Source organism: Drosophila sechellia, chromosome 2L (genome assembly GCF_004382195.2).
Source record: "Drosophila sechellia strain sech25 chromosome 2L, ASM438219v1, whole genome shotgun sequence".
NCBI classification, from domain to species: Eukaryota; Metazoa; Arthropoda; class Insecta; order Diptera; family Drosophilidae; genus Drosophila; species Drosophila sechellia.
The window spans coordinates 531,928-662,666 of NC_045949.1; the positions used below are offsets into that span (position 1 = coordinate 531,928).

Sequence of the window (130,739 nt, forward strand, 5' to 3'; positions counted from 1 at the left end):
TTCCCATTTTGTGTTTTACAGCAGCAAATCATTAGATTGCGATTGAAGTTCAGTGAACCAAAGTCCAAAAATGTATAACAGAAGTAACACTGCTTTGAGTCGAAAATATTAAATAGCCAACTTTACTTTCCACTATTTGCTGGCTCAGTGTATTGACCCCCATTTCCCATGGCGTCCATAAATTAGTGCGTTCAGGGTAAGGTCGCCTCGTCCAGGGTTGGAACGTGTCGCTTCCGATCGGATGCCGGCGGATCATCGGATCATTGCACTCGGCGCGAACACGCAAGGTAACTGCACCTTGGGTCAATGATATTGGCTTCCCCCGTCAAAAATTTCGGCAGATATTCGGTTAACTTTATGTTTTGTTTTATTATTTCGCGGCTGTTATTTCCATTTCCATTTCAGTCACGGGCATGGCCTTGCCGCCAGAAGTTGCTTGACCTGGCAGTTGCTCACCTTACCTCGTATAGGCCCCTGCTCCCAATCTCGGAACATCCTCATCAGGCCTCCAGGCGAGTGTATTGCACTATGATTGCAGGGGAGGCTGACTCGGTTACGGATTTTATTGAGCATGCTAAGCGGCAATTTTGAGGGTTTTGACTGGCGCTGAAATACATTCGGTGAAACACTACGACCCATTGGGCATATACGCAGCTGATTGATTTGGCATCGATGTTACGGACAAAGAAGCAGCTCGCTCGTTATAGTATAGGCATGACTTCAACCTAAAGCGACTGGGATTCCCCCGAATATTAGTTATGGCTGCTTGGCATTTTTTCCGGCGCCCCTCTAACAAGATCTTCGTTTTCAACTGAAATGAAGGCTATTTTTTTGAATAGCGCCGTATTTAGAAAGTGTTTCGCAACCTATGGTCGTCTTTCTGTATTCATTTGGTATGAAGACGCATTATTTCTGGCACATTTTTAAGAATTTGAATGTGTTTTCATACGTTAATCGAGCTCTGGAATACACTGTCGTATCCTTGAGTTTATATTATCTACAGAGTACTAGCAACCTCGATCATTGTTGATGTTGCAAACGCATACTTGCACTTACTTTTGTTGATTCCATTTATTTATAGGTTTTTTGGGTGACTGCCGAATTGCATTGAGAAGAGACCAAAAGCGATCAGGGATAGCCTAAAAAGCCAACGACAAAGTGTAATGAACGTTCCGAAGGTCAACGGTGCGTATACTTCATTAGCGATTAGCGAAGGGCGGCGATGAAAAAATGGGTAAGAAACGGAGCGAAAGGAGACCGCAAATGACCCAAGGCAGAGGGCGTGGAAGGTGGAAACCTCGTGGAGGTCCCGTGGCTAATCGACTCGGCCATATGTTAGCGCGGATTACGGGTCGCTAACTGGCTTATGAAATTTATTGCCATGCATCCCCATTTGCATGCCCTGCCCTTAGACCACCACACCCACCCCCCTCAACTGCGTGATTGTCCCGCAGGAAGCTTTTCATTTCCGCTGCTGTCCGAATTTTTAAAATCTATGAGTGTCCAATGCAAAGCAGGAGGAATTTCCATTAAAATCATGCAATAGGTGCAAATTACAAGACAAAAAAGTGAGCGAACAGAGGGAAGCAAAATGAAGAAATTATGCAAAAAAGAAACGGAAGTGCAGCTAAATAAAATGCTGACAATGGTTGTTCACACAGGAAATAGAATTCTGTGGACGATGTCGTAATTGCTTACATTTATTTTTGACAATAAGAACTATTGTGAATCGTGGTTAAAATAAGAACACTATTTACCAGGCTTTTGAATTGGCGCCTTGCGGGGCGCCATCTATACGGAAAGCCCAAAAGTATGCCTTACAAGAGGTATGAAAGCGCCAGCCAGTGGCCTAAAGTGAAATCTTTTCATTTTTCTCATAAATGCGTTTTGCGTTGTTAACACTAATGCCTATTGCCAGCTGCTGAAGTCAAAAAGTGAAAAAAAAGGAAGTGGGATGAAAATAAAAAAATCTAGTGCATAAAGGCAAAGTGAACGAATAGTTTTCAGTTTGTGGGTAGATGCCAGAATAAAGAAGAAGAGAACAGAAATAGGCTTTGAAATTCCAACAAGAATATGGTAAATACCGATTCAAAAGTGTTCAAAGGAAAGGCAAGGAAGGATGGCGAGAAAAGTGTGAAAACGTGCGTAAAGGTTTCGGCGTTTTTGTTTTGATTCTTATCAGAGTGTGAAGCAGACGCGAAAGCATGCGGAGCGATGAAAAACCGAGTACAAAACAAAATGGAAAGAAATGCGCGCGCTCTAATAAGATTGCGTGCTCTCTTCTCCTGCTCCTCTCTCTCTTTCGAGCTCTCTTTGTCCAACTGGAGAGCTTTCGTGTCGGTTTCGGATTCGCTTTGCGTTTCATTCGTGAGCGAGCGCTTGCTTCGAACGGACGTCTTTAAGAACGCCCTCGCATGCCACGCCCCCTTCGAGAGGCTTTTGGTAAAGAAATACGCGACTGCATATAATTGCAATATCAAGAGCAAAACACTGATCAGATATTGATGGGAATCGATATCGAGCTGCAGATTACTGTCCTCTGCATTCCAATCGGAATATTCCACTTCCATTCCGTTCATAAAACGCGCGCGTTTTCCGTCGCGCCGATCGTTAGAAATTCATTAAGGCTTGTTAATCGCCGCCAATAATACAAATAATACAAGTAATCGCATTGATTGCCCATAATTGATACTCGCCGTGTGTGTGAGAGTGAGTGCCTGTGTGTGAGTGCGATCGCATCCGCCGGTAAATGTCCGCGAAAAGGAACACGAATCTGGATCTTCCGCAGACTTGATGCCGACGTAGCTGAAGATATACCTCCGGTCCAGCAGCTGGACTCGAAATGTCACGACGCAAACAGTCCAACCCGAAGCCGTTGAATAAAGGTGAGTTACAAGTTTGGTTTTATCAAGTCGGGGTTTGTTCGACGACCTTCTTTTTATAGCACCTGTGTTGTTATCTGCAACCATTACTTTGCCTCAGCGAACAAATGCACTTTTGTAAATTACACTTTGTCATTACAAAGCTATCTCTTAACTCTCAACTAATCACGATCGCTTTTCCCATCTGACCGCGAGCTGACCCATTCAATTTCGCTGGCTTGCTCAGCAGCTCTCGTTTTTGGACAGCGAAACATGCGGACGAACACAGCAAACACAGAAATCCAAGAAATTGATTAACTATGCCAAGACAAAGCAGCCAACAAAAAATGAAAACGAAACGAGTGAGAACGATAAAGCCAAGATTTTGCGACTGCATGAAACCCGATATTAAAATGATTTATTTAAGCATTGATAACGTCCAACGATCGTTGTCACCAGCGAGAGAGATAGAAGTGGAATTAGTTTCCCACTTCATTAGCATTATATCATGTGGTTCGGGTTTTACACAACACTGTATGTTTTCAAAAACGTATTTAAACCGCACGGATCTGGTAAAATGAAAGGGTGCTCAAAAAGTAGCCAACTTTTGTTGCTCATTTAAATGAAATTTCTTTGTCGTCTCGTTATCGATGTCGATACCTGTTGTACGTGCAGCTGACACACCTTATAAGCAGTGTAGGTGAAGCGCTAAGAGAGAGGAGGGAAGAGAGAGTGTTACGAAGCGCGGAGAGTGTCAACTAATTACATTTCGCTGTTTGCCATTTGATATATTTATGGCCCGAACCATTTGACACCCAATGAATGCATTTCGGAATCGAAATCGATAAAACGTGCCGGACCTGCGACACTGGACACCCCGACCACCTGAACTCACCTCAGTTTCCGCCCCCCGAAGTTCGCCCGGTTTGTTGCTTATCCATTTTGCCATTTTGGCCTCCTTATCGCTGTTGCTGCTTCTGCTCGAAGCACGTTTCCCGACTGGCTGACTCTGCCCCACCCAACACCCATCTGAACGTAGCCCCCAGAACCCATTTCCATCCCGTCCGATCCCACATCCAACAAATACCCAACGAGTGATATCAGGCCGAGTCATGCAGTGGGACTTCCACAGTAAGCCGCCATCTATATCTCGAGACGCTCTCTATATAGATCAAAAAATGATTGAAGAACGTTTGATTCAATTAGTTGGCATTTATACAAACTGTATGTATATTGAGTCATTAATAGTTCTAGAACTGTCTTTAATTTCGATAGAAATTATATTCCAAAAACCCATCCGGAAGCATTAGGCATTAGTCTTACCTATTTATAGCTCACAAATAAGTGGATAAGGAAATGTATTACTTTTTAAGAAATGTTTTAAAACAATCTACGCTGGAATAGTTATTGAGAACTATTAAGCTGAAAACTGAAAACTATTTATAAAGTTCTATTTCAATGCTGTTTGTATATTTTAATAGTTTTCAAGACCCATTAGAGCCACGACTTTTAGCTATTTAAAGGGTTCTAAGCTACGGATAACGAGAAACTTTACCATTTGCGTTGCGATAATTTAGGGTATTTTTTTAACAGTGCAGCTGTTGTTGATGTCTGTATAGTTTTTTTGTTGCACCTGCACTATCAGTGGGTTATCCCTGGGTAGCTATCCACCACCCCTACCCCCCTCTGGCACCCCTAACATTTCTGCTTTGCATATTTATCTCTTGCACACTTGCCTCACTTCGGTCCCGTTGTTTTCTATGGCTCAGTGGGCGTTGGGAGTTGGTTTTTGAAGGCGAGAAAAAACTCAAAGCGCAACTCGATAAAGTTTTATCACAATTGCAGCAGCAGTGCCAGCCACAACAACAATAACAACGACACAGCAAATAACATTAGCTTGCGTAGCTTTTTTTGGAGGTTCTCCAAAGGTTGTTATTGTTGCCTTTACATAAGCTTCAATAACTGCCAGTTGGATCGAAGCGCATAGTCTCTAGCTCGAAGTGTAGGAATCGTGATGACAACGCCCTCGGGTTCGTTTTCGAAATACCCTTTAAATGGGTGTAAGTCGTTGTGCTGTTGATATTGTTAAAAAATTGTCTTGCAGGGCAGGGTATTTGAAATTGAACCAAGTTTCACCTGCTCTCGATTCCTATCTCACGCCTTTTAGGAGTTTCGAGACCTGAGGAAGTGCAGTCGCACATGCGGGTGACAATTTAGGCAACAGCCAAGTCGAACTTGAGTTTGAGTCGATTTGAAGCGGGTTTGGGCTACATAAATAAATTAAACATAAATTAATAAAAAAATTGAATTTAGAAAATGTATTACAAAGTTCAGAAGTTTAGCCCCAATTCAGGGGCGCTCCTTTTCATATCTAAAATCGAAGCGTTAAGAGGGCTCATTATAGAGGGTATCTATGCAGCGGATCTGAGTTCGAGCGATAAGGGAAGCTAGCTAACTGCGTATGGCAATTGCAGCTTGCATTCGAATAGCTGCAGTTGCAGCCGCGATAAGAGCCGGGGCTCAGGTTGCAAGCGAAGTCCCCGCGGGCCCCCTTCAGTTCATAGTTGCCTCTCTACAATAGCACGCCCCTGTGGCTGCTCTGTCCATTTCAATTGGAAAAGATAATCTCGAGCTTTGGCCATTTTGACATTGTATTTTAATAATTGCGATAAGCGTCTCCCTCTGACACACTCTCTTTGCCTCTGTTTTGTTGATTTGCTGGAAATCGGACCAGGAAATATCACCAGATAAAAAGCAGCAACAATAAGCCAATAGCAACAAAAACAAAAGCATTAACAAGCATTACAAATTACAAAATGTTGTTTTTCACTTTGTTGCATTTTATTATCGTTGTTTTTGGCCAGCACATTTGCATATCAAGTGAGGCGAATGAATATGGTTGCTGATGTGATATAGGGGTGTTGTGCGAGTATAGCGGTGAGGGATTAGCCAGGGGAGTAACTTGACGATCGAATTAGTCACCCAGCGAAATTCAGATTGCCGATATATATATATATATATATATATATATATATATTATTTATTGCATTTTTTGCACCGTTTGTGTTTTTGCTCTTATCACACGAAAAGGAAAACTTAAAAAGTGATTAATGAATGGAGTAAAATCAGTAAAAAAAAAGTCCGATAAACTTCTAAAGGAATGAACTTGCTTATACGAATCGTAGGAAATCATGCCCAATATAATCAATATTAAAAACAATTTAATTTGACAAAGACATATATTGAATAGAAACAACAATGTTTAGCCAACAGGCGAATGACTCCACTAACAGATTTTGAATCATTTAAGTTTAGCATGATCCATTCATTTCCGTTTTCCGCAAACAAAATGGCTCATCCTCAGCGGAAATTAGCTATCCAATTGAGTCAGAAGTGGAATCAACGTTGGGCTTTGGCGGAAATACGATAATACGATAATATTTCTTCGAATCGTGTAAATAGATCGTATCACATACAAATGAGTGCATGTTCAAGTATTTGATATTAAATATACTATTTTTTTTATCCTTTTAAGAAATATTCTTGTTAAACGCTGATGTATCATTTGTTGAAATGATGAAGAGGGAAATATGAAATCTTGATTGGTATTTCCCTTAGTTGACTAATCATCTGCGGTAGTGGAACCACAACAACTCGACCTATTTTCCCCACTCTATCCCCCTGTATATCCTCCACTGGTTGGCTTATTTCGGATTTAATCGTTAAATGCAATCGAAATCAGTTTGAAACCTGATGCCCGGTCTCCGATAATAGTTTGTAGTCATTTTCCAAACATTCCCTTCGTAAAATCAAATCAAACAAACCAGACGGCAAAACGACAAAATAAAGCTAAAATCGCTTAAAACAGCTGTCGATTGTAGCTGTTGTTGTGGACTTTACGATGTTGTTGCTGCCGTGGTTGTATGATTTGTACAATGCTCCGGGCTCTGGTCGGTTGTTTTTTATCAGCTGATCTGATGGCAAGATTGTCGCGCTTTGCTTCAAAAATGAGAGAATGAACCGCCCAACAACAACAATTGTTGTCGTGTGTTTTTCGTTTATAACAATTTGAAGAGATTTTCAGCTAAAGATAAGAATGTCAATGTGATGTGGTTTGTCGGATGCAGATACAGATCCCCAGCTATGAAAATATACACAGGGCCTGAAAAATGTATTGGTAGACACACGTAAAATTCTATAATATATGGCCAGTATCGGAATGATCGATCTCCACCGTTGAGTTGCGGATTTCCCTTCGGCCATGGCGCGATATCTGGCGGCCTAATTAAATTCCATTCGCCAGTCGTTCTTTGCATCCGATATCAGTTTCATTTTCGATTCGGAATCGGATCCAGTCTAAGCGACACGGATCGCATCCGATGAACCTGTAATCAATCGAGAGCCAGTCCGGATTCCGGCGGAGTGAATATGAAAATTCACTGTCGCCGAGGGCGTTGATAGCGATTCATTTTGAATGCCATAGCCATAAATCTCTGTCAGCGCCTCCTCGAAACTTCCCAATCTTGCCGATAGGCGATGGCTATCGCTAGCCGAAAATTAGAACTGATTTCTATATTCGTGCATGGGCAGTTCCAGAGCCAAAGGCAAGTGTTCCTTATCATCGCCCCACTAACCAGTCGACTGATCGGTCTAGTGTTCCTCGATCGACAGATAGACGATACACCGATCTACATAAACATACTCATTAAAATGAAGACGCCTTTAACCACCAAATTCATTCCAGACCAAGTATTCGATAAATATATTATTATTAAATATAATTATTACTATATTAAAGGTAAACAAAATTGCAAAACTAAGCCTATTAAGCCCTTTAAGCCACTTTTCCTACGAAGATTGTCTACGTGAAGGCAATTTTTGCTCCTTTATATGTAATATTAAACCCCAACAGAATTATAAACAAAGCAGAATTCCCCTTAAATAGGAAATCACCACTCATAGAGCGAGACAGCAAAACAGGCAGAGAGAGATAGAGACACATTCAGGGAAATCAAGGCGACAAATCTCAGTTCAAATTTCTACATCTTATCTTTTTGCGTTCATCTAGCGGGTTTCCAATTTCGAGTGCTCCTAATGATGTGATGTTCTTGTGCGTTGTCAGCGATAATCGTTATCGTTATCGCTCCACAAGACGAATTCCGTCTAGTGTTGGCCCCTTGATTTCAACTTGAGATTTCCGTCGATTCGATTTTCAATTTCGAAAGGGAAACGTCGTGTGGAGATTACCATCATCATCAAACGTCTGACTACTCCTCCTTGTACTCCCCCTCCCCCCTCCGCACTCTTTGCACTCCTCCTGCTCGTCCACCCACTTAATTAGTTTCCATTCTGGTCTTTCCGCTCAAATTCGCTTTTCGGCTTGGCCTTTCTTTATCAATCTTGGGAGCTGCTGCCTTATCTCGAAATAAAGTTCATGCCGAGGTCCTATTATCTATTCCCAGCGATCAGCGCAGCATTCGTTTAATTGACCAACAGAACTGACCCAGCCACGTCTGTCCGTCTGTCCGTCCGTCTGTCCATACATCCATCCATCGATCCTCTGCACTCGACTCCACCATCTCCCCGTGCGAATCTCCTCCAGCTCATGTGCATTCGTTCCTTGGCTGCCTTGCTCTTATCGCTTTCATCTGCAATCTCTGATTAGGCCCAGGCCTCGCCTACCCTGGGGCATTAGACCGCAAATCATCGCCACATATATAGGAGTACACATATATACATACGGTTATATACGTTACCGTACAGTATGAGCGCTTTTCATGGCGATTATCTGCTGGTGGCCGTTGCCAGTCAAAGTGCAGACCTTGAAAATTATTAAGCCAGTTGGCTAGATGAAGCTGGCTGCCAAAAATCTTTAAGCTAGTAGCAAAACTCTTGGAAGTTGTGGCGAGTACGGTTTCCAACAATATTATGATAACTCAGGGTTATAACAGGGTTATTTTAATTTAACCTGTTATCATATCAAATTCTTTGATTTCTACCCGTAGTTACTGAAATAACTCCGGTCTTACTCTCTTCATGGAACGGCTGCGATTGACGCTTGACTTGAGCTTAAGTTCTGCTTATTTCAGCTCATCAATCAATTATTAATTACAAAGTGTACAGCTCAGCCTATCTAGGTCCCCGACTTCCCGCTCCTGTCTGCCTGGTGATAAATTGATTAAGTTTACACGTTCGTGGAGGAGAGAGATAGAGCGTGACATCTACTTCAGCTGGCATCGAAATCGAAACGAAATCGTATCGAAAATCTTATGCCACATACACACACGAAATTAGAGCCACGCAAACACGTTCACATGCCCGAAAAATTTCAAAATGAAAATTTAAGTGCTGCGATTAATTTGGCTTATCAGGAGCAACAACACGGACGCAGAAAAGCCACAACGAAACCCGAAACAAGTGCAATTAAAAGATTTTTAAGCAAACATTTGTCATTAGAGATAAGCACTCCAAAGATGGGTATGTGGGTCGGGGTATTGGGGCATTGGAATCGGAATCGCAAGGAGGGACACCTACGCATAAACCAAAATTCGGATGTCTCAATTCGAAACGGGGGCTGTGTGGTAGGAGGAGGGAAGTTAGGGAGCAAACTAATTAGGCGATAAATGAAACATTGTCGTTTACAACACTGGCTACACTGAAGAAACTGGCAAAGCAGTTGTATAACAATGTTCAACCAAATCAAGTTTATTTTTATGGATAATACTTTGATGTGCGCCATTTAGGGTTGCTGTAATTTTAATTATTATATTGAAATGCCCACCTGCTCCCGAATTCTCTTGGCTACTTGCCCTCCCCTTGGGTATTTTCTGTTTGCGCAGCACAATCAAAAAGCGGACTAAATGGCAACGATGCCATCGATGGAATCGTTGGCCCAAAAGGCCGGCCAAACCAACAAGGCAACGTGCGGCAGTCGATTAAAAATCCATAAAAATATATTTCTAGATTTTATTTGCTGATCAAAACGAGGCAAACGCACTCTGTCTATGTGTAATTAAGATTGAAGGCGCAAGATGGGGGAGCAGGGCGCCAATGGGGGCAATATGAAATCTATTTATGCCATTAGCTTTGCGCCGATCCCACGCCGCGATAGCCCCGAGCATTTGGAGCTCCTTCATGTCAGTCGGTGGCCATTTTGTTCGTTTATCTTTTGCGTGTTTTGGAGCCCAACCCAACACTTCCAGTACCCATGACTATGAACTGAATCCAACAGAACTCTGGAAATAGATGCACTAAAAAAAGCCGTGACAATTCCATGTTACTGCCCAATCAATCCATGTTCTTAAATTTTTCAACAACAATAACGTGTAGCCAATTTGTTTCTGTGTGGTTACTGCAAACAGAAATTCGGAATCAAAGATTAAAAACGAATCACTCATGTTACAGAGTGAGGGGCGAATATTGTTCACTCGATTCTTATCTGCTACCTCTGCCGAAAAGCTCATTTGAGCCTCGGGCAAGCCAATCCCGTCATCAGCCCATAAAATCTCATTTGCTTGGGTTTGTCTCGATTCAATATCGCTGATGCGGGCTTCTCGCCAAGAATGCGCAGAATCCACAACAGCTTTAGTCACCGATCTGGATTCCCAGCTCCGACTTGCAGAGCACTTTAAGCCTAATCACTTGAATGGCCCACAACTCGGTCCATCTGCAGATGCAGATGCAGCAAGGACTGGGGACTGGGCACTACAGCTGGGGGATGGGGGATGGGATGCAGCAGACAGGAGACATTTGCCGCCGCCAGTCTTATCTAAATGCCAGCCTCACAGTCTCGTCTTCCATTATGATAGTGCGATAGGGGACACACGTGGACAGGAAAATATCTCCAAGAGCTATCGAATGCGTCGCCAATGTGGAGCCAATTGAGAATCGAAATTCAAATTGAGGTTTGTGAGCGGGAAAAATGAGTGAGCAGGGATGCGTTGACTTCGCTATACCCTTTGACGCTCGGGACTAATGTTCAAGCAAACGATTTTTGATTTTAAAGAATCCTTAAAAGAATTTATGGGTACTTACTCATTTATAAGTAGTCGAGGTATGATCCAAAATGTAACCACATTTATGACGAACATCTTTATGACATTTACTTGTGAATCTTATTGGATTATACTAAGCCAAAGAAGCATTCATTATAAACTTGTATTAGTCAGTTTTGAACTTACGTACTGATACCAGCGACCATTGTATATCGAAGGGTTAAGCACGGCACCGCATCCCGAATGAACCGGGAACTGGCAGAAGTGTTGAGGAAGCATAATTTACATGGCAACAGGCGCCATTAGGAGCCGCACAGGTCTCACTTGGGACCACAGATCTCGGGATCTCCGAAGAACTGTCCTGCCTTGAGAAACGGGTTTCCAGCTTGTGGCTGGAGCGAAATACCTGTTGCAAGAAGGCAGCCAACAACCTGCCGCTTGCAACTTGCAACTGGTCCGAGGGCTTGGCGCTGATGGATGCGTGTTTGTTTACAGCTTTGCTGTTTGTTCAGTTTAGCGTAATTGCCGCCGTGCGCAGCGGGGGGGTCGAGGCGGGGGCTGCCAGAGCTGGCGGGGGTTAAATGAATGTTAACAACGTGTTCTGTCTGCTTTTCGTTCTGCCCTCCTGGCCTTCTGGTTCTTTTAGCATTTAAAACATTTTAATTATGGGGCCACAAAATGCGTGGCTTATCCGCCGGTGTGTCTTGTGTCTGTGTTTCTTGAAAGGTGTCTCTCAGCCCGGGACACCCCATTGCCCGCTTCTTCCTCTCTTAAATGGCATTTAGATAAGGATGGAGGATTGTCCACTGGCCATCGATTTATGAGAATGTCGATAGCAAAATCGTAGGGCCCTTCACCTCCTCCTCACCTCCTCGGCAAATCTAGCGCATCATTCTCCTTCCTCTCCGCCGCCTCATCTCGGGTCCTTAAAAGTCTGCTTCTTGCCGCTGTCATTGTGCGTCATTTATTGAGCAACTGATAAGCCAGGCCCACCGCCCTCTTTTATCACCCCGCCTTCCCAACATTAAACGGGAGAAATATGAATTCGATTTGAAAAGAAATTAAGCAATGCTAAGAAAATGAATAAAGACATTTGGTCGCCGACATTGAATTCCTCAGTCTCTCTACTAATTGCTACTGGGTACCTCGTAACAAACGGGCGTATTGGCGACTGGTTTCGTTCAAATAAATACTTTGTATTATTTAATTAACAGTGAACAGGTTGATCGATGTAAAACTTGACATCATATTAAGATGAAACATTCTTGGAGCAGGGTAAACCACTACCCCCTTCCAATCACCGGCCGCCCTTATCGGGAGTATCTGCGCTGAATCTCGACAAACAGCTACTGCCGTAACATTTGCTCTGTCTCCGGATCCGAATTCCCGTCAGCTACGATTGGAGCTGCCATTTGGGCCATCCATCTCGCCTGTCCCCCACTCTTCCCGCTTCCAACTGTCCCGCTCTATCTCTTGGTTTGAGTTTCGATTTCGATTTCGGTTTCAGTTTCGGTTTTCTTTATTATGTTTGCTCCGCTTTGGAGCATCCGTTTGTAGATCTTTTCGCGAGATAGACCAATTTATGATTTACGTGGAACATTGCCCTGGAATTTGATTTGGTCTTGATTTGACTTTGGTTGTGATTTTTGCTCAGCTCTTTCGCAGTGTTGCCTTTTTTGTTTGCTCTACATTCGTTGTTTTCGGCTGTCAAGTTCACCACTCCCCTGTAGAAGAGTTTAATTTGTATATATATTAAATTTGTAAGTGAAGCTAAACTGCTTTCATATTCCTCATTCATTTAAGGTTCTAGTCTCCTTTTCTCACTGTGTATATCCCTTTCCTCGACTCATTGCGTAGAGATCGAGGTCAGCGATAAGGCCGCGACTTTTGTTTGGCACGTCAAAATCAAAAGGCATTTTGTCCGATTAGTCCCCAACTGGAGTCGACCACACAAAAACCACCGAGCACAAAGTCCGGCCCGCATTCTTGGCCTTCACTCTGTGGCTGTTGCTCTAGTCGGGGGACAGGTGGGTGAAGTAGCGGCGCGCTGCCCCAAACGAACCCACCAATGCCTTCTTATAATTATTTTATAAGTGCAGCGACACCGGGCTTATCCCAACCCGAGTCCCAACATGATTCACTTGGCGTCGCTAAATCCCGCGCAGGGAACTCGGAGCGAGAGTTGGCTCCATGGCCGATAACTCCATGCAGATTAGCCCCGACTGACTGACTGAGTGCAGCGATAACAGCACTCCACGTTCCAGGCCATTCCATCCCAGCCCATGCCGTCCACACCATCTCATACCTTGCTATATGCACACTCCGTTTCCGATCCCTGGTCATAATGTGCGGCTGCAAAAGGTTTTCGAGCAGGGCGCGTATCTCGAGAACTGTTATCCCAAATGTGGCCGTCAGACGCCGGACTTGATGGGCCCGCATGGCCATAGGTGATATCATGTCCCATCCTCGGGTTCGTTTTGTTTTTTCCGATATCTTGGTGACTGAGAAGGTCTGAGTCATAAAAGCTTCAAGTGTTTGGGTCTAAAAAATGTTTAGTGTCAGATTGATTTTAATTTAAGTAAAGGATTTTTGGAAAAGTTTAGTTTGTACTTTGAACCTTTTCACAGAAATATATCTGAAAACATTATATATTTTTCGCGCATATTAATATTGTTTTTTGATAGTTACCATATGTTTGGGGATTTCGTGTGGATAAGGTCGTTTGTCTTTCAATTGTTGTTCCCCACTAAAGGATTGGGTAAATCTTGCAAAGTTGATAAACTCTTTGAGCAGTTTCCATTGTGGCTCTACTCTTTGGTTTGTGCCCGTGTCCGTCTTTTCTTGGGTCGAGGAGCGATGGCCATCGTCCACTTTTGATTGCCCCCCTCTGAGACGCCCCTATCTCTTTGCCCACACTTGATCTCAGCCAAGTGTGGGCGTTCGTGTGAAACTAATGTCGCACTTGGACCATTCCCGATGCCATTTTAACAAACAAGCCAATGCAATGACATCTCACAGTGGAGCGAAAGTCCCAAGTTCCCCAAACGTTATTGTATTCCTCGCGTTTCTTCATTTGAAAACCACTGTGCTGTGTGGATTTTGGATACGTTTCGGGGCTGGACGCTGCTGCTGGCTGATAGGTTGTGTAGATCGTGTTGAACGCAGCTTGTTTAGCATGCCAATTAGGCTCCTCTCTTTCGAATAGGAATCGCTCTGGTCCGCTCCGCTCCTCCCCAACTGGGCCCCTCCTTCCCTCCTTACCTTCTCCCACTCCGCCTCCCCCAACTGGGCCCCTCCTTCCCTCCTTACCTTCTCCCACTCCGCCTCCATTTTGGTGTCCATCTCGAATGCAAAATCAGCTCGTGCAGCACCGCAGTCAGCAGCTGGAAAAAGGTGTTAATTTCGTCTGGCACCGCAGCTCATCGAGGAGCCTTTCTTCAGCATCCCTTCTTCATTTCCATTTCCTCGAACTTACCCAAATAGTTTGGTGCCGGCCACGTTAACGCTGCAAAAAGCGCAGAGCGAGCGTGCTGGTTCACCGGGGTCAGGAGTTGCATTTGCAGTTGATCCACACAATTTGTAGATACATTTTCTGCCGAAGCTGCACGAAGCTCTCTCCGGAGTGAGGGGTCAGATTGGTGTTAGATTTGCATTAAAATTGGCTGTGATTTATTTTCCCAGTTTATCCCAGAGAATTTTAAGCACAAATTCTACCTTTCCTTTTTTTGTAGTTTATCTCCTCCGTGCATATGTTTTTTTTATAAGGGCGTGCTCAATTAACGATTATGATTATGATATCAATAGGGCCCGCAGACGCGAAAGAAACCTACTGCAGAACTAACAAGCAAGGCAAACATAACACGATGAAAATGATGTACAGACTGGTGGGCACTTGAAAAAAAAATCAAATAAAAAAACAATAAATAAGCTTGCACCAAAATTGCATACTACACATAATGGAACTTAAATAGTATGCAATGCTCAATCAAAAGGTCTTACCTTAAAAATCCACTCCACTTGAAGCTGAATGAAAAGCTAAATCCAATTTTGCCAGTGTGATAATGTTGCTCTGCTTGGGATCCCGTTCCCATTGCCCATTATAACACTTTCACGGCTCGTTTAGCCCTGGCTGGCCATCCGCATCATCTGGGAAGATGATCAACGAAGTTAGCCGCCAGAGGAGCACGAGTTCTCCATTGGGTTCTCATTTCCATGGGTTCTCCCTCCCTGGAGGCGTTTGCATGCCATCGTGATTGGTTTGGATCATAGTCTCCGCTCGGCTAATGTGTGTGTGTGTGTGTGTGTGAGTGTGAGTGTGCACGATTCGACACCATCTTTCATTTTAGCCCGTCTCTCGGGCACTTGGCACTATCCCATCCCAGAGAGGCATTTTCAATTAATGGCCACACATTCCACATCGGGCAGGAGGACGGGATTTGAGGGGTCAGGTTTGGGCAGGGAATACAATCTGAGAACGGAGTGGAAGCCCCAGTTAAAGTGTTACAAAAACGTCAATGGCTAGAATGATTGACTAGCACTGCACCAATAATGCTACTACTACAAGTCCTAAGATCTATTATAACTTTAAAATTTATAAATAGATGGTTAAAAGTAAATCAAAGTTTCTGAACATTGGGAGTTGAAAATGAAATAATTCGATTAATGATTAATTCATAGACCTCTAAAACACGTTGCTTGGTGGTTCAACCGCGCAAAGTAACAAATTGCATCCCAGAGTTTCCTATCGAATCAAAGCAGCAGCAAGAAGGCACGACGCCTACAAAAAGCGCATTACCTGTCTACCCTTCTTGGAAGCCCCTTCCCGGCTTCCCGGCATCCAGGTTTTCTGCATTTCCTGCAATCTTCGCCAGCCAAACTTCGCCTTCTTTGCCCGGCTTTCCTTCTTCTTGGGACACGTTTCGTGATTTATGAGGTGCGAATTGCATTGAAATCATTTTGGCTCTGGCTTCGACTCCCACTCCGCCATATTAAATTGACGCCGTAGATATTCGTGGCCAACTTCCATTTTTGGCCATTTTCACAACAATGGAGAAGATGGCGATGAGGTCGGGTTGTTTAACCAGCTCTCTCCGTTTTTGATTGGATTGTAGTTGGTTAGGTGGTGTTGATTTGCGGCTTGCACTTAATCCTTTAAGTCATCGACAAAATAGTTACTCCTATTCAATAATTTCAATATTTTGTAAAATAAAAAAAAGAAATGCAGTTTACTCCTTTTGCTCTCAGGGATTAAGACATTCGCCTCCAGTTCTGGTAAAAGAAGTTTAACTACAATTATTATTTGGCTTATTGGATCGACTACCGCTGACTTGGACTTATAATTCACTGCGACTGTGGCTTTAGTATTTTAATTAAAGTGTCGCGTGCATTTTGGCCATTAGCTCCCGATTTCCCGTTCCCTATTTCATTGCAGCTTACCTTTCATTTAATATCTTTCGTTACCGCAGCTGTTGTAACCTTATCTTATCGCTCTGACTGATATTGCTCGCTGATAAGGAGGACACGCCGTGAGTTCTGCACCAATCATCAGTGAGCAAATGCCAGACGAACGCCATTTTGTTTCCGCTTCTTTTTTTACTTTTTTATGAGGGTATTCGTTTTTTCGTCGTTTTTAATAGGGTCTTTGGAATCCATGCGGGCTTGAGTAATTTGGTTTCTGGGTAAAAGACCCCGTTCATCGGTCCGATTCTAGGCATCTTTTGCTGGCGATAGGCAATATAATCGCTCTTCCTGCCTATGGGATGTAGATGTACCACCCAAGTGGCTTGTACCAAGTGAGTAAATGCTGCACACATACGTATATATGTACACTGGTAATATCGCACTTATCGCCAGCCATATAAATTTGTGGGCGGACATAAAAACCGCAGAGCAGAGTGAATGCAGATAGCAGCCTGCGATATCGCATAGCGAATCCGTTTTCAAATATTGTAAAAAACACAAAACAGTGTGCGTATAGTGGCTATACGAACTCGAATACTGAATTCCTCTTAAATATCATATACATAGAGATATATTAAGTTCATTGTTTTACAGGTGTTAAGTGCTTGGATTACAAGCATATTGCGTACACTTTCCCTATAAATTCGTTTTGAAAATTCCTCAGTAAATTCCCGAACAATATTGATAGATTTAAGTGTGATTTAAGCTACTTCTATTGCGAATGAAATCCCTCATTTGGGGACTCCGTTCTATCAACGCATGAAAATCTGGGAACTATAGCAAAAAGTGTTGGAAAATGGATGGGAAACTGTGTAATGTAAAATGGCTGGACGGAAGCTGACAAAACGACAACTGCTTTGACACTGACTGATGATGTTCTTTTTGGTATAAAAACGCTTAAAATCCCTATATTATTCTCCGCCCCTTATGTTAATTTTTCATGTTTGTTCGTCTGCTTTTGCTGTTGATATTTACACTGTTTTCCTGACTGCAAATGCTGACAGGCCAAGCTCATCTGATTGCACGCCCACTTTTTGTGGCTATTTTTTTGATGATACCAGATAAAATGAAACAAAGCGAGCTGAAAGCAAAAAATGGGTTAAATACGCAGAATTTTATGCAAATCGCACGCCATCTAAGAGTCGTATATCTTTTTTGCATTAGCCGAGCTCCGCTGCCCCTCCAAAATAAACTGAGATACAAATCGGCCGTCCGAGTGTCGCATTAACGACAAATTTTAGTTTTAAGCTTTTAAATTTTTGGCTTTTGTTGTCTAGAGGCTTTTTTAGCTTCGTTATCTCACCCAAATGGCAATTTCCATAAATTTCTAATTTTATTGAAATCCCCGCACACATTTGAGCTTCGATTGTTGTTTATTTTGAGTGCGCTGATAAAAATTGCGTATACGCCGCGTGCTTCGATTCTCTTGATTCCCATTCGGCATCGATTTGCGATTGGAAATCGGTCGATAGAATTGCTATGCTATCTCGACCAACGAGGGTTTATAATTTATGGCCCAGCCCCAAAGACAATCGCTGATCGCCGATCGCCGGGCAATATGCAGATGTCTGTTTAAGTGCTCAGCGATTTTTATATTCATCTGAGGTGTGATTTCGGCTTTTTGTGGTATATGAAGTCATCGAAGTGCCTTATCGGGCCCACAATCTAGCTGGATCTCGCTGCTTTTGCTTTGTTCGGGGCTTTTGGACTCGCTGCCGCCGCTCTAAGTGGACCAGTTTTTGATGATCGCATTAATTGATTTTTAATAAACGATAAGCAACCAGGGGCGTCTGTCTGCCAAGGGGGTAAGAGGAGTGGAGGTTGCATCAGACCTATGAATTAACTTTGAAGCGATCAAAGCTAATCTAGAAAATCATTGAAAAAAGATGCACCGATCTAATCCGAAGCGATTTAAATGTATATGTCTTTATAATCACCGTTCAATCATTATAATCTTTTCATAGTGCTGAGAGTGTTTCATTGCAAGTCAAAAGCCCTATTTTTCCTAGTGGTGGATAGATAGGTGGAAGTATCAGGTCCAACTCGAAGCTCAAACTCACGGTTCAACACCGACGCGGCTCTCAGCCAACGAGGCTGTGTTTTGAGGCTGTAAAACCAGATTGGGGCGGTGCGCTCGACTTGGGCCACCAATCAGCGTTAACTGGGGAGCTCGAGGGCCCCCAGCTGCATGGTCTCCCGTCCCCTTCGCCGCAGTGATCCACCAGTCTTGCGTTTAGATAGTGTGAGCGGAGAGCGAATTCAAAATGGTTGCAGACAGCAGCGGCAGATCTTCGGGGGCAGATAGTGTAAAGTGCGTCGATCAGAGAAGCCGGGGGAGCAGGGTAAGGCAACGGAGCGCGGGCAGCGGAGATACATCTGGTCCTTGGATACCAGTTCTCCGCGGGGCGGAGGGGAAACCAGTTTGGCAGCGCTTTTCTGGCAATTTGCATTTTCCTTCCACCTTTCGCCTTTGGCTTTGAGGCTCTCGTTCCAATCACACGCGGCCGAAAGAAACTCAGGTTCTGGCCAATTATCGGCGGGGCAAATCAACGCTCAGTCAGGGCGAACATCAGCCATCCCATCGACGGCCTGCGGAATGTTTCACATGATTCTGGCGGATACCGAATTGGCTACGACCGATCGAAGACACTCTCTCTCCAGATTTGTTAGGCAGAACCTATTTAATCTGTTTACTTAAAGTAATTTGTATAAATCATTTTCGATGCAAGCTGCTTTTGCTAGACTCTGAAATTTATAGTTCTGACCGATTCACATTCCTCACTCGTTTCACCGTCGCTCTGCCCGCAGTCAATTCTCTTTATCGATTGCATTTAAATTGAAATCGCGACGACATTTCCCCATTTGTGTGTTGTGCTGGCTACAAAAATTTCCATTTATTCCATATTGCATTTCGCACTTTTATTTTTGTTTCGACCGCGGCTGCTGGTTTGGGTTTTTCCTTGTGGCCGCTTTCGTGTTGACAACTCGGACTCCTTCCTGATTTCCCATCCTGACAGCCCGTGTGGACAAAACTGTTGCGCCTCGCTTTGTTTTGCTCTTCTTCCATTATTTATTTTCTTTTTTGGGCTGTTCATTTCAGCCAGACTAGAATGTGTGGGCGTGGCTGCTGGTGACGTTGGCCGCACTGGATTTGGTTTTGTGTTCTGCGCAAATTGAAAACGCTGGCAATATTATCAAAGTTTTTCAGTTTACACATCAGTGGGCTTAATGGTGTAGGCCCATTTTGCACGCGGCCAGGGTAAAAATTATGAATTCTCGTTTCTAAATTGCAATTTGATCAACAATTCGCAATTGTTTGGTGATGTAAATTGAATTTAAATAAAATGTGTGCCGATATCATCGATTAATTAGAGCGGCCAAGTGGGCGGGCGCTAGATTTTATTCTCGCCCATAGAGATGTTTATATTTTTGTGTGAGCTGGCCATATGTAATTAGTTGGTCGACGTAACGAGCTTCGCTCCAGATCTCATTTAATGATTTGCCAACCTCAACTATATTGAACATGAAACGCTGCCCCCATCTCCAATGCCCCCAATCCACAAATCTCTGCATCTCATCAGCTGATTAGAAAAAAACATATTTCGTATATACCCAAATCACGATAAAAAAAAAAAATCAAATGCGATTTTAATGGGCATGTTTTGTTATTATTTAAGATAAATCGATGATAGATTTGCTTTATTTGTAATAAATATTTAATATTTCATTTAAAGTTTACTCTAAATAATTTGATTTTTCCTTATTTTCAGGTTGGTAAATAAACGCTTTCAAACCACTGCATTCATAGGGTAAGCATAAGTAAAACCTAGTTCTACAGGTTGGGAAATGTCTCGTGGAAATCACATTTTTCACTAGCTCGAAAGGGCTTACAAATTATCAAAATTTAATCCCAACGAAGGATGTTCGTTAACGTGGCCGCCTCTCCTTCGGGAGTGCGAATTATCAGTTAGTTGCAAGCATTTGCATCCTACTTGCCGCCTTTCCTGCAGGAAATCACGTTGCGCACACACAGATAGGGCCGCGTGGCGTATGAGCAATTTTGCATTACGTATACGCAGCGTTTGGCAACTTTTCGGGTGGGCAAACCGAAAACTTTTCGACGTCTTTATAGCGCGAATCATGTCTGAATCTGTGTGTGCGGGCGTACGGGTGTGTGAGTGCTTTACGTGCCTGTTAATGCAATATTCAAGTGATTGCAGACGTTTCTTTGGCCCCACTCGGCTGCCTGCCCCCTCGTCCTTTTCCCTGCCACCAAATCTCAGTTTGCTTACAACTTCTTCAGCTGTCACACGAATGAGCAGCTGGCGAGGAAGGAGGACGCTTATCGCACTCTGAGCAGTGTGCATTTGCCACAGCATGTGCATCTGCTGCCTCATGCCGTAAGTTTTGTTTCCTCCTCTCTTTTTATACGGAGCAATCTCTGTGGCACTATCAAGATTCGCATTAAAATGTATCATTTTTGCCGGCTGCCTGCTGCAACAACAAGTCGTCCCCCGTCCCAGTCCTTCCGCCCCTTCGGCGTGCATCCCCCTCCTAAAACTTCGTAATCAACTCGTAATGACAATGCATAATAGCCAACTCTGGCTCCTGACTGCCTTGCATCCTGACTTGCCTCCTTGCTATATCCTACATGCGAGTGTTTGTGTGCGGAGGAGGATGCAATCGATACACGGCAAGGAATAACCGTTCCCGTATTACTTGGAAAGCGGATCCTCAAGAGCCCTAAAATGAAAATTGTTCAGAAACTAGTGAGTTAGGCGGTAGGAGTCTGAAGCATGAAATTTAAGATTTAAGTGTTGAAAATGTTTTTATAATCTTCATTTTGCAAGGAAACTCTGCTTTTGAGATCTGTTATGATATCATGATCGAAATAAAAATATAGTAACCACTACTTTTCATATTGCTACCAAAACCAAAACGACAAACGTTGATTGCTACGCATTTTCTTTCAGTGATTTACGGACTCGGCTTTCTTATCGGCGTTTTACGTTTCATAAAATTTTGTTGGCTTTATGGTAAAGATGAAGAAGAAGCACTACTGTGATGCCGTTTAGGAGTATTCACTGTATTTAGTTGAATTTTCGAGTCATGAATTATGATGGGGGGGGTTACGGGAGTACGATTAAGAAAGTACGAAAGGGTCTGCGAAAGCTTAATAATGTTGCTTAGTTGGCGGAATTTCGAAAAGTCCTGAGGTGGCTCAATTCTGGCCAACGCAACATTTCCCCCCTCCCTAAGATTCTTAATGATTTATCAGCTGGACGTGGACTGAAAACTGTCTTATCTGAATGGTTTTGAGGAGAGGGGAAGTTGCTTTTGCCCACAATAAAAACAAAACACAACTTAGGCAAGTACCCATCTCTTTCGCCCCTTAATATTCACTCTCTTTCGCACCGTTCGGCTTTATTGGTGTTTATTCCATCCCACCAGGTGAAAAATGAATATTTCTTGTTGCTTCTGTTTGTGTGTGTTTGCTTGTTTGCCAACAGTTGTTGTGCTTGTTTTGTTTGTTTGTTTGTTAATACTGTGCGATTGCCTCCACCTGCTGTTATCTCCGTCTCTCGCTCGTTTTGGGAACTCTCTCTCTCCCTCTCGCTCTCTCTCTCTCTCTCTCTCTCTTTGCCGGCTGTTGCCTTCGCTTGTGTTTATGTTGTTGTTTATTTTTGAGGCCTTTTTTATTTGCGTGCACACAGATAAACACCGCACACACACAGTTACACCCCTCCGCAGCTCCTTTTTCGTCGGTTTTGGTTTCTTTGTTGTCTTTTTTCGGAATATCGCTCCGATTCGGCTGGGGTTCTTTCGCTGGAGTCCCTGTGTCGCTTTCTGAGTTCTCTGGGCGCCTGTTCAATGCCGGTCGCGAATCTCAACAAAAACACAAACAAGAGAAAAAAGGCCAAGATACATTTGGAGTGAAAGAAAGGTGTTTGAGGATAAGACTTCACAACTATAGAACGTTGGATTGGTTCGTATAAAGTATAATGTAATGATATGGGGAATAGTCATAACCATACATTTCAACTACAGCTGACTTTTCGTACTGTTCTTAATCGTGCTTACACTTGACTGCATGCTTTACGATTATTTCGTCTTTTTGTGCCCATGTCCTGTCTCATTATTTTCCCTATCCTTTATTTATGGCAAGTTACGCGCTTTTAAATGCGATTTTCCAGCTCCGATAGGCGGAATTATTATGTTTTAAAATTTCGGCAGACATCTAGAATCTGTGCTGATTCAGCTGGTGCTTGGGCCTTGATCCTTTTGCTTATTGTTGGTTTTTGATTTGTCGTCTCAGCTGAGTTGGCATTTTGAGCTTATTTTTTGGGGCAGGAAATATTTACCCACTTACTCTCGCCCTCTTTTTTGGGTCCCTTCATTAGCTAAAGCTTAAAAGCAAAATTTGTCAACTTTATCACCGCCGATACATCAAGCCCACGCAACTTTTGTGCTTAATAAACTAAATTGTAATTAATTATGAGCAAAAGTTAGAACCTAACTAAATGCAGCCATTTGTCACCTTCCCACAGATGCCGGCTATATACGCACATTCCGATCCAAATCGAACTGGCTTTACATTTCCATAAATCATTTTAATGAAAATTTTCCTCTTTTTCGTTGGCAGCGATAAGCCAAAGGGGCACAGTCGGTTTAGGGGGTTGAGGGGGTTATGGGGGCTGAGGGGCGATATCCCCGCCAAGACATCAAGACATCTCATCTAAGTGGCGCTCGAGTGGCGCTTCAAGGCAAAACCACAAAGACGGCGGCGGCTTTTGTTTGTGGAACTGCCCAAGGGGCGGGGCAGGTTAAACGAGGGGAATCGGAATCCGCTGATGTTCCTTATTCCAAAACTGATGGCGCTGTGGCGTCTTCATTATCGCTGCGACGGCGGCGGCGACGGCGACCGTTGATAAAAGTCCGTTTGCTTTTGGCTCACCCAGAAAAACTGGGGCAGGTGTGGCAGAAAGTGGGTAGGAGTAGGGGCGAGCAGGGGGCAGGGAAAACACAGACCAGGAATACCTTGATTCGCTGCTTTTGCCTTTTGTTTCACTCCGGAATAAGATAAGGAACACTCGGAGAAAATCACTTTGAGGCGAACAATGCCAATAACCTACTAGAAAGTAAATAAAAATTAAAACAATGCTTGAAACATTTAATGCCTATTTCAAAACGAATTGAAATTTTTCATTGTATAGGCAATATTTGGCTCAGTGTAAGGGAACGAAAACGCAAATCAATATCGGGCAACTTTTCTTCAGTTAGAGATTCGTGTATGTGAAAGTGTAGATGTTTGCGTTAAATGATATCCATTGTTTTTCAATTTTTTTAATAAATGATGAGCTTTTATAGTGTGATTACTGGATTTGCTGAAATAGAGCTCAATTCTGAACCAGAACTATATCTTTTTATTATACCGAAACTGAAAACCAACAACGGCTGCTTTTGCTTGCTCATCGATTTGTAGCCGACGATGACGAACATTTTGTGTTTTTTTTTTTTTCGATTTGGGCACCTGTGTGGCATGCACACAATCTCCTGCTCCATTCCTTTCGGTTTTATGCGATCTTTGCTTGTGATTAATTAAGATTGATTGATAAGCTCTGCCCCAAATGGTGAGGTTGTGTGTGTTCCCAACTGTGTTTGTGTGTGTGCGTGTCTATAAAAAGTTTTCGTTTTTGCTTTTATTGGCAAATATCCTGCTGGTAGCATAGAAAGTGTGGATTGGGGGCTGTGGGGTTGTGGGTTGGGGAAAGAGATGCCAACTAAGCGATAACTCGTTTCGGCTTTTCAGGGGCTAAGAGGGATGAGAGGGCAGGAAAAGGAAGATCCTAACCTACCGATAGTCGATATAGAACCCAAAGCGCGTTGTTCGCCCGATAGAGCCCACCAAGGTCTAACTGTGCCCAAAACGAAAATTACAAATGAAGGTATGGCTTAAAATTCGAAAATTGAAGATAGTACTGCAGAAGGTGATATATTCGTATTTAAGCACTTTCCAAGGTTTCAGTTACCAATGCCCACATGATTCAGACCTATAAACTTGGCCGTTGCTGTAGCTGATTATGTTGGTATAGGTGTGCCCGCGGTGTTCGAGAGTGTGTGCTTGCCATGGCCATAAAGCAGAAGTTTATGACTCTGTTTGCTCGCATGGCACATTTAGTTATTTAGTCATGGGGCGCCAACTCGATTCCCATTACCTTTTGCATCTCTGGCCCACAGCAGCCTCATCAATATTAAGCGATACTCAATACCTCTCCATGCGTAATCGTAATCCAACACCCCAATCAAGTTATAGGAGGGGCTGGGACCCAAATAAAGTCACAAATATGTGCATAAGTTATGGCTCAGAGTCGTAAATGAAATCGCATTTCGTATATTCCCCCTATCTCCGTGAAATTGGAAACCATGCAGATTTACGGCGCCCATAACGAGACTTGGATGGATCTCAGTTGGATCGTAACTGGATCTAAGCGACCCGCCGAAAAGATAATAAAGGAGTTGATGAAAATGTAGTAAAAAAAATGTAGAACTATTGCCGACCAACTCGGTATAAACAAACAGATTTCTCTTTTTTTTTCTAGAATCGACTGATGATATATTCAGGCATTAATTATGGTATGGGGGCTTGCTTGCTGTCAATAGAAAAAGAAGCAACGCCTATCATCAAAGAATCCATCAGAGCTATCAGCACTTGGCATCGACCACAGCGACTAGCCCCCAAAAATAAACCAAATTTTGCAGCCCAAAAATTAACGAGAAGATATGATGTCTATGTGTATCTCTACCATATACATATGTACATATGTATATTGGACAGAAAACAAGGGGTGTAAAGGGCAACGGCATGTGAATCGCAATAAATGTTATCAATCACAGGCAATCATCATTAAATGTGGCGGCTCACAGGGAGCCAAATTTGCGGGCCGAAGGAGGAAATTGGTAGAGATACATGGGGAAAATATTAAATGAAAATGCAAATCGATGTGCTGTCTATCTAATTATCCCACTTACCCTCAGCTGCTTTCAGCTTCTTGTTAATTTTTCTTGAGCAATGCACCTTGTTCCGATACTGTGCTGCAGCTGCAGGTTGCGATAAGGCAGCCGATTGATAAGCTGGAACAGCTGAGCTCGCCGCTTAATCTCGGTCGGTGTTTATGAATTCGCGAATGTTGCACGTGCTGTTCTGCAGAACTATCGCTATCAAAGAGTTTCCCCTCAGACCCTCTCTTTCGCTCTCCTTTGGCGAGTTGTAGTCGGGGGTATGCAGAGCCCATATCGGAGCAGCAGGCGAGCGTATGGAGTCTTTATCTCGGCACACCTGACCCCGTCGTCATGCATATCTCCTTGGGCCTGGCCGATTGCGTAATCTGGGTCAGCCAAGTATTTGCCAAACAGCGCGTGGCCGAGAGCAAAACAAGAGCAACGGGGCAACCGAGCAACCGAGCAACAAGCGAGGCGCCAAAAAGTACGCACACAATGAGCTTCGGCATCTGCAAGATACAGATACAAATGTATCTGCGAGTCGATTTCTGGGTTCCTGCGCTCCTGTTCCGCCACACACCGGAGCACACACACAAACGCACCTCGCGGAGATGAGTGTGTGTGTGTGTGTGTGCAAAAAGGATGCACGGTGGAAAGTGTTGTCTTTGCTTGCTAGAACTGAAGTGCTAGAAATAAAAAAGGACGAATTTAAAACTAGACTATTTTTGTACCACTATTGAATATTCCTATACCTTAATTTGATGTGTTAGGGGTGCGAGAAAAGGTATTATTTGGAATGCGGGCTAGTCTGAGCACCTGCCTACAATAGAACTCGAGACCTCGAGTTACGCCCGCCCGCCCATTTGAGATAACATGGAGTTTCGTATAGTTGGCTTACCCCAAAAGTGTTTTCCCCTTCCCCATCCTCGATGCCCGCGCACCTGAGTTTCTGTGTATTTTTGTAATTTTGGTATCGCACACGCAACGAACAGGACCTCTGGACCCTCCTGCCGACTGAGCACCACCTCAACCGCCACCGGAACATAGAGCTAGGACTGGCCGGGTGTTGCTGCTCCTTCCTATTCCCCGCTTTCTACTGTTTCGGCTGCCTTATCTCCATTGCTGCTGCCTGGATGTCGAGCCTCGAATGGCTTGGCACATTCCAAACACAGCGATAAGCAGTGGAACTACCCCTTCTGCCCCACTATCCCTCCTCTGGCCACAATGGGAATTTTCCTGGGTCTTTTGGTCCTGCCATCGAGGCCGAAAAATGTTTGTTTATCAGTTTCCATGCAGGCGCCATTTTCACTTCAGTTAATTAAGTAAAGGCGCTAGAGCGAAGGGGCGTGGGCTGGGGCGTGGGCTGGGGCGTGGGCTGGGGCGTGCGCTGATAGTGTGGGCGTGGCTGAAATCAATTGGTGAATGCATAAAAGCGTCGCCCTTCAATGGGAGGCGAATCATTTCATTTAACAATTTCATTTCATTCAATGCAAAATTGCGCATTTTCCAACACTGAAAGAGCCTTGATTACAATGAAAGGGGCCTTGGGGGGCTGGTCATGATGGGGAGGGGTTGGGGGTTGGGTGCTGGACAGAAGGGTTGTCAACTGGTTGTCATTGTTTCTGTCCTGCTGCCGCGATTGCTTTATGCTGCTCCGATGCTTCTGGCGTATGGTTAACACCAGTCCACCCACTTGTTCCTGTGTGTGTGTGCGATAAGCAACTGCCTTCAGTGTCCTGCCGCGGCCTTCCCTCCCCCTCACATCCTCTGGAGCAGAGCTGGGCGAACTGATAACGACAACGCCACCAACGGCAAGTGAAAATATTCGTGGGCCGCGAGCAGAAAATGAAATTCACTGAATCACCAAGCTTGGGTTGGGCTTGGGGCACAAAAGTGGGTAGCATCACCTGGCCAGGAACTATCGCCCCGGCCGGCCCGCTCCCTTTGTCTGCACTCAGTTTGAGCTTCGCTTATCTCTGCCAGCAGTCGTGGGACAAGACCCGGCCACCCCATTCCCGCCCAGCGATGCGCTCCTGACTTCAGGGGGCGTGGAAAGTGGGGCACACTTGGAAAAATATGTATGTATCAAAATATTCATATGATTTTGGTAACGATAATTTTCTTGATTATACAATTCAACCTGTACTCGTAAATCCCAACCGAAATGGAATGAAAGTAACTGAAATCAAGGTCATTCTTCCAAAACGCAGGAGAAGTTCTTTCGTTCAGTGTACATACCCATCTCTCCCTGTCTCGTGCTCTTTCTCCTCTCCTTTTCTCCCGTTGGCTGTGTGCACTCCATTTAAAATCTTTTTGCTTATCGCCGCTCGCTGCTCGCCTGATTGATGGCCATAGATAAGACGGCCCAGCCCAGTTTTGGGTGGGACTACTCCTCTCGGTGTTGTTGCTGTTGCTGTTGCTGTTGCTATTGCTCTGTTGTATGTCCTTGTTGTGGCGAAGTGGGCGGGGCAGTGGGAGGTGGTGGGTGGTGGGTCTGTGGTTGTGTGCATCGCTTCTGTGTCGTTCTGCTGCGTTGCTCCATTTGGCATTGTTTGGTCCCATTAGCGCGGGTGTTATCAGTTCTCCAGCTACTGTTTTCTCTCTCTCTATCTCTCTCGCGCTCTCTGTCTGTTTCTCTTGCTGCCTCCATATCTTTCTCCCTTTCTCTGGGTGGCCTTCTTCTCCACCACCATCCCCCTTTTAACCTCCAGCCCAAACGGAATGGCTGAGTGAGAGTTTTGCGATAAGAATGTAAAATATAAAATATGGCGCTGCCTCCTATCTGGCTCTCGCTTTTTCTCTCAGCTCTGAGGAATGTCCTTTTTGTGGCTGAGTTCCACACTCTTCCCCGCTGTGTTGGTATTTTGTCAATTTAATGGCTCGCTCGCTACACTGAGACAAACGGTTTGAGTCACTCCACTCCCCACTCGCCCCGCAATTTTCCTTATCAGCGCGTTGTCCTGCGTGAACTCGTGTTTTGTTTTTGGACCTGCCTCCTTGCAGTTTGTCATTTAGCCGGGTGCAGTCCACTGGCCGCAGAGTCGGATGAGGATTTATCATCCTGGCCCAGTCACAGTTCGCCCACACCCACACCCACAAACACACACACCAGAAAGCAACAGGATAAAGGATAAGCGATTTATGTGTACGTGTCCGAGTTTGCTTTAATGAACATGACTTATTTACAACCGGGGACAAATGTATAGAACTGTCAAATTGAAGTTATTTCAGTAACTAAATGAGCAATATTCCGTAAAGATCAAGGTTGAAATAAATAATAACAGCTCAAGTTTTGAAACAGATTATTGAAACAGATTGCTATGTGTCACTCATTTCCCCTCCTTGAACACAAATGAAACACAGGACCCCATAAGTAATTTGTAATTTACGAAAATTGTTATTATCCTTGAAAGATGAACCTTGATCTCCCCTTTTGGACGGGCCACCATTTACCACGCAGGACAAATGCTCTTTTATTTGACCACAACTTTCGCTGATGAGAATCTCTTGCTGAATTCCATGGGTAGAGGAGGGGCGGGGGCCTTGATGATGAGTCCTCTTTTGAGAGAAGCCTTCGGGGCAGAGGACGCAGTCATAAACTGTTATGCTTTTATGGTGCGACCCAAAAACACTTTTTGGGCATGAGTCAGAGTCTCGGGACGATTCCTCCAGTGCCCCTGATATCTTCTGTGATAGTTACGCACATGGAAGACAGGAACAGGAAAAGGAGCAAGAGCCCTCGACAATGGAAACAGGGAAGGAGTTCGAGGAACGCCCGCTGATAAGGCTGCATAGAACAACATTTCCGTTGAGACCTTCGTCGTCGCCGTTTTCATCTCGCATCTGAACATATTACATGCATGTGTGTAAAGTCAGAATCGGTAGTGAAACAGGGGAAAGTGGCCTCAGATTGAGTCAGTCGCAGCGTGTATATCAACTTGTGGAGACCCTTTACAAGCTGATTTCACGAATGTAATAAAAAGGCGATCTCGTAAGTCACTGCTTACTCTTTCTAACCTGATCACAATTTTTTGGAAACCATTCCATTTAAGTGTGTCTCACCTTGACTTCTACCTAACGAGGAAGTGAACTAAACAATTCGTTACAGTCTGCGAATTGGCAGCCACTTCCTCGCCAATTGAGCCGATCAAGCAGGCACCCAAAAGAGGTATTCTCATTGAAGTGGTAGAAAGAGAGGGAGAGAGCAACGGTGGCCGTGCGTGCAATAGAGACGGCAGGCGTGTAAAATATTTTTATTGCACCTTCCTTTTATGATGGCACTTCCGGCTGCGATAACCGACGTCGTCGCCGGCAGTTCAGCGTCATCGTCATCGTTATCCACTCGAGATCTTTTGACGCACCGTGGAAGCCGTTGACAGGACCAAGGATGCAAGAGAGACAGCCTCTGTGTGCCTGAAAGAGACCGAAGGAGGCCTAATGGGCGGGTTCGACAGAGACAGACGAGCCCTGGCAATTAGCCCGGACTTTGGCGTGTGCTGTATCTGCATCTCTACCTGCATCTGAATGGAATCCGACTTCGGCCCTCCCACATGGCTCCTTGGTGGCGTCACTTGCTCATTTGCTGACTGGCGACTGGACGAGAAACGTTTAATGTTTTACAAGCCACTTTCCAGCAGAATTTGCGTACGGCGACGGACAGGGACAAAGCGAATGGTACAGGCACTGACAGGGCGAAAGAAAAAAGAAGGCGGCGGCGCTGTCTTAATATCGGTTATAGGATCATTGACACTCTCGTCAACGTCGCGCCCCCGTCTCAAAAAGTATCGAACGGCGTCTTGGGCATCAGTGTTGCCAATCTGGACTTGGCTAAAATATTTTACGCGCTACGCAAGTCATACGAATTTCGAAAACAGGAAAATCTAAAATTTTTATTTAAATTAATTTATCACAAATAAAATAGCGAAAAAACTATCAGAGAATTTATAAATTTAGTTTCCTAATGGATTTTATCATAGTGTAGTATACTACCAACTTCTTGGCTAATTTAGCCACCTCTGTTGGCAGGCAATCCGTAGGCCAAAAAGGGACGCCGACCGCGACTTGGCCGCCGAGTCTGGTTTTATGGCATTTCGGCATGACTTTCGCCTTCCCATTCAAATGCGAGCGACTCTCTTTTGGGTAAAATCGAAAATGAGTAGAGCTGCCTGCGGGCTTTGTTTTGCTGGTTTTAACGACGTCAACTTGACGCCGAACTAATTGATGCGATAACTCGTGTTTATCACTCACTTACCCGAGAAACCGAGCCTCAAGTCGAGCCAGTATTCAAAACAGGGCGGCGCTGTCGATAGCGTAGAAATATTTTTGAAAGAGCGGCGACAACGACCAAGGAACGTTTCCATTTCCACTCGTTATCGCCCGCCATGCATTTCTGCTGCCGCTTTATCATATATTTTAATCTCGCACTTACCAACGGATGACTGAGAAGCCGAAGTCACAGTCGAAACTCCCAGATAAGGAGTTTTACGACGGCCCAAAAGGGAAGTACTGCAGGGTGGGGCGTTCGTGGTCTATAAGCAGTCAGCCAGAGAGGGGCAGGGGGTTGCCAGTTGCCAGTGGCACCCGCATAGAGGCGGCTTCCTGATGCATTAAGCATATTTTATGACCACTTAGCGAACTCGAAACATGGACTCGAACTCTGAAGCGGTGGAGTAGCCCAGTAGGGCCCAGAAAGGAGGTCAATAAAGCAAGTCACTCAGGGGCATAAATACGCGTCTTTAGATGAAGATCGGGTACTAGGAAACAAAGGAACCTGACAATAAAAGATTGATGATCTGTAATCTGTACTAATGAGTCACATGCAATGAGTCACATTCTTTTATGGTAATAATTAATAATTCTGCATCCTGAAATGACCAAATAAAATTACCACAAAAAAATTCCCACAAAGATACTTCCATAATATTTAAAATCATCGAGTATAGCTCTTAACCCAGTTCTGAAGGCTCCTATTTGTAATCCTGTTCCATCCACCTACTAGGAGGTCTGTCTGTTTACCAGAGATAATAACTCAAACTTCAGTCTGACTCCCAGTTGAGTTCTTAAACGCGATTCACAGATATATACTCCCATTTCGGGCTCCACCCAAGCCATGATTTTGAATTGTGCGGTGGCGGTACAGATACGCGGTATGAAATTTAAATCACTTTGATTGATTGCTAGATTAGCCCAAAAAGGGAAACAGAAAGGGACAGAGAGAGAGGGCTGGGGGACTGAGATAAGTGCACGAGGGGAGAAGTGGGTGGCTTTGGGGTCGGCGGTTTGGCTCGCACCTTGGCTTATGTTAATTGATTTAATTTCGCTACAATGAAGTCATCGCTTATCTGCCAGACTTCATAAATATGCAGGTTCCAAGGGTGAATTAAAAGTGGGTAGGAAATGGGAAGCGAAACTGTCAGCAGCTCAGCACCTGCTGTGTGGGAGAGAGACAGCAGACGACGAGGCGAAAGGGACGGACAGAGCGAGCTCAAGGTTGAACAATTTTTGGTTTTTTCGGTGGAAATGAGTTGAGCAACTCCATTGATTATATAACACCGATCCCCAACCTCTTTTCCGCTTATAGTAATGTGCGAGTTTCGAGTTACAACATCAACATTTTATGCACAGAGAGAAATATTTTCTAAAACATTTACAATAGTTTTTGCGTTGAAAATATGACGAACTTGCATTACTTAGAAAATATTCAACTTTTCGCATTCCGTCGATAACCTTGTTTATATCAAGTATTGTAACTACATGTGACTTAACCAATTATATTTATTTCTCTGCACAGGGACTGTTCCCCAAAAACATGAGGGGTGATGAAGATGGGGAAGGGAAAAACGCAGACGAAAAAACAAAACTTAAGTAGATTTATTTCATGATAAATGTTTTTTCACAACAACAACAAATGCTGCCTGTGCTAATCTTAACGATGCATCTACCCGAAAAGCGAACGAAATGAAATAAAGCGACGGACAGCGAAAGAGAGATGGATATATACGCCTAGAGAGAGACGGCAATAGAGCCAGGCTTCAGAGTAGAAGTAGAAATAACCCCAAAAATAAGCAACAACTGTGTGTGCTGCTTTTGCCTTTTATCAGCGTGAGGATCTCTTATCAACTCGCTTGCATCTGCGCTCTCAGCGGACTGTTTTTTTGTTGTCCGTATGTGTGTGTGTGTGTGCGAGTGTGTGGAAAGGGGCATCGAGGTCAGAGGAAGCGGCGGGTGAGCGGGGGAGTGCCTCCAAGTGCTGCGTCACATGGAATTGCAGAAAAAACACTGAAATATAAATGGGGATTCACTAGGGAAATTTCAATATTGAGAGAATAGTTTTATTTTCCATATATTATATTACTTATAATGGTAAATATTGATTTAGTTTGCAGTGCGGTATTTTACTTACTCGGCTACAGCTATTATTATTGTTGCTTTGTATTTTGAGCATATTTTCTTGAAAACGTTTTTCGACATAGTGCAATCAGCAGACGTTAATCTGTCGCATTTGTTCATATTTATGTCAATAAATGAGCACGTAACAACAATGTTACACATAGATACAGACGCACACAGAGGCAAGCGTGTGTACCGACTTGTAGCAACATAATTGCAAAACAATTGCTTCTGCCAGAGCCAAAAAGAGATGGCAAAGCGGGCGAAAGAGAGGGCAAGAGCTGGCAGTTCATCACCCCAACAACAACAACCAACATCAACCAGCAGCAACATCAACAGCAACGCAAAACAACCGCAGCGGTCGCATTTATCAAAAACCTTTTGCAGATATTCACGCATGAAGTGTTTATCGCTGCATAAGCTAAAAGCACAAAAAAAAAAACAAAAACACCCACAAACTGCTGAAAATTTAATCTAACACATAAGCTGGCAAGAAAGGCTAAAGTTGATGATGCGGAGAGTAACGAAAACTAGATACCCTGTTCAAGTGAAAGCCGAGTGCCCTGACACTCATTTATAAAGCATATATATATATTTAATGAACTATTTATACTATTGATAGGACCAAGGGGAGTCCAAGGGGAGTATCTTTTGGGTATCTAGGGTATTACAAAGACGTATCGAATGCCTTGAGCACCGGGACCAGCCGAAGGGGGTTGCAAGAGAGTTAGCGGCAAGCGGCACGTTTAATGAATCTAATTAAAAGTCAACAATGGCAAACGAGATAATCGTCGCAAAGGCAGCCAACAGACAACAACAAAATCGGCAGGGGGAGGGTGATGGGTTGGTTATTCGTGGATATACCCCAATACATATGCATGTGTATATGTACATAGCCATGACGCTAGGCCACAACGCATGCGCAACATGCTGGCAACAGCTGATTACAGAGAGCGAAATGAGAGAGAGCGGATGAGAAGGAGATTGTTATCGCTGGGAAAGAAGAAAACATTTTTTTGCATCTGCAAAGTTGCCAGGGAAATGGAAATAAACCAAACGCCGATAGGAATCAGAGGCGGAGGTCGGTTGAGATGTAGATGGGGAGTGCCAGGAAGGAGCGAGAGAAAGAGTAGCAAAAGCAACATAAAAATAGATCTTGGTCGGGCGATAAGCTCGGAAGGAAAACCAAACCGAGAAAACGCCGAACAAAAGCCCCGAGAGCCAAAAGCTGCAGAATGATGATGGAGAGTTGATGGAGATGCAGATAGAAATGGCCATGTGGATGCGGCTGGAGGAGGTGAATGATAACCGATGGGGAGACCTGTGCGAGATCTCACTGTACCAAAAAAGAAACGCTTCAGTTTTAGAATGCACAACTCAAGTAAAAGTGTTGATCAGGCCGCAATTTAAGTGTAATTTAATTTTCTTAATTTGTTCGTTACCTACAAAGGAATATTTATTTATTTATAGTACCCTTACATACGCACCCCATTTCGCTCGGTGCATTCAGATACAGATACAGAGATACAATTAAACACAAAACGCTTATCACTAAGCAATAATCAGAATTCCATTAGCCGTAGACGCGATATCGCTGAAAAGCATCTCCCTCGCGCAAAGACCCACACAAGCACACCCTCTCGGAAAGTATCTTTGTATCTGTATCTGCTGCGCTCGGTGTTGGGTGTTCGGTGCCTCAGTGTTTGTGTATCCGTTCGCTGCTGGTTGGCTGGTTGGTTGGTTGGTTTTGGTTCTGTTTCTGTTTCTGCGATGTTATCTAAGCGCAGAGCTCGCCGCGCTGCGCTCCTTATCAGTGCTTTATCAGTTTTTGTTTCGAATAATTCCGAGGCGAGCGAAGGAAGTCGACCGCAGCAGAGAGTCTCGGCTAAGAGGTCTCGTCTTGTCCCCGCTCCGGCACAATATCTTATTTCAGTTGGCAGCGGACCGACCGACGAGCGAGAGAGTTTCTCGGCTGCTGATACGAATTCCAGTCCGAGTCCCGGTACCAGTTCGAATCCCAAAGATAAACAACTTTTGGCCCGGCGTCCCGGCATCAACAAACATCAGCTGTGCTGCGTCGTCATCGCATCGCCGCTCGGTTTGGCTCGCTCGGTATCTGTATCGGTTGTATCTGTATCTCACAGCGGCGCACGAAAATTTCATTACTCACCGCCGCACTCAGCCGGTCGGTCCGAGTCTCAGTTTGCTGTGAAACGCGGAGCAAGCAGCAACCACGAGCGGTACGCGGTACTCAAAATCGTCAGCGGTCGAGGGATTGAGAGCTACACTACGATACCGCACGTTCGTCATAACGAGAATTTGAATAATTGTATTACAGTGGGTAGTGAGTCAAAGAGAGTTCCCACGGGAAGTGACAACAAGATTGCCGCTTAAGTACGGCCCAAACCGAAAGATAGAAATGTGCAAGTGACAAAGTGAAGGAGCCACCAGTAAACCTGGATTATTTTCCAAGTGGATTACAATACACATATAGGGAAAACAATGCTTAGCAGCAATACAAGAGGTGAGAAATATTCAAACATAGTTTGAATAATAGCACAAAATATGCTTGAAGTTCTTATAATAAGAAAGTAAACTAGCATTCGACTTTTTACAACTACATTTCTGCGTATTTGATTTAGATGTAAACAAATTATTCATTCAATTTGGAATGTTTGTATATTTAAGTAATATTAAATTTGAGAGCTAATGCGAATGTATCATTTGTTATTAATGAAATTAAGCGAATATTGCAACATACATTGATAAACACACTTTGAACTCCAATCTGGCATCTGTAAATGAAAACCAGTGAAGCAATCATTTTTCAATGCGTAAATACTTAGACAAGTTACTCGCGATGATGCCAATTACAATCATGAACTCAAAATATTTGCAAAGTTATGAGTGGTGCTATTATAAGATTTTCATTTAAGCCACGTTTAGCCGATCGCGCTCAATTTCGTAGAGGCTCGAATCAACCTGCACGTCATGTGTGGGAGGATTACAAAAACTGAAAATCCCGCCAATTGCCATCGAAGCCAGCCTTTGGACCCAGCCAGAGAAGGGAACCGAAAATGAGCGGGGGGATGAGGGGATGAGGGGACGTGGGTCCATTCCCGCCTGTCCGACTTGTCCGACACTGTAGTCCAAGTCCAAGTCCGCATTTCGCGTCCATGGCAGCCAGCTTTCAGTTGCTTATCAGTCGCCTATCTGCGCTGTGTGGCTTCACATTCATTCCACGGCCTCAGTTTGGCCCGGCTCATATGTATCTGCATCTGTGAGTACGAGTATCTGTGTGTGCTGCGCTATCTACGATCTGCGGCGAGCGAAGTAGAGGAAGAGGCAGAGCAGAGGAGCTGAATTAAAACGAAGGAATTCTGCGGATTGTTGTTATTATTGTTATTATAATTCCTTGAAGTGAATAATCAGCGAAATATAATCAAAAATGAGAAAAACAACACAAAGCGGAGTGCGATGTGCAGGGAGGGGGTACTCCGTACTGGGTACTCTGGGTACTGTAGTTTAATCGAGTGGAGTGAAGGCTTGGACACCGGCCTCGCAACGAACCAGCCAACTACTGTGCGTAGTAAACTCAACTTAGCCAACAGAAAAAGATGCAAAGATACTGGGCAAAACAGAGAATGGGTGGACAAAAGCAAACAATGCGGCCCTCGCAGCAATTATTATCGCTTTTAAAGTGAAGCCATTTGGCTGGAACAATCTGCGATATATATCTGCAACTATTAGTCCGGACTATGCATAAAGTCCAAACCCTATATATTCACTATCACTTATTACATTTTTACTATCATAGTGTTGGGAATTCGCTTTAAACTACCTCTTAGGTATATAAGCTACAACTTAAAAGTATTTTGACATGAACAAGCAAACCTCGTTATCACTTTCAACTAACGTCAATCTCTGCTTTCAGGTGATTGTTCCGATACCGCAGAAGAGATGACCGTCGACAGCAGGGGTAAGGCGACTTTAGATATAAGTGTATGCATAGGAAAATCCTTCTCAAAGTAGGGCACATCCTGCCGCCTGTCCGTTGTCCTTTTGTCCGCCCTTCAATCCGCGATAAGTTTGCAGCTTAAACGAAATGGGCGAACGCCAAAAAATAAATTCTTATCTGTTCGAATGCAGGAAACAGGCGAGTGTGGCCATCCCTTTCTGTCTATGGCTGCCTCCCTCTGACAGACATAACCCGTTAATGCCCAATAATGAATAATAAATCCCGATGTGTGTAGACCCAGTAATTTGAACCCATTCCTGGCCTTGACTGCTGGCTGCTGATACTCTGCCAATAAAAATTTAATCCAGAAAAAGATGAAGACGAGAGCTCTCTAATTTAATACAATTTTTATCAGTGCAGTGCCACTGTTTCCATTCCCCTTGGCCTCCTGCGGTTTTTCTGATTCTGACACCTCAGACCCTGTGAACCCGTTCGTGAAAGGATGCGGGGGGGTTAGTCACAACCCTCGTTTCAGTCCCTTCGATGGACTGCAGGAAATGACAACGGGTCGGGTCTGCCTCTCGCTCGCACTTATTATTTGTAACCCCCTGGCCAACCAACCCATCCCCTCGGGCTGAATTTTGACTTCACTCCGACATCATTGGCATCAATTTCATATCACTTCATAATCATCAGCAATGTCAACGTCATTGAGACGATGTCTCTGACCCGGCCACCACAACCCTTCTGAGCTGGCCAGGAGCGGTCTGTCGCTTAGCTCTCCGAATTCAATGTATTCAGTTGATAAAGGATGGTAATAAACCACGAGGATTATCGCCAAGTGGATGGGAGTTTATGGGAATTTATCAGTACAGCTCTATTTTACCGTTACTTTTAACCCCGATTATTAGATTATTAGGTGTGTTTAGGGCTAACTTAATTAATATTCCGTGACGAAGTCTCACAAGGGGTCTCTATTATTTTCCAATAATAAGTGAACAAAGTTGTACGAGTGTATCCTCTTTTTGCGTCCAACCTCTAACAATGAATTTCCAGATTATCCCATAATACATTGGACAGTTAAATCCGTTATCTAAAACCTAAACTCCGCTCCTGCGCTTTTTGGCTCGACATTCCGCACCATTTCGCTGCCATCTCGAGCATTCATCATTAATAATCCCCCGAAACTGGCGGCAATTGGAGCAGGGCATCCCATCCTCCATCCTCCCTCTTCCCAGCTTCCTCCTTCCGTTGCCCTCAAAATCTCAGCCCTTCCACGTGGCGCTTTTTGTGCTGCGTCAGTGAAAGATTTCCAGCAAACGAACACGGGACCACCAAGGCCAGATGGCACCGGGTGGCGGGGAGCACTCGAGTGGCCAGTGGGCGTAACAGTTCGCCTAAAAAGTGGGCGTTTGTCTGGACTAATCTTTATCTGGCTGTTGACACTCCATGGCGACGCCGAGCGACCGAAGAGCCGAGTTGGCCAGTCAGCCAACAACATTGTGGGAAGAAGCGTGTGGTATTCCTTCGGCATGCCCTCCTCCCAGCATTCCTACTTTTTTGGCCAATGATTGGGTTGCCGCACTTTCTAATCGGCTAGTTGGGTTAGTTAAATTAGTGGCTGTGGCCACTTTCGAGATACTCAAGGAAAATCCTTGATCGATACTAAGTACAAAAATCAATGGGATAAATTACTTAGAAGAGTATCTTGTTGACAAGCATCAAGTATCAATCAGCTATTTTTATGGAAGATCTTTGCTGTAGGGTATTTCACATTCTGTATGACCCTGCCTTGTGTCATGCTGGTTTTTCTGAGTCCGCCCCTCTTGATGTTTGTTTGTTTGTGGTCGCTTTTGCTGCTGTTTGAACGCTCCCCTCTCTTCACATTTCTTCCTCACTTGCTGGTGAATCTGGTGTATATGGTGTATCTGGCGATGATGATGATGACGTTGCTCACTTTTGGCGCTCTTCAGTTGTTGTTGCTCCTGTGCAATGTACTGTAAGCGCATCTCCCTGGCCCCGTATGTGTGTGTGCTCGTATCTGTGTATCTGTGAGCGCCTTTCTGTGTGTTTGGTTTTTATCTATGAAATTCATGAATGCTTCGGCTTATCTTGCAGAATTGCATACTTGCAGCCCAGGCTCTCCCCATTTTGGCCTGGCTTTTTGGTTGGCTGCTCCTCTGTAGTGTGCAGTGTGTTGTCTGCTGTTGGCTGTTGGCTGGCTTCTAATGGCGCTAAGTGGTGACCCCCTCGCTGCCCACTCCAACCACCCCAATCCTCTCTAATGGCATTTTATCTATGGCATAATTTTTTATTATGTCTCCCTCTGTGGCCGCGCTGTTGGCTTAATGACAATCCAGCCAAACCGAACCGAAAACCGAACCGAAACGAGCCACACAGACAGCGAGTCAAATTGTTAGATAGCTTTTCGGCATGTAATTAATCATTTGACAAGGTTCAAGCTTCGCGGTGCGAGACGCAAGGTTTCCCTATCTCCATTTTTTGGGGCTCTTGTTTATGCGGGAAGCATTGCAATTGCTGCGGGCCAAAAGCGAGTGCAACAACAAAAACATCGACAGCAGCGGTAATCGAAAAAAAAACCATTACACGGCGCTCGGCCTTATCAGCTGCGTTCCATCAACACACAGCCCTTACCCCTTACTTGAGCCCGCTTTCTTTATCCTTGCCAGAGAATATCAAGCATACGACATGTGGGCTGGCGTAAGTGCACTATAAAACAGTGAGAAAAGTTCATGTTTGGTGCTTACTATTTCCCCGACTTATGAGTGGAAATATAAAGCTTTGAATGGCCTTTTTCGATCCATAAAATTGTGGTGTCGGGATTTCAGAGAGCCAAATACATTTTATACTATTTTAACAATAAATTACCACCAAGAAGAGGTTCCCTTTCGGTTGCGATGAAATATTGAGAGGAAAAGAAAGAGCACACTGAGAGAAAAGTTATTGTAATAACATAACAAATAAGGTGATCTTTAACTAGTGAAGCTATGCTATTCAGAGTAACATTTGCAGGTTTGGGAATAATTTCTCTGCCAACTCCAATTTGCTGTCCAATGGGGAATCTCATTATTATTCTATAGCATTTTCAAATAATTTTCTCTTGATTTTTTCCGTTGTGTGTGTGGATAGCTAAAATAGCAGCCTCGTAATCCTTTTTGCGGCGTGGCATTTATGAAATGTATTTCCACCTTATCGCTGGCCACAGATCGCAGCTGGTGGTCCTGCCGCTGCTCCTGTTGCCTACATCCCCCCATGACCCTTGGCCCTTGGATTCAGATGATGATGATGATGATGAGTTCGACTTGGGGGCTTTGGTCATAAAATGCTCGCATCAAGTCGAAGGAAAGTCCTTTCTGCCTTGTCCTTGCGGTTGCGCAGACAAAGGAGTCGGCAAACGGAGGAACAAGGACCAGGGGTTGGTCTCACTTTTTTGCGGTGGCCATAACACCAAGCGCAATCCTTTGGATAAATTTTCTTATCTTTGCCGACCAGACGACGATATTATTTTTAATACAACAACCGAATTTGTATGTTTGTGTGCGAGGGTGGCTCGTAAATGTGCGTGTGTGATTTATGCAGTAATTTTATATATATATGTATATAGCAAGCATTACAAAGCTCTTTATCATTCGGCCAAAAATAAAGAATTCTGTGGAAACGGATTCTGTGCCCCAATAAAATTTGAATTTCGCTTGGGGACGAGCTCTAATGGCTTGACCGTCGCTTTAGGAGTAACCTCAAGACTTATGGGGATTGTGTTTCCCCTTACTTTTAAAGTCTTTTCTACAGTTTCTGCAAAACTGGAACTGGTTTTCTTTCAGATAACACAAAGCTACTAAATTATTTAAATATTATATGTAGCATATGTTTCATTTAACAATTTAAACACGGGCAAGTTAATCTTTGCCGTTGTACTTTTAGATCGCTCTAACCACTTAAATCGATTTAGGTCTTGATTGAGAAATCACATTGAGCAGGGACACACATCTGTCAATCAATTAGCTGCATGTCAGCACGCCGTCTTTTCATCCTTTGAATTCCTTTTCTTTTGCTCGTCATCTGAGTTGAACTTGGATTTCCATTAACCCCTTTCACCAGCCACCCCCTGATATTTTCCCACACGCTCATGGCTGTTTATATTTGGCTTTTAGCCGTTTTCCGAATGCTACACTAGCGCTCGAATGACCCTCGTCATTGATGTTGATGATGCTGATTGCTATTGCTATTGCCTTTACTTTTTCCCGCTGTTTCCGATGACTGCTTATTTGTACAAATCCAGTGCGAAATTCAATCAGCAAGCGAAGCGCATAAATCGAATGGAAGCCAAATCTAAGGGATTTGTCAAGTCAGTGCTGTGTGCGCGATATTGGCTACTGAATGTCGATTTTAAGGTAGGGAAAATTCACAACATCAGGCTTAAGTTTTAAAAACAATTTCGGAGCTCATTACAAGCTGTTAGCCGGCACTTGCTTCCATCATCTCCAAGTTGCCGCTGTGGGTGCTCCCAGCATATATGGCTTATTTGCTGCCTGTCACTCACTTGGCTACCTCCCATCCGGCACTTCTCCGCACTCCAACCTACTCCGACGTACCCAACTCACCCAGCGAGTGGTGCAGCCCTCCGATCATCCCATCCTCATCCTCATCCTCCAGCCCTGAGCCCTGGTCCTTCGTGTTGGCCTGGCTACCATTCTGCCTCCTTTCGGCTCCATTCCCCAGCTCAAAGCCTGCGCCACACAGACGCACACACTTTTTCGGGGCCTAATTGGTAGGTAATGATGTGTCTGACTCGCCGCTTTGTTAGTCAGTCCAGGCGGTGCACTGGACAAATCGATTCTACAATCGCCTATCAACAAAGTTTTTTGTTTATTTCTGTACTTCTGTACTTGTAGTCCGTGCAAGATGGGCTTAGATCATCTAACGTACTAGAAAACTGCTTCACTCATGCTTAACACTGCCAATATTGTTTGCATCAACGCCCAATTTCTCCATGTGTACAACCAGGTTGCGTGCCCTTTGCTGCGCTGCCAAACGGGCTGGCAGTTAAACTCCGCCAGGGACTGGAAGCGGGCACCCAACTTGGAATTGAAGTTGGACTTCTTGGACTCCTTGGCGGCCTCTGGCTTTGTAGTTGGCTAACTGCCTGTTGTTGCTGTTGTCGCTGACTGCGCGCATCTTGTTAGCAAGTCGCCCCCTTTTCTCTGCCCCTCCCCATCGGCGACTCGTGCTGTGGGGTCCTTTACTTTGGCTCCTTTTCAGTTTGTGAACTGGCCGTGCTCCCCTCTTTTTGGGAATTCCATTCCCATTCACACAGCTTGCGGGCAATTTTCGCGCCTCTTTAATTTACTGCTGAAAAGAAATGCCAAACCCTAGTGCTCCGTTTTGTTGCTGTTGTCGTGATTGCTTGATGAACACATCAAAAGTCATCAGCACAGGATGAAAAAAAGAACGGAGCAATGAAGTCAACACAATGCCAGACACGATTTTGGACTTGCCACGCCCCGCCGCCTCCTGCTGCTATCACGAACTGCACAGCAGTAACAGTAAAAGTAAAACAGTCGAAAGAAACAAGCTGTTGCCGTCGTGTCTATAAGGGAAAATGGCCCGAATGGAAATGGTCGCAGGCGGGGGAACAGGAACATCACAATTGAATTGTGACTTCTTGGGGCAGTTGTCAGTGCTTGATTGATCTGCAGAAAGCGTGATTTGTTTACAGCAATTGCGAATGTTGCTGCGGTGGCATGTTGTTGCTGGTCGAAGTTCAGCCGATGTTGCTGCTGCTGCTGCTGCTGCCATTCCCACTATCGACCGATGGTAATCGAAGAAAGCGACATTTATGCAAATGCCAGGTTGTTTAATAAACGCAAATTATGAGCCCGGCAGCAACATGTTGCAGCAACAGTCGATGGCAGATTAGCGACATTCATACTTGCACTTGGGTCAATTTAAATTTGTGCAACAGTGGCAGCACGGCACGGCAGCAACTCCTTGCCGCAGCAGCACATGAGATTGTGGGAGCAACAGGCAGCATTATTGTGTTCGGCCAAGATCGCAATTGATCAGTGTGTTGGTGCTGGTGTTGGTGTTGCAGTTGCAGTTGCAGTCGCTGTTGCTGTTGCTGCCCGACGACAGCGGTTGCTGCTGTGCTGGTGCTAATGCTAGTGCTTGTGCTTGTGGTTGTGCTTGTGTTGCTGCTGATCAAGCGATCAAGCACCGCAGCCAGAAACAATCGGCGCTGAGCGTGCTCACACGAAATTTTCCAGTACTGCGACAATTTCCATGCCCCCAGCCGCTGCCTTGTTATCAGCGCGCCATGCAACAGCAACAGCGACTGCAGCCCAGGCAAGAGCAGCAACACATCTCAACAGTTGCATCAATTGCTCAACATTGAACTCTGGGCATGGGCCCAGACGATCACCCCTCCCGGGGAGCCCCGTCGGCCGCCCCTGCCCCAGGACCTTGTATCATTTGCACGTTTTTTAATTAAGACATCAAAAAGAGACTTTGACTTGGGCGATTTCAAGGAATTGCCTGCCGTCTGTCTTTGTCTGTGGCTTGTGTTTCGGATTCTATAGATCGAAGATATAGTACCACATGGGTTGGACTACAAAAACAGTTGAGGTGCACATGATAGAACTGCAGAGTAAAGTTTGGGAACACCAATTGGTTGGTATAGGGTATGATGGGGCTTTGATACCTTACAATAACATACTTGACTGGGTAATAAACAAGCTTAGGACATCGAAAGCCTATTATTTTGACCACAAGTGTATGCATTCTCCCACTCCCACAACTGCAAGCTCTTAATCTGATCCCTCCCGTGACATCAGCAACTTGAGTTGAACCAAATGAACTAAATTAGTTTCGCTCGGAAAAGGAACTTCTGTCCGAAGCTGTTGGCTTGAATTGGGCGATAATGCGACGAGAGGAGCAGAAGAGTGCAGCAGCCAAAGGTTGAAGAGGAACCAAAATTGCTTATCCTCGGATCAAAGGAATTTTACTCTCCGGGTTCCCATAGAGACAACCGAAAGAGGTGCTGACTGCAGGAACAGAGCCAGGAATCGAAGTTGAAGCTGGCGGAAAAGAGCAGTGGATTCGGCGAGCAAATCACGAATAGCTTGGGAGCCCCCAAGATATGAGAATGTTGATTATTTACACGGACACACGGCGCAAGAACAGATCGGCTAAGACTTCTCCGCCTCATTTCTTCCTACTGGCCAAGTGTGAAGTGAAATGAAATTTGCGAACTTTGCGCTCTTTGCATTCGTTTCCCGGCCGCAGAGGGGCCTTCTTTTCCTTGATTAATAACAATTGATAAGCGCGGAGTTGGCCCAGAGCCCTGGCTGCATCCCCGAGCTGCTGATGGCGTTGATTGCCCGTGCCAAGTCCCGTAGTCCCAGGTCCACCGTCCGCGGTCTGCAGTCCACTTGGAATCGCAGCCTCAGCCCCGGAAACCCAAGGCAAGGTGGCAAAATTTCGCGCGAAAATGAAGATTTCTCTTATCACAATTGGCAGCTGCAGACGTTTCCCCCATTGCTTTTTTCATTTTGGGCTCCTCACTCACGTTTTTCAATTTCTGTTCTCCCGCCAAAAAATCCCGATCATCGATAGCGACGGCAGAAATTTGTTTAATTATACTCCATTGGGGTTTCGGAGACAGTAGTTCCCGCTCATTTCGTCTGACTAATGAGTAAGTGGAGCCGCCAGGCAGAAAAGGTTTTAAAAATCACAGAGTATCATTGGCAGTGGTCCAGGTTTAAGTCCCAAGCACTACTAATACGCCTTCAGCGACCTCTAAGTGCTGACCCAGCCAGACGCACTGGCGACTTGCTCCCGAGATCCTAGGCACCTTTGATTCGTTCCCTCGTTGGCCACCAGATCTTCAGAAAGATCTACCAGGGATTGCCAGTTTCGTTTGCGGGTTAACTGACCCCGAAACGATTAGCAGCGACGGCGGTCCGCGGGTTGAAAGCCAGCGACAAATGAACAAAGGGTCGATCCTGGGGATCTGCTCCTTCATTTGGCTCCCCTCCACCTCTTTTCCTGGCCGAGATCGGGACCTGGGCCAAATTGTTCGATTGTTTATGGCTGCCAACAACGCCCACCGAGTGAAGTTGCCAAGTGAGAAACCAGCAACAATCATCTGGCGGCTGATAAAGTGCCAGGTATCCCCGGCCCACATGCACCACCTTCCCTCACCCTTCCTTCCTGTATGTTTTTGTTGTGTCGCTTATCGGCGAGGATCGATCGCAGCTCCAGCAAGAAGAAGAGAAGAGAGACCTGACGCTGAAGACGGCGGCGAGCTGATTTAACAAATTGATAAACAATTGTTGGCGTTGGCCGCAGGGGGGAGATGCGCGGAGATGCCCGGGGAATCCCCCTCGCCTTCCGCACAAAAGGTGTGTGGGGCGGCGTAACGTTACGAAATGGCTAAACAAACGATCGCCCGATCGCAATTTCAGCGAAGACGGCTTGTTCCCAGATCCCAAATCGATTTCGTATGCGAATGCGAATGCGTAGCCTTGAAATTCCGTGCACTTGGGCATACAACTGTGAAAGGTCTACCATACTAAAATATGTTGTTAATATAATTTTGCCGAACTAATATAAAAAGCCATACACATTTCAAATAGATTGTTTGGTTCGAGAATTCGAAATAACTATGTGTATTTCTCCATTTGAAACCGCCTAGTCTGGAGGTTTGCAAGAGATTTTGGGGCTCAGAACCGAATCCGCACAACAATGGAAAAGAGGAGAGGGTGTTGGGATGGCACTCGCGAAACAATCGCTGGAGGAGATCTGCTCCACCAACTGGTGAGCCGCCGAGCCGAGAGATCCCGGCCCAGCCTAATCCTGGGCGGCAGAGGCAGCTGTCGCTGGGGGCAGAGCTAGGGACTCCGAGCCAAGAGCTGGGCACCCAGGCCAGAGCTGCAGCAGAGACCCAGCCAAAAGCCATTGTTAGCTGTTAGTCTCCCGTTCGCACTCTATCGGCGCTCGGCCATCGCTCTGCCCTTCTCTTCGCGGAGGCCTCTTCGCCCGGACAAAACACTTTACGTGTGCGGCTTATCGCCACCCAATCGAAGGCAATAAATATCATACAAATAAGCAGAATGCCTCGGAATGCCAGCAGAGCCCTTTATTTTTGAGGGGCAGGGTGAAGCGATTCTTCTAACCGATTGCTCACGTGCAGAATTGTGTGAATTCGTGAAAAATCGACGGCGGCAATTAGGGCGGGCCGTCAATAGTTTGGCAACAGTTGCAACATTTGTTGCAGTGGCAGCGGCAGCAGCATCACAAACAGCAGCAGTCAAAAGACTCAGGCAACAAACTTGGTCTGCACAGCGAGAAATTGGGCTTGCTTTGCGAGCTTTGAAAACATAGCTATTTAGTCTGGTAATACGAGGAGAACAAGCAAATATATCAAATGTTTCTCTCATGAAGCTTTTCTTTGGACTTCGTCGATTTTCTGTGTATAAGTCTCTCTTGTTTTCCCTACTTGTCGGAGTCGCTCTGGATGTGCTGACATTTCAATAGCCATCAATTGACAGGTCAACGCGCATCCTCTCCAGTCTCCCATCCTCAAAGGAAATGCATGGACGAGGGGGGACTCCACAAGGGGGGCCTTTGGGAGCTGGAGCCCGCACGAGCAGGGTAAATGTTCGCTCCGGTCGAGATGTCGAATTTCTGGCGAAGCGAGATGCAAACTGCAAACTGCGACGCTTATCCGGCGACTCCATCTGCATGCCATGTGTGTGCCATGTCCACGTCCACTTCCACTGTCCGCCGCCATAATCTCGGCCAGCATCGCCGTTGGTCGTTATAATATTTCGCCGTGGCCAAAACAGAAACAAATCAGATGTCAGTTCGGGATTCTGGCCAACTTCGAACTTTTGCAGCGATCCGCGGTGCCTAATCATCAGTGACCACCATGGGCTTTTCTTTTCCCCTGCCCATCTCCTTCCATTTCCACCAGCGTTTTCCACGTAAGAGATGGCCACAGTGGATAAACTGCCCCTGCTCCTCCTGGGCAGCAGCCTATGCAACCAACTCTTGTCGCATTGTTTTCACAGCTCTGACCACTGACAATTTGTTCGATAATAATTGCCAAACCAGCTGTCTGACACATAGATTCCTCATGGGCAGCGGATGCAAGAGATTGGATGCCGCAGTTGCGGATTCCGCGAAGCCAATTTGAGGCACTAAACTGCCATGTAACTGTCTGACCCCGGAGGAAATTCTCAGGCTTGCTTGAGATAAAAATTGTGTATAAAGTCCTTTTGTACACATTTAGCTCAAATCGTTTTTTTTCTACTTGTGGTTAATAAATATATTGATGCATTTGGGCTAATTCTTTGCAGATTCCAAAGATCTGAGCACTCAGGATATAGGCGAGCAGAAGCAGCAGCAAATGGAGGACCAGCTGGAGGATCAGTTGAACGATTCCAGAGACCCCCAAAACAACAATAACAATATCGATGACGACGGTGATGAAGACGCTGAGTTTGAGGAGCCAGAAAAGGCCAATTCCCAACAGGATCAGGATTTGGGAGAGACAGAGATGGAGCAGGACCATGATCTTCAGCAGGAGGAACAGCAGGAACTGCCTGCAAACAGCCCAAGCACTCCGCCCAGGAGTCCCAGCTCTCCCCAGCTGATTCCCAAGCTGGAACAGCCCGCCACGCCGCCCTCGGAGCCAGAAGCCTCTCCGTGCCCCTCACCCTCGCCATGTCCCACGCCCAAGTACCCCAAAGTGCGTTTAAATGCGCTCCTGGCCTCAGATCCTGCCCTTAAGCCAGATGCCAAGGAGCTGACCCTGCCGGACTCTCGTCTCCTGGCTCCTCCGCCACTCGTCAAGCCGGACACGCAAGCGCAACCGGAGGCAGCAGAGCCTCTGCTGAAACCAGCCAGATTTATGTGCCTGCCCTGTGGGATTGCATTCAGTTCGCCCTCCACTCTGGAGGCCCATCAAGCCTACTATTGCTCTCATAGAATTAAGGACACGGACGAGGCGGGCAGTGATAAGTCAGGGGCAGGAGGATCGGGAGCCACAGCTGGCGATGCAGCAGGGTTGACAGGGGGCTCCGCCGAGCCACCAGCCAAAATGGCCAGGACAGGAAAGCAATATGGCTGCACCCAGTGCTCCTACAGCGCCGATAAGAAGGTATCCCTAAATCGCCACATGCGCATGCACCAGACTTCGCCAGCAGCTCCCACACTGGCCGGCTTGCCAAGTCTCCTCCAGAACGGAATAGCGCCGCCGGGAGTTACGCCCAATCCGATGGAGGATAGCTCTAGTCAAGTGAGTAAAGTGTTGAGGTGCCAGTTGCCCCTTTAGTCGCAAGCTAATGATAAAAAAATCCCCTCCACAGCAAACCGATCGCTACTGCAGCCACTGTGATATCCGATTCAACAACATCAAGACCTATCGAGCGCACAAACAGCACTACTGCAGTTCGCGGCGACCAGAGGGCCAGCTCACGCCCAAGCCAGACGCCTCTCCGGGAGCAGGTACCGGGCCGGGTTCCGCAGCCGGATCCATAGGAGTATCTGCCCAGGCGGCTGCGCCCGGCAAGCTGAGTCCGCAGGCCAGGAACAAGACTCCAACTCCCGCAATGGTGGCCGTCGCAGCTGCAGCAGCGGCTGCCGCTGCCTCCCTTCAGGCCACGCCGCATTCGCATCCACCTTTCCTGGCACTGCCCACCCACCCGATCATTATTGTGCCCTGCTCGCTGATCCGTGCAGCTAGCTTTATTCCAGGCCCACTGTAAGTTTCCAGGGGAAACATCCCTAAATTAGATCCATATGCATTTTAGGGTCGTGTTGAAACAATGTATATAACATAATTACTTATTTGACTGAACTATTACATTTTTATGTGCAGGCCCACGTCGAACTCGGGAATCGTAAATCCAGAAACCACCTGTTTTACCGTGGACAACGGAACGATTAAACCACTGGCCACTGCCCTAGTTGGCGCCTCCTTAGAACCCGAACGCCCCTCAGCTCCATCATCTGCTGCTGAGGCCACAGAAGCCAAGAGCAGTCCTCCGGAGCCCAAGCGAAAAGAGGCAGGGTTAACTAGGTTAGTTCCTATAAATATTTGTGATTCACCCATCAGATAAGAGTTATTACTATGGCTAATGATGAAAACCACTGAATAACGCAAACTCTTTTTACTATCTTCAGAGAATCTGCGCCTCTCGATCTCTCGCTGCGTCGATCGCCAATCACCCTGAATTCGCTTAGCTTGCAGCAGCGCCAACTGAGGTATGCTCTCTTAGATGTGGAGGAAGTACTCCTTGCCGGCGCAGGAACGGGCAAGGAGAACGTTGAGACTTCGAGAGGAGGTGGAAGTGTGACTCCCGAGCAGATCGTTTGTGCTCCCTCCCTGCCGAGCAGTCCTTCGATGAGTCCCTCGCCCAAAAAACGAGCCATCAGTCCACGCAGTTCCGGGGCTGGTAGTGCCTCCTCCATGTCACCACCTGGTCTCAATGTGGCTGTTCCCCATCTGCTCGACATGCGCTCCATGCTACCTGCGGACTTTGGACTCTCCGAGTCGCTGTTGGCCAAAACCAACCCGGAACTGGCTCTGAAACTGGCGGCGGCAGCGGCCGCAGCTGCTGTGGCGGGCAGTAGTGGAGCAGCAGCCTTTCCGCCCTCCTCTCTTCCTGCCCAAACTAGTAGTGGTAATCCTGGCAGTGGAGGATCGGCAAGTGGTGCCCAGCAACCTCAGATCTATGTGAAAAAGGGCGTGTCTAAGTGCATGGAGTGCAATATTGTGTTCTGCAAGTATGAGAACTACTTGGCACACAAGCAGCATTATTGCTCGGCAAGAAGCCAAGAGGGTGCGAGTGAAGTGGATGTCAAGTCGGCCGTTTCACCATCCATCGCTGGAGCAGCAGGACTAGGAGCCTCGGGGGCAGAGGCTGCTTCTTCTGTGGAAACCACACCGGTGGCATATCAACAGTTGATCTGCGCCGCCTGCGGAATCAAGTACACTTCCCTGGACAACCTGCGAGCCCATCAGAACTACTATTGCCCCAAGGGAGGAGCAGCTGCTGCCCCCGCCGCGACCCCCACGGATCCCGGTCAGCTGGGCATGCCAAAGGAGAAGTGCGGAAAGTGCAAGACATTGCATGAAATTGGTCTGCCTTGTCCACCACCCATTGCGAATCCTCTCGTAGCGCCGACAGCGAATGCGCAACCCGCCTCCAATAGTCTGAACAAGTGTCCTGTTTGCGGGGTAGTGAGTCCCACAGCAGCACTGGCCAAGAAACACATGGAGATGCACGGAACAGTAAAGGCCTACCGCTGCAGCATCTGCCAGTATAAGGGAAACACTCTTCGCGGCATGCGCACCCACATTCGAACCCATTTCGACAAGAAGACTAGCGACGTGAACGAGGAGCTATACATGACTTGCATCTTTGAAGAGGATGTTAGCGCGCTGAGTCAGGAGCTGGTTCCTCCAACAGGGGCATCTACCACAACTGGACACGATTCCATGGATCATCCCTCGCAGATGTTCAACTGTGATTACTGCAACTATGTCTCCACCTACAAGGGCAATGTGGTGGGTACTCATTTTTATTGCTACCAGACCAAAGAACTAACAATAGTTTTTTCCTCACAGCTGCGCCACATGAAGCTGATGCATCCCCATGTGGCCATCAACTCTCCCTCCATTTCCCCCGACACCAGAGATCAAGATGTGACTTCCAACCCCACTACCAACCAACACTCGAATTCAGATGGATCCAACGGTGAAGCAGCCATGTAAGGATGCCAGCAAATTATCTAAATTCTTACTACTATATATGCTCTAACTTCTTCGTCCACAGCTTCCACATTAAATCGGAACCTCTGGATCCACCGCCGACTGTGAATCTGGTGCACGAGAACAACAACTCGCCAATCGCCACGCCACAAATTAAGGCTGAGCCAATCGAAGTCGGAGCGGATGCTGCGCCCGGCGGGCTGGTTCCGCCGATGACTTCTCCGCTGGGAAACAGCAGCAGCGTGGCTGCAGCAGCAGCTGCCGCCGCCGAGGTGATGAAGAAGTACTGCTCAACCTGTGACATATCCTTCAATTACGTGAAGACCTACTTGGCCCACAAGCAGTTCTACTGCAAAAACAAGCCCATTCGCCCCGATGCCAACGACAGCCCCAGTCCGAATCACCTAGGCGGAGGCGTTGCCGTGGGCCTGGGCATTGGCGGCCTGGTCGGCGGACACGGCCAGCAGAAGAACAAGGAAAACCTGCAGGAGGCGGCCATTTGAGAAAGCCAGCTGCGGTGGGAGGCGCAGCGCAAACAGCTGGAATGGTATTACACGTGCTTCTAAGCAGCAGCCCAACCCAATCGAAACTAATCGAATCCTAGCCTCCTTTAAAATGTACACTATCCAAACCGCAACCAACAATCGACGACAGTATTCCCGGAGAATCTCCCGTCGCTGCCCTCCACTTCCAACGCCACTTGGGGACTGACTCCTTCGACTTACCGATCGATAGAAGTAGATATATACACCGTACTCCCATACATATACAGTACACCTAAAGGAATAACACATAGATACTTAGGTACACTAATTTAGGCGCATACCCATTAAGTGGGAACCATGACATATAATGCATGCCAAAGCTTACCACTTAGACAGAAATTAAATCGAGGGCGAGAAACTACAAGTTTGCAATGGTCTGCGGAGTAGGAGGCGAAGTATTCCAATGTAGATCCAATACTATAATGTAAATTACTCGCGGTTCCCCGTAAAGCGAGCTATTCTAACTGTGTAATTTAAATGAGTACATTATTTATTAAGTGTGTGCGACAATAAAAATAATTAATTTATTCAATATGAAATATAGTTAAATTAGTATATAAAGGACTTTTAAAGTAAAATCTAAAAAATTTGAATTCAACGGAAGGTTCGAGTGCTGCCAGGTCAGCGAAAAATGGTATGTCGACATAGTTGCCAGAAATTAAAATATGATCACCAATCGGGCATATAACCGGATCAATAAAAAAAATTTTGTGGCATCCCTAATAAAATAACCGTTAGATTAGACCAGGCAACAAAGAGATCAGCTGATCGTTGGAAGCCTACTAGAAGTTCTGTTCGCCTGGTACTCAGAATAGAGCATGCCCACCAAAACCGAGTATTTGGAATCCTGACGGTGGATTTAAAAACACCTTCTTCACGCTTATGCTCCCCTGGTAATTCAGTTCAAAAAATATAAGAGCATCCTCGGAAAAATAATAAATTTAGCTGTCAGTATACCGGTTTCTACAAATTGAAGTACCAGGCGAACATAAATCTCAGCAGATGTCTTAAATGGGTAATTTTCAATATGGCGGTCTCGTTGGAAGTGAACCGTTAGCTGGAAGCTACAAGAAGCTAATGCTACCAGATCGGCCAAAAAAATATTCATAGTAATGTTGGCGGACTTGCCAGATGAGCTGAAAAAGTTGGAAAATGTGACCAGCTTCATGTGTCTAAAAAATGCAATAAAATAGAAAAGTAAAACTGGAGTGAGCGAGTTTTTAAATAAAATAGTTACGGATTAACAAATAATAAGTAATAAGCACAAAGAAAGAACTTTATATGCGCCCATAATTCGAGCAATAAGCATTTAACAGCTGCATAGCTGTGCCGACCAACAAGTTCTCGACCGACATACGTAGGGAAAACCTTTCCGCTTTAAAATGCCTAAGCTTTTACAACTAATACATTTTTATTGAAATTACATAGGTTTGTACGTAGTACTTGCGGTACAAAATAGCCCATAGAATAATCGGCACCTGCACCCAGAATGGAAGCTGCAATGGAGCGTCGAATTCTGGGTGCCACGTGGCCACTTTGGGCCCCATCGAAATAGGAGGACTTATTTGTATTTATTCAGATAGTACACGCTGGTAATTAAGCAAGTGCAGAACATTAAAAAATTAGATGCTTCGGGCCGCGGGGGCTATCCAAAATTAGTCGATTCTTTAAAAGTAAGTAGATGTGGAGAGCATTCCAAACAAACGCTTACCGGCTAAATGTGTGTATTTGTTAATGTCTATGTGGTAAAGGTGGCTGGAGCCCGACTACTCGGTGGCCGCCATGGCGCGGGCCTGGGCACGCACGCGCTTCTCGTACTCCAGTCGGTTCTGGCAGTAGATGGTGTAGGCCTCCGCCTGGGCCGGGTCCTTGATGTTCGGCTCGTTGAGGAGGTCCTGGATGCCCAGCAGGATTTGCTTGATGGTGATGGCGGGGCGCCAGTCCTTCTCCTCGTCCAGCAGCGACAGGCAGACGGTGCCCGAGGGATAGACGTTCGGGTGGAACAGCGGCGGCTCGAACTTGCACTTGGGCGGCGAGGTGGGGTAGTCGTCCTTGAAGATCATGCGCAGCTTGTAGAGCCCGCCCTCCCAGGGGGTGGACTTCTTGCCGGGAATGGCGCACTCCCAGATCATCAGGTTGAGGGTGCCGTCGGGGTTCTTGGCGGGTCGCGCGACGAAACCGAAGGGGTGATCCTTCCGCCAGGCCTTGCGCTCCTCCCCCAACCGTGTAATAGCAATGCCGGACATGGTCGCTGCTTGCTCGCGTCTCTACTGCCGACCGAACGTGTCCTCGAGTCCTGGATTTCTGCTAGCAATCCCACTTGGCCCTTTTTGCACGCGCGTCTGTCTGCGAATGTGTGTGTGTGGGTAAGTGGCCTGCGAGGGGCTTTGTCGCCTTATGGCGCGCTAATAGCGAGGGCACCTACCTCTCTGTTCGTCCTTGCGTCTCAAGTGGCTCCAAGCGAATTAGTTATATGCAATCGCTGGGGGAACTCGCACTTTTCGCAATTTTTACCGCAATTTTCAGGAATGAACGCTTGTGCTCGCTAAACGTATCAGTTTTTCAACACAAAGGGTCTCACTATTCGGTTATCGATAGTTAATGTGGCCGTGTATGAACAGTGGTATTAAAATACTGCATTTTTCAAAGTACTTTTGTTTGAAGTTTGAAATTTCAAATTTCTTTTCATTTTGGTAAGCTCAACTTAAAATGGATAAGGTGTTTTCTATTAAGCCGTTACATTCCTCAAAACCCCTACTCATTAAAAACTAGCTAAATTATACGTTAGAATTAGAATTTATTCGCATTACTGTTTACACAAATTACTGCATTAGTTTTAAGAAATGCAATGTAGAATTCGTAGTCAAAATTTCACTGTTTACAAAAATTGGAATATATTTGTATCTAAACTGTTCTTAAACATATACGCTTCCTGTGCGGAGCCACAGAAATATATGAAATACATATTTAAAATTGATTGCGTTAAAAAAGTCGAGAGAACATTTTCTACAATTATAACCTAACCGAACTAAATAAGATTGTTGTGCCTGGCCAAGGAACGTACATAACTAACTCAGTAAGTGAATCGTCTTTTGTAGCGGTGTTAGTCCGTATGGGCTATGGACTGCGGTAGATGGAGAAGCCATATAACGAAAGGAAGCTTGGCTAGCTGCAGAAGACATTTACGATGGAACGAGTGGGGAGCTTCCTCCCGGCTCTACTTGCCCTTCTTGGACTCCTTCTTTTTGCTGCCGGACGAGCTGGTGCCCTCGTCCTTCTCCTTCTTCTCCTTCTTTTCGGGCTTCTCCTCGGGATGATCTTCATAGCTGCAGAGGGGGCGAAAACGAGTTAGTTTCAATTCGAGCGCCCAGCGCAGTCCACACTTACGCAAAGAGCACCTTCAGCTCGCCACGAATGAGGGCCACCAGGAGGGGCGTGCCCATGCAGGCTGGCACCAGGTAGAGCAGGGCCGGCTGCGCGTGCTTGAACACATGCATCACAAAGATGGTGGCCAGCAGGCCCAGGAAGTAGGCGATCAGCGTGGAGTAGAAGTAGATGCGCGTCTTGCGCTTCTTGCTGTCGTCGAAGCGCAGCAGCAGGGCGATGAAGATGCCAGGAATGACGATGTCCCCCAGTCCCAGCATGGCGAAGTTCGAGGCGTTCAGGCCGTTCTCGATCAGGTCCTGGGGGAACACTAGCTTGATGGGCGCCTCGAAGCTCTTGGCCACGGTGACCATCACGTTGGTGCCGAATACCCAGAAGATGTCGTAGAAGAACAGGCCGCTCAGCAAGATGACGCCCGTGACGAAGTTGTTCAGGTGCAGCATCTCCACGCCGTTGATAGCGAAGGCCAGGCCGAACAGGTTGTTCGCGATCCAGTGCTTCTTAAGCAGGTACCACACTCCGATCACCGAGGAGATCACCAGGCAGACAATGTCGTGCGTGGAGAACTTGTAGTTCACGATGTCCTCCTTGTGCTTGCCTTCGCCCTTGGTGAACAGGATGTGAAAGGGAACCTTGGGCACGGCGGCGGGCATCAGCGAGTTGATCACCGGACTGAGCAGGTGCGCCAGAGCAATCACTCCCAGCACGAAGAAGTAGCCGGTGAGCAGGTAGTTGATGTGCACCTTCTGGAAGATTTTGAAGAACAGGTACAGACCGAAGAGGGCTGCCGACGCGATCAACGGGAAGTACATGGCGTCCTTCTTGGTCATCGTGTCCGCCTTCTCGCCCGTGGACTGCAGGGAGTGGGAGTGGGAATTGCGGGAAACATGTTAATCCCGGCTTGGGGGTCGAGTCTGCTCCACCTACCTTTTTCAGCTTGTGCAGCTTCACGGAGCGGATGGAGCCGAAGATGATGGGCAGCATGGCCATCACCACCAGGCTGCTGTAGGCCACCGCCATACCCTCCGGAGTCGAGGGCTTCTTCTCGGCCGGCGCCGACTCGTTCTTCGGTGTGTTCACATTCTCGATGATGCCCTTGATCACCTCCTTAACGGTTCCGATTACTTCCTCCGCCATGCTGTGGTGTCCAATCAAATCCGTTTCTGAAAATCGCCGGCTTGCGGGGGTGAATAACGAAATGACACGCAGCAGCACACGTCAACAATCTCCGTTATCGGTATCGCTGGTCATCGTCTGGGCCTATCGGACGCCCCGCAATATACCGACAATATACCACCCTCTGTAGGGTATGGTCGCACTGCCACCAATGAAAATATACAAAGCTTACCAAAAATATACCAAAACGGTTGAGATTCAAAAGTGAGAAGTCTGATTTGAAATTAGAGAATCCCGAATTTATTTTGTGAAAACCTGCAAGCTTATCAAGCTAATTGTTTAGTTCAGCAGTTCTCCTCCACCTCCCCGAAGCCAGTACATGTGAGCACTGCTCCCACACAAAACCCAAATATGTGGGCTGCTGCTTTATCTGGTGCGCCGGCAGTGGAACGCCGAGATATCGGAGGAGCCTCGGCCATGTGCCAAGCCGCAAGCCGAGCTCAGTTCCCATTCAGATTCCGAGAGCACAGCACCGTACATCTGAAACAAAGCCGCACTGAACAATGACGACGACTCCCAAGATAAAGGCACCAGTTTCCGGTCCTGGACTGCCACTACTGCTGCAAATGCTAATGGGGATGCTTCTTATGGGGCTGACTTCCGTGCCAGGCGCCACTGGTAAGTGTTTACGGCTCCGGAGTTGCATAAGCCGCTGATAAGTGCGATCTCGAATCCCCTCCAGCCACCCCGGACCCCAAGAACGCCAATGTCAAGGCCCTGGATCGCCTCCACGCCGGGCTGTTCACGAACTACGACACCGATGTGCAGCCGGTATTCCAAGGAGCCCCCACGAACGTGTCCCTGGGAATGGTGGTCACCTACGTAGACATCGACGAGTTGAACGGCAAGATGACCACCCACTGCTGGCTGAATCTCGTAAGTCCAGTGTCCACTCCTCTCCTTCGTCTCGAGTAGCTGAGAAACCAGATAAGTTCCGAGTTCCCTCAAGTTCACAACTCTGATAAGCCATTTTGGAAAGCGTTATCTGAACTGAAGTGTTGTTGTTTTTATTTTTATTTTTGAGAGTTCTTTATAGAACTTATTGGCTTTATAGCCAATAAGTGTAGTGCATTTATGATTCCATATCAAATACTAGGATGTATATTTTCCATCGCCCCAAATCTGAATATCCAATCAACTAACCAGAAGCAAACGTGGTTTTCTAGCGATGGAGAGATGAGGAGCGCGTGTGGCAACCGTCACAATATGACAACATCACGGAGATCACTTTGAAGTCCAGCGAGGTCTGGACCCCCCAAATCACACTCTTCAACGGCGACGAGGGCGGCCTGATGGCCGAAACCCAGGTGACCCTCAGCCACGATGGCCGCTTACGGTGGATGCCTCCAGCCGTGTACACGGCCTACTGCGAACTCAACATGCTCAACTGGCCCCACGACAAGCAGAGCTGCAAGCTGAAGATCGGCTCCTGGGGCCTGAAGGTCGTCCTGCCGGAGAACGCCACGGCGAGGGGAGAGTCCCTTGACCACGACGACCTGGTTCAGTCCCCGGAGTGGGAGATCGTGGACTCGGGAGCGCAGTTTGTCAGTCAGGACTACTACGGCTACATGGAGTACACTCTGACGGCCCAGCGGCGCTCCTCGATGTACACGGCTGTCATCTACACACCCGCGTCCTGCATCGTCATCCTGGCCCTCTCAGCCTTCTGGCTGCCTCCCCACATGGGCGGCGAGAAGATCATGATCAACGGCCTGCTCATCATCGTGATCGCAGCCTTCCTCATGTACTTCGCCCAACTCCTGCCAGTGCTGTCCAACAATACTCCACTTGTGGGTGAGTGCTCCCCATTGCCATTTCACCAGTTCAGTTCTGAAAACTAAATGCTAAGTACCCAAACACCGCAGAATATTGCTGAACTTACCGACCACTCACCGAGCATCCCTATAATTGCAGTGATCTTCTACAGCACCAGCCTGCTGTATCTGAGCGTCTCCACCATCATCGAGGTCCTAGTCCTCTACATGGCCACTGGCAAGCACAAGAGACGCCTGCCGGAGGCGCTGAGGAAGCTGCTGCACGGGCACCTGGGCACCTGGCTGCTGCTCTCGCTGTTCAGCACCACCGGCGAGTCGCAGGCGGAGAAAACCAAGGAGATGGACGAGCACCCGTACGAGGAGGCGGACGAGGAGGAGTCCAGTCCGCTGGGCATCAACCACACCGAGGTGCCGGGCGCCAAGGCCAACCAGTTCGACTGGGCGCTGCTGGCCACCGCCGTGGACCGCATTTCCTTCGTGGCCTTCAGCCTGGCCTTCCTCATCCTGGCCATCAGGTGCTCGGTGTAGGGGTGCTCGCGACTTAACGCCACATCCCAATCAATCTCATTTTCCAGGGCTACCAAGCCAGTGTGCACTCTAAACTAGCTTTGCATTTGCGATTTCATGTATTTACTGTGTGTGCGAACTTAGAATTATTTAATGATGAGACCTCGTATGGAATAAAGGACCTCTGCCGAATGTCTGCTTACAACTAGAAGCGAAGGATAACAGGCTAAGTAACAAATTGGCTCTCGTTTCCGAGTATTGCTCTGCGATGCTCCGGGCTATCACAATTCCTCAATTAACCCAAAGTAGCTGGAATTACACAAAATGACCTTTTTACGGCCGAAGCTCTGACCCCCAATGGCTGGCTGGGTGGCTGGGATGCAGGGTGGCTCTCCGCTCTCTGCTGCGCAGTGGGTGGTCCTGCGCATCCTCCTGCCCCATCGGAACTTACAACCCCGGCGACAAATTGGGGTTGCGGCGTGCTCAGTTGAATGCATTTGTGGTGGGAGTGACCGCGCCCTGGTCGTAGTTACCCGCAGCAGATGAGGACGTCCTGGCCGGGTCTACGCCGGCTGTCCCACCTTGGAATGGAGCAGTGAAATTCGAAGTGGAGGCGGAGGAGGAGGCGGGCGCCTGGCCGGGCGAGGCCTGCGAAGAGGCCGTCGAGGACGAGGGGAATCCCAGGCTGGAGCTGTTCGAGGCGGGCGACGAGTGGTGCGGGTGCAGGAAGTGGGGCTGCCCCAGCTGATGGTGCGGATGCGAGTGCTGTGGGTGGTGGTGCAGTGGCGGCGGGTGCCGGCCCAACTGCATCGCACCGCCGGCGTGGTGGTTGTAGGAACCCAGCATACTGGAGGCCGGATCTCCTCCCTGCGCCTGAGCCTGGCAGGCGGCCATCAGGCCGTGGAAGTCGAACTTGTAGGCATACCGCTTTCCGTGCACCTTGGTCATAATGTTCTTGTCGTAGTAGTACCTGCGAACAGATGCACAAGCTTACAAACTTGCTTCACAAGCAAATCGTGGAGCTGAAGGTGTGCCTGGAGACGAGAGTACCCACCTGAGAGCCCGGCTCAGCTTGTCGTAGTTCATGTTCGGCTTGGCCTTGCGCTCGCCCCACCGCCTGGCCACCTCGTCCGGGTCGATGAGCCGGAACTCGCCCGATTGGCCCTCCCAGCTAATGGCGTTCGCGTTGGACGAATCAGCGAGCAGCTCCAGCAGAAACTGCCACAGCTGGATCTGGCCCCCCGAGCCCTGGGCAACCAATCGGTGCGAGGCAGCGTTCAGCAGCTGGTACGGATCTGAAAGAGAGAGAAGCGGCGGACGGGGCATTAGTGGCGAATACTCGGAAACCTCTGCAAAAACAGATACAGATACAGATACATGTACAGATACAGATACAGATACTTGGCCGAAGAGATGCCAAGATGCGAGGGCGGGGAGAGCGAGCGAGAGGAGAGCATCGCGAACGAAACGCCAGCCCAGCCAAACGAGATTTCTGGCGGGGAGCCGCGACGTGGCAAGAGTGCCAAGTGGAGCTGAATGCCATAAGCCAGCGCGGATTCGCAGAAAGTCAACCGCAAACGGGCATAAATCCTGGATCTCACGATGCACTCGAAGAAAACGGGCACCAGTTGAAATATTATATTGGAATTCAAGTGCTATATCGACTCTATATGGTTTATGTTTATAGGATAATGATAACTTAAAATGTGAGAAAAGTTTACCTAAACACGAATTCAGTAACTGCAATCACGAACTTAAAAGTTCAAGATATTTGATTTGCATATGTATAAACTGAAGAGTGGCATGCATCTCTAGGGCGCAGCCTAGATACATTTTCCTGTTTACTGGCCATGGGGACATTCCCACATCCCGAGGTCTCTGCACCTTCACAGGGGAAATCCCTGGTCAAAGTGCCGCCGCACCAGCACGAGAGCACGAAGCCATAGCCAAGGTGACTCATCCGCCGATCGAGCAACGCGGCGGCTAAAAGGCACAGTTCCCACTTCTAGACAATGTCAGACCGTTGGATCCACCATCCCGTGCCGTTCGTTCATTCATATTTCTAGGGGCCCCGCCACCGCTCGCCGGAAATGCCAGAGATCGAGTGGCTGCCATTGAGCAATCTTCTCGTGCCGCTCATTCACACACAGCCTGGCTGCTGGCATTTGCCCAGCGGAAATTCCTATGAATTTCGGCGCTCTTACCATTGAAGATCATCGAGGTGTGCGGATGCTGGTGGTGCTGGTGGTGGTGGTGGTAGTGGTGGTGCACGGCGCCGTGGTGCGGATGGGGGTGCTGCCCAACTGGCGGGGCCGGCTGCATCCGGAGGCCAAAGCGCCGGTTGAAGTCCTCCGAGAGGCGCCACATGACGCCCACGTCCACGCTGACGCTCATGGTCGCAAAAGTCTTATCCGCAAAAGTATATTTCAGAAATTGCAAGTGCGTCTTTTCCACTGAACTATTTCCGTTCCTAACTTTAGTAAATATCTCCGATCAAGAATTTATGAAAAGTCACATAAGTATATGGATTATTTCTTAAAATAATCAAACGCATTTTACACTTTTCAGTTAGTTATTGGCACCTTCGTTATATTTGGTTAGCAAGTTTAGGTTTGCTTTAAATGCTACGTTGAATTGACCTTTGACCCGATTGGATTGTTCTATGACCATCAATGGAGGTCTGTGCCGGGAGCGCGTCAACCGTTTAGGACGAGAGCCATTCGCCGACTGAAACTTTAGCCAGAAGCTCTGGCCGGATTTCGCTCCTTAGCGCCGGACGGACGCCTGGCATCTGGCATCTTGGATGGGAGCATGGGCATCCGCGAAGCAGGCGAAGCTCCGGGCACGATTACGGCTCACCTGCGCAGCTGGTGGTGAATGCCGCTCCGGCATTTGCCAGCGAAGTCGCAAAGTCAGAGGCCACGTGCAGCCACTCAACCACCACCCACCCACCCCTTTGCACACGATAAGCACCTTGTTCCTTTGCAGCATATCGACTATTGCATACCCAGTGCGAGTGGCTGGATATTTATAAGGGGACAGGGGCATCCGATGGATGATGGAACCAGAAAAGTATTCTGTTTGCGTGGGAAAGTACATATATCCGAGTTCTTGGGAAATCATATGACTAATGGTTTCATTGACGTGTTCTTCAAGGTACGTACTTCTGTTGGCTGTGGAATTGTGAACAGGGAATAGCTTTGATCCAGGTTGTACCCTGTAAAGGGGGCGGTGACTCAGACATGGGAGCCACAACCGTAGCCCACGACAAATGTAATCTGCGTGACGGCGACGACGCGTAATCCTGGTTGGCATAAAAAACAAATCAATTAAATCGACGTCGCCTGCTCCCGGGATCAAGGCATGTATGTGTAGTCCATGGACCACCCACCCACCAGCATATGCCAGACCCGAATCAGGGGGCTTTCCCCGCCCTGCAGCTGCTCTTCCTGCCACAGGAAGGATGCGACGAATGAATATTTTCCTGTGCCCAGAAGCTGACCACCCGCAGAGCTGTTGTCACTGACAAACCACCCACCCAAGCCATCCAAGCCACCCAAGCCACCCGACCTTCAGCACACTTTTCCCGCCAAGTTGAAACTTGACTCGGCGACTTTTGTCGCTGGCGTGGGATTATTTTGATTTTATTATTAGATGCCACATCCTGCGAGAAATTATCATATTTACATCGTTTATTATTAAGTTCATCACTTGACGCGACCACCCACAAGGCCCAGCCACGCCCCCCGCCCTACGCCCGCCGCCTTTGCGTTGGCAGTCATCGCCAGTTAATAACTGGAAAAGTGTTGCATACTTTGCTGCTGTCGCGCAGAGATTTTCCCAGCGACTTACGTTAATGGAGTCTCGGAGAAAGTTGGCCAACTCGAGCGAAAGGTAATTAAAAGGGGATTTCCCGCACCTTTGGCCACTTTTGCTCTTTATCAAGACATCCGGGGGAGTGTGGGAGAAACAATCAATGAAGCACATAAGTAACGCCCGTATCAGCACGAAGGCATCTTAATCAGTGGCCATTTGGCCGGCGACGGAGGCAAAAGGATTCAATTGATGCCTGACCACAAAGGAGTCGAGAGTCGGACAATCGCTCCATTGGGAATAGCACGTGAACCCAATTACCGAGCAGTTCAATCTCTGGACGCTGCAGATTTATGTGGCCCGAGATTAGCTTGGGACAGTGAGAAAAATGCGGCTCCGTTTAAGTAGTTTCATTCGATTCTGGAAGGGTTGACCCGTTCCTGATGTTGGGTACTTCAGGAATAGGAATTCAAATGCTTAATCATAAGTTGACCACACTAGGAGCTCAGAGAAGTATAACCAACTTGGCTAGGATTGGAATCCCTCTTCAAATTAGCTATATCTTGGGCACTCACTTGGTTCGTCGTCGTTGAGCATCGGACTCGTCTCCCGTCCGGTGGCGTGGTATAAGCTGAGCGCGAAGTGCTTCGCCAGGAGCATGCCTCCGCGCCTGGATCCTGCACAGACCCAGAAGTCCGCGCGAGACAGATCGCACAGCTCCTGGGAATCCTTGGGAAACCTGTCGATATCCGGCTCCGGGTCCAGTTTGAACTTGCGCGTCGTCCATCTCACCCAGCTGGCAATGTCCTCGGGCGTCCAAGCGTGCGGATCCACGGGCACCTCCACGGGAGAGACGCTCCGGTTGGAGTCGCTGGAGTTCCTTCGAGGAGATGGCGCCTGGTGAGGCGATGAAGCGGCGGGCGGAGTAGGTGTCGCCAGCAGAAGGGGCACTGACAAGTTGAGGGCGGGTAATTGGCTTCTTGTGCTACTGCTGCTGGAGGAGGACCCGGAATCCGAGTCTGTTGAGGAATACGAGGATGCGCTCGAGTCGCTGGTGGAGCTACTGCTGCACCGCCTCCTGCGTCTTCTCCTGTTGCTGGGCACTTCCTTCTCCTTCGCTTCCAGTTTGGCCTCGTTTCCGGATCCGATGCTTTTTTGCCGGACATCCTGATGCATGGCATTAATCGGCCTCTGTTGGCACCAAACACTGTGGATCGTCTGGCTGAGGATTGGGAGTTGCTGGTGACTCTGGCGGCTATTCTGCAGAATGGCCATTAAACTGGGATGTTCCTGCTCCCACTTCGAAAATGCAGTATCAATATCAGCTGAAGACTTTTGGTAGCTTTTCAGTTTCACTTTTCTTTGACATTATACGGTTGTCATATAAATTCATCTAATCTATAAGTTTATAGTTTGATTTTCACTAAGATTTTATTATACCAACTTGGTTTTTGGTAAGTCCACTTTATTACACATTATTGTTTATGTTTTTGGCGCCCTTTTGCACTACTACTAGATTATTCACTTTACTTTGGCCCAGTTTAATCATAATATTCTGGGAATCACACTTTCGTGTTATTGCGTTTATTGGTCGCGTGCAACCGGTTGAAACGGATTTAGGATGTGCGTTGGTCTGGCTGGATGATTCACCCGAGATAGTCAGGGTATTTCACCTGCTGACCGGACAAGTGGAGACAGCGGCAGGCTTTCCACGTGCCGCAAATCGCGGAAATCTTTCGCGGAAAGTTTGCGATTGGAAACGTTTAATAACCGTTATTGCATCGACCGATTAAAGATCCGCCGATCGGGTTAAGAGTAGCGCCGTATCCCACTCCAGATCGCCGATCTTCGATCGCTCTGGCCCTGATCCGACCCACTTGGCGAGTGACGAACTAATGATCAGTGCCGGCGAACTGTGATAAAGCCATGACGAAGTCGCGGCCCATGAGCTTTGGCGCTCTCTCGCCGACTCGGCTGCCCCATGACCAACCGGCTGACTTCGAGGGGCACTGGCTGCTCGGGACCAGTTTGCCGGCGGCGTTTGCCACTCGGCTCGCGAGCTTTCGCTCTCTGCAGTGCCCACTTATCGCTCGCTGGCTAAGCAAATAACAACCTTAAGCATGACGTCGTGGAACTGGCCTAGTCCGCATGAGTCACCCGTCCATTGAGCACAGCGATCGTCGATCGGCGGGAAGCCGACGGAGTTCCCCAGCCGGTGCGTGGGACACAGGGGGTGGCTCGGGGGGTGGAAGGTCGTTTGGTGGCAAACGAAAATTCATTCATTCATCGATTCCCCTCCTGTTTGGATTTGTTGTCTTGCCTTTGCCGCGTCATTCTTCTGGGAAATCGGGCATGAGTCGTTAGTTGTCTGTGGGCCATGCCATGTCTACTTGGTATATCAGTTTATCTCTGCTGCGATATTTGGCAACAGGTCGCTCCCAGAATTATATCAGATATAAAATATATATAGATAGAAGATATAAACATAAATAATAAATAATAAATAGTTATGTCATTATCAAGTGATACATGGTTTTCTATAAATGCCTCCTATCCGCAGTTCACCCTTGTGAGGATCAGTATTTATAAAACTAAGCCATTCCATATCCAAATATGGTAATTATATTTTGGATCCAAATATCCAATTGCTTGACGTCGTCGTACTCCATTCGGTGACTTTTTCGATTTAGTTTATATCAGTTCGCCAACTGATTGCTCTTTCGATTGTTCGAGTTTCGCTGGCTTCCTGGAAATGCCTCTGATTTCATACATAGCTGAGGACGCGGACGCTTTTGGGCAAGTGATTCACGGATGGCCGCTCTCTTTTGCTTTCCGACTGGCGCCGGCAGATCCGCCGATCCGAATCCGTATCGCTGTTTATATTTGCTTTGATGTGACGTCGGTCACTTGAACCCAAGGAATGTACCTACATACATATGTATGTATGTTTCCGCACCGAAAGCTTTTACTAGGCTTGCGTATATCGTTCATTCATAAAACGCCAAATGGACCAACAGGGATTTGTATACAATACGTAACTTGTTCGTTTCGATTGAGAACTTTGAGGTGCTTCCCACGATTTCTATCATAGTCTATACTTTCTTTTAAGAAGAATATATTCTTACTTAATAACGAATCAAGATGTTTCTCTGAAGTATCTGCTGGTTGAAACATTCCATTAAATCCATTAATTCCATTAAATAATCTTAGTATTTCTAGGTTGCTTACATCCCAAATGTATCTGTGATTTATATAGCTAAGATGTAGCCATTGCTTATCCAATTTAAAGGGAACTCTTTTGCCTATTTACGTGTTATCCGCTCTGCGGAACTGGGACGTGACTAGTTGCTGCATCTCCCATTAATTGAATCATCTAATGCAGCTCCTCGGAGATCTCCTCGTCATCGGCCTCGTCATCATCAGTGGTCGTCATCCCAGAAGTGCTGCTCATTCCAGTGGCGGCCGTGCCGCTTGTGGAGGCGGTCACCTGGCGTCCCGCATTCCAGATGAGATCGAACTCCAAGTGGCACTCCTGTGCAATTTTGTGAACGATGCCGCGATCCAAGAGTCCCGACGCACTCCACGTACTGTCCTTCACGGTCAGTTCCTTCAAAGCCCTGCCCGCCTCAGAATAGTCCTTGACGTAGACCAGGCCTCGGATCAGCATGGACAAGATGTGGGCGTGGCGGATGGGCGGCAGTTCGGGTTTAACTAAATGTGAAAACAGAAGGGTATTAATGGAAGCTGAGTAGACTCTGGGGCAGCGACTTACTCAGCATGCTGCGGCAGGAGCCAATGACCTGCTGGTGATCCCCCTCGCGCAATGCCTGCTGGATCTCCAGGATTGCTTTAACATCCGCGACCGTGCGCTGCAGATTGTTGTAGACGTGCTGTGCGTGACTGAGCTTCTCCAGGCATTTGGAGGCTTCCTGCATGGCGGTCAGAGCCTTACCGTAGTCCTGGAACTCCTCGATTTCGATCTGGGCGCAAATGGCATAAAAGTTGGCCAGCGAATCAAAGGCCTGGCCCTTTGTATAAAACGTGATTATGTGCTTGAGCACTTGCGGATCCGATTGCCAGTCCAAGGCTTGAAGATAGTTCGCAGCCATGATATAGACCTCACGTTGCCTCGACATATTAGCGAAGAAAATAATTTTGTCGGTGTTGCCCGACTTCAAAAGACTCTTCATGGCCCGAATTTTGTCGCCAGCCTGGGTGAACTTCTTGGTGGCACTGTGATAGTCGCCCTGCTGCTGGAGGAGCTCGCCCAGCTGTACGAGGATGTGGACTCGAGTCGCCTCCTCGAACTCCCCCTTCTCCGGAGTAAGCATCTCGGACAGTTCCTCCGTGACGGGTACGCCCTTCTCGGAACAAATGCCCAAGGCCCGCTCCAGATGTCTGGTCTTGGCCAGCAGATGCACGGCCTTCTGAAATTGCTCGATACTACAAAAGAAATCCGCACAGCGGTTGATCAACTCGGCATCAGAATCGGGCGCCAGGTCAGAGGCAATAATTTCCAGGATCTCTGGCTGCTGAGACTCAAATGCCATCTCGAGGGCCTTGTGGAGCATTCCGGCGCGATGGTAAAGTTCAACGGCGTGCTTAAAGTTTCCGCACTCTTCAAAGTAAGCAGCCGCAATGGCCTTATCCCTCTGTCTGGAGGAGCTGGCCACCGTCCATAGTTCCTCCTGAAAGTCGTTCTCCTTGCAGATGCGGATCGCATTGCTGAAGGTCTGGGCACGCGTAAAGAACATGATGGCCTCCTGGAACTTGCCCACGTTCTCGTAATGCCTCGCCAAGTGATAGCAGGCCGCCCGATCCCCCGACTGCCTGGCAATCGCGTCTGCCTTGGAGATCTTACCTAGGTAGCAGAGAATCTTTACCTTGAGAGGAACAGGATGTTAGTGTTTCGTGGTATCTTAAAGCCTTGCTAATTTACCTGCGAGAACCAGTCCTCCGCCTTGTGGTAGACTGCCAGAGCAGCATCCATGTCGCCGGAGCTCTCAATATACTGGCCCCACCACTTAAGCAGCTTGGGATCGCTGGTGGTCTGGATGTAGCGCTTCATGGCGCCAGGGTTTTCCAATAGCAGCTGGGTAATATTTTGCGCTGGATTCTGGGTCTTTTCAAAGTACTCCAGAGCTCCCTTGATGTCACCCCTCTCTCGCAGCTCCTGTGCCTTTTGATAGTACGTGTGCTTCAGATGAATCCGATCCTCTGTCTCGGCCAGCTCTACTGCTTCGTCCAAGTGCCCAATCGACTGGAGCAGCTTGTTTAGCAAATCGAAGCGCTGGCATCGACGATAAAGATCCTTGGCTTCCTCAATCATTCCGAGTTCTATCGCCAGCACAGCCACCTTGGCTTCCGTCTCCAAATCGTCATCTTCAATGGCTTGCCGTAAGGCACGAACGGAGCGGGCCTGTTCCAAGTGGCCCATGCACACCTTGGCCACGTCCAAGCGATTCGTGTGCACGCACATCTTAGCCAGATTGGTCCAGATCACTTTCGATTGAATAGAGCGAATGCTGCGATAAGCCAGATCCATATTTCCCTCTGCAACGTAGAGACTGAAATTCAGGACTTGCTTTCTCGTAACTGGACTGCACTGCTGTAGGTCCACGAAGTCTTGCAGAGGTTGCTCCTCCATCGTATTGATCTTCAGCCGGATCACGTTGGGTACACAAAGGTTCAGTAGCTGAGAGCCTGAGCTCATGGATTGGGTTTCAAGGACATTCAGGCAGCCTTTCTCTGAATAAAACAAAAGGACGACTTTTGACTGCACGAAATGACTGGGTTGCAAGGAGCTCTTCTGGGGCAGGGTCTTCTGAATCATGGACTTTACTTCTGTAGCCAAGAGACGAGGTTCCTCTGCATCCCAGAAAATCCGAACCGGTAGACTTGTCGAAGACTCCTTCTTGGCGTTGGTTTCTTGCTCCAGTAGTCCATACTCCAGAAGATTGCTGCGCTCAAAGTCCCAGCAGAATAAAGTGGATATAGGGGTGAAATTGCTACTGGCTATCACCATGGCCAAGTGGCTGCCGGAGCTATTGCACTTGACCATAATGAACTCCCCGAAGTCATCGAAAATGTCGTGACCCGATTTGCTGGGAAAAAGCAACTTGGGATCGTGCCTAGAAACGTCGTAAGCTTTCACATATCCATTCATGGTAAATACCGAGAGATAGCAGCCACTCAAATCCATGCCGATGATTTTTCCCTCAATGTCGCTGGCTTGTATGCGGTGAAGCACTACCCCTCCCACGGAGTAAACAAAAATGTCACTGCTACCTAGGCAAAATATGTTCTGGTTGCACAGATTCAAGGCTAAGCATTCCGCAGCAAAGGTCTGCAGGAGTTTCAGACTCAACGGAGTGGTGGTAGATTCCGTCGTGGGGGTAGTGCCCTCCACTGTCTGCAGGATCTCCTCAAACTCATCCAGGCTCTTCTCCACTTTCTGCAGGCTATATGACGATATGCTCCTGCCATTACTTATCACTAAGCTCAGTTCACTCAAAGCCATGGCAGTCACGGCGAACTCGGACTGAACCATGGCCTCCCGACCACTGCAGTGCGTCAACTGCACTGATTTGGCTGACCTCTGAACTGCCCACAGTTCGCGGGTATGAACGGCGAGCAGAGGTTGCTCCTTCAGCATGAAAACATTGGAAAGGCAGTTGACCAGCATGCACGGCTTGGCAAGCTCGTTGTATCCCCACTCGCAGCTGCGGATGGCCCCTCTCACTGAAGATATGTTCGTCAGCTGCCAGGCATCTTCGGGGGCACCGACTAGCCTGCTGCCGCTCCTCTTCCAGGTGTAGACATTCCCCTGGGACGTTCCTGCACACAGAGTCTGTCCCGTAGAGCTATATGCCAAGCAGGTGAACATTTCGCCGTTTAGCTGGCCGTACTTTGGTGTCTTGCGGAGAACGCCGCTGCTCTCGCTGCTGTCATGGCTAAAGAATTGGTTGGACGAGGACATGGTGCCATTACTTAAAGTGGTCATAGATGAGCCTGGCTGGTTGCCACTGGGTAGGTCCATTTTCAATAGGTAATTGTCGCTTCTCTCGATGTCCCAAATGCGGACGAAAAAATCGCCTAACGATGAGTCTTAAATGTAGCACAGAAGTGGAAAATCGAATAATATAACCCACCTGTTATTATGGCCAGAGAGTTTCCAGACCACGCGATGCCGCCCTGCCGACCTCCTCCACGTCCGCTCATTTTAACACGATCCAGCTCCGTGAGGATGCCTGTGGATTCAACCAAAAACAAGGTGACTGTCAAGTCCTCCATTAGGCAAATGACGGCGTCCCTAGAAAGGAATAATGTAAGGGTTCAGGTACAGCTTTGACCCTCCGATCTCCATCAGCTCATTACTTTCTTGGGTGCCACAACATCTGGACAATGGGAGGCAGTGAGCCGCACTTCATCACCTCGACACAGGCGCCTCCTTGGTTGATGTAGTACACCACTCCTCCTTGGGTGCAAGCGTAGAAGCAGTGGTTGTCCCTCACCCCCGAGTGGGTCATGCTCCGGGCTGCTGTGCGGGGCCTCCAATTGGTGAGGGTGTCCAGGGCGTTCTCGTCGCCTGCCACTGCAGCCTTGGCTAGATTGGCCATCTCCTCGCGCACCTCACTCTCCACCGTAAGGCGGAAGCAGATCAGCAGCAACACCTCCCGCAAGTCGTGGGAGAACATGGTCAGGAACTGGTACTGGCCATCGCAGCGCCATCCTGTGACCTGGCCCATGGCATCCGCCGTGACCATCCGCCCACCCTGCTCGCTGAACTGGAGCAGGACGATGGCCGCCTTGTGCGGTGCGTTCACGCTGGCAAACTCCCTGTGACCAGCGAACCACACATGGATGTCGCCGTGCTCCCAACCGCTGGCCAGGAGTGCCTTCTCCGGATGCCAGCATAGTGCCGTTGCCTGCGAAGTGGCGTGCACCGGATAAGTTACATCCCGCTGGGGCTCACCCTGCAATTTGATTATATACATTCCGATTTTTGGCAGGGTCTGATACCAAAGAGGTTTATACTCACGGTATCCGCAAAGATGGTCACCGAACCGCCTCTTTCGGGACTAAAAGAGGCCACTGCGAAGAGCGGCTCACTGGGATGCCAGCTGCTGATGGTGCTGACTGCATCCGAGTCCAGGAACTCGATTTTCGTGTCAAAGTAAAGAGTCATCACGCCGGTTTTCCACCTTCAGTGATTTTATTTGGCAGGAGCCAAAACACAATAACAATGTGTTTGCCTAGCAACGGTTGTCATGGTTGCTCATTAGCAATGGATCATGTAAGATACCAACTTGCTCCAGGTTATTGTAAGTGCAAATAAGTACAATAGTTTTATTTCACTATTAATTCACTTGTCTTATGAGTCCTCAACTTATCATTCACCACTTGATCGCACGATTTGTCATGGGGTGAAACGAACAAACAAACTAAAGCCTTTTCCAGGGAATTTAATCTGGATCTGATACAGTTATATTTTCCATTTTCAAAACTTAACGGGTTTTGTTAAATCTACCAGGCCACAGGGTGATTCCGGCACCCAGCAGCGAAGATAGTTTTAAATAAACACGAATGGGTAGATATAATTACAATAATTACTTTCATAGATCGACAACATTACTCATTCATTACGTCATTTTATAATCTATTGATAAGCATTATGCTCCTCCCCTACACATGTGACAACCAGCTATTAACGGCTTAGCAATGACTTTGCAACTTTGCCAAAATTCGCGATACATATTGATTCCCTATTAAACAGATAGCACGTTAAAAAAGAGCACGAGTATTCTTCCATGCCAGAAATCAAATTTACTCAGCTCTAAATAACCATGCGATTCTATGAATTAATACACAGTTTCAAGTTGCATTCCACATATTTTAGCTAGTTTGAATCAAGCCAAATTGGCATCGCTGGAGCTTACCCACACAATCATCCGTCGCGTATTCGCCCCGTTAACACGCAATACTCGTGCATTCGAATGAAATCACCGGCAAACAAAACAGTGAAACCAGAAGGTTCGCCACTACTGCGCCTCATTTGCAGTGCAAACTCTGAAAATGGCTGATCGTCCGTGTGCTGGAAAAATTCTCCGCATCGCTGGGGCCGTGATCCTGCCCAATCTGGGTGGCATCTATAACGGACGGCTGACCAGACAGCATCTCCAGAGCTGGTACGCCAACCTGAAGTTCCCGTCCTTCAAGCCGCCCAACTCCGTCTTTGCTCCGATGTGGATCTCCCTGTACGCCGGAATGGGCTACGGCTCCTACCTGGTGTGGCGCGATGGCGGAGGCTTCGCCGGCGAGGCGGCCAAACTGCCCCTGATCGCGTACGGCACCCAGCTGGCCTTGAACTGGGCGTGGACGCCCATCTTCTTTGGGCAGCACAACATCAAGGGCGTGAGTACTGCTGATATCGCCAAGCCCAGGTGTTATGTCTAATCCACTTCATCCACCAGGGCCTAATTGACATAGTCGCACTCACGGCCGCCGCGTCCGCCTGCGGCGTTCTATTCTACCGAGTGAACAAGACCGCTGGATTGCTCTTCGTACCCTACGTCGCCTGGCTGGGATTCGCCACTGCTCTTAACTACGCCATCTGGAAGCTGAACCCGGAGAAGGAGCAGGCGCCCAAGGACGAGGAGAAGCCCTCTAGCAGCCACGCTAAGTCGAGTTAGGTGCAGGATGAACGAAAAACAAGTAGTTTTGGGTGTCTTTCATGCAATTTGCAGGGCTTTCCGACCTATCGAACCAGGGCTGGCGTAGTTGGATAAGATATCGATAAACAGTGCCTCCAAGTGGGCGGTAAATTCAAAGTATCATATGCTGCTGCACGTTCAAAAATTCCCTATGTGTTATGTGTTAATAATAAATTAAAGAATCGTAATTTTCAATGCTAGTCCCGAGAACGATAGACTACAATTTGTTGTGACATTGCAATGGAATAACCAAAGATATGCACAAGGAATTTCTCGATTCACTTCAGTTTTTGTTAAATCATAATTTTATTCAAAAATGTAAAAGGCCACAAATAATCAAAAGGCGGTTAGTACCCGGGTTCATCCGAGATTAACGAAGGCGAAAATGGGCTATTAAAATGCGAGTGGGTTTGAAATGCAAGGGCGCCGATTAGAAAGGAGACTAAAGGAGGATCAGTTGGGACCCCCAGAAGTGGGAGCAGGATTGGTAGGAGTTCCGGCCTTCGGGGAGGTGGCTTTTGGGGATGCAACCGATTTCGGGGAGGGTGTGGCCTTCGAGGCGTTCGCCGCCGACTTCTGCTGCCCCCCAGTTGGTCCAGCTTGCTTTGGAGGGGACGCTTTGTTAGCTGCTTTGCCCTGCTGCTGTTGTGGATTCGCCTGGTTGGGGGATGCCTTTGGAGAAGCAGCAGCGGGTTTTGGAGTGGCCTGGGCCTGCTTTGGAGCAACTGCTGGCTTGGCATTGGGGTTCGGCTGTTTCTGCACGGCCTTGTTCCCTCCTGGCCCAGCTAATCCTCCTGGTCCTCCTGGTGGCTGCTTTTGCGGTTGTTGGGGCTTGTTGGCTGCTGGCTGCTGCTGTTTTGTCTTCGGTCCTGCCTCCTGCTTCTTGATGCCCGCTTGGGGAGCCGCCACCTGTTTCTGAGGCGGAGTGACTGCAGCAGGCGACGGGGGAGTCACCGTGGTGGGAGATGGAGGGGTCACTGCCGCTGCAGAGGGCGGCACCGAGGTGGGAGTCGATGGCGGAGTGGAAGGAGCCAGGGGAGATGGCGCCTCAGCAGGAGTGGCAGGTGCCACCGGAACTGGGGCCGTCACTGGTTTTGTGGGTGGTGGTGATTCCTTCTTGGGTGCAGACTTCGGATCTTCAATGGCCTTTGGCGCATCCGCTGGCTTTTCAGAAGCGAGAGCAGCCTGACCTTGAGGTTGTGCAGGTGCGTGAGCCACGTTGGTGACGTCCCGTGCTGGCGTTTTGAGACCCTCTGGAGCTGGAACTTTAGGGACTTCTACTGGTGGTGCATCCTGTTTAACTGGTGGTGGAGTCTTTTGCTGTGGCGGTGAATCGTGTTTAGAAACAGTTTTTGGTGGTGAATCCTGTTTGGGAGCACCCTTAGGCGCTGAATCCTGCTTGGGAGCACTCTGTGGTGGCGATTCCTGTTTCGGAACATTTTTCGGTGGGGATCCCTGCTTGGGAGCGCTCTTAGGAGGTGAGTCCTGTTTGAGAGCACTCTTGGGTGGCTCAGCAGTGGTGACTGGTTCTGGTACCGATGGAGTAATCGCTGGCTCCGCCTTAGCTGGACCAGACGAGTCCTTTTTCTGCTCCTCAGCTTTAGGAGTAGCAGCCGCTTCATTGGCTGGTTTCTCCGCAGGCAAAGACACAATCTGGGCGAGAGTTTGGACAGCAGGAGGAGTTGGCGCCTTTCCTGAAGTCTGTGTAGGAGCGGACTTCTGGGGCTCTGGTGTCGGTACCACTGGCTTAGCTTCACTTCTCTCCACCGTGGGTTTGGGCTGGGTGTTCTGATCTAATTGCTTCTGAGCTGGCTTCGGCTCTTCCACCTTGGGCTCTTTGGTTTTGGCATGTTCAATGGGTTTGGCCTTGTCCACCTGCTTCTCTGCCGATTTGGGTCCAACTTTCTGGTCAGTGGGCTTGGTCTCAGCGGGCTTGGGTTGCTGCTCCTTTTGAATGGCACCGTTGGCTTCAATCTTCTGGTCAACTGCGAGCACTTGATCCTTTTTCTGCTCTACAAAGGGCTTCAGAGGATTCTGCTTGGGAGCTTCTGCAGCGTGTGTCGTTTCCTTGTTGGCTTGGGGAGCAGCCTGATCCTTGCTTTTATTGGGCTTGTCCTTGTTGGTCTGTGGATCACCCTTCTTGTTATTTTTGGCCTGACCCTTCCTATTTTCCTGTTTCTCTTTGGAACTCTCGCTGGGATTGGTGGACGCCGGCACTTTTGCCGACTGCTTCAGGTCCTTCTTGGGCTGCTGCTGCTGCTTATCCTTGGGCTTGCTCTCCACAGATTCCTTAGGCTCCTGTACCGGCTGCTTGGTCGCCTCCACCTTGGCCACCTCATCGAAATCGCCCACGAGCAAGGGAACATCGTCATCCTCCTCCGCTGGGACTGCTCCATCGCCGCTGCCCGGCGCCCCCTTCTGACTGTTCATGGCATTGGCATACATCCGCAGCTGGACGACCGTCTCCTGGCCCAGCTGGGGCAGGATGTCCGGCAGCATTTCGACCACCTTCCGGGTCTCGCCGTGACCCGTGACCGCAAAGGTGTTGGCCGAAAGGGAGGCCTGCGCCTTGGGGTTGTTGAAGTGAATCACGGTCAGGTCGTCCTTGATTATGTTGACCTCCTCGATGCCCGGGATGGTGCTCACAGAGAGCTTCTTGAGCGAGCTCTGCAGCTTCTTGTCGTCGGTGGCCGCCGTCTGGTGCATGACCTTCTTCTTCCGACGGGGCGTGCCCTTGCCGCCGATCCGGACCTGGGCCTGCAGACGCTTCAGCTTCTCCACATTCATGTTGAAATCTGGTCGGGGAGAAGGACTCGTTATCTACCACTCATATATTACATAAAATGGCCAAGAAGTCACCTCACTTTTGGCCAGCCACAGACAGACACACGATGTGCAACTCCACGGCCGAAATCACGAATGCAGTGGACAGGCCCACCGCCAGCGGAACCACCCGAATCCAACCAATCCATCGCAGCAGCAGCGCTGCTTTTATTAATATCGTGCGGCCTGCTCTTTTTTTCGAAGATTTTTGTGTGTTTTCGCAGGCGAGTCGGGCAGAAAACAAGAAAAATGTCGCCCCAGTGCTTAAAAATAGCTCCGCATTTCCTATGCCGATGCCTTTGGTCTGCCTTGCTTCAGTTTAGTTTGTGCGAATTCTCGGCATGAGGCGATGCCCAAGCGGCTGTTGAACCGCAGACGCCTCTCGGGATGGGATAGAGCCGATCGGATGGATGCGGATGGGAGTGGGATGGGTCCGCAGATGGTACATGGGATGGGAGTGGATGGGTCCCCAAAATAGAATGCGAACTTTTCTCCTGGCAGTTGATGTCGCAAAATAACTAGCAATGTGGGATGTTTGATAAGAGAGAATAAAATGTTCAGAAATGCAATGCAAATGAGATCCATTGTTGTCAATCAATAAAATTAGTAAATGGTTTCATAATCATTTGTGCAAACCAACAAAAAAAACACTTCATTGTAATATAAGAGAGTAAAGAATTGGATAATCCGGCAACTTAACATCTTGGTTTTAACTTTTGCAGTCTATAATACACGCTTTAAACAAAAAATTTTACAAATATTCCAAAAAGCCGCCATTACTTTTGATTATATGTGTTGCCTAATATAGATTTTGGATCCTTTCTAGGATTAAAACTATTTTCTACAATATAGAGAAAAAAAAAATTTTCGCGGTTAATTCAAAGCCGATTAATGCGTATCGAAAGTCAGTGTCGTTATCGAAAGATACTCTACAGAGCGCTAAGTGCATTGGCTAGAATCTAGCTATAAAAAGCCGTCACCTCCGAAAACGGCCACATTGCGCAGCACCGTAGGATCAGCAGGCGTGCTTTTGATTTGTTTTGATTTGATTCTGATGTTGCTCCGGAAATGTTTCCTGTTTCCGTTTCCCGCCGTGCGGTTGGTGCGCAGGAGTCTGCACCGCAAGCATGACCACATTGTGCTGCACCCCGAGATCCGGCAAGCGCTGCAGCTGCAAAAGCCGGTGGTGGCCTTAGAATCCACGATCATTACGCACGGGATGCCCATGCCGGAGAATGTCGTTACGGCGCTGGCGGTGGAGGAGCAAGTTCGTCAGAATGGAGCCATTCCCGCCACTATCGGCATTCTGGACGGACGCATTAAGGTCGGCCTGACTCGTGAGGAGCTCACTTCGCTTGCCGAGAAGCCCAGGGATCAGGTGATAAAGTGCTCCCGTCGGGATTTGCCCTTTGTGGTGTCCAGGAGACAGAGTGGTGGAACCACCGTCGCCGCCACAATGATCATTGCCCATCGGGTAGGCATCCGCGTGTTCGCCACTGGAGGGATTGGTGGGGTCCATCGCGATGGCCACGAATCCCTGGACGTCTCAGCCGATCTCACCGAGCTGGGACGCACTCCGGTGGCCGTAGTATGCAGCGGGGTGAAATCCATCCTGGACATTCCCCGCACGCTGGAGTTCTTGGAGACGCAGGGCGTGTGTGTGGCCAGTTTCGACAGTCCTGGGGATGTCTTTCCGGATTTCTACACACGGGACAGTGGCTGCACCGTGCCCTACAACCTTAAAAGTGCCCAGGAGGCAGCTGAGCTGCTGCGATCTTGGCGGGAATTGAAAATGGAATCAGGCCTGGTAATTGGTGTTCCCATTCCGGCGGAGTTTGCCGCAGATAAATTCAAAATTGAGGAGGCCATCAAGGAAGCAACTGCTCAAGCCAGGGCCCAGGGAATTTCCGGCAAGGAGGTTACTCCATTCCTGCTGGCCGCCATAGCCAAGATCACCGAAGGAAGGAGCCTTAAGTCTAACATAGCTCTGATCAAGAACAATGCCAAGGTGGCTGCTCAAATCGCCGCATCGCTTTGCGACGTGTCCACGAAACTGGAAAGCCTGGTCCAAAAGGCAATCGATAGAAAACCACTTGTTGTGGGAGCCTCCATCCTGGATCTTTCCTTTAAGGTGGACGATCAGAAACGCGACATGAAGCTTGATGGAGCAACGTACTCCGCGGTAGCTAAACAGGCGGCTGGGGGAGTGGGTCGGAACATAGCTGAGGGCATCTACAAGCTGTACGGAGATGTAAACCTAATTTCCGCCGTGGGAAACGACCAGATGGGACAAACGCTGCTTCAGATGATGCCAAAGGCGCTGAAGCGGGGTCTAATTGTGGCGGACAACCACAACACCTCATTGTGCTCCCTAATCTTCGATAAGTTTGGAGATTGCAAGCTGATTCTGGGCAACATGGAAATCCACCAGAGCATTACAGCCGAGACCCTGCAAGCGCACTACCAACTCTTCCGAGAAGCTCCTCTCATCATCATGGACAGCAACATATCGGAGCAGGCCATGGCCAGCATTCTGCAGCAGGCGCAAATCAACAAGATTCCAGTCTTCTTCGAGCCCACGGATATGTTCATAGCCGGTAAACCGTTCAAACTGCTGCCGGAGTTGACCAAGAACATACGCCTGATCAAACCGAATCTGCAGGAGTTGAAAACTATAACGGAGGCCATAACGGGCGAAACTGTCAAATGGAATCCGGACACCAAACAGCCACAAGCGGAACTGGTGCAGCAAGCGAAGTCCTTGATCAAAAAAATCGACAGCCACTTCAACTGCATCATAGCTACGCTGAGTGACCACGGGGTGCTACTCAGCTATCGAGGGGACGCGGAAAACGATGCCAGGTTGCTCCTCGATGTGAGTAAGCCCACGCCGTCACACAGCACTCGCTTTTATCCCGCTCCAATGGTTCACAATATTGTGAATGTCTCCGGAGCGGGCGATAGTTTCTGCGCGGGCTTCATCACTGCCCTTCTGCGAGGGCGTTCCCTGGACGAGTGCATAGCCGGCGGCTTTGTGGCCGCTGAAAGGGCACTGCAGTCCGAGTCCGCGGTTCCCGCAACGTACTTCTCAAATCAAGAATCTTTTGAGAGTCGCTACAAGCATACTGCCAGGATCATCCAACAGCAGAGCATATAGATGGTACTTTGAACACCAAAAGAACGAAGGCATTTACTCAGGACGTTTTACTTTATTCCTAAGTAGTTTCTTACCGTGTACAAGTAATTGATTTGTTAGTAAGCCCATCTGAAAGATACAATTAAAGTCTGTATATTGTTAAAGTAAACCTCGTTACTCAAACTTACAGCTTTATAACTTTGTCCTTGCCACCTGAGGCAACTCTAGAGCCATCGGGCGCCCAGTCCACTCCGAACACCTCATCCGCATGACCAGGCAGCTCCTGTGCCAGTTTCTTGGTCTGCACACTCCATACTAAGCGAAAATATGTGTATTAGCTAGTGCTGGAAAACTAAATCTAGGTGCTTACCTTTTAGTGTTGAGTCTTTGCTGCCGGAAACAATCAAGCGGGAGTCCGCCGACCAGGCAACCGTGTAAACAGCCTGCACATGACCCCGGAAGGTGGCCATGTACTGACCATCGCTGGCTCGCCACAGACGCACTGACTTGTCGAATGAAGCAGACGCAATTAGCTTTACATCCGGCGAGTATTTCACGTCGTTGACCACGTTCTGGTGCCCTGTCATGCGCTCAACGCACTTGTTCTGGTTGTTCCGCCACAGATAGAGGGTGTTGTCATCCGAACAGGAAACCAGCGACTCCACCTCGTCTGGGCACACGGCCTGGTAGCGCTTCAAGGCAGATTCCTTCAACTCCTCGGCTGTAAAACAATCTCTTTTAGTATATACAGCATATAAAAAGAGTAAATGAATTCTTACTGCTCAAGCTGAGGTGGCTCTTGGAGCGATCCTTCACCGGATGGAATGGACCAGTGCGCAGGACGTAGTCGGTGCTCAGCGCAATGTTGTTTACCCAGTGAGCGTGGCCAGAGAACGTCCGGCACAAGATTCCATCAGCAGCTCGCCACATCTTCACTGTCCGATCTTTGGAGGATGTATAAATTAGGCCCGCTCCACCCCATCTCACTGCTGTCACAGCATTTGTGTGTCCGGCAATGTTTATAAGGCACTGGCCCAATTTTACGTCCCAAATCCGACAGTCCCCGTCTCCACTGGCGGAAGCAAGTTTCCTGCACTCCGGATCCCGATGATACGGCTCCCAGGCGAGGCAGTTGATGTGTTTCTTGTGCCCACTCAAGGGTCGCCCCTTCTGCTGGCCCGTCTCCGGATCCCAGATGATTATAGAGCCCGCTTTGCAGCCGCTGGCCAACCGTTTGCCATCCGGAGCCCAGGATACGCACAGAACCCACTGCTTATGACCTGTGCAGGTGAAGTGCGGTGTCTCTGTGTTAAGATCCCACAATCGCACTGTGGTGTCGCCACTTCCACTGGCGAGATGAGCACCATCCGGACTGAAATTCAGCGAAACCACAGCCTCGGCGTGTCCCGGCATGGAACTAGTGCATCTTGTCACTGGGCGCACTTTGAAAACCGCCTGTGGCTGATACACAATATCGATCACGTTTTCCGTGTCCACTGACGCCAAGTCCAACGTGTCCTCCAGGCTCTTCTTGATCTCATCCTCGCCCACGAAAAACAGATATGGAGTGGCTTCCTCGTTTTTCAGCAGCGCGTTGCAAATCAGACCCAGTTGCTGGGTAGTGATTCCTGCCGGCAGGTCGATTGGCGGGCCCGCTTCCTCGCCCGTGTCCGAAACGAGGCGCGCCTGTATCGTATGTGGCGTGGCCTGTTGCTCCGCGTCCGCCTCCTGCATTTTCTGTTTTTTGGCCAACATTGTCGCGGTCAAAACAAAAGTAAACACGTGCCGCGACTTGTTCGTTAGTGATGAGCAATCGGCAGACAGCTCAGCTGGCCTGCCAGCTATCGATTATTTTGCTTGCAACATAATAAACCAATAATGGCATTTTTTTAATACCATGTTCAAAATCTTTATATTTTGTATTGAACTTAGTAATAAAAGTTGACCAAAATATCTTCTACAACATGTGGTAGTGTTGTTAAAAAAGGACCAAAATTAAGAAATCGAATGTTTTCCGAGAACTCGTATCTATTCGGTCACACTGCGACCAGGCGCTTCAACCATCTGGCAACACTGGTTTTACATGTACGCCGTCTTCACTTGATAAAGTTTTTATAAAAATGGAAAATATTCCGCGAACACATGAAGGTAAGTGATATAAACACTCCCGATGGCAAACAACCGCCATTGGAAAGACGGGAACATTCTTTTATCTGCGCACCAAAACGCACCGCACACACAAATGGGGATCGACCGGTTTTCCAAGCTAGTGGTCTGCTATGAAAATCAAGTATCTTTATCAATTTTTACCCACAGATATCGAGGCACAGATCAGCGTGATCCAGGAGAAGAAGACGGAGCTGGCCAAGACTACTGCCGCAGCAGCCGGTGTGGGATTGCTGGACAGCGGAGGATTCTTCGACAGCGACTTGTACGACGATGATGCCGCCAAGGGGAAGGGGCGCTACGAGGGGTATAACACCTCCATTGCGGCCAACGACGCCGAGGAAGTCGATGAGGATGAGGACGACGGCTTCCCTGTGCCCCAGAAACGCACCACGTACACGGCGCCGGCCTCCGTGCTGAAGGACGTGACCCAGGGCAAGGAGGATGTGGATCCCATGGCAGACCGCAGGCGTCCAACGATTGCCGATCGGGAGGATGAGTACAGGCAGAAGAGACGTCACATCATCATCTCCCCAGATCGAGCGGATCCCTTTGCCGATGGCGGGAAAACCCCAGATGTGGGCTCTCGCACATACACGGACATCATGCGGGAGCAGATGCTAAAGGGCGAGGAATCTGAGCTCCGCCGAAGAATCCTGGAGAAAACCAAGGAGGGAACTCTGGTTAAGACCGTTACATCGTCGTCAGCTTCAAATGGGGACCTGCCTGCACCAAAGGACGGCGGCAGAAAGCGAGGCAGATGGGACCAGACGGTCAGCGATAGCTTCATCCCGGCCAAGATGGCCACGCCAAGCAGCGCAGCTACCCCAACTTGGGAAGATGTGAGTATTGTGGGAAGTATAATGGATGATATCATAAAATATTAATTTACCCCACAGAAAACTCCTGGTGACCACCGTTGGGATGAGACTCCGGGTCACAAGGGTAGCGAGACGCCAGGAGCGACGCCGGGACTGGGCACCCGCATCTGGGACGCCACTCCGGCCCACGCTGTGACTCCAGGACACGAGACGCCTGGACACGAGAAATCGGCCCGCCGAAATCGCTGGGACGAGACCCCGAAAACGGAGCGTGAGACTCCCGGACACAGCGGATGGGCCGAGACTCCAAAGCCAGATCGCACAGGCAGCGGAGGCGGTTCGGAGAGCATATCAATCGAGTCCACCCCCGGGGCCTCCAAACGTCGCTCTCGCTGGGATGAAACTCCATCGAATGCTACTCCGGCTATTACGCCCACAAATGCCAGTGCCATGACTCCAAATATGACTCCCAGTATGACGCCACATGTGACTCCGGGACATGCTACTCCCATGCTGACGCCCGGAGGCAGTACTCCTATCGGAGTCAAAGCAATGGCCATGGCCACGCCCTCTGCAGGAGCTCTGGCTGCGATGACACCAGAGCAATTGCAAGCCTATCGCTGGGAAAAGGAAATCGACGAGAGAAACAGGCCATACACAGACGAAGAATTGGACCAAATCTTTCCTCCTGGTTACAAAATTCTACCGCCACCAGCTGGATATGTTCCACTGCGCACTCCCGGGAGAAAGCTGATGGCCACGCCTACGCCAATTGCTGGCACCCCAGCCGGTTTCTTCATCCAAGTGGAGGACAAGAATGCCAAATTCATGGATAACCAACCAAAGGGGCAAAATCTGCCCTTCATGAAACCAGAGGATGCGCAATATTTTGACAAGCTCCTTGTGGACGTGAACGAAGATTCTCTGTCGCCTGAGGAACTCAAGGAGCGCAAGATAATGAAGCTACTGCTGACCATCAAGAACGGCTCGCCACCAATGAGGAAGTCGGCCTTGAGGCAGATTACGGACAAAGCAAGGGAATTCGGAGCAGGACCTTTGTTCAACCAGATTCTTCCGTTGCTTATGTCGCCCACATTGGAGGACCAAGAGCGTCATTTATTAGTGAAGGTAATTGATCGTGTTTTGTACAAACTGGACGATTTGGTGCGACCCTATGTGCACAAGATTTTGGTGGTCATTGAACCGCTGCTGATTGATGAAGATCACTACGCTCGCATAGAAGGCAGAGAAATCATTTCCAACCTGGCCAAGGCCGCAGGTTTGGCGACCATGATCTCCACTATGAGACCGGACATTGACAACATCGATGAGTATGTGCGAAACACCACAGCGCGTGCCTTTGCCGTGGTCGCTTCAGCTTTGGGAATTCCCTCTTTACTGCCCTTCCTAAAAGCCGTATGCAAGTCGAAAAAATCCTGGCAAGCGCGGCACACTGGCATCAAAATTGTCCAGCAGATTGCCATCCTGATGGGATGTGCTATATTGCCGCATCTTAAAGCTCTGGTAGAGATTATCGAGCACGGACTAGTGGACGAGCAGCAGAAGGTACGCACAATTACAGCCTTGGCCATTGCTGCCTTGGCAGAGGCAGCCACTCCGTACGGCATTGAATCCTTCGATTCCGTGCTGAAGCCGCTTTGGAAGGGTATTCGCACTCATCGCGGCAAAGGTCTGGCCGCCTTCCTCAAGGCTATTGGCTATTTGATTCCCCTGATGGACGCCGAGTACGCTAATTACTATACGCGTGAAGTGATGTTGATTCTTATCCGCGAGTTCCAGTCTCCAGATGAGGAAATGAAAAAGATTGTACTAAAGGTGGTGAAGCAATGTTGCGCCACCGATGGTGTGGAACCGCAGTACATCAAAGAGGAGATTCTTCCGCACTTTTTCAAGTTCTTCTGGAATCACCGCATGGCCCTGGACAGACGTAACTACCGCCAGCTAGTGGACACCACCGTGGAGATTGCCAACAAGGTGGGCGCCTCTGAGATCATCAATCGTGTGGTGGATGACCTGAAGGATGAGAACGAGCAGTACAGGAAAATGGTGATGGAAACAGTGGAGAAGATCATGGGCAACCTAGGAGCAGCAGACATCGATTCGCGCTTGGAGGAGCAGCTTATCGATGGCATTCTCTATGCCTTCCAGGAGCAGACCACCGAGGATGTGGTGATGTTGAATGGTTTCGGCACCATCGTGAATCAGCTGGGCAAGCGAGTTAAGCCCTATTTGCCCCAGATTTGTGGAACGATTCTATGGCGGTTGAACAACAAATCCGCGAAAGTTCGTCAGCAGGCAGCGGATCTGATCTCGAGGATAGCGGTAGTGATGAAAACGTGCCAGGAGGAGAAGCTAATGGGACACTTGGGCGTTGTGCTTTACGAGTACTTGGGTGAGGAGTATCCCGAAGTACTGGGTAGCATCCTGGGAGCCCTGAAGGCCATCGTAAACGTGATTGGAATGACCAAAATGACGCCTCCTATCAAGGATTTACTGCCTCGTCTTACACCCATCCTAAAGAATCGTCACGAGAAGGTGCAAGAGAACTGTATTGACCTGGTGGGACGAATTGCAGATCGAGGACCTGAGTATGTGTCCGCTCGCGAGTGGATGCGAATTTGTTTTGAGCTTCTGGAGTTGCTCAAGGCCCACAAGAAGGCCATTAGGAGAGCTACTGTGAACACCTTTGGCTACATTGCCAAAGCCATTGGTCCCCACGACGTGCTCGCTACTCTACTGAATAATCTCAAGGTACAGGAGCGTCAGAACCGCGTGTGCACCACAGTGGCCATTGCCATCGTGGCCGAGTCTTGTCGACCTTTTACCGTGCTCCCTGCTCTGATGAACGAGTACCGAGTGCCCGAGCTCAACGTCCAGAATGGTGTATTGAAGTCCCTGTCTTTCCTGTTTGAATACATCGGAGAAATGGGCAAGGATTACATATACGCAGTCTGTCCACTTCTGGAAGATGCCCTCATGGACCGAGATCTTGTCCACCGGCAAACCGCCTGCTCTGCCATCAAGCACATGTCACTGGGAGTGTATGGTTTCGGCTGCGAGGATGCTTTGACGCATCTTCTCAACTACGTGTGGCCCAACATTTTTGAGACGTCCCCCCATCTTGTACAAGCCTTCATGGATTCCGTGGACGGGTTAAGGGTGTCCCTGGGACCCATTAAGATCCTGCAATACACGCTACAGGGACTCTTCCACCCCGCTCGCAAAGTGAGAGACGTTTACTGGAAGATCTACAATTCGCTGTACATTGGAGGTCAAGACGCCCTGATTGCCGGCTATCCGCGGATTACTAATGATCCCAAGAACCAGTATGAGCGGTACGAACTGGACTACACGCTATAAATTGTAATAGCTTATCTGCTAGTGGTAGGATTCTCTAAGATACCAATATATAAATCCAAACTATTCAAATCATTTGTTCTTACTTGATCTTTTCCTGCCGCAAAATACAGAATATCATTGGATCTTGAATTATTACATGAATAATCTCTAATCGTATTCGCATGACGACTTCTATTATCTTTAAACAGATAAGATAGATTTATAGTTAGTGTGTATATTTACTGTCCGTCTGAAGTAATATTACAGATAATACAAAGACGAATCACTGCCAATGCATCCATTTCTCATATCCGTGGAGAAATAATTGCCTCGCAATGAGTCATCATCATAGTCCAATCTCGCACCTCTCATTCCCATTCACAAATTCGAAGTACATACACAATTTGTAAAAAATCTGGTTTTATTCTACGTTTAGAGTAGCTCCGCGTTCCTTAAACAGATGGGCATCTACTGTGGACTAATCTTTTGGCTTAGACGATAATACAAAAGTGTCTCATTGCAATGAGATTGGAACTTCTACTACATCTTTGAGTGGTCTTGGTCCGCTTTGATCATCATCGGTGGAGTATTAATTGGACGACTTCTATCAGGCTCTGCAGACCGAACATGTAGTTTTCGTCCGGCAAGCCATGTTCTGCCGGGTAAACATGAGCAAAGTCGATCATTTTGACCCGCACCCAACTGGCGGGGTCATCTTCATTTTGGTGGTAGCCGTTTATCAAGGACTGGCTCTTTGGGGGATCGGCCAGTCTTGAATAGTCGTAGCAGATGAGCAAAGAACTGGCATAGAAATGCAGCAGGCGCTGCCGTTGAAACCACGCTAGGATCTCCTGCAGCTGGCGGAGTACTTCCTTTAAAAGCAACTCACAGCCCGCTCTCCTGCTCTTGGAATCACTTGTGCTGGCATTGAAAAACAGGGCCATAGTTTGCTTGAATCCCTCCACATTCAAGCTCTTTCCGTAGTCTTTCCCGTGGCGCAGGATAGTGGTCTCCTGAGTGTGCTCCTCCTTGGGAAGGTAAACTTGGAATCCCGGCAAGCAAAGGCCCAGCTTTTGCTTGCACATAACGTACTTCGCCTCCTCCAGCTTTCGTTTGTTGGGCGAGGACTCTGGATCCCAGGTTCGTTTACCCATCTTCACGTCCATGACGCACGGCTTTGCGTACGATCGCGTGAGGTCTTCCAGGCGCAGGAACGTGCGCTCGCGCCGATTCACAACCAGTTTTAGGGGGCCGTAAAACCGGGGGACGTGACCGCGGAGCAGCGCCAGAAGGTCATTATCACCTGAAGCACCTGCCTCTGCGAGTGACTCATAGAAGCGCAGCTCCCGTTCGCCGCACTCCGGCTTCCCCAGAGGCTTAAGTACGCATCCCGCCTTCGAGTCCTGCAGAAGACCCACTGCCTCCGCGTTGCTTTCCTCGAATGTGTGACCCGCAACCTGTGTCTTTAGCTGGAGAAATCCATCGGGCAGCTCCTGATCACTCTTGGCCATGACGGCGCGGTAGTAGTCCAGTAGTCTGGTCCAGGAGCAGCACCTCTGAAGGCGGCGATCAGAATGCCTTTGCAAATCTCGCACAGAAAATGTAGCGCGCACTTACCGCTCTGAACCAGTGATGGCTAACCGGCTGGCTACCCGCCAGGTCTGGCCTTTTTGGCGGCAACATGTTTGCAAGATGCAATAATTTTTCGACACCAAAGAACTATTAGCTGGGTACTTTAAAAAATGATTATTAATTCTTTTTGGTTTATAAATCTTTCAAACAACGTGTCTCTCAATTATTTATCCAGTTAAAAGATGTTAATAACCAAGCGCCACAGGTGGCAGCACTTGACCATGTTCAGTGCTGCAAAGCGCCGGGAAGTTGGTGCTGCAAAACGCGCGTTCTTCTAATTTGTTGCTAATGTTTTTTTGGGAGTGGTTTTGTTTGTTAATTTGACTTGTTTATTTACCTTGAGCTTATCGGCTCCGATTGCGTTAATTACTCTAGATTTACGATGAAATCGTGGGAGATAGCTGTGGTGCTATTCGCCGCTGTTTACTTGTGTTCGCAAGGTGAGTTTCGATTTTGAAGCCCGACCTTGGGCCACACCTGTAAAATATTTAGAACCTCTGAAATAAATAACTCATTTTTAGTAAACTTCGTGGCCGGTTTGGAGTGCTATGTGTGCTCCAACCAGACTGGCAACACGGAGAAGTGCCTGAACACCATCAAGACCTGCGAGCCCTTTGAAAACGTCTGCGGTACGGAGATCCGCTGGGGATCACAGCCGTACTTCTCGGAGGGTGCCCTGAAGCAGTACTACGTGTCCAAGAGGTGCATGACCAAGGAGCAGTGCCAGTCCAAGAGGAAGCGCTATATGCAACTGTACTGCACCCACATTTGGTACGAAGATTGGGCATGCAACGAGTGCTGCAAGGGTGATCGGTGCAACTACTTTGTGATTGTGGGTAGATAATACATCATACTAGGACTACCAACTAATCCGAATTGTTACAGAGTGGCGCTCCTTCAAGACAAGGCTATGGAGTCTGTTTAACCCTGCTCACCGCACTTTTAGGACTTGGATCTTGGCTTATTCCACGCTCTTAGCCTCAAGAGCCTTTGCTATACCAAGCACATTTCGCGTTTTGTATTATTTAAACGAAGCCGTCCATAAGCTAAGTAGATTCCACACTCCATTTAAAAGTATACCATCCAAGAGCCTTGACTCAGCTGGGAAGTAATGCCAATTACTATCCTGATGCCTTGTGAAGCGAAGTTTCCTTTTTAATACTTTACATACTGTCAACAAGGTACATTTTATTTGTAACATGACGAGCAATTGTTTTTCTTGTACATTTTAAAACTTTTATTCATTTTAACGTGTCATAATTCTTTACATGCATTCAAGTTTTTTAGATCTTTCATGTTTGTGAGACAGTTTTTATACTCGTGCATCAATGACAACAAGAGCTATTTTGATTATTGCTTCATTTCGAATTTTACTGATGAACACGACTTGCGGGCACGAAATTTCCTAGACAAGTTATCCAAGAGAAAGCTCAAACATGTACATTAAGTTATGTCTACTACATATAAGAATCGAAAGAATGCCTTACAAATAATAATCTGTTTCATATCGAATCTCCCCCACAATAAAGCAACTTTGTCGTCTTTTTGGCGCTTTAATATACAAGTAATTCACATTCACATACGATAGTTGCTCACATCCATTCAATCACTTTGTGCAGAAGCAGCCTGCAGTTACGGTGACGGTCTTGAACTGCCAAGGTTGATCCTTGTTCATCCACGAATAGGAGTGATCTGACTGAGAGGTCTGTGCCAGTACCTTAACCTTATATTCCAGTGGCCTGCAATTGGACCCATGCGAGCACTTGGCCAGATCCCGACCAGCGCCCGATTCGCAAACGGCATTCATCAGAAAGCGAGGGAAGTGCAGACCACCCAGGTCTACGAGCTCGTTCTGGAAATAACAAAATAATTTTAAACACCAGATGCGGCTGAATGGTATTCCAACAAACCGTAACTTTGCAGTCGCAGCCTGCGGAATGGACATCATTGCGTTTAGTGGTCAGCAGATCCTCATAGAAATCGTTATAGTACATGGGCGGCAGCTGATGGGGCATGACCATCGCCATCTCCGTGGGATGTGGAGTGCTAGGACTGAATCCGAACAGGGCACTAAGCATTTTCGATGTACTGTGATCGGGCTGCTGCTCCTCCGCGCGCTGTTCCAGACTCTTTAGACCCACCACCTCGTCAAAACCTCCATCGCTGGCGTACTGACTGGCGATTCCTTCATTTGTCAGGCTAAGCAGCGCCAGTGCCATAATGGAAATGGGCAACTTGGAACGAAAGGGTTTTAAAATGACTTCAGTTCGGAGTATATCCTTGTGCGCTCTCCTTTGTAATTTCGTTTCTATATCTTTCGGCTCTTATCCAGATGAAACTTACCCACGGCATCCTGCTCTATCTGTGCCTGACCAGCGCTGTACTCCTTCTGCAGCTCTGGCCAAGGAGTCGCCACACTTTTATATCCATTTAGGACAAAAGACGGCTCTCGGATTACCTTTTGTGCCAGAGATGAGAGCAGTAGCATCCATTACGGTTCGTCACCTGGACAGGATGGAACAATGGACTCCACAGTTGACACCACAACAATGGCAAGCCACGCCAAGCTCAAGTGGCCCGGCTGATGGGGTTGAGTCCCTTGGCTATTTATACTCCTCTGCTGCTTTCAATTCTTCAATGGGGAAATGGCTTTAAGGCCTCAAGTGCCGGCAGAGGTGGAGAACTTCTGGTGGTGGGAGTAGCCAAAAGAAGCCCACTGACCCAGACATGTGTGCAGAGGCAAAGGGCAATCCGATCTCCTCCCATCGATGACGTTGACCAGGGTGGGTTTCTGGATTTTTGGTTTCCGAAACGGCTCCGAAACTTTTTCTATAGTATACTTTTGAGTGAGGGTCTGTGGGAAATGCAACTCCGATTGTATTTTACTTTCCGGATTTCCCCGCAATGGAGGGAAAACCACTTAGTTATACATTTCCGTTTCATGGTCTTGTTTAATGTTTATTGTTTTTATAATATGCATAAGTAGATGAATGGTGAAAATAGTTGTTGTAGTCGTATATAGAATTCTCAAACATTTTCCAACTGTGCACATCCTCCGAAGGCATCATGAGTTACCATAAATTATGAGCTCACTATGTCTCCCACTTGGCCCAGGTTGGGTGAGGAGCAGCGCCACTGGCATAACAAGCCCGGCTAGAACGACTGTCCAAGAGGCTAGACCGGGTCAGACCTCTTAGACATAGTATAGACCCCAGCTCGTAGGGAGCCCGCGAGTGTGCGAGTGCCAGTGGACTGTGGACGACTTCTACGGCTTCTGTCGCGGACAGCACGCACTGTCACTGTTCCCCGTGGAAATCCAAAATCCTCCTCAGTCGAATTCGCGTCGTCGAGGCAAGAACAGTGCCCGTGCCACAAGGTTGGACATGCACAGCTGGACAATCTGACATCGCTCAGCCATCAGCAGCTATATAAGTTCGAGCAAAGGGAATCGGGACTTGGAATCGGAATCAGAATCAGGAGCGAAGGAGATGCAGATTCCCCTGGTGGCCGACTTATGCTGAGCTCCGCAGCTGCCTGTCTCCAAAGACTTCATCCGTGCTTTCGCTGTTGTTGTTGTACAGTTTTTCCGCCGTGGAATTTGTCGAAGCGGAAAAGCGAGAAGAAGCAGCGACGCGAAGCCCTCGAAGTGTCGACGAAAATCGTTAAAAAATAGAAAAACACACGGCGACTATGTCACGACGCGCTTGAAGAGCCCCATCCTCGTCGAGGGAGATATAGAGATTGAGCGGGATCCACACCTCGGTGGGCACTACTCGCCACCCATTCCGCAAATCAACGCCCACCCACAGGAAGCTCAGGATTCGCATGGACAAAGGCACAATGAAGCGCAAGCAGCGGAGATACAGGTATTGCAGATACATGCCAAATGTATATCGCGGTATAAATCCAAAAACTGGACTAGTTTCATAAGTATCTACAAAAGCTATAGGTGCACTAACACTAGTTTCCCTATTGTTCCGCAGAACCACATTTAACACACTGCAACTGCAGGAGCTGGAAAGGGCTTTCCAGCGGACACACTATCCGGACGTGTTCTTCCGAGAGGAGCTGGCCGTAAGGATTGACTTGACGGAGGCGAGGGTGCAGGTGTGGTTCCAGAACCGGCGGGCCAAGTGGCGCAAGCAGGAGAAGATCGGTGGGCTTGGCGGCGATTATAAGGAGGGAGCGCTGGATCTCGACGTGGCCTACGACGACAGCGCCGTGCTAGGCCAACTGGATAGTGCGCTGGGTAAGAAGGGATATCTCTGTACCTATCAGCCAATCGCTAGTAATGACCCCAATTGATTTCAGGTGGAACTCTATTGCCGGACACCCCACCGCAATCCTCGAACTCCCTTGATAACGAACTAAAGGCCTCCTACGGCACGGGGGCCATGTCGCCCTCCAGGCTGTCGCCGAATATATTTCTCAACCTCAACATTGACCACCTGGAACTGGAGCGGGGTGGCAGTGGCCTCTCCATGGAGTGGTCCACATATCCTCCGCAAACGCAAGCGCAGACACAACCGCAGATGGACTCCGACAATCAGCTCCAGCAGCACCCGCCTCAACAGCATCCATCCGATCCGATTCACGCCGGGAGTTCGAGTCATCACCAGCAGCAGCAGCACCAGCATGAGCAGCACAATCCCCAGCTTCATCCGGGGCTTGAGTTCGCCGCCTCATTGAGCTTGGACATGACCGATGGCTCCTCCGCCTACGACGAGATGAAGTTTCTCAGCGTGGACGTGGACCAGTTCACGATCGACAGCTTCAAGGCGGATTGCATTCTCAGCATGGAGCAGTCCCAGATGCAGGCCTACGGCGGTCACTCCCAGCTGGTCGGCTCCTCCAATGAACTGTGCCTGGACGGGATTGGCATGTCCTCTTTTGGCATGGAAGAGGGCGATCCCAAGACGCCTCCCTCTCTTTTGGTGCTGGACAAGTCGCTGCCCTCTTTGAGCATAGGCGTGGAAGGAATCGCTGATCTCGTGGAGCAGCTGCATCATCACCAGCATGATGGCGGCCCAGTGGGCGGTGGTGTCATCACTGGCGATGTCATGTGAATCCAACTTAGGCGAATTCTCAGCTAGTTTAACTTAACTGCAAAAATGTGTGGATCGCGGAAAACTGAAGTGCGAAACCTGCTATAGTTATATTCTTGTTTTCTAGTCAATGTTAATGTCTAAGGTCGCCACACTTGACTACAAATATTTGGATGCTTAACTTACAAAAATGATAGTACTAGATACTAGTTTATCTAAAGTTGTTGTACTTTAGTCCTGGAAATGTGTCTTGATTAACAGCAAAGTGGTTTACATAAAGAGAATCTGTAAGTTTATAACTTTTGAAGACAACTTTTCTGCTTTGAATAGACTTAACAAATTGTTGAAGATTATTTTTCGTAGTGTACATTTGTGAATTTCGAAACATTCGAATCGAATCTAAACGAAACGGAGAACGGGTACCTTTTCTGGCCAGGCTCAGCCATAGCTTCTATGGATTCCGCATGTGTGTGCCTAACAAAGGAACCCCCCTACGCCCCTGCCACGCCCCCTACCCTCTGCACACGCCTTATTTGTGGCTCGGATTAGAGGCAAGCTAGTTGTGAGATTTGAATGGATTTCTGCTTCCAGTGCTGTTTGTTCGGCAATAACATTTGCTTTGCTTTTTAACAATTACCAAAGACCGTTCCCCACTTCACGCTCCACGCTTCTCCATGGCTCCTGACCAGCCCACTGGCTGTCTGTAATTTCCATTTACTCATATGCGGCTGCTGATCCTAAGCTTCCTCAACGAACGACTCCTACGCTCCATTAAGTGGAGAGCTCACAGCGGAGGTCATAACAATGGTGAATTAGAGCAAAGGTAACTAATTCGACATTGTTTTTTAATGAATTGTTCAGTTAGTTCTGAAGTACCAGGTATTCTAATTACACGGAAAGATCTAGATCACATGAGGGCATCTCGCTTGATTAAGACTCCTCCGGTTGGGCCAGAAAAGCTGGCTGGACTTAAGCCAGAGGCTTGAGGGGAATGGAGCGGCCAAAGGCCCGACAGCGGTAAGGATTCGGTGCTGGGGGCACCCGGCTCAGCTGGCTTAACACCTTGGCAAGCTCCTTGTGGATTTTGCGAGGCCAAGGGCCACCCAGAGACATCCAGTGGCCACCCCGGCCTCCCCACCGCCCATGCTCGGATGCCATTTTGCAGCTGACAATGACAGGGACAATGGGACAATAAGCTAATTGAGGCTGAGGTGGCTGTGGATGGGGATGTGGATGCGGCAGCGGGCGGACAGGCCGCAGACTCAAAAACCCAACGGCACGCTCGGCTGGCCATAAAAGTTCATTATCCCCGGTCGAGGGTGACATGGCGGCAGGCCCTTGGATGCGGACGACGGACGAGGATGAGGATGCGACCGGTTGCTATTGGATAATCTTCTGTTATGAGGCCGCGCAACAATGCGCACTGAAATTCGGTTGGCTTTTTCCGAAAGAGATTGGAGAGGAGAAGGGCTGCTAAAAGATCTGATACTGGTAACAACTTCTAAGTATTTTCACAACTCTCTATACATTGGACTTCTCGGCTGCCTGGTGTTTCCAACTGGCCTGGTCTGCCATCTTATTGCTGCTCCTGCTGGCGCATTTAAAATTAATCGAAAATCTTTTCTCCGGTATTATTTCGAGCACTCGCCTCTCGGGGCTGTGTGCACAAGGACCACAAACTTTAATCGATAGTCAAATAAGCGTCGGTCCTTGGAGGAGCAAAGGGGCAGAGTGGAGCGGAGTGAACCAAGGGATACCAGCCATGTGTGTGGTACACATAAGGACATCCTGCGAGAGAGCCCAGCTGAGAGCTGCTCCTTGCTCGGCTTTTGTGCTGTAATTTCTCTAACGTTTGTTTATATTTTATATCGAATGCGCCCCGGGCCGCATAAACGCAATAATCGCACATTTTATGGATTAAACTCACCTGCTTCGCCTGCTAATCTACGGCAGGATTCTTGCCAGCAGCCATGACGTGGGTCAGCCACTGGCCGGGTGGGGGAGGGTTAGAAAAATCAAAACGAAATGCTTTTGATGTCCTGCAACCAAATAACCCAATCAGAGTGTATAACATTTCCCCAATGGGTTTCCTCGCAACTAAAATTCGTGAATCGAGGAAAGCCCATAAATATGTCATATAAGTTGGTGAGGATTTAGAATGAGTATCTTTTGGCTGCAAATATCTTAAATGAATATTACTGGCCAATCCCAGTGCCGGATCGCTGCAACCTGCCAAGGCAACGACCTTAATCCTTCCCTGCAGCGGTGCGCCAATGTTCCATGGTAATTCCTCGACCAGCCCAATCCGTTCCCAATTAGACGTTGGAATCGGACCCGCCACACTCATGAATCGCAATCGGCTCCAAATGAGTTATTCATTATGCATATGCACTCGATTTCCAGCCCCCCAACCCCAACCCCCCGCTTCCCCTTTGGCTCCCAGGGCCACATTAAATAATGAAATATTAAAATCGAATGCGACTGCAATGACTTTGTCCGCTCGCCGCCCTTTTTCATTTGGATTGCAGAGAGGTGTTCATGTGAATAAATTGCAATTAACAATATTTTTATTTTAACAAACGAAATGTGGGGGAGCTCCTATAAATATGAAAAAAAGTCGGGGAGGGCACATTTAATTAAAGGCAAATTTAATGGGTAAATATTTCATATGCTGCATGTATGTACATGCATGAACATGCACAAAGCGCGGTTCAGAAAAGTAGTCGAAAAAATTATGTAAAAAATGCTATATATATATTAACATCCTCCTTCGCAAAAATACACGCAGAAATATGAGTATATACACGTATTTACCCACTTGCATTTAATAATTATATCATAATATGAATAAATATGTAAAAAAAATTAACACATTTAACACGTGCTTATTCTGAAAAAGTGCACAATTATTTGAAATCAGGAAAAACCATTTGCTGTACGTGGAAATTGCATGAGGGGAAGGGCGTGGGGGGTGGAGAAAATGGGTCTGCGTGTATATTAAATTTTGTGTTGATACAGAACAGGAACGGAAAAAATTATGCGAAGCGTGCACTGGAAAAACAAAGGAAATTCGAGAACGGTTCGGAAAAAGAATCAGAAAAATTAATAGAGTGCAAATATTTGTAGATTTTTACACGAACTATTAACGGGCAGCAAACAAAACCCGACGCAAAACCAGAAGCCAAAAACCAGAAGCCAGAAGCCAGGATCCCAGATTCGAGTTCGGGATTCGGGATTGCGGGTAACTCGAGATCGTATCACATACATAGGCCTATGCAAATAGAAGCCAGGAATGACTGGGCGCAAAATGGCGACCGAGGAGCGGAGGTCCAAGCAGCGGAGAAGGAACCAAGTCGGGTCAAGATAGAATAAATTTGAATTTAAATTTGGCCATCGATTCGAGTCGTCGGAGTCTCTCACCTGAATGGACCTGAACTTGCAGCTCCGGCTGCGCCAAAGGAAAATAACAAGATGGAACTTTGGCAAAGAGAAAAACAAAAAAAAAATGGGGAGGAATAACAAGCTGAAAAGGACACAATACGGCCCAAACGAGACAACTTGTCAGTCAAATTTGGGGCGACTCAAAAGCTGGAGGAGGTGAAGTAAGTCAAACCGAGAAGAATTCCGAGGCAGTTCCTCCCGAAACTGGAAAAAATCTAATAAAATAATATCTGTGAAAATTGGTACATCCCGGAAATCAATTTCCGTACGATATCTTTCAGTAAAGAAACAATTCCTGTATCTGTATCTAGGCAAATATATCTTGTTTCTCCAGCGCACCTTAAAGTGATTCGCTCTGTGCAGGGGATGATTTGAGTGGCTTTTCCATCTTGTTGTGGCACGACCCCCGACCGATTCGCAATGCAAGAATGAAAATGGCCAACAGATGCCGGCAGAGGACATGCAGATACATCTGCCGACGAGCGGAGAAGATGCGGATGCACATGGATTGCCCGGCCCCGTGCTCCGCCACTCCAGATCCTTTGTGTGGTCCGTGTGCGAGTTGATTGGAGGCGAAGCCATCAAAGTGACCATCGAAGCTGCTAACAGGCTGACCGCCGCCACCCACTTGCCATTTTCCTGGCCCGTTTGAATCCCCATCGCCCATTTGTGGAGTGGCAGGTGTGAAAGCTTCTCGCCGGGTCTTCCCACTTATCATCGAAGTTTCCCGACCAGAGTTAAACGACTTTCCGGCACTTTTGTTTGACTTTTGGCGAGTTTTCGGTTTATTTTCGGTTCTCAATAAGTTAGTTTAAGTTTAACATTAGAATTAATCGTTGGAGGAATGACACTTAGCTTTCGTGTAGTATGGTATGCTGGCTTATTTATCAATACGCATTATGGAGACTTGACTGTATATAGATGCAATAAACTTTGGACTTGGACACAGGACACGAAACAAAGACCACAAATGCATTCACGCCCTAGTTTGGTACAATACATTCGCGCACATTTAGGTGACTGTACAATTTTACTAAATATAATTAAGATATTTTCTAGGGCTCCCTCCTTCCTATCGACTTACAACCTAGTAACAAAAAGTGCTCGAAAATGGGTTTCTGTCTATTTACAAAACAAAGTATATGAGCTGGGGCCAATATCGCCAGGCTCTTTGAACTATTAAATCCAGTTTAAGTAGTCAGTCGTGTACAAATTTAATAAATAAATAAGGGTGCAGCTCAGTAAACTAGTTTAGGTGTAGGTAGGTTTCCCTTCAATTTACACAACATACACTTAAATCACTTCCTAACCCCCACTTCCATGGCTATCGTTCCATATGTACACCCAGTGCCACGCCCCTCTTAGGCCACTTCCAGGTCGGAGGACTCGTCGGCATCGCTGTACCCATTGGGATCGCTCTTGATGTGCACTAGCTGCGCGGAGTAGTGATCGGATCCGGGGCACTTCACGGTTAGGGATCCGTTGCCGGTGGAGCTGGTGGTGCCGCTGCTGCTGTTGGTGGTGCCGTTGGTGGTGCTGCCGCATTGCTCCTCCTGCAGTTTCCGCAGCCGCTCCTGCTCCTCGCGCTTTTGCTTGCGCCACTTGGCTCGTCGGTTCTTGAACCACACCTGGAACAAAGGAGAAGCGCTCTATTAGTATCTTTTATTTGAGGAATTGAAACATTTTTCTAATCTAAGAATTTGGCACTTCCCACTGGTATCACCAAACTTCCTGCTAATTTCCTAATAACGAATACACAGTTTCCCTTTATTTCACTCAAGATTCAGTGGGGTGGTGGATGGGGTGCTACCTTGGTTACTTGGAGCGCGGGGCTTCAAAAACACTTTCATCCGTTTTGCTCGCGGGAGCTGGCTGCTCTGCCTGCGATTTCCGCTCATAAATAATTTAAGCATTTTTCGCTTGTCCGTATCTGGTTTTTTGCACTTCTAAGAGTTGTATTTCTCAATTTGGCGTTTATCTTTTGGCCAGTTACCACGAACAGCCAGCCTCCCACTCGCTTTCCTCACTTTTCCGGGCTTAATGAGATGACTTATTGTAATTGTAATTAATTGAGATTCCGAACAGGGGTGGGTTTTGAAAAAAGGGAGAGAGAAGGGAGCAGAGGGACGTACTATAGGTTGGGAAAACCATTGGTGCGAAAATTACTACCTAATGTCAGAAATATTAACTATTAAACAATTACATAAGCTGACCTTATCTTGAAAAATTCGTATTTAGAAACAAGAAAAGATAAGTCAGGTAACGTGACCATTTTCATTTCCATTTTCCGAGCTGGATTCACTGTGCATTTTTACTTTTAATTAGGCTTTGGCCACGCCCTCTCCCCCTGCTCATCCCGCTTTTAACCCCTTGCTTAACCCCTTGACAGCCTAGCCTCGACCCCTGCTACTTAGTTAATTAAAACAAAAGGCGGCTGTGAAGTGACTAGGGGTTAAACATCATCAGGAGGATATCTCTGCCTCGCAAGGGGAAGCTTTCATTCTGGCGACGAGGTGTAGAGGAGGAGGAGGAGAAGGAGGAGTGGGAATCCCTTATGTAATCACCCTCGTGGACAGTGAACCCATCTGCCTTGTCATTAGCCCCCAAAGCTACCCCAAAACCCATTCCCCCTGCTCGGAGGGCGGAGTCTTTCTCTCTTTCTCTGCGTTCTCCCAGCGATTCTCTATTTGCCCAATCCGAGTGCAATGGCGAATTTGCAACCCCTATGTGTTTATTTGTCCGTCTGTTTTTTGATTATTTGCTGAATAAATACTGGGGAAACTCGGGGCGAGAACTCACTGCCAACTGGCTGGGAGGAAAAAGTTTAATTAGAACAATTAGGCAGCGGTGGAAAGTTGATTTTGCACAATGTTATCATTTGGGGAAAAAGTTGAGTTTTCTCTGGGAGTCCGGAAATGTTTATGCAGCAAATCGACTGAATTTGTTGAAACAACAGGGGAAGCGGAAACGGAAGTGGCAGAGGAAAATGAGGAAATGACAGGGAAATGCGCTAAACTTATAAGGCGAGTGGATTTCCGCCTCCTGGGAATTCATATCCGAGAGCTCATTTAAGTTTTTTGAGTTTGCATTGAATTCGAGTTCATTTTTGCAGCTGTGTCCCGAACATTTGGAGTTCTACTTTTTGTTTCGCCTTGGAAACCTTTGAACTCTGGCAGTTGGCAACGCGATTGAAGTGCTCGCAAAATGTCAGTTTAAATTGCCATTTCCATTTATTTTCCGTTTTCGGGATAATTAGATTTTAGACAACTCCCGCGCCCGCCGAATATTTTGCATATTTATTTTCATAAATTTCATAATTTTATGAGCTTAAGTCATTAAAACAACAGGACAACACACAAACGTTGCGTTTTTCAAAATCGCGGCCATGAATATGTGAATTACTCAGCTTAATTATGTCAACACACAAACTAACACGATAATTACCTAAGCAACAGTTTTAATCCACAAATTCTAAAACAAAAAACTCCGCATCCGGCCGCGGGCGAAAAAATGTGTGGCGATTTTTACCGCCTGATTGCGTTTTTTCGTCGTTTCCGCTCATTAAATTTTCATATTTTAATTAAATGTTGGCCAGCGAACCGTATTCGCATTGAACCCTAATCCGACGGAACTACCAAATCCGGACTTCGGGTAGCCGTGTGTGTGCGCCGGAAAAAACGCGCTCGCTCTGCTAATCCCGTAATTTGTACGGCCAACAGAGTTCCGCTCCGGCCAAACCGAACTCACTCCTCCGCCGTTCCACGCGTTTAAAATCTGACTAACGCACAACAATTTGGCCATAACCGCGGGCGCGTTTTTTGCCGCGTCTCGCTGGCTGGCACGCTCGCCAAAATCGCAGTGAAAATTTGGAGAAATTAAATAAACAAAGGCGCAAAAAGTGGTGGTCCGGGGAGACGGGGATTTCCCATATTGTTTCAAGAACATGCCGACAAAATGGCGAAAATAGCCACGGGAATGATTGCATGCAAGCGGAGTATAAAGATCATAAATATAGGATATCCCAGATATTCCATAACTTGGAATAGATAAATGTTTCCTTAGACACATCGAGAGCGAAATGGATTTTTAGGACTAAAAGTTGTACATGCCGAGGCACCTGTTCTTTCAGTGTAGGAGCAGGCGATGCATTTTTTTGGGGCCCAAAAGTGCACAACTTGACATGCATTGGCTCGCGCCTTGGAGTCGATAGATCTCCGGAACCACTGACCACTGCAAATATTGCCACAGATTTTTCATCCAAAAGCGCATAAATCGCTGATACCGCAGGAAAGTCGAGGGGCGGTGGAAAGTCCGGGGGCAGAAAGGCCGACGAGCGGCACACATTCGAAACGTGCATGAAATCCATTGAACAAACATACCCACGGCAGTTGATTTTTAATTAACTACAAAAGCGCTTTACGCTCCAGACCCCTCTCACCCCTCTCGACACACCCGCCGCCCACCGCCCACCGCCCATCGCCCGCCCCTCGCTTTTCCCACTGGGAAATTGGGAAATGCAAGGGGCGGGGCCGTTGGCAGACTGACCACCATGATGCGTGTGTTATTTTTGGGTTTTTGGCCAGTCTGCTGACTGCGTGGCTGGATTACCATGAAATGTTTCCGAAAATGCAGTCCATAGTTGCACTGCTATGATAACTTTGCGCTTCGATAATCGCTGCACCTGCCGTTCGAGCTTGCCTCCTAATTTTGCCGTGTTTTTCCAGGCCCGGAAAATGTGTCCCGGCAAATGCCGAAAAACATTGAGAGCGCCAGGCTGCCAAAAAATAAGAACAGCAATCATCACATTTTGCCTGGCTCCAGGAAAGGCTAATAAAAATCGGCAGTCAGGGGTTAAGATGGGGAATGCGTGCGGGAGAGGGCGGTGGGGGTGGAAAGCACAAAATGGCGGCTGCCTTTCGCCAGTCACTCTAATTAGTGAAAATTGGCAGCACAAGTCGGTTGGAAACTTCGTCACCGAAATGGGTGGCGCTACCTGCACCCCAATTACCATAGAACCAACCTTTTTTGGTAAATTGTTGACGCTGTTTCGTCGTGTTGTTGGATTAAAATCGCGCACCCATGAAAATTGCTCGTTACGCACATGCCCACTCCCTATTTTGTTCAGTGTATTGTGGGGTTAAAGAACTGCACGCGTCCGTATTAAAGAGCTAAACTGAAACACACCGATTGATTATTAACTAAAAACTGTTTAAACTGTAAAGGTACAATTAGGGTTAAGGAAGATCGCGTTAGTGCCAAATCAAAAATACAGAAAATAGTGCTGGAAAATACGGCAAGTGCTCGGGGCTGGCTATAAGAAGAAGAAAAGTCAAAGTGAAAGGAAGGGTGAAGCAAATTAAAATGCAAACTTTTGCGGTTTAAAATTGAAGAAATAGTCTAAAATTATTTAAAAGCACGTTGGGAGTTATGGTTCTATGCGGCCAAAGAGAAATATGATCAGGTGGCGAAACCAACAACTGTCCTCGCCGGCAATTGGAAAGAGTCCCTGTGAAAGTTGCACTTATGTGAAAGGTGTTTTTTCCTATTAAAACACGGAAAATTTGTTTAAAGTTGTGATAAAAGTGCTTACTGAGGTGTAAGGTCAAGAAATAGGCGGCTAAATGCGTACAATATATGATTAAAAGGGGAAAAAACAACCCGCCTATTTGTATGTATGTATGTGTGAGTGACGCGCCAACTTGCATGGCATTTCGTACATACAAACATACATGGCCATTCTATTTCTTACCCTTCTTATTGGAAATGTGTTTATTTTTTGTAATTTTTTTTTAAGTGATTGTGATTGAAAAGTGATTTCAAAAAGGTAAGTTTATAAAATATTCCCTGCAAAGTGCAGTTAACCGTAATATTACTGAGAGAAAATGCGAAGAAGAAAACAAAAGCAGAACCACAAAAATAAAATGGGTGAGTGAAACTTCTTTTTACCGTTTTTATGATTGGGATTATCAGAAAAGCGAGCACTTTATAAAATTTCGCTGAATAAGACATCAAAATGGTGTTAACATTTTAAAATTAATGTATTTTTACCCTCAAAACGACTTTTCTATGTAACCTATTTATGAAATTAATTTTTTTTGTATTGCTAATCGCCGACGCGGACGACCTTTTAAGAGCTTAGTGAGAAGTGCACCTGTCGCGCCACCTTTCACCACCCACTGCGTTTTTTGTGTAAATTTATGCAGCTTCGGGGGCAATTTCCTCCCCCAGCGATAATATTTGTCTACGGTTACACGCTTCGACAGCCAAAACTGTAAAGCAAACATGGGAAAAGCGTCTGCTCCCCTCGGAAAAAGCCCGCCCCTCCAATCTTTCCATTTTCCATGGCTCGAGGATATAAACGCACTTTGCTGCCCGAGAATTCTCGGGGGATAACTGAAAATTCGCATCCCGAGACTCAAGTGTTTGAATAATGGAAAATTATGAAAAATTATAACAACAGCATTTACGGCGAGTGTGGGGTGTGAGATTTGTGGGCGGAAAGGTTGTTGAGTGGCTCACCCAGTGGGTGGTGATGGTGGATGGTGGGTGCTGGGTGGTTTGTGACCTCGGGTTAAATTAACGGAAATCTGCTGATTCCAGCTCATTGCCGTTTTTAATTCAATTTCGTGGCTAAACAAGCAAGGGCGAAGGGGAGGGACGTGTTTATTGTGTCTAAGGAGAGACAACAATAACAATAATAGTTATAATACAGAAGCCATATTTTAGTTAATTGCCAACGCAGGTGGGCCCGAAGTAGAAAAAACCCGATCCCTTTTCAAGCTGAGGCCTCTCAATTGTGCAACTTCAAAGCGGCAACGCTTGAGATTCCGGATGATCCTCGAAAGAAAGGAGGCAGTAGGGTGACAAGCCCTTTTTAATTTTCAATTCCTGGCCAAAACAAAACGACAGTGAGAGAAAACAGCAGACAGCAGACACAACAGAGATCAGTTCACAATGGAGTGATGGGAGTGATGAGTGGGCACATTCTTCTCGGTTCTCCACTCTCTCTATAAGTCCGAGAAGGGGTAACATCAATATTTGTGGAGTTGAGCGATCGAAAGGAGAGAGGAGCACAAATTATGCCAAGCTGATGATTACTAATTTCTTGGCGACGACCGAAGACAAATATTTGAAATGCCCTCCAGCCCAGCCATTCCTCCTCTACATCCCCAGCTACATATATCCCTCCATATCTGTCTGATCGGAGAACGAAATCACCTCGATCACTTGAGCTGCGGGATTAGGCGTATTTGACTTGCACGCACCACAGAAGCCAAGGCGAAAAAAGAGAGGCAGGCGGACAAAGCGAACGGGTTTGTTTGCTCTACAGGTAGAGCTACTGTTTGGCGTTCCAATCCCATACAAACCAATCCAATCCGGCCCGATCCCAAGCTGGCCGACCCTCGCCTCGAGTGGCTAAATAAAAATAATAATTGTAAATTATGAAGTCAAAATAAGCAGATCATTTAAATGCCGAACGAGCCCTGGATGGGAACTGAATAGTTACGAGACTTCGGTCCGGAGCTTTGGAGAATGAATTCTGGTACTTTTGGTATGCACATAGCTATATGACTATATCCAAGCCTAACTAATAAACGTAACTTGGTTGCCATCTGTGGCTGTTGGGGTGTGTATGGGTCGCCTTTGCTACCCAATTGATATTCGATGGAACGGACTCTTTTCCGCTAGAGCATCGGATGTGTAGGCTTCGAATTTGTTCGCTTTTTTCATTTGTTTTCTCTTTTGTTATTGCTGATGTTTGTCTTAGGCAAGATTTTCAATAATTATTGCCACTTATGGAGCGGCTGGGGTCTTAGAGAGACTGTCCCGAAAGGGGGGGGCTCGGAGGCCTCGAGTGGCAACTCTTGGCATGCAAATATGCTAAACAGTAGCAGTCACAAAAGCCGGGGTTCCGAGTTGGAAGCCAGACCTGAAGTTGATTATGCTGCTTAAGTCAATGACGAGCGATGACTGAGCACAAGATTTGCTTGGGGATTGGGTTTGGGATTGCGATTGCTGCCGTCTCTTTCCTCATCCACTTTGCTTGTCAGAGACAAGTTTGAAGTCTCTTTTTGTGTGTTGTATGTTAATTATTCGCCCCCGTGAGCCAGCAGATTCGGGTCCACCGAATTCCAATTAGTTGAAGAGCTGGGAAATCTTCCCCACCTCGGCTTTTCATTTGCTTATCCTATTGTAGAACTCCTCCCGCCTGACAACCTCGCAACTTACAACTTACAACCTTCATTCTAATCCGCTTTGGATTCCAATGCTCGCCGCGGGTTAAATTTGTCGCCTAATCAAAAAGCGGGCGTCAAATCGCCGGCGGGTTGAGTAACGCCACGCCTCTCATTATCCTAAATGGTTAGTAATGTTAATGTGTAAGTTGTCTTAAGCTCAAGGCTAAACATAAGCCAAAACCCTTCGAGTGTCAACAAATGTCGCACTTGTCCGCCTTCCTGCGCTGCGAAAGGTGAGGGTGAGATGGGGTTGGATGGGTTAGATTAAACATTTGACCGGTTGACAAACATATTGCCAGGAAACGAAAACTAGGGGGCCCGGAATCCGGGGCCCGTAGCCCGGAAAGCGTGGGTAATCCTCATCAAAGACGCGAAATAGCCACCCATCAATGCACCAAAATGTGAACAAATTAAATTGTCAACTTTTGTCGTCACTTTCTTCCTTGGTGACCTCTCAATTTGTTTGTTTGTTGTTGGGTTTCCTCGACACTAATGGACTTTGAATCACAATTGCCGATGTTAAAGGGATGGTTCATCCCCCGGGGTGGGATTTACAAGGGCGCAGAAGGCGGAATCCCTGCATATTTACATTACCAATGATACGATTCAGCAGGGGCAACCACCGGCGAGCAAATAACCATCACCATCCGTTTAAACATGCGGTTGTATCCCGAGTCCCATTACCCAAATTAAGTGAATCATTGGGATTGGCATTGTTTTGCGAAGAAGCCCCTCAAAATGTACGCCGCTGACAACTAAATAAACAAGTAGAAGTTCTCAGAGGGAGAATCTCGCTGAAGAGAATAGAGATTGCGATGCAGATGCCAGAGATTCGGATTCGGAATCTGATTCTGGTTAAGTGGAGTGCTGTGGAGAAGAGTGTGAGGAGCGGGGGTGTAGCACTCAATTGGTTTCACGCGGGGAATTAAAACGAGCGTGAAATTAGAGCCAAATAGAATAGAATGTTAAAAAGAGAGTGAGGGCGGCTGCTAGGAGGAACACAGTGATCAAAAGCTAAAGACAAGCATTGAATGTTGACAATGGTAGCAAAGGGGGCTTACAAAAATTACTTTTAAGGTCGATAAAGTTAAACTTATTAAACTTAGTCTTGCTCCCTTTTTACACCTTCTTCCGCATTCAAAATTAGAAGCTTTAAACTCACCTCAACTCGTTCCTCTTTGAGATCCACCTTGAGTGCAAGTTGCTCCCTGAGCACCACATCTGGGTAGTGGGTTTTGTCGAAGGTGGCCTCCAGTTGCTCCAACTGCTCCTCCGTGAAGATGGTGCGATGGCGACGCTTCCTCTTCGGCGGAGGTCCATGACCCAGATGGCTGAGGTGGTGCTGTCCGTGGTGGTGGGCGCCCAGATGTGGGTGGTGCGGGTGCCCATGGGGGTGGTGCGGATGGTGCCCGTGACCCGACAATCCAGCGGCTGCTCCACTCACATGCGCCTGCATCTGAGCAGCGGCCACATGCGCCACCGCAGCAGCGTGCATGTAGTTTGGATAGAAGTTGGGGTACGCCACTGCAGGGAAAACAAAAGGAAAATTCATTATTCCCTGGTTGGAATAACAGTCATATCATCATCATATAACTGGAGGAAAGAGGGCCACGGGAAAGGGTGTAAGTGGAATATTCCTGGGTAAATCCTTAAAAATGCGCATAACGAAACGCGCAAAATAAAACTGCCGCCATTTTGGCTTACAGTAGACGAAAATAAGTAGCAGTTCAAGTAACATGTAAAACTATTTACCCTTTTCAGCAAACTAAGTACTTGGAAAACATGTGAATATCTTTACGAAGAATATTACAATGATATATGAATAACATATTACAAAAACGGATCTATTCCTTTGACCCCAGCTGTAGGCGTATGTGTGGCTTCCGTTTCCGGTTGCAGCAAGCTGGGGAAAAAAGTTGCGCCCAGGTTTTTAATATTCATGTCCTGCGGGGGAGCCTTTGAATGAATTTAAGCGGTATTCTGCATAAATCTGCGCCTGAGATCCACGCTCGAATCAACACAAGTCCCGAGCCCATCTTAAAGCCACCCCAGCATCCCGGATTTCCCTGGTTTTCCGGCCCAAGCTAAGACTTAGAGCCCAATGCAAATCCTCTCACCGCAAAATCGAAGGAAAATGGAGAGGAAATGCGGAATCATCTTTCACGGATCATTGCCTAATTATGAATAATGCCATTCAGGACTCGCCTGGGAATGGGAGGGGTTCGGTTGAGTGGGTGAGGATGAGGATGTCAGGATAGAAGTGGGTGAGTGGCTGAATGGGTGATTCCTGACTGCATGAGTGATCTGCCTTAAGGTGATTTCAGAGTTTAGATACATGAAATAAGGTATTTAAAAATGTTAAAAGTTCCATATCAACTTTAAAGAGTTCTGAAGAAGCATCCTCTGAACAGGTTTCTTCTTAAGTTGTCTTCATAATGAAATTCAGCAGAAGGGGTTTTTGCTAAAAATAGTGGGATTGCTAGACTTACCCAGAAAATCCGAATGAGAGGCGGCAAAACCGCTCGCCGCTGCAGCCGCCAAGTGACCCAGATGCAGGCCAGGATGCTGCAGCATGGCAGGAACCCTCTGCGGTCGGATGGGACTGGCGGCTGCGCTAGAACTAGAGTTTGAGTTTGGCGAGGCGGGAGACTCGGCGCCACTTCTCTTCAGACCCAAACTGATGCCATTCGAGCTGAGTCCATTTTGGTTGCTATTGCTGCTGATGTGGTTGCCTTGGCTTGGAGCGGTCCCTCCACCCTGTTGACGAGAGCCCAAAATGCTGTCGATGGTGAAGAGAGACGCGGCGGCGGCTCCTCCTCTTCTTTCCTCTTCCAGAATGGTGACACCCGACTGGCTGCCATCATCGGACGACGGAGTTTGACTTTGGGACTGCTGGTGTTGGGCGTGCTGCTGCTGGAGGACCGACTGCAATCGCTGGCCCAAGTAGCCGCATTGCTGCGAGTTCAGGAGCATGGCAGTGGTCAGGTGATAGGCGGCCGTGTTGCCAGGAGATCGCGAGATCTGCCTTGGAGGCTGCTGCTGCTCGCCGAGATCGCTGGGCGACCTTTTGAGGGTGTAACCCGCCGGCGGGGAATTTGTTTCGACCATTTGTGCCAGCATAGATCCAGCCGGAGGGGGCGTAGGCGGCGGGGAGGGGCTGGGCGTGCTCACGACGGTGATCTTGAACTTGGCCTTCGAGGGCGGAATGTCGGGCGTGGTGCTGGGAGTGGTGGTGGTGCCTCCACCGCCTCCTCCAGGGGTCCACAGTGAGGAGAGAATTTTGAAGAAGTCCTTGAAGCTTTCGAGTAGGAAAATGTCTCTTCCCCACTGATTTTTTTAAAGAAGCGTCACTTTTGAAGCACTAAGCGCCTTTAAATTTCTTATAATCCACTAATGATGGCAATGGTGGGAATATGAAGTCTACGTTTTCTTTTCCACTGGATTGGTGTGATTTGAACGATGCCAAGTTCACTAAACCGCACTAGAAACACGCACTGCAATCGCGTCGTGATTTTATATTTAATTATTTCCACAGGTTTTCAGCCACCGGGAACCCTTCTTGTCCGCTCGAGCTGCGAAAGTGTTGTGAGAGCGTTCCGCCCGACAAGTTGTCGACTGAGTAGTCGTTAGGCCAGTTGCTCGACAGATATAGATACAGACTCTCAGACACTATGCCAGATACAAACTCACATCTGCTCTCTCGTTTAGCGGACATTTTTCGACGTTGGCCAATGAAATCGGGGTGAAGCCACGCCCTCAGCGCTACCATATTGCTTGGCAATGCTCTCTGCCTTTGGACGTCTCTCTCTCTATCCGCCCTCCCTTTCTTGCCGTCCCTCTATATCTCTTTCTCTCGCTCTTGCTGGTGGTGGTTGATGGTGTCGGGCCCCCATCTTGCAGTGTTCCAGGTTGAAGGCTGGCAGGAGGTCCAGGATAAAGATGGCGCTACAGAGATAATTCACCAGACCCCTCCTATTCCCCCCAATTCACACCAATGCTCTAATATATTTTTTGTATTTTTGCGCTCTCTACTTACTTTCTTTGGCCACTGACAGTTATTTATACAGATAAAGTCATCACTGACAGACCCCGCGGCCCCCACAGAAAGAGATAGCTGTCGAGGGAGCGATAGAGAAGGGAAGCGGGTGCGGGTGCGCAGGAGATGGCAACAGAAGCTCTCTCGCTTTCACTCAGAGTGAGTAGCAGGGGTAGCATAAAAATGCTGATGGAAATTATGGGTGGCAAGAAGCCTGACGCTCTCTTCTCGCGTTCAGGGGATTCTGATACTCCACTGCCTCTGCCGGCGCCGTATCTTAAGAAGATAATGACTAAATTAATGCTTTTATGTTTCTGGCAACACATAAACATCATTATGCGCTCAATCCGCCCACGGAGAAGCGCTGCTCTTGCTCTTTCTCCCTTTTCCAGCTTTATCTTTATCATCTCCATTCTTGCAGACGTTGGGGGCTTGAAAACGGTTAAGGGGTGAATGTATTATGTAGAAAGAAGCACGCTACTATACATAAAGATGAAGCTTGCGCTGGAGGGAGACTGGGAGCGCTCATTCAATAATCTACGGCACTTTGGTGACCCTCGTCGCTATTGTTTCACCTCGTGTGTGTGCATAGGAAAATATTTTAATCTAAAGTTTCCACATCAAACATGCCCAAGTGCAAAATCCCCAATGGCCGCCAGGGTTCGCTAACCAGATATGCTCCCCCCCCTTTCGAATGCAGGAAAACAAAAGCTAAGCTACGACTAATGATAAATGCAGCTCTGCAAACCACACCCACAATCACAAATGGAAATCCAGCCAGGAAAAGCAAATGAAGCGAAAAGTCCTTACAATGTCACCTATGTGGGGGTGAAAAATGGGGATCACTTGGAGAAATAATTCCCAAGTAAGGCGGTCCATGTTTACTTTAATGCTGCTAAGAGAACCATGGAAGATGAGAAGTTTCTGATAAATGATCAACCAAAACTGACTTCTAAATATCTTAAATAATAAGAAAGAATGTATTTAAAGGCCATCCAATTTGCTCTGTGTACTAAGAAGGACAAAGAGGGGTCCAGGGAGGGAGGCTTACATAAATGCAGATGTTTTAGTGTGTGTTGGGGGTATATGTGTTCAACTGATTACGGGGGCACGGAAGAAGAGGGGCGGTCCTGTCACATGCCGTAAAAGGATGAAAGGATGACGGCTGATGACGTCGCATGTGGCCAAATGCTTTTAGAAATTATTGAATAATTAAGCAGGCCAAGGACCGCAGGACCAGGATATTTCTGGTCCTCTTTCCCCTACGATTCTCGGTGGATCCTGCCGCCCAGTTTTCCCTGGTCTTCGCTATTTGCCTTTACACTGAACTTCTTACATGGCCAAAAACTCTCGACGGGAAAACCGATGATGACGATGTTGTAAATGTAAAGGAAATATTGAGTTGGGAAAGGAAAAAGAGGAGGAAGCTCTGGAAGTGCGCTTCTCGCTAAGCTCAAAAGATGTGACGCACTTTTTCTATTATTTTCCTCACAGAATTTGTTCAACTTGTTTTTTCACATGAAACTTTTTGTTGCCTCTTCTACCTACTCTGACCTCTGACCTGATTTCTTTCCCCAGTTGCTGTGCACTTTTTGTTGTAGTTCGCAGATTGGATTTTAAATAAAAAATTAAATTAACTTGTCTAAGTATTGTATTTGGCTGAGTACCACTACCCTTCGATTGGCTGTGCGAAAAAGTTCAATTGGCAAAGGACTAAGCAAACATTGTGGAATAAAAGGTTTTTCTACTTTTCCATTTGAGCGCCGGAGAAAAAGCGGGAAAAACAATGTGGAAAAAACCATCATCATCTTCAACTTTTTCTTGGCTCCCTCCCGATGATGATGATTTTTATTTCGATTTTCTGTTGCCATTTCTCTTTGAACGCCCACGGCCACATTTCCAGTTGTGCAAAATTAGAAAAGTTTTCCCTGCTCTCTCTTTCTCTCTCTCCCTTTCTCCGTGATTGTTTCTCAGAAGCGGTAAAACCGGGAGAGATGGAAAATAGAGGGGGAGGGGCGTGTGCTTTGCGTATTTGTCTTGTTAAAAATTTAAGCGAATTTCCTCGAGAAGCCAAATCGAAATCAGCAGCAGAATCCGCACCAGAATCGGAATCAGATTCTTCGGATTCAGCAGCCAAATCCCGTGCTGAGGATTTGCGATTGAGGCTGAGTCGCCTGCTGCCGACATTGATATGGTAATGAAGCTTCGACATCGGAATCGGGCTCTAATCCCCGCCAGCAGCAGCAACCCCTGGATATGTCTCTATATGGTCACACCGGTTTTGCTCAGCAGTCAATTAAACGTTTAATCCAAATATCGTTTTATGCGTCGCGCAGTTGATCCGGTCGAAGGTTTCTCAGCGGATCCCAGAGGTACACAAAGAGAAATAGTTTATGGGTAATCAAACCTCGAATATTCCACATGTCCTGCTGACCTACGGATCCCATTCGATTCAGAACGAAGTTGTAATATTCTTCATTTTATTTACAAATTTCTCATCAGCTCTCAGTTTTAACCCTTTTGTACATTTAGACTCTCAGTGTAGGAAATAGAAGCAATTTATGGCAATGGCAGTCGCATCAAGGGATCAGTCAGCTCAGGGATCAGGGATAAGTTTAATCTTGCGATATGCGTAAGCGTGCAAATTGCATCGATTACGCATGGCGGGGAGGAGAAAGAGACGGAAAGATCGGATCAGAAAGAGAGGGCTGGATGGGACAAAAGGTGCAATAAAACCGAGAACCCGTGCGGATGAATGAGATACGATGGAAGGAGCGACCTGGGGCGTGAGGAGAAACCAAAATGGTCGACAAATGGATCGCCGAATTAAGCTAGAAAGAGATGGCAAAGCGTCGGAAAGAGACGGAGGACAGCCATCAGAAGCAGCTGCTTTTTTCCACATGCACAAAGATCCTTGTTTTGGGCTCGTATTTGCGTAAACAAGGCCACACTTTGGTCAGGGCTGTTTGATATTAGGCTACGGAGGGATTGTCGGGTTGTTTGATTTGCTTTGGGAAGATATTTTTGGATAATGCTTCAATTCAGGGCTCCATAGAATAGGACAGAATAATAAAACCAAGTGCGAAATCAATTGACAGATATCCTGCAAACAAGTTCTGGTTGGAAGCCCTGAGCCTCTGGCTATTTCTTTGTGCGGAAAGTCTGATGGTTTAATTATTTGGTATTTAAATATTGTCCGGGGAATAAAATGATTCAGTAAAGAGTATCTGAATATTTGCAAACCTATTTTTCTTTTCCTAAGATATATATTTATAATATATCAATCCTAATAGATAAAAACACACTTAACATGTTCTTACGACTTAAATTTAAGTAATAGATACAACATTTATATCCATATTTTTTTCAAAAACTCAACTCGAAAGCAACTCTCCCTTTCTTACTGTTTCTTAGGCTGTCATAATTGTTCATTTTGATTTGATGCGTAATTAAAAATTTAAATTATGTGTCCTGGGGAAATTTTAGGGGCGAGTGGGTGGAAAAAAAAAATGGAAACGCGTTGAAAGGCCAGTCAAATATTTGTCAAGTGGAAATGGCAGGGAAAACATCCTGAACGTAGGAGGTGAAAAAGGGTTCCCGGTTAAAGGCAATCCCATTTGCAAGAACTTTGCTCTTTACCGAACATTACTTCAACTCAATTAATTAGCCAAGTTTTCTTTGTAGACCTCCCCCCCGCTTCTTTGCGCTTTTTGGTTGCCCTAACTCTTTCTTGGTAAATCTCGCAAATCAAAATATGGCCTCAGATTCGACTGCGGGCCAAACTCTGGCTCGTTGTATGCGTCACCTCAGACAAAGCCAAACAAATTGGCAAACAAACAAATCGCGAAAGAGAAATAGAATCAGACAAATGTTAGGATTGCAAAGGTGGGAAAAGGGATATATAGGCCGCAGGATTGAAGAGCACGAAAAGAAAAAATGGCACAGAAACAACCAAACACTTATGGTTCATATGGAAGATTTTCCATCATAGTATGCCTTAGGTTTATAGGTATTTATATTTATTATATTATATTATATAATATTTTAATTAATAAATTGGCAATAAACCAGACGGTTTTGGGGCTTGCTATGAAGTGTTTTCTTCAGTGTAGGAGCAGCTCCTCTGAAGGCTCTTTTTTGCAGCGTGTGTGGCGTGTTTGTTTTCCTCCGAGTTGCTCCGGCCTGTCGTCTTTTCTCGTCGCATTCCCTATTTCCTTGTTGTCCCCGTGTTCTTTGGGTATTTGCCATGTTGTCTCGGGCATAAAAAAACTAAGCAAAACAAAACCGCCATCCAGGTCCTGGTCCTGTTGTTGAGGTCCTGTCTCTGCTGGGCTCCTAGCGATTTCGCTGATCGTTTTCCCGGTCGCTTTTCAATTGACCGTTGCAAATCGCAACAAAGATCAGCCGGGATAAGCCCCGTTGTATGGCAAACAACATGGCAAAGAGAGAGACAGGACGATTCCCCACTCCACTTTCCATTTTCCTGCTTATTTTTTGTTTCGCTTTTTGTCCTTTTTCCGTCACACTCCTCCCCGCAGAAGAAAGAAATGCTTTCTCCGCCATACTATTCTCATTTTATGCCTTTGTTTTTGAGCGGCGATTGGTGATGCGCATTTGATTGCTTCGATCCTCGGATTTCAGTACATCCCCCGAACCTGTTATCCCACTGTTCGTGCTTAAGTCCTTGGAAAATCGTTTTTTGCGCCTTTTCCATTTCCTCTTCGACTAATTGCGAGAGAAATCTGCTAAGTCCTTCGGACCAGGACTAGATTGAGATTTAGATTGAGGTTGAGATTTAGATTGATTTCAGCAACAGCAGCAGCAGAACCAGTTGCTGCATCTGAATAAAAAGGGTGTGAAGTGGAGGACCACTTGAAAAATCTCGTTATCCTGTCAGCAGCAGAGTTCTGACTCCTTTGCCCGGGAAAAGTGCCAGTCATTTATGAGTTGGCTTCGGGTTTGTGAATGTGGGGGAGAAGCATTGGGTGCCAAGTGCTTCGGCAGCTGTCCTTTTGCCAGCAGTTCGCATATCGCTTACAGTCGAAAAGCAGATGAAAGAGGGCAGCCAACGGTTCAGATTCCGATTCTGATTCTGTCACAAGGGGTCCACTGGAAAAAATCAAGATGAAAACTTTGTTCTTTCACACGCCAATTTAACTTTCAATGTCAATTGATTTAAGAAGAGCAGCAGCTCAGTCATCTATCCTTATTTTACATTTTCCGCCTGCGACAAGACCGCGAAAGAAAAAAGCAGAGGGCATGGAAGAGGATCCGGAGCAGGCAGCTCTTTTGTTGGGCTTAGCACTAGTCCAGGTCGCATTTATTCTCAGGCTGCGAGAAAGCACAACGGCCGAACCACTCAAACGCCTCGACGGGACTCAATTGTGTTTGAGATCAATTTGCGACGTAATTGAAATCCATTTAAAGTAATGAGAGTTACTAACTTGTCCTGCCCCGACCCTAAATCCTTTTGCTACCCTCTGCACTTCATTGTTTTCCCATCAGCACCGCTTTCGCTACCCTTTTCGGTGGCCGCAGGCTTTATTTTGATCCCGTGCTCAAGAATTATAATACCACGCTGCACAGTAGTGGCCGAGATACATATACCTGTGGCGGCATCCTCCCATCTTCCGATTGTTCCGATAGTCCTGATTGTCTTGTTGTCCTGCGGCCACATATCTATTTGCGAGCCGTGCAAATGCAAATTGTCCCTAATGTAGCTCAAGTAAGTAGCAATCGCCCAGCTCCCCGCGGCGAGGATTCTCCTTGGAACTCGAATCGAGTGGCCAAAACGGAACTGGTTCCAAATGGAAGAATTATAAAAAAGAATATGTAAAATTAAACAAAAGTCATGGTTCCCTAAAAACCACACCATTTAGATTATTTCATTGCTGTTTTAAACTATATATACTATATATTTGATTCTATATGAGCATGATCCGCCATCCTGACCAACGTAGTCTATAAGTTTATGCTCCACAAAATCTAAAATTATTCAATTCAATGTAAATTCGAATTGAGTCGACATTTTCCGAACTAGTTTACTGGCTCCAGCACACGTAGGAACCACTCGAATTAAAATCTTTTTTTTTGGCTTCGATGCGCGCAAAAAATATGCAAAATAAATGCGGGCAAAAAATCGCTGGCCAAGTCCATTAAAAGGGAATAAGTGCGTGCAAATCCTGGCCGCAGGATGTTTTTCATATTATCAGAACGCATATTACTTCATCGGAAATGAAGAGCTTTCGCTTCCCCCGCTAGTTGCCAAAGTAAACATGTGTGAAGTGCTCGGGAAAAGTGAGGGATGATGGGCGGGATGATGGCCGTGATATCCATATCTGTATCCGTATCCATAACCATAACCACGCGCCTTTTTCGCTACACTAAAACCGCAATACAAACACACCCACACCCACTTAAGAGAACGGAAAAAAGAACGAGGGGCACAGGATATGTTGGGTGGAATCTACTGTGCACCACATTCAAGTTGATCCCCTTGTAAATCTCTAAATTGTTTTATGAACATATTGGCCGGGAAGGTGTAAACCTAATTTTCCTTTATGAACCTGACGAGGCAGGTAAAGTGGAAGTGCATCCATACCCGGACTTTTTGTTCCGGCTCAGCAGGATGCACTCCATATCAATGTGCTCTTTGTATGGCCGCCTCATTTAAATCGTACCGCTGGCCAATTTGCATTCGCACTACAGCCAAATTGATCCGCCCTAATCCCAGTTTTACTTTTGGTTCCCGAACTCTTCTTCGCTTCTTCCACCGGCCGAGCGATCCACCGAGATTTATAAGAGTAGGATTTAAATTTGCTAGAAAAACAAAACTCCTCTGCCTTTTCCTCAGGCTTTAGCCTTGCCCCTGGTTTGGCTCTGTTTCTGGCTGGGATTGGCTTGGATCTGGATTTTGGCCCGATCCGGCTTGGCTTCTGCTCCGGCTTTAACTTTGCGCTTGCCCTTTGCAAGGTCTGAACCAGAGTTTTGAAGTCAGTCGGTTGACCGGAAAAAGGCCTTCAAGGGGTTGGTCGCGTGGGCAGGGAAATATAAGGGTTTATCATTTAAGAAATTAAGAGATTTGGTTATAAGTATTACTTAAAAAATTAATCAAATTTAATATTATTAATTTTCGGCATAGTGTCTAATTTATTAATTATATAAATATTGTAAGATGTTGTATTGATTTTTAAGACAATTTTTTAATACCTATGATATATATCAAAAGCAATGAATTATTGTATCTAAAAGTGACATGGTGGCGCCATCTGTTGTTCCCTTAAGCCCCTGTACTTGATTTCTGGTAACAGTAATAATGCGCCATCTGGAGTTTGCGTTGGCTACTATATGTATGGCAGCACTGGAATTAACAGATAGACGATTTGTCACATCACAATCGTTATTTTGACTGATTTTAAAATTTTATTATTTAATGTTACAATGAAAAGAACCAATTGCAAAATCACAATTATAATGAATCATTATTAAAGCGCTGCATATCGGCCAACCTAAAGACTTCTTCCTTAAAACGGTCGCTGGATTTCAGTATCTGGCCACATTTTTGATAATTTGGCAACACTGCAATCTTGTTATTGCTTATGCTAAGAAGTAAACAAAAGGCGTCCAATGTTTGTATTTTCCTAATAAAAGCCAATGGAGGATTGGACATCGGAGGAAATGGCAAGGAAAAGAAACAGGAACAGGAGCAAGCACCGCAGACGAAGGCAGAAGAGTGAAGGAAAGCCGAAGCCACACACATCTCGAGATCAGTGGAGCAATGCGGTTCAAAGTAACAATAATAGGCATTAAGAAGTTTTTAATAATGATAGCCATTTAAATCCCATGTTATTGTAGTATACCAAAGCCTTTTTGAATGGCACCACAATCATGTTATGAGTCTCTGCCCTGAGGTTAATCCGAATCTGGATCAGGACCTCCAGGATATTCCCAAGGAAACAGGAACATTGCACTGCCTGGACTACGTCTACGAGAGTTCCTCCGAGGATGAGGAGATCGAACCCATTGACGAGGGCTATCTGAAGTTCCTCGAGGTGACCGTTAAGCATCAGCAGGAACTCAGAGATCGAAGAACTGCCCAAACCACCGACTCTTTAGATTAGAATTATGGTAAAACAGGTGTTTACGCAGATGAAAACCTACAGTTCAATTTCAACTGGTAATGACTTAAAAATTGTATCTTAAGTGAAATGTATAATTTAAGCTGAAGTTTATAAGTTTGGTATTTAGTTTTGGTAAGCAGAAAATGTACCTTTTATAGGGGATATTTTTTATATGTATTAAGTATATGTAAATGTTGTGATAACTTGATGTTCATACTTAGCCATCCTAACTGAATGCCCAAGAGCTAGAATCAAGACTTGCGTAGGACGAGAAAGCAACTGTACTTGAATTCCCGGAACTCTTCAAGCGGGAGACAAATCTCTGATATTCTCTTTCTCTCATATGGTTCTCCACTAATGAAGTTGTGCGAAGTCGGCAGTTTTTTGGCCAAAGGAAACGCACATTAACCCGACCAAGACTAATGCGATGTCATTTATAATCGCGCTGGGAGAACCAGAAGAAAGCTTCAAATTGGGGCATGACTAAAAGGGAGAGGGGCTATTGGTAGGATGGAGGACCATTTGTGGGTCAGAGACAATGCCTGCTGCTCGTGTGGGCGTGGCATGTCGGGCATTAGCCAACATTTTTCGGCACTTTTCAGCAGAAAACCTAATTAAGACGTCCGACTCTGAGTGGCAATGGATTTTCTTGGCTTACTTATATCCCCTATCCTCTATCTCCTGACCAAGCTTCTCCTCCCCCGGCGCTCTTTTCCCACCTGCTCCTCATTCTCCACTGAAATCACGACTGGCGACGACAACTGCGAACGACCTTTCTAATGCCCGGCCACTGCATAAATCATGGCCCAAATGGCGGCCACCTGCAACCGGCAGCAATAGCAGTAAGCCAACAGCAACTGCAAGTGCACTGTAAGAAATCGCATCACTTGAGAGTAATTAAAGCTCATACAAAATTCTCATTACTTAACTCTCTTGGCTTATACTTGAAATATAATTCAAAAAATGAGTTTCTCCATGTTCATTCAAAACCATTTGTTGTTACAAAATTCCCATTCCAATTCTCTCTGTGTAGCTAATAAGGCTTTGCCTGCATCGCGAACGGAAACGGCAACTAAAACTTAAGCTAAAACTGAAAACTGGGATAGGATCTGGGGAATCACAGTTGGACATTCACCAAACGGGAGCGATAAAAGTTTAGTAAAATTGAAATTGAGATTTCAATAGAAAGTTAGGCTCCACCCACCGAAGAGAAGAGAATGATAAAATCAAATAGAACAAAAATTCGTTTCCCTATGAAAGAAAGCCATTATACTAGAGGCAATAACTTAATATCGGCAGTAACTAGTTAAAGAAGCCATGGAATCTTCTTCCAGATGCTACTTCAAAATATTATACTGCTATATATTAAGGGAATTACCTTTAAAGCAAGTTAAATTATGATGATTTTTTAGGAAATTTTGATAAAATGCAGTGGGGATAGCTGGGGATAGCTTGAAACATCCAAGAAGTCATAGAAGTGGAATCCGGTGGAGCAACCACAGAAGCCCCAGAAGTCGCCGCCCAAAATGGCTGCCTTGAGGGCCAGGCCCAGAGAAAAAGCGAGAGAGTGTGAAGGAGAAGCCTCTAATTAAATGGGTGTACCCGTTGAATATGGCTAATAACCAAAGGAGGTGGAGAAACGAAGGCGGCAACATGAGGAGCTCATGCGAAAACAAACTGGGCAAAAGGGCTGTGGCCACCTGTTGCGGCTTTAGTGGTCTCTCTGTCTTCGGTTTCTTCTCGTGTTCTCCCTCTTTTTTTATCCGACGCCATGTTGCCTGTAGATTTGCATGATACTGCGATTGAACACCCCCAACTTCTCGGATTTTGCAAGACATCGCGGCATATGAATTTTTTATGAGCTGGCAACCGGCTGTTTTGGAGGCCAACCGGCGACAGTCGGGGAGCAGTTGAAGTGCCAGACAAATTGTTGCCTACAAATCAATTAAATTGCTAATCAACAGCGACAACAAACAAAACGGCAGCAGCAACAACAGCAGCAGCAACTGTTGCAGCCACAGCAGCAACAAATCGTGTATTAGGCTCACAATTTAATGGAGCCGCATTCCAGCGGCAAAGCCAGCAGCCATTGTTGGTTCCCTATCGCCAAAGCGACCACAAGAAATGCATAAACATATTGCATATTTTTTTCCCTATTTTTTGTTTTTCGGGCGCTGGGGAGATAAGTAAAGGGGCCAAACACAGAACAAAGCTGCCAGGCTCTTGGACGAAAACAAGTGCGCTGCAATTGGGCAGTTAGGAGGGGTTAAGAGAGAGGCAACAGGGGGTTAAATGCGGGGTTAATGGGGTGCCGGAGGGAGGAGGAACATACGGCCAGAAAAAGAACAAAACCAGCACGACCCGAAAAACTAAAGCTGTGCCACAGCAACAGCAACAGAAACAGAAGCAACATGGAAACACCGCAGGCGGCATTTGACAAAAAGTAAACTAACCACATATGAGCATGAATATATTGAAAAGGGAGCTGCGGAAGAAGCCAACGAGATGGTGGCTAGGGTAAGCTAAGGCTAAACTAGATGCCAAAAACAAAAATGGGAGGGAATACTGAATAGTAACTGGGAAGCATGAGCTTCGGCATATGGCACCACCCACTGGCTGGGCTCTCATCGCCTCCAACGATACCCAAGTGTACGGCACTCAAGAGTTGGCCGCTGTCGAAATTCATTTAATATCAGAACCCTGATTTCGATTCCTAATCCGATGCAGATTTAGACTCCGGCCGAGACTGGCCAGCAGTTTCAGGTTACCACGCATGTGGCTTTTTCAAGTCGTTCTCCATTTGTCGCCTGGCACTTTTCTAACTTGCTGTGGGAAAAGGAGTGGCGTGGCGCTGGAGGATGGGGGCTGCATTGGATTGGGACTGGGATTGCGGGGATACTCGAGAAGAGGGTTGAGAAGCGTGAGAGCCGACAACAAACTGCGCCTGCGCACGCGTTCAATTAGCTGCAAATTGCAAATCGTGCGGCGCATGCGCAACGTCCCGATGCGATGTCGCCACAAACGGCGGCAACATGTTGCTGCTGCAACAGCGCACAAGAAAAAAAAATGCAGCCAGATGCGATGGAGTAACTTTTAAAATAAGAAATCGAATACAAAGTCTCACAAGTATTGGTCTGATCTTTTGAACACTTTAATAAAATGAACAGAATCATGGAATTTTCATTGTGCCACATGCATTTTTCTCAGTGCACAAAAACGGCCAGAGCAAGAGCAATACCAACGGCAACAATTGCTAATGTGTTGTCAACAAAACTCATGTTGACAGCAGAATCGAAAATATTTCATTTCAAATTTGTGGTGCTGCAAGTTGCAGGTGTGGGAAAGAGAAAGGCACCAGGGAGGTGTCGATGTCCACTGTTAATTGGGTGGATTGCCTGTTTTTAGGGGGGCCGGTGGGTGGAGCTGTGGTTGGTGGTTACCTTTGGAGAGACACATCCTGTCGCCGGTTGCTACTTGCAACCATAACTCAGTGGCCGCCACTGCGGGAGCATTTGCATGGAGGGAATCGAATTTCTTGGGGAAAGATTCGAATGTTACTGCTGAGTGAATGATAACTGACAGTTGAAACAGCCAGCCAGGAGCAGCAAATAGCAGCAGCAAGTAGCAGCAGCAACAATGCAACAGCAACAAACATTGCAGTCACTGCGACAACATGTTGCTGCCGCATCCTGAGGGAAGTCGTTGTTTTTGCGGACTCCTCTCCCTGCTCCTCGGTTAAATGTCAATAAATATTGGCAATGCTCTGCCCCAGACGCTGTCATTGTCATGGTTGCTGTGGTCGCCCCTGCAGCAACAAGGCACTTGTAAAAATACATAATTAAATCGAGGTTTAACTGGTTATTAAAAAAGGAACGTGCTATGTGTTTAACCAAACAAGTCCCAATCTCTGTTTTTTAATGGCAACCGGAATACTTATGCATATCTATAGATGTAAAAATCTAAATTTATTTTGTTCAGTGCAGCAGCTGCTTGGAATGCCAGCAATGATCTCGCGTTGTGGTTCGTTTCTGCCAATTCAGAATGCGCACATAAATTCTATCAAACAAGCAAATGGAAATATTAAGGAAATTTAGACATGCTATCCTAAAGAGCGAGGTGACTCCCCTCGGGTGCGGAAGTATAGAGGACCCGCGGAGGATCCATGGGATTGGGGGAAGACTGGAAAGTCAAAGCAACCGCCGCCAATTTAGAGGCGCGGCATTGGCAATCCGAGGCATAATACCAGGGAGTATTATGGCAAAGTCAAAGGCTAGACCGAGTGAGTGGTTGGCTGAAACCGAAACCAACCGCAGAGCCACATACATCATTTTCACACCAAAAAGCAATCGAGGGGAAAACCTCAAGGCGAGAATTATGAGCGACAACACACGGCAACAACAAATGACTTTGCGAGTGAATTTGCAGCTAATAATTTACACAAAAGCATTTTTAATCATCCAAAGCGAGGCAGCTATGTGGCTCCTTCGCCTCGGCATCTCCCCAATAAATTGCCAACGTGCCAGCGACAAAGTAATCAATCAGCGCGGTCAATAGCCAATGATCCCGCTGCGAAGGATCGTGGATGTGGGCAGGGAAATCTGTAGGATCGGAGGATGATGCATTTCGGAGCAGCGAGCGAGCACTGGGCTGGCATTGTGTCAGTCACAGCAGCCACATCAGCAACTGCAATGGGAATGCAATGCAATGCCAGATCATTGATAATGATCAGCGGCATCGACATCGGCAGCTCCGGCCGAGGAAACACATCTAGAGTGCAACCTCCTCCAAATGAGAAAATCAACTCCGCAGCTCAAAGTATGCGTAATGGCCCCAGGGAGCTTCGGAGCCCCGAAGATGCTCTATTCTCAATTCTCCGATTTTCCTCCGGAGGGGGAACAACTGGCAGCGGTTGTTTGCCTTTTGCCTAGATTCCGCGCCGGCGAATCCGCGATGAGAAAATGCGTCATAAATGCGTAAACCCGGCGACCGAAAGACCAGCATTCACCGAAAGAGTTTGTCAGTGATGGGCCATTGAGTAATGGACAAAAAAAAACTGAAATAAACTCGGATACTTTGACTACATTGCAATGTAGCAATTTTCCCATATAATTGCTTTTACATTGGGCGCCATATATTTTGAATGTTCATAAACGATCACGATCACATGATACTTCCATCTCTAGGATTCTTCAGTCGCCTTGGCAGTCTTCATCATATTTAATGGTTGTGTGATAATATGCCACGTTGCTGCTGCCGTGGATGTTGATGTGGATGTGGATGCCACTGGTGGTGGCTTTTGCTACTTGCTTCTTGCTACTTGCTTGGCCATAAAGAGTCCGAAGTTGCAGTTGCGCAAATGCAACGCAAAACTCAATTAAAGAACGCATTGCAGTCATGATACTCCCGGAGATTCTGTTCTGCTGTCCCTCCTCCAGTGGCGATGCGATGATCATTGGATCCGCGCGATGCGATGCGATGATGATGAACAACTGACATTGAAGTGCCAGATCGACAACTGAACGAAGCCATGCTCATAAATATGGTTGCCCCATGCCCATACCCATACCCATACCATACTATGGGTATAGCCATATGCCCACACTCCATTGCCATTCCCGTTCCCATCTGAGGCCATCTCCTCTGTAGGCTGTCGTCTACAAGTTGGTTATTAGTCGAACGGAATGTTGGCGATGCGCGTTAATTAACTCATCAATTTTTTTTCGCAGGCCCCTTCGCTTTTTCGCCACCCGAGTGTCTGATGGATGCATTTACTCCTACTTAGCATTGTCCGAGGGTAAAAGGATCTCCAGCGAGTGGTCGTGGTTCTCGTTCTGGTTCTGGTTCTGGTTCCATTGTGCGAGGGCTTATCTTCAGTTGACACAAAGCTCCCGGCAATCCAATCAGCTCGTGTGAGGTGGCATTTTCGTATTTTTTCATTCCATTTTTTCCCGCCTGTCAGGGAGGCCTCTTGTTTCGAGGGAAATTAAGTACCTACTAGAATGTAGTTGAAAATGTCTTTAATAATGACAGCAACTATGTGTGGAACTTGAAAAGCGCGTAAGCATCATCGGCTGCGGGAACACGTTCGTGCTGCTCTGCCTCCTGGTCGCTGCCCCTCGTGGTCGTGTGTGCAATAATCTGGAACGTCATTTTTATTGCTGCCACTCGCATTGGGGCATTCCAGCCTTCGCTATGTAGGTATCCCAATCCTACGGCTCCCAGCTCTCCAGCTTCTCAGCCTGCTTGTTGTCATCTTAAGCAATCATCTCATAATCGGCAGTGGCAGTAGTCGAGGCCTCCAACCTGAGGCTGAGCTTTTGTGATGTGCGCTCCGACTTCTCCAGGCATCCCTGACATCTTTACACTGAGATCTAATTATCATACATACTCGTAGTTGGGGAAGTCTGTTCGATGATATCGGACAAAATAACCACCACACTATTTATCTTGCCAGGTTATATTTTTCTCTCAGTGCATACGATTCCCTGTCAGCAAATCCCCACCAGAGTTTCCCGATCTCACACATCTGCAGCGGAGATGTGTGTGCCTCAAAGAGCTCCGGACTGATATAAATCTAAGAAGAGCGGATCTGGAGCGCGCTTTTTTGATTGATTGCTGCGAGTACTTTTTGTCGCTCCTGTTTTTGGTGTTAATAATAATTATTATCGGAGATGTTGGATGGATCGCATTCAATGTCGAGCAGCAGGGCGGAAGCGACTACTGTTAGTCCTTGGAGAAAACGTGAGAATTCTCGATGGAGCCTTTGTCACTCCCGATTGCGTCTTGCCGGCGGGACTTCTCTTTGCCAATCCCAAACTTTGCACGTGCTAAGAAATGGCTTACAAATTTAACAAAATCGGAGTTTCTATTTCAGTTCGAAAGAAATAAGTATTGATAATTATTATTATGGGTTCTACAACCTATCTATCCATACATTTTATTTGCTTTAAGACAGTCCTTATGATCGTAAAGAGAATAGCTTGATGTTTCGTATGGGCATGGCTGAATGCATCATGGATTGTTCCTGAGAGTGGGAAAGAGATAGACTGCAGCATTGACGTGTGTGGCATGTGGGCAAATTTGTTGTTGCCGCTGGAGATGTTGCTAGTCGCTGCGGTTGCAATGCTGCCGTTGTCATTGGCCGCGGAAACAATGCGGCGGCGCTGCAATTTAAATAAGTGCGCGGCAACAGAGAACATTGAACATAATTGCCTTTTACTTTGTTTCGTTTCTCCTTGTTTGGTTGGTTTTTTCACTCTGTTTGGTTTCTAGCGCTCTCGTCGCCTCATTTCCTTTCCAACACGAAGGTCAGCGGCCACAAAAGCAGTTGCAGCGGTCACTTGCAACCAGCAACATCAGCAACATCGGCAACATTGGCAACATCGCCAACAACGGTCAAGTCGGCCACGTCGGCGGTACGGCAGCAACACCAGCAACTACCGCCTTTGGGGCAGCCGCTTACAAGCGCTGCGAATTCCGCTCACTGTCGCCATAATTGTTCGCTCCTTTAACCCCTTCTTGCCCCTTTTTTGGCTGCGACATGTTACAGGCAATTGATTGCTGCCGCCGCCGTCTGGTTAATGAGCCCGGAGGAGCTTAGGGGTAGTTCAGGGGAGCCCAGGAAAGTCGCTGGCCGGAGCATCTGCGGCATGTGAGGTGTCTAAATTAGCTGGGAACGCGTTTTCGGCTGTCGCCAGCAATCAAAAGCGGAATATCCGCGTCCCCTTGTAATTAGGGGAGAGCAGATACCAAAGAATCCGAGCGGCAGCTTTAGTTTCAGAAGAACCAAAAAAATCGAAGAACGTACACTTATGTATATACATATATAGGAAACAAATTGTACGATAGATTAAATCAAGGAATTCTTAATTTAAATACAAAAATTATGTGGATTTCCCTTTAGCCATCCTCAACGCCTACAAAATTAAGTCAGTTCTTAATTGGCCACCTTACGATCGAAATTAGTTCTAATTTCGCACTACTCTGCAGGCATAAACGAGTCTGCAGAAGCAGCTACAGTAGCTGCGAAGCAACTCAAACATTTGTCAGCAACTTTGACTCCAAATCGGCATCGGAGTTGCCGTCGCGGATTCCAGGTCTGTTGCAAATAATAAAAATCGGTAGCAATTGCAATTGTTGCTGGGCACAAAGGGAGCAAAGCGGAGGACTTGCGGATCCAAGTCCGAGGCCGGGGCCATGGCGGTGCGGTGGTGCAACATGTTTATCACTGATATCGTCTGCACGACTCGCAGACGGGGCAACAGGTAGAACCGAGGGTCCATCTCTCTGCGGAAGCCTCTCCCGATTTCTTCTTATTTCTGGGCTTTTTCTGTTGGTTTTTGTTGATCTGGCAACTTCATTATTTGACAGCGCACGACTTTGATATGAAACCGAGGAACTGCAACCGAGTAGGAGTAGGATCATCGGGTGGTTCAGGAGCGGGAGCAGGAGCAGGAGCAGAATACTTTCAAATGTATGAAAAAGCGAGGAACAGCAGACTCAGCGACAACTTTTTTGGCCAGAAACGGAATATTGTTGTAATCAATTTTACAAGTTTTTATTTATGGTAACATTGCGCCGCATGTGGCAACTGTTTTTGGATTTAAAAGTCTGCAGAGTGAGTCGCAGTTGTCTTCGTTACTTCTCAGCTATTAGGTGTCCTTGAGAGACCGATAAAATAGGAGCCACATTATTCAATCTTATAAAGTGAAGAAAAAGAAATAAAAATGTTTTTGTCAAAGTTCACTCAAAGTTCGCGATTTTTTGGAAACAACCAAACTAACCAACTAACTCTTACCGAAACAGCAAACAGTTAGTGAGTTTTTTCTCACTGTGTGTGGACTTTTGGCCGTGTTCCATCGGACCAGCGGACCAACTGACACCTAGACACATTTTTCACTGGCACAAATCAAAAGGCAACCATTTTCACTTTCAATTACAGCAATTAAAGCGAGCAATGATAATAACTTATTTAAGCAGCAGGAGAAGGAGGAGGGCAGCCGTCGAGGATCGTGGACCGCGGATCGCGGATCGCAGATCGTCGCCAAAAGCGGACACGCAGACGCATCGCAAAAGTAAAACAACAAGGATGGAAGAAAAACTAGTTCAGGCTAAAAACAGGTCCCCCTCTCGGATCGACCTTGTTTTCACCCCCCTTGGTGCGCCTCTGAGTCGCGGCATGCGCAAATTGAATTTTCGAGAACTATGCAACACTCATACGCCCCGTGGGTCCGCTGACCCCCTTTGAGCCGCCTGTCCGCCACTGCAATTGCGGAATAAACGTTTTTTAATTGAATTCGAATTCTGGGGCCATCGCCTCCGCCCTCTGCCATCCTCCTGAGGATCCCCTTGCTCCTGTTGCCTGGCTTGTTGTCCTCGGATTGCTGTTGTCGTCGCTCGGTTTGAAGTCATCGCTACAGTTGGAGTTGCAGTCGCCATCGCCCAGTGGCTCACTTACAACTTGGCCCCGCTGGCCATCCTTTTTGAAGCCTCCTGTTCTGCTCGTTTGTGTCTCAATGATCTAACTGCGAAGAGTACATTAGCTACACAATCCGAAAAGTAGCTAGAAATCCCAGAAAAGTTGGTAATTAATAAATGTTATCAGAAATGTTAAATGCTAATAATGATGCAGTCTGACCTCTTTGATATATATCTAACATTTTACCAACAAATTCTAGTACAGATCTATTTTTTAAGTCTTAGCTTACCTTTATACGTACTTGTAAATGTGAACAACTCAAATTTAGAGCATTTTATTATCGTTATGTATTTCTTCATTTGATCAGTCCTGTTTTTTGTTTCTTTAAGTTTGCTGTGTTTTTTATTGCTAATTTATAGATTTTTTGTGTGGTGGCTGCTGTTGTTGCTCGAAAGAAATGCCTTTGACTTGGTTTCGTTGTCATTAAAAAGCGCGATGGGACACCGACTTGTTGTTGCAGTTAATGTTTTTGTTGGACGATCCCCGATCGTTGATGGTTGGCTCTTCCTCCTTGATTTTAGTCGTTCGTCTTTTAAATATAAATAACGATAAATCAAAGGTCGGCGGTTCAGTAAGCAGAGCCCAGCCCAAAGATCGATTCGTGGGATCTGTTCTGGCCTGTAGCCCTGATTTCCGACTTAAGTTAAGCCTTTAATTGCGTCCAAGAATCCATTCAAAGCCATTTCAATTAAAAAGAAAGGCTGCCACCCACCAACAGGTGGCACCAAAAGGAAACAACCCCCAACTTTAGATAAGATTGAGAAATACCAGTTTAGTACAAAGTCAAGTGGGTCAAAATAGCAACAACATTTTTGTATAATCTATGATCAAGAAAGGTTTGTTTTTTGTTTAGTTTATGTAAGCTGAACAGTAGGCAAATTATTCTTATCCTGTACCAAAATCCTGTGAGTTTAAAACCCCGAACAGCAGCATCTACCGTATTGTTGATATCCGCTCCTTCATTTTTAGAGTGGGCCATGGGAACCTGGTGCAGAGGTTATCCGGCTGGGCCGAGGTTTTACGAGGCCATTGTGGGCTTAATTAATTACACCCAGTTGCCGATTGCCGCTGGCTTTCTTTCTCTAATGTCTGCAACTCCATTTGCCTGCCTTATGCTGGATGCTGTAATGTAGATATTTCATTTGCCATTTGAGACTGACTTGAGCTGACTCTGACGACGTCATCAGGCCGCCTCCAAATGCGTTTTGAGGCGGGTTGCCCGAACCCGCCAACTCCGCAACTCCACAAATCTGCAACTCCACAACTCCGGTCGCCTTTGCTGGCTGCACTTAATCTCGACCGATCGTCAACGTTCCATCAGCATCATTGGCATCAGTTTACCAGTAGAGTAGCTTCTCCTCCCCGAGATTGTATCTCATCAAAGGCGCACGTTTTCGAAATTACCGTACTAAGTGGGCGTCTAACTGTGCCATAGTCGAGGTCCCAGTGAAAAATCCGCGGCCTGAGCCTGTTTCCCCAGACTTTTCCAGTGTTTCCAGTGTGCGTTGTTTACCCTTCGACCTCCCACTTCGTCCCCCTTCATGATCACCCCTTGAATCCACTCGCTCAGTCATATTTCAAGCGCTTTTTCAAATTTTCCACGCTTGCTTTATGCAATTTCTCTCCGCCCGCCAGAATTTTCCATTAACACTTGACAGCAAGGAAACTTAAGAATTTCGAGCCAAATTCCTCAGGGTCTGCACAAAAATCAGAAAATATTTAGGATTTTGGGATTATTCTGGTCATTGAACGGGATATTGGTGTATAATTTATCTAATATATGTGGGATCGTTTATTCATTACTGAGCAAATCACGTTGCTGACAAACTAAATACTCTTAAACTAAAAATGCCTAAAACAATATCAACAATATTTCTATTCTAATATATGTGATTGGAAGAACTCCGCTATCTTGCAGTTTAGTGTAAAGCTGAGTAGAAAAGCCAATTTTCCCCCGCGAATCGCATTTGGCAAATCAAAGTCAAATATGTTTTATTAAAAATATTTTAATGCCATTAAGCATTAAACATCAGCCAAGTGTATTAACCCCTGATGGGATCGAGCTTGATCGCGAGGGTTTCAGTGGGGGGACCACACCGAAATGGCTTGCTCATGACCAGCGGCGAGGTCAGAAAGCCTCTTCCCGGGGCCAAAAAGCCCGGGGTTTCTGCCTCTTCGGCGTTTCGCATTTCGCGCGAATGGTTTTTCTTTTGCCTTTGCCTTTGGATCGGGGTCAATTTTGGGTGCGTTATCGACGGGGAATAAAGGAATCGAAAGTGGGGATTCGAGGGGCGAAGAATTCGCTCCAAGAACGTACAAGCCTACACAAAACAAAACACAACATATAATTGTGTGGGAAAATGTATTTTGGCATAAAATATAGTTTTATTTTCCGAATGTAATTATTTTCGTTTTAAGATGTAAGCTTTCATACGATTGAAATGGTAAATAATGTTCTAAAGTGAGGAACTTTTTCCTGTGTAGTGCAAAATTGGTTGCAAGTGTTGCATGTTTGGCAGCCCACTCGATCGATGATGACCACCTGCAATTTTTGTTCCCCACAGTGTGCCAGACGATTTCTAACTAATTTTAGTCGGTTCCCCTTCTCAGGAGAATGTGTGTGCGTCTTACAAAGCTTAGAGTAACGAATAGAATATAAATGGTCAGGAATTAGCAGAGTCTCGAAGATCACGGGATTCGTGCCTCACGGTACCTTCTCTAATGCAAATCTCAGCATCTAAATCGGAGCCGTAACAAGAGGTTGGGAAAATAGGAGACCAGGGGAAAGCAGAGTGCATTCAAGAGACAAGAAAAAATGTCTGCAATGCTTAAATAAATAAAAAGAAGAAATTGTAGAATCACGACCGAGAAGCTGAAGCAACTGAAGAAGCAGCTAAAGTGTACAGAGCGCGAAAAGTCCACTGAATGGCAGTATAAATATTTCGAATAATTAAGAAGAAAATTAAGAAAGTAAGTACAACTTTTCACATCTGTACTGATGCTATCGGGCAAACCATTAGTTTCTAATTTCGGAACAGAACATTGAATGAAACAATATTCTGAGAAATAGAAATAAATGAGCAATTAAAAGATTTTATGATTGAGTCTTGATTTATATTTGAAGCAACAATTTCAATCACACTGTTTTCTGTCTGTTATAAGACATCCAGTTCGTTCCCAGCTGCTGTTGGTATGATTTCAATGGCCGTGATTTCATTATGAGGTTATGCAAACAAACCACCCAACAGTCGCCGCTGATGAGGATTTTCCCTGGATTTTCTCTCTTTTTCCCTCTAGTTTTCCTCTCCCTTGCTGATGAATGAAAATTGTTGCTCATAATGTGCCGTTAGTAGATGCTGGCTCACTATCTGCGGCATTCGTAAGTGGTCCAGTGCTCGAACAGTGGCCAAAACCAACTGCCCAACCTCTTGTTCCTGTCTACTCTGCTTTTTTATAGCCGAATCTTCACAGAGGCGACGACGACAACAGCTCGGTGTTGATCTTATCGCTGCGTTTAGCATTTAATACCAAATTTGTTTTATGCAAATGAACCACAGCATCAACACCGCAGGACTGTAAAATGAACACTTGGTGACAAACAGAAATAGCCAACGGCAAGCAAAAAGTTGTCAAAGAGTTTCAAAGTTCGTACAGGGAAAAAGATAAAAAAAATCAGTTGTGTTATCAAAAAATTCCAAGTGATTAAAGTTAAAAATATAACGATAATGCTGAGGTTTGATAATCTTTTCTAAAGGATTGATTACTTGGTCACCCAAAACTATTATATTTCAAAAAGGTATAAATCTTATAAATATATACCATTTAAGGAACTCAGTTTTATCATCGAATGTTTTTCTCTGTGCAGCATTAGATCTGAGATTCTTTGGTGGTGCATTTTTTAATTGATGCTTAACCTTGAGGGCGGAGAATCGCGGGGCAATCGGTCGGAGATTTCGTTTCCCCCAGTGCTGTGCCTCCAAGTCTTCAGATCAGCAGCTGGCGATAAGAAATCCGATTTGGATTCGGAGCTGCAGCACCGAGGCTGGTTGCCAAAAAAACTTGGATTTAATAAATCTTTTTATGAATTCAATTTATTTTTTCGATTTTTCAAATACGGCGATTAGCGGGGGATTGCAACGGAGGAGGGGGGTTGTTGCGTGTTTCATATTTAATCAATTTTGGGTGCTGCTGCAGTTGCAACTTGCAACCGCTGTTTTGTTGCATTTGTGGCGCAGTCACACGCTCGGCTTATCTGATTAGGCTTCAATTTCTCAATTTACCAATTGATGTGGATCAGCGGGGCGGCGCGGGGCGGTTCCCGGTCGCGTAATTTGTTGTTAACATTGAACTTTTCATGTTGCCACACAAATTCGATAGTTGCAATCGCCTGCAGTTGAAATTGGTTAAAAGATATTCTATGATAATACACTTTGTAATACATTTACCTTAATATATTCAACTATATACTTTTCAATGAACTTTTTACAAGTTATATTGGCTTTTCCTCTAATGATCCAAAGTTGGCGATGCCCAGATCGTGGCTTCGAGAGGCGGAAATCGGACAGGGCTGGTGCTCCCTTGGCTCATGACTTTTCCGCGAATTTCCTTGGTGGCAACGACAACACCTCTCAAGTCGAGGAGCCTCCTTCCTTGAGTCCGGTGCGCTCTTTCCGAGGTCGTGATTCAAATGCCAAAACGGCTGTTCTGCAGTCAAGGCCAAGAAACAAAGGGCCGGGCCCAGAGATCCAGTAGCTCACCTCACAATGGGTCTGCAGCGAGAGCGGGGCCCATAAATTAATCAAGCTCCGCATGGGCTGGCTTTTTTTGGCCATTCGCTTGTCGTCGTTTGCATTTCACAATTGTCAGGCAGGCATCCGAAACGATTTCGATGCGACGATCCTGATCCTGATCCTGAGGCTGACTCATTTCCCAGCCACAATTGGCATACTCTTGCTTTTGCCCTGACTGAGATTCGTCCACTGACAGGCTTCGCGTTATTGCGCCCTCTTCCGCGCAGATTCTCTCCTCTTTGTTCGGCTGCAATTGACAGGCTCCTCTGACATTGTCGGGCTTCTGAAGATTTGTCCGCCGCCCGGCCAAAGATAATTTATGTCCATCCCCAGCTCTTTGCATACCCAATATTCAACTCGATCCCATTCTACTGCCCCTTAGGACTTTGGTAATCGCTGGCGCACTTATTTTACTTTTACTTTTCCGCGCATTTCATTTGAGGCTTCCTCAGTGGCTCGTTGGGACGCGCTGACTTGGATTGGTCAGGAGGTGGCTCCGAAGTGCTCCGGCTTCTGTGTCTTCCCGACTCCGGCTACTGGTACTTGTCTTTTGTGGCGGGGCGGAAGCCGCCGTGCCACAGTGTTCGTCTATCATTGGATTTAACTATATTGAATCTTCGGAAATATTTTCAAAATACGGGTAACCAAGTGGTTTCAATTTACCGTGATTCGAGATGAAAAAGGATTCTACAAAATATGGAAGATTTGTTACGGAAAGTACGAATTTCTGACCACTGTCACTTTTTTGGCGGCGACTACTGTGTCTGCCTTTGTGTTCCTTCTGCCGCCTTCCCCCCGCCCAAACTTCCTCCTATTGTGGAACGCCTTGGGGACCCCCCTCCCTGTCCCTACTGTCCGGGAAGATTGCTCCCTTTCATTTTTGTTCTTTTGTGAAAAATAACTCTTTTGTCCTGTCAGTCGGCTCGCTTTCGGTTTCGGTTAGTCCCCTTTGAGTCCCCGCCCGTGTCTCTCCATCCTTTATTCTGCTTTGCATACATAAATTCATCTGTGTGCCAAGTGCAACGATCCACTCGCGATTCTCGAATCGCAATCCCATTGCCATTGCCACAGCCATTGCCACAGCCAGTTGTTGCACATTGCAAGTAGTTGCTGCTGTATCTGTCGCTGTTAGGGTTAATGTCAATTGCCTTGCCAGTGCCATAAATTCGTGGCCAGGGAGAAGCAAATGAAGCTGGAGGAAGCTCCTGCCGGCCCTTGTGCGATCCTCGGGCCAAATTCGATCCACCTTCGATTTAATTAGCCGCATCATCAGCGCACAGATTGCTCTCGGCTTTGGTTTGGTTTACTTTCTAAGCCGAAAACGCCAAGTGTTGACCAAATAATCATTGCTGACAATCACGAAAATCCGCCAGCAACTGGCGACAGCAGCAACTGGCAACCCACAACACCAACTTGCAACCAGCAATAGCAACTGCAACCTGAAACAGCAACAACAACATTTCAATATCGTGAGCTGGGGAAAAAAACATTTTATACAAATCCAACTGGAAAAGTAACAAAATGCCAATTAATTGCCAAATAGAATGTTTATCTATAAAATCGAGACAACAACAACGGCTGCGTAAAGGAGTAACAGCGACAACAACAAAAACTGTTAACTATTAGTAAAAGTTAAGCATTTGTGACCGTAACACATTTGCCAATTGCATTTGTTGCTGCGGTGCTGTTGATTATTTGAGGAGGAAAAGACAACTAAGTAAGCTACACTCGACAAAAGAAATAGATTTACATTATATATAATACTAAGTAATAGAGGGAACCTCGCATTGTAAAGTTGCAAGATTGCAATTAAAATAATTTCCAATAAGTAATAGTATTTATTTCGTGATCTTAAGCCGAATTTTCTAGCAGTGGCTAGAGCAAAACATTTCACTGGTTTTAAGCACAATGTTGCTGGTGCTTTCAATGGTCGCTGGCGGTGGTTGCCACTGGCTGGTTGCAAGTTGCAAGTTGCTAGTTGGGTCAGGCAGACGCTGGCAATGGTGGCGATCTAAACGAGCAGCGTGCATCGCCAGGCGGCATCTTAGATGGTCTCACACAGATACTCAAGCACCAACACAGTCGCGGGCCAGGGCACACAAGTGCAAATTACTGGCTCTCATACATATGCAAAACATTATCCGGAGAAAAGTCGTGTCGCCGATGTCGATGTTGCCTACACTCTGAAAAATGCACTCCTCAATTGCAAATTATATTGTACTATATATAGTGCGCCATTAATTATTAATTATATTCTGCATAAGATGACACTATAAAACTG

At 46.9% G+C, this 130,739-nt stretch overlaps 17 protein-coding genes across 20 annotated transcripts; 8 read left to right on the top strand and 9 right to left on the bottom strand.

The window, feature by feature from the left end:
- The first annotated feature begins 2,342 nt into the window (after window positions 1–2,342).
- LOC6617263 (zinc finger protein ush) lies at window positions 2,343–51,537 on the top strand. 3 transcript variants are annotated; one of them, XM_032718176.1, is made up of 8 exons: window positions 2,343–2,885; window positions 36,639–36,683; window positions 47,042–47,982; window positions 48,053–48,447; window positions 48,565–48,765; window positions 48,870–50,256; window positions 50,317–50,459; window positions 50,525–51,537. In XM_032718176.1, exons 1-8 carry the CDS (start codon window positions 2,843–2,845, stop codon window positions 50,961–50,963), a joined length of 3,594 nt encoding a protein of 1,197 aa, XP_032574067.1. In that variant the 5' UTR covers window positions 2,343–2,842; the 3' UTR covers window positions 50,964–51,537. The 3 variants fall into 3 exon arrangements, with proteins under 3 accessions (XP_032574067.1, XP_032574073.1, XP_002041590.1); XM_002041554.2 differs by lacking the exon at window positions 2,343–2,885 and adding an exon at window positions 34,743–35,228; XM_032718182.1 differs by lacking the exon at window positions 36,639–36,683.
- Window positions 51,538–52,445: 908 nt separating this feature from the next.
- On the bottom strand, window positions 52,446–53,585 carry LOC6617264 (SUMO-conjugating enzyme UBC9-B). Its single transcript, XM_002041555.2, has 2 exons — window positions 53,431–53,585; window positions 52,446–53,351 (listed from the first exon to the last, which is right to left on the bottom strand). Exon 2 carries the CDS (start codon window positions 53,249–53,251, stop codon window positions 52,772–52,774), a length of 480 nt encoding a protein of 159 aa, XP_002041591.1. The 5' UTR covers window positions 53,252–53,351; window positions 53,431–53,585; the 3' UTR covers window positions 52,446–52,771.
- Window positions 53,586–53,874: 289 nt separating this feature from the next.
- Window positions 53,875–55,626, bottom strand: LOC6617265 (minor histocompatibility antigen H13). The gene is made up of 3 exons (XM_032718220.1): window positions 55,317–55,626; window positions 54,393–55,243; window positions 53,875–54,331 (listed from the first exon to the last, which is right to left on the bottom strand). The coding sequence occupies exons 1-3, from the start codon at window positions 55,524–55,526 to the stop codon at window positions 54,223–54,225; spliced, it is 1,170 nt and encodes a 389-aa protein (XP_032574111.1). The 5' UTR covers window positions 55,527–55,626; the 3' UTR covers window positions 53,875–54,222.
- Window positions 55,627–56,000: 374 nt separating this feature from the next.
- On the top strand, window positions 56,001–58,039 carry LOC6617266 (neuronal acetylcholine receptor subunit alpha-2). Its single transcript, XM_002041557.2, has 4 exons — window positions 56,001–56,183; window positions 56,248–56,441; window positions 56,732–57,359; window positions 57,480–58,039. The coding sequence occupies exons 1-4, from the start codon at window positions 56,069–56,071 to the stop codon at window positions 57,866–57,868; spliced, it is 1,326 nt and encodes a 441-aa protein (XP_002041593.1). The 5' UTR covers window positions 56,001–56,068; the 3' UTR covers window positions 57,869–58,039.
- Window positions 57,948–64,086, bottom strand: LOC6617267 (DNA-binding protein D-ETS-6). Of its 2 annotated transcripts, none has more exons than XM_002041558.2 (3): window positions 62,236–64,086; window positions 58,902–59,142; window positions 57,948–58,817 (listed from the first exon to the last, which is right to left on the bottom strand). In XM_002041558.2, exons 1-3 carry the CDS (start codon window positions 62,933–62,935, stop codon window positions 58,331–58,333), a joined length of 1,428 nt encoding a protein of 475 aa, XP_002041594.1. In that variant the 5' UTR covers window positions 62,936–64,086; the 3' UTR covers window positions 57,948–58,330. The 2 variants fall into 2 exon arrangements, with proteins under 2 accessions (XP_002041594.1, XP_032574093.1); XM_032718202.1 differs by lacking the exon at window positions 62,236–64,086 and adding an exon at window positions 60,052–62,216.
- A 653-nt stretch (window positions 64,087–64,739) lies between these two features.
- Window positions 64,740–70,593, bottom strand: LOC6617268 (intraflagellar transport protein 140 homolog). Its single transcript, XM_032718167.1, has 6 exons — window positions 69,702–70,593; window positions 69,038–69,636; window positions 68,812–68,972; window positions 66,600–68,755; window positions 65,433–66,543; window positions 64,740–65,371 (listed from the first exon to the last, which is right to left on the bottom strand). Exons 1-6 carry the CDS (start codon window positions 69,846–69,848, stop codon window positions 65,034–65,036), a joined length of 4,512 nt encoding a protein of 1,503 aa, XP_032574058.1. The 5' UTR covers window positions 69,849–70,593; the 3' UTR covers window positions 64,740–65,033.
- An 85-nt stretch (window positions 70,594–70,678) lies between these two features.
- LOC6617270 (translocator protein) lies at window positions 70,679–71,583 on the top strand. Its single transcript, XM_002041561.2, has 2 exons — window positions 70,679–71,074; window positions 71,134–71,583. Exons 1-2 carry the CDS (start codon window positions 70,736–70,738, stop codon window positions 71,350–71,352), a joined length of 558 nt encoding a protein of 185 aa, XP_002041597.1. The 5' UTR covers window positions 70,679–70,735; the 3' UTR covers window positions 71,353–71,583.
- A 72-nt stretch (window positions 71,584–71,655) lies between these two features.
- On the bottom strand, window positions 71,656–74,338 carry LOC6617271 (proteoglycan 4). Its single transcript, XM_002041562.2, has 2 exons — window positions 74,233–74,338; window positions 71,656–74,168 (listed from the first exon to the last, which is right to left on the bottom strand). The coding sequence occupies exon 2, from the start codon at window positions 74,158–74,160 to the stop codon at window positions 71,827–71,829; it is 2,334 nt and encodes a 777-aa protein (XP_002041598.1). The 5' UTR covers window positions 74,161–74,168; window positions 74,233–74,338; the 3' UTR covers window positions 71,656–71,826.
- Window positions 74,339–75,195: 857 nt separating this feature from the next.
- On the top strand, window positions 75,196–77,515 carry LOC6617272 (pseudouridine-metabolizing bifunctional protein C1861.05). The gene has a single exon (XM_002041563.2). The coding sequence runs from the start codon at window positions 75,251–75,253 to the stop codon at window positions 77,351–77,353; it is 2,103 nt and encodes a 700-aa protein (XP_002041599.1). The 5' UTR covers window positions 75,196–75,250; the 3' UTR covers window positions 77,354–77,515.
- On the bottom strand, window positions 77,386–79,139 carry LOC6617273 (protein Notchless). Its single transcript, XM_002041564.2, has 4 exons — window positions 78,112–79,139; window positions 77,703–78,053; window positions 77,521–77,647; window positions 77,386–77,461 (listed from the first exon to the last, which is right to left on the bottom strand). Exons 1-4 carry the CDS (start codon window positions 79,085–79,087, stop codon window positions 77,449–77,451), a joined length of 1,467 nt encoding a protein of 488 aa, XP_002041600.1. The 5' UTR covers window positions 79,088–79,139; the 3' UTR covers window positions 77,386–77,448.
- A 237-nt stretch (window positions 79,140–79,376) lies between these two features.
- On the top strand, window positions 79,377–83,769 carry LOC6617274 (splicing factor 3B subunit 1). The gene is made up of 3 exons (XM_002041565.2): window positions 79,377–79,480; window positions 79,649–80,340; window positions 80,398–83,769. Exons 1-3 carry the CDS (start codon window positions 79,453–79,455, stop codon window positions 83,698–83,700), a joined length of 4,023 nt encoding a protein of 1,340 aa, XP_002041601.1. The 5' UTR covers window positions 79,377–79,452; the 3' UTR covers window positions 83,701–83,769.
- Window positions 83,770–84,081: 312 nt separating this feature from the next.
- LOC6617275 (inositol polyphosphate multikinase) lies at window positions 84,082–85,313 on the bottom strand. Its single transcript, XM_032715272.1, has one exon. It carries the CDS (start codon window positions 85,188–85,190, stop codon window positions 84,255–84,257), a length of 936 nt encoding a protein of 311 aa, XP_032571163.1. The 5' UTR covers window positions 85,191–85,313; the 3' UTR covers window positions 84,082–84,254.
- Window positions 85,314–85,564: 251 nt separating this feature from the next.
- On the top strand, window positions 85,565–86,870 carry LOC6617276. Its single transcript, XM_002041567.2, has 3 exons — window positions 85,565–85,751; window positions 85,833–86,143; window positions 86,197–86,870. The coding sequence occupies exons 1-3, from the start codon at window positions 85,694–85,696 to the stop codon at window positions 86,287–86,289; spliced, it is 462 nt and encodes a 153-aa protein (XP_002041603.1). The 5' UTR covers window positions 85,565–85,693; the 3' UTR covers window positions 86,290–86,870.
- Window positions 86,871–86,898: 28 nt separating this feature from the next.
- On the bottom strand, window positions 86,899–87,779 carry LOC6617277. Its single transcript, XM_002041568.2, has 3 exons — window positions 87,655–87,779; window positions 87,222–87,545; window positions 86,899–87,163 (listed from the first exon to the last, which is right to left on the bottom strand). Exons 1-3 carry the CDS (start codon window positions 87,661–87,663, stop codon window positions 86,918–86,920), a joined length of 579 nt encoding a protein of 192 aa, XP_002041604.1. The 5' UTR covers window positions 87,664–87,779; the 3' UTR covers window positions 86,899–86,917.
- An 859-nt stretch (window positions 87,780–88,638) lies between these two features.
- On the top strand, window positions 88,639–90,655 carry LOC6617278 (homeobox protein OTX). The gene is made up of 3 exons (XM_002041569.2): window positions 88,639–89,177; window positions 89,295–89,560; window positions 89,623–90,655. Exons 1-3 carry the CDS (start codon window positions 89,137–89,139, stop codon window positions 90,375–90,377), a joined length of 1,062 nt encoding a protein of 353 aa, XP_002041605.2. The 5' UTR covers window positions 88,639–89,136; the 3' UTR covers window positions 90,378–90,655.
- A 3,919-nt stretch (window positions 90,656–94,574) lies between these two features.
- LOC6617279 (homeobox protein goosecoid) lies at window positions 94,575–105,360 on the bottom strand. The gene is made up of 3 exons (XM_002041570.2): window positions 104,524–105,360; window positions 103,197–103,558; window positions 94,575–95,425 (listed from the first exon to the last, which is right to left on the bottom strand). The coding sequence occupies exons 1-3, from the start codon at window positions 105,152–105,154 to the stop codon at window positions 95,159–95,161; spliced, it is 1,260 nt and encodes a 419-aa protein (XP_002041606.1). The 5' UTR covers window positions 105,155–105,360; the 3' UTR covers window positions 94,575–95,158.
- An 8,282-nt stretch (window positions 105,361–113,642) lies between these two features.
- Window positions 113,643–114,393, top strand: LOC6617280. The gene is made up of 2 exons (XM_002041571.2): window positions 113,643–113,859; window positions 113,925–114,393. Exons 1-2 carry the CDS (start codon window positions 113,724–113,726, stop codon window positions 114,188–114,190), a joined length of 402 nt encoding a protein of 133 aa, XP_002041607.1. The 5' UTR covers window positions 113,643–113,723; the 3' UTR covers window positions 114,191–114,393.
- The last annotated feature ends 16,346 nt before the right edge of the window (window positions 114,394–130,739 follow it).

Excerpts from the sequence above, each read along its gene's own strand:
- LOC6617277 (XM_002041568.2), bottom strand. Across the intron at positions 87,164-87,221 it reads GCTGCGACTGCAAAGTTACG|AACGAGCTCGTAGACCTGGG; the intron begins GTTTGTTGGAAT and ends TGTTATTTCCAG.
- LOC6617267 (XM_002041558.2), bottom strand. The coding sequence starts at position 62,935 with ATGGCCATTCTGCAGAATAGCCGCCAGAGTCACCAGCAACTCCCAATC. Across the intron at positions 59,143-62,235 it reads GCTCAACGACGACGAACCAA|ATCCGTACCAGCTGCTGAAC; the intron begins GTGAGTGCCCAA and ends TCTCTCTTTCAG. Across the intron at positions 58,818-58,901 it reads AAGCTGAGCCGGGCTCTCAG|GTACTACTACGACAAGAACA; the intron begins GTGGGTACTCTC and ends ATCTGTTCGCAG.
- LOC6617275 (XM_032715272.1), bottom strand. The coding sequence starts at position 85,190 with ATGGCCAAGAGTGATCAGGAGCTGCCCGATGGATTTCTCCAGCTAAAG.
- LOC6617278 (XM_002041569.2), top strand. The coding sequence starts at position 89,137 with ATGGACAAAGGCACAATGAAGCGCAAGCAGCGGAGATACAG. Across the intron at positions 89,178-89,294 it reads CGCAAGCAGCGGAGATACAG|AACCACATTTAACACACTGC; the intron begins GTATTGCAGATA and ends ATTGTTCCGCAG. Across the intron at positions 89,561-89,622 it reads CCAACTGGATAGTGCGCTGG|GTGGAACTCTATTGCCGGAC; the intron begins GTAAGAAGGGAT and ends AATTGATTTCAG.
- LOC6617270 (XM_002041561.2), top strand. The coding sequence starts at position 70,736 with ATGGCTGATCGTCCGTGTGCTGGAAAAATTCTCCGCATCGCTGGGGCC. Across the intron at positions 71,075-71,133 it reads GGCAGCACAACATCAAGGGC|GGCCTAATTGACATAGTCGC; the intron begins GTGAGTACTGCT and ends TTCATCCACCAG.
- LOC6617272 (XM_002041563.2), top strand. The coding sequence starts at position 75,251 with ATGTTGCTCCGGAAATGTTTCCTGTTTCCGTTTCCCGCCGTGCGGTTG.
- LOC6617265 (XM_032718220.1), bottom strand. The coding sequence starts at position 55,526 with ATGGCGGAGGAAGTAATCGGAACCGTTAAGGAGGTGATCAAGGGCATC. Across the intron at positions 55,244-55,316 it reads AGCTGCACAAGCTGAAAAAG|TCCACGGGCGAGAAGGCGGA; the intron begins GTAGGTGGAGCA and ends CACTCCCTGCAG. Across the intron at positions 54,332-54,392 it reads GAGCTGAAGGTGCTCTTTGC|CTATGAAGATCATCCCGAGG; the intron begins GTAAGTGTGGAC and ends CCCCCTCTGCAG.
- LOC6617271 (XM_002041562.2), bottom strand. The coding sequence starts at position 74,160 with ATGAATGTGGAGAAGCTGAAGCGTCTGCAGGCCCAGGTCCGGATCGGC.
- LOC6617280 (XM_002041571.2), top strand. The coding sequence starts at position 113,724 with ATGGAGGATTGGACATCGGAGGAAATGGCAAGGAAAAGAAACAGGAAC. Across the intron at positions 113,860-113,924 it reads GTGGAGCAATGCGGTTCAAA|TATACCAAAGCCTTTTTGAA; the intron begins GTAACAATAATA and ends ATGTTATTGTAG.
- LOC6617268 (XM_032718167.1), bottom strand. The coding sequence starts at position 69,848 with ATGACTCTTTACTTTGACACGAAAATCGAGTTCCTGGACTCGGATGCA. Across the intron at positions 69,637-69,701 it reads TGACCATCTTTGCGGATACC|GGTGAGCCCCAGCGGGATGT; the intron begins GTGAGTATAAAC and ends ATCAAATTGCAG. Across the intron at positions 66,544-66,599 it reads CGGAGGACTGGTTCTCGCAG|GTAAAGATTCTCTGCTACCT; the intron begins GTAAATTAGCAA and ends GTTCCTCTCAAG.
- LOC6617263 (XM_032718176.1), top strand. The coding sequence starts at position 2,843 with ATGTCACGACGCAAACAGTCCAACCCGAAGCCGTTGAATAAAG. Across the intron at positions 2,886-36,638 it reads CCCGAAGCCGTTGAATAAAG|GTGATTGTTCCGATACCGCA; the intron begins GTGAGTTACAAG and ends CTCTGCTTTCAG. Across the intron at positions 48,448-48,564 it reads AGCTTTATTCCAGGCCCACT|GCCCACGTCGAACTCGGGAA; the intron begins GTAAGTTTCCAG and ends TTTTATGTGCAG.
- LOC6617279 (XM_002041570.2), bottom strand. The coding sequence starts at position 105,154 with ATGCTGGCACAAATGGTCGAAACAAATTCCCCGCCGGCGGGTTACACC. Across the intron at positions 103,559-104,523 it reads CTCTCATTCGGATTTTCTGG|TGGCGTACCCCAACTTCTAT; the intron begins GTAAGTCTAGCA and ends TTTTCCCTGCAG. Across the intron at positions 95,426-103,196 it reads TCAAAGAGGAACGAGTTGAG|GTGTGGTTCAAGAACCGACG; the intron begins GTGAGTTTAAAG and ends CCTTTGTTCCAG.
- LOC6617276 (XM_002041567.2), top strand. The coding sequence starts at position 85,694 with ATGAAATCGTGGGAGATAGCTGTGGTGCTATTCGCCGCTGTTTACTTG. Across the intron at positions 85,752-85,832 it reads TGTTTACTTGTGTTCGCAAG|TAAACTTCGTGGCCGGTTTG; the intron begins GTGAGTTTCGAT and ends ACTCATTTTTAG. Across the intron at positions 86,144-86,196 it reads GGTGCAACTACTTTGTGATT|AGTGGCGCTCCTTCAAGACA; the intron begins GTGGGTAGATAA and ends GAATTGTTACAG.
- LOC6617264 (XM_002041555.2), bottom strand. The coding sequence starts at position 53,251 with ATGTCCGGCATTGCTATTACACGGTTGGGGGAGGAGCGCAAGGCCTGG.
- LOC6617274 (XM_002041565.2), top strand. The coding sequence starts at position 79,453 with ATGGAAAATATTCCGCGAACACATGAAG. Across the intron at positions 79,481-79,648 it reads TATTCCGCGAACACATGAAG|ATATCGAGGCACAGATCAGC; the intron begins GTAAGTGATATA and ends TTTTACCCACAG. Across the intron at positions 80,341-80,397 it reads CTACCCCAACTTGGGAAGAT|AAAACTCCTGGTGACCACCG; the intron begins GTGAGTATTGTG and ends TTTACCCCACAG.
- LOC6617273 (XM_002041564.2), bottom strand. The coding sequence starts at position 79,087 with ATGTTGGCCAAAAAACAGAAAATGCAGGAGGCGGACGCGGAGCAACAG. Across the intron at positions 78,054-78,111 it reads GAGCCACCTCAGCTTGAGCA|CCGAGGAGTTGAAGGAATCT; the intron begins GTAAGAATTCAT and ends ATTGTTTTACAG. Across the intron at positions 77,648-77,702 it reads CAAAGACTCAACACTAAAAG|TATGGAGTGTGCAGACCAAG; the intron begins GTAAGCACCTAG and ends ATTTTCGCTTAG.
- LOC6617266 (XM_002041557.2), top strand. The coding sequence starts at position 56,069 with ATGACGACGACTCCCAAGATAAAGGCACCAGTTTCCGGTCCTGGACTG. Across the intron at positions 56,442-56,731 it reads CCCACTGCTGGCTGAATCTC|CGATGGAGAGATGAGGAGCG; the intron begins GTAAGTCCAGTG and ends GTGGTTTTCTAG. Across the intron at positions 57,360-57,479 it reads CAACAATACTCCACTTGTGG|TGATCTTCTACAGCACCAGC; the intron begins GTGAGTGCTCCC and ends CTATAATTGCAG.